The 121896-nt window shown below is 38.5% G+C and overlaps 1 protein-coding gene and 1 long non-coding RNA gene across 6 annotated transcripts; one reads left to right on the top strand and one right to left on the bottom strand.

Annotated features, from left to right (window-relative positions):
• Positions 1-2928: 2928 nt before the first annotated feature.
• Positions 2929-36182, bottom strand: LOC130929845 (Krueppel-like factor 6). Its single transcript, XM_057857426.1, has 4 exons — positions 35940-36182; positions 18067-18625; positions 10415-10538; positions 2929-8462 (listed from the first exon to the last, which is right to left on the bottom strand). The coding sequence occupies exons 1-4, from the start codon at positions 36039-36041 to the stop codon at positions 8411-8413; spliced, it is 837 nt and encodes a 278-aa protein (XP_057713409.1). The 5' UTR covers positions 36042-36182; the 3' UTR covers positions 2929-8410.
• Positions 36183-40629: 4447 nt separating this feature from the next.
• LOC130929380 (uncharacterized) lies at positions 40630-43939 on the top strand. Of its 5 annotated transcripts, none has more exons than XR_009066872.1 (9): positions 40630-40690; positions 41210-41308; positions 41374-41480; positions 42705-42765; positions 42838-42888; positions 43089-43157; positions 43278-43380; positions 43464-43533; positions 43668-43939. It is a non-coding gene; the product is annotated as an uncharacterized LOC130929380 (long non-coding RNA). The 5 variants fall into 5 exon arrangements; XR_009066871.1 differs by having other exon boundaries at positions 43272-43380; XR_009066875.1 differs by having other exon boundaries at positions 42838-42892.
• Positions 43940-121896: the final 77957 nt, after the last annotated feature.

The following is a 121896-nucleotide window of genomic DNA, read 5'->3' as shown; positions in this document are numbered from 1 at the left end:
TGCTCAACATTTCCATTTGTTTGATATATCACATTAGCATTTAGCATGTAGGATGAGCATGTCGAGCGATAAAGAATCATTCGTTCCTTCACTGCTAACTTTCCCACTTCATATGGATGGATGTCTAATAGTGATAAATTATTGATAAACTAAATTAGCATTTAGCATGAGCATGTTGCCAGCATCAACTGCTCAACATTTCCATTTGTTTGATATGTCACATTAGCATTTAGCATGTAGCATTAGCATGTAGCATTAGCATGTTGCCAGCCTCAACTGCTCAACATTTCCATTTTTTTGATATGTCACATTAGCATTTAGCATGTAGGATTAGCTTGTCAAGCAATAAATAGACAGTTCATTTGCTGCCACCCTCCCACTTCAAATGGATTGGACACCTAGCGCCGTCAATGATAAACAATGAGTTCAAAATACAACTTTTTGTCATAACTGTTTATTCTGCGAGATGGTAATGCTGCATGCTAAAGGAGTTAATCATTAGCTTATCACTTGTAGACGTCCAATCCGTCATTTTAATCAGTTTACACCTATTATTGACATGTCTGTTTTGGAATATTTACATTTAGCCGTGCTCACTGAGTGCGTATGTGTGGTAAAGTGTGAACTGCAAAGTGTTTCAGCACAGAAAAGAAATGGAGCAGCAAAAAGTCAGTGAGTGTAACTGCAGTTATGCAATTAGTATGTCAAGTATTGGAGGCCCAAAATAGCCTAACTGCCTGGACCGGGGGCTGGGGGTGAACAAGGGCTTGTCTGGAAGAGTGCTGAGGGATTTCAAATGTCCAGGAAATATTCACGGTCAAAATATATCCCAATACATGAAAATATGTATTTTTGTGTTTCCTTAAAATGTTAAATGGCATTGACAATGGTGCGTTTCAGCTAGTTATAAGCATGGGTGAAAGTGCGTCAGAATGGTTCGGAATGCTATTATGTTTTTAGAGATGGCTAATTGTGGGCATGTAGTAACAACAATTTTGAAATCAGCACGTCAATTTTAGTTCAAATTAGCATCAAAACTGAACTTTAAAAAAGAAAAAATCAAATTGTTGCCCAATGTCGTCATTTTAAAACCTTCATCTGTATCTTTTTCACATCCCCAATGTAAAAAGCCTCTAGCAGTTATTCCCACTAGAGAGTCAAATCAACTATAAGCACCATTGGATAAGAAGACCCTCCCCCAGCCAAGCACAACACGTTAGGGATGATGGAGGCGACGTCAAGTGTGATCACAATTCAGGTTATCAAGTGTTGGGCGCTGACATTGATAGAGATATTAGTTCTACTTCATTGAGTCTGCTGACCCACTTACCACGCACACTGTTCTGCTTGTGTACAACAATTTGAACTTGTTCATTGTCATTGACCATGATAGACATCCAAACCATTTGTTCAGTTTACTGATAAACACATTTAGCGTGTAGCATTAGCATGTGCCAGCATAAACTGCTGAATATTTCCATTTGTTTGATATGTTACATTAGCATTTAGCATGTCGGATTAGCATGTCGAGCGATAAACATTTATTCCTTCGCTGCCAACCCACCCACTTCAAATGGATGGACCTCTACTAGTGATAAACTAATTTAGCATGTGACATTAGTATGTTGCTAGCCCTAACCACCCAACATTTCCATTTGTTTGTTATGTTACATTAGCATTTAGCATGTCGGATTAGCAACGTCGAGCAGTACAAATTCATTCCTTCGCTGCCAGCCTCCCACTTCAAATGGTCGGACCTCTACTAGTGATAAACTAAATTAGCATGTAGCATTAGCATGTTGCTAGCCTAAACTGCTATAAATTTACATTTGTTTGATATATTACAGGAGCATTTAGTATGTAGGATTAGTATCTTGAGCAATAAACATTCATTCCTTTGCTGCAAGCCCTCCCACTTCAAATGGAAGGACCTCTACTAGTGATTAACTAAATTAGCAAGTAGCATTAGCATGTTGCCAGCCTAAACTGCTCAACATTTCCATTTGTTTGATATGTTACATTAGCATTTAGCATGTAGGATTAGCCTGTTGGGAAGTAAATAAACATTCGTTCCTTTGCTGCCAACCCTCCCACTTCAAATGGATGGACCTGTACTACTTTGATATGTCACATTAGTATTTAACATGTAGCATTAGCATTTTGCCAGCCTATACTGCTCAACGTTTCCATTTGTTTGTCACATTAGCATTTAGCATGTCGGATTAGCATGTCGCGCAATAAACATTCATTCCTTCTCTGCAAGACCTCTCACTTCAAATTGATGGACATCTACTGTTCGAGTGACAAACTAATTTAGCTTGTAGCATTAGCATGGTGCAGGACCAAATCATTTTAATAAAAATATTAGCGTTGCCTTTTGACAAATTACTAGAGTGGCATTTTGAAGTTGTTGGCTGCCATCGACAACGCTAGATATCCAATTCATTTAAATATGGATGTTTGGCAGCGGATGTACAAATGTTCTATAGGATTTACGTCTACCAGTGATAAACTAGTGATAATATAGCATGTAGCATTAGCATGTCGCAGAATAAATGGTTATGACAAAATAATAGGGTTGTATTTTGACAAAATTCTATCGTGGTATTTTGATGGTGATGTGCGTCCAATCCATATGAAGTTGGAGAGTTAGCAGCGAATGAACGAATAATAGTGATAACCACCTTTAGCACGTTGCATTAGCATGTCGCAGAATAGACAATTATGACAAAATGAAGTTGTGTTCTTAACTCATTGAACTAAACGTCCAATCCATTTGAACTGGGGGGATGGTAGCAACATGCTAATCCTACATGCTAAATGCTAATGTGACATATCAAACAAATGGAATTCTTGAGTAGTTGAGGATGGCAACATGCTAACGCTAACTAATTAGCCACATTAAAAAGAAAGACACTTTGAATCCGATAAAATCCTGTTTTTTAATCCACTTTCCCCATAAAAAATACATTCATACATTTTGAGCATTTTCCAAAACAAAATACAAACAAAGCGTCACATTTGATCATCCAAACGAGTCACATGGCAAATAAAAAAACAAAAAAACAAAAATAATACTTGTGAGAGTTTGCAAAAACAAACCATTTGTTATTATTATTATTTTCTAAGAGAACATCCACACTGTTCGATTTGGTCCTCGGTTGAGAAAAAGGGCCTTTTTAGAAACACTTTTGCTTTGTTGAGCTCTCCAAGTGGAAAAATACAAAGAACAATGGCCGCTCGCTCGCCCGTCACAACGCAACAAGTCCCGTCTTTGTCTAGCTCGGTTTGAATTCTAGCTTGGCTGGGCTTTTAAAAGATAAATGAAAACGTTTTGAATGATTTTATCACTTGTAGACGTCCAATCTATTTGACGTGAGAGAGGTGGAAGCGAATGAACGTTCGGTCGGATGTCTGTTGCCGTCAATGGGAGTTGACAAATATACGTACGTGAAGCATTGGAGGATTACATTAGTATGTAAATACAGTAAGTATGCTAAAATAAAAAGTAAGACATAGAGGAAATAATAAAACATATATATAAATTTAATTTTTGAAAATAAATTAATAACAATAAATGATAAAAGGAGGAATTTATTACTAAATTAATATAAGAAAATATTATAATTAAATTTATAAAATTAATTTGAAAAATCGTAAATAATTCAAATAATTTGAATTGGTTGATTTTTTTTGTAAATGATAAATAAATTCCTCCTTTAAACTTTAATATTTTCCCAAATTTCTTTTTCATTTTTTATATAATCCATTCAATTAATATATTTTTAATTTTCCTTTAGTCTTTTAATATTTCTTTTTACTTTTTCCCTATATATATATATATATTTTATTTAAATTTTTGATTATTTTTTGTTATTAGTTTGCTAAGTTTTCTTCTACTTCTTTTATTTTTTAAAATCTGTTGCTAATTTTTAAAATTAATTTATTCAACTTTTATGTTTGTATTTTTATGTAATTTTAAATTTTAAAAATTAATTTAATTAGTTTTAAATTAAATACATTTAATTAATTGCCCATTTATATTTATTTTTCTATTTATATTTATTCGTTCAAAAAATATATTTTTAAATTAATTTTCTAAAATGTCTTTTTGATTTTTCCCCCATATTTTCTTTTCATTTTTGACAATTTTTAAAATTAGTTTCCTACGTTTTCTCATATTTCATCGATTTTAAAAAAAAAAAATCTGTTTTTAGTTTCTTTAATTCATTCAACCTTTATGTTGTATTTGTATGTAATTTTAAATGGAATAAAATGATTCAATTAATTACAAATTTCTAAATTAATTAATAACTTCCTCCTTTATATTTGTTAAAATTTCCCCAATTTTTCATATGGTAGGTTCAAAAAATATATTTTAAAATTTATTTTCCAAAATTTAAATTTTTTCTCATTTTTTCTAATGTTTGATTAAAAAAAAAAAAAATGTTTCCTATGTTTTCTTATATTTCATTAATTAATAAAAAAAAAATCTTTTTCTTTTTAATTAATTTATTCAACTTTTATGTTGTATTTGTATGTAATTTTAAATCAAATAAAATTATTTAATTAATTACAAATTTATAAATTAATTAATAACTTCCTCCTTTATATTTGTTAAAATTTCCCAAATTTAATTTTTCATTTTTATATGGTTGGTTCAAAAAATATATTTTTAAATTTAATTTCTAACATTTTAATTAATTTATTTATTTATTTATTTATTTATTTTTTAAGTTTTGATTATTTTTTTAAATTAGTTTCCTAAATTTTCTTCCATTTCATTTTTTAAAAATCTGTTTTGAATTAATTCATCCATTTTTTTTGTATATATATACATATATAATAAATGCATTGTTATTAATATTTTTATGTACTTATGTTTTCCCCAAATGCTTTTTGATGTACTGTACATTTGTTTAATGTAATCCAGGCATGAAAGCCATTTTTTCCCAAGGGAAAATATTTCAAAATTACAATGAAATGATTTGAATAATATTACATTGTTGAAGTCATATATTCATCAAGAACAAAAATCAGAAAATCTGAGGATCCAAAGGATCGAACGTCCATCGCAGTCAATTGCGGCCAATGAGTTAAAAATAGTAAAATTTGGCAGTTGGGAAACATTTTGAAGGGGGAAAGAAGTCCTAAAATTAAATGACTGGAGTGAATTGACTGAGAATACTTTGTAATTTGAACATGACTATTTTGTAAAACGGAATAGTTACTACACGGTAGCAAACAGCGCAAGTCCAAAAAACAAAAACAAAAAAAGTCCAATGTGATAACGTCTGTCGGACGCCGTTGGGCTTGTTTTATTGTGGAGAGAGGAAATGAGCGTCTGTAAAGCTTTTTTAATAACTGCATTCTGTGTTTGCGTTGAAGTTGACAAGGCCACTTGCGTAAGGCATCCAGAAGGTCAACAGTGCACTTTTTTTCCTCTCGCTTTTTGTTTTGACGCGTATAAAACAAAGTAAAAAAATCAAGGCGAAGCCATCGTTATTAGTAGTAGTGGTTGATGTTGTCACGGAAACAAAACTTTTTCGCTTCTAGACGTCCACTGGAAAGAGAAAAATAAAGAACAGACTTTTCATTCGTTTCAACTGCGAGGGACTGGTCGTGAATGTGTTTCAGTGCCATTGACGGTGCTAGATGTCCAATCCGTTTGAACTGGGAGGGGCGAATGAACATTTTAAGTCACTTTTTGTTCATTTTGGGGCATTTGCAGGTCACTTCCTGTTGATTTGGAGTCATTTCTTGGTGGCCTTTTGATTTTGAGTCATTTTACGTTCATTTTGGGGCATTTTTGGGTCACCTCTGGTTGATTTTAAGTCATTTCTGGTTTCATTTTGAATCATTTTCTGTTCATTTTGAGTTATTTCTGGTTCGCCTATTTACTTTGAGTCACTTTTTGTTCATTTTGCGGTGTTTTGGGGTCACTTTCTTTTGGTTTTGAGTCATTTCTGGGTGGCCTATTCCTTTTGAGTCACTTTTTGTTCATTTTGGGGCATTTTTGTGTCACTTCTGTTAGATTTTGGGTCATTTCTGGGTGGCCTATTCATTTTGAGTCACTTTCTGTTCATTTTGAGTCATTTCTGATTCGCCTATTTACTTTGTGTCACTTTTTGTTAATTTTGAGGCGTTTTGGGGTCACTTTCTTTTGGTTTTGAGTCATTTCTGGGTGGCCTATTCATTTTGAGCCACTTTTTGTTCATTTTGGGGCATTTTTGGGTCACTTCTTGTTAGATTTTGGGTCATTTCTGGGTGGCCTTTTCATTTTGAGTCACTTTCTGTTCATTTTGAGTCATTTCTGATTCGCCTATTTACTTTGTGTCACTTTTTGTTAATTTTGTGGCGTTTTGGGGTCCCTTTCTTTTGGTTTTGAGTCATTTCTGGGTGGCCTATTCATTTTGAGTCACTTTCTATTCATTTTGAGTCATTTCTGATTTGCCTATTTATTTGTGTCACTATTTGTTAATTTTGTGGCGTTTTGGGGTCACTTTCTTTTGGTTTTGAGTCATTTCTGGGTGGCCTATTCATTTTGAATCATTTTTTTTGTTCATTTTGGGGCATTTTTGGATCATTTCCTGTTGATTTTGGGTCATTTCTGGGTGGCCTATTCATTTTGAGTCACTTTCTGTTCATTTTGAGTTATTTCTGGTTCGCCTATTTACTTTATCACTTTTTGTTAATTTTGTGGCGTTTTGGGGTCACTTTATTTTGGTTTTGAGTCATTTCTGGGTGGCCTATTCATTTTGAGTCATTTTTTGTTCATTTTGGGGCATTTTTGGGTCACTTCCTGTTGAATTGTGAATCGTTTCTGGTTGACCTATTCATTTTGAGTCACTTTATGTTGATTTTGAATCATTTCTGGTTGGCCTATTCATTTTGAAGTCACTATTAGTTCATTTTGGGGCATTTTGGTGTCATTTCCTGTTGATTTTGGGTCATTTCTGGGTGACCTATTCATTTTGAGTCACTTTCTGTTCATTGTAGGGCATTTTGAGTCAATTTTGGGTGAATTTGAGTCGTTTCCGGGTGGCCTATTTATTTAGAGTCACTTTCTGATCATTTTGGGGCATTTTTGGGTTACTTTGTGTTGATTTTGAGTCGTTTCTGGTGTTCCATTTATTTTGAGTCACTTTTTGTTCATTTTATGGGATTTCTTTAGATACTTCCTTTGGATTTTTGAGTCATTTCTGGATGACCTATTCATTATCAGTCACTTTCTGTTCATTTCGGAGCATTTCCGGTCACTTCCTGTTTATTGTGAGTCGTTTCTGGGTGGCCGTTTCATTTGGACTCCCATTCTGTTGATTTGGAGTCTTTTCCGGTTTGCCTATATAATTTGTGTCACGTTTTGTTCAGTTTGGGGCATTTGGGTCACTTCCTATAGATTTTGAGTCATTTCATTTCTGAGTGTTTTTTTTTGGGGTCATTTTCAGGTCGACTTTGGGTAATTTCCAGTTCACTTCCTGTTAATAATGGGTGACTTCCTGTTGATTTTTGGGACACGTCCTGTTAATATTGAGAAATTATCACCAAAAAAGTCAACATTTCTAAAGAATAAATCTGCTTGACTGGTTTAAAATCTTTCATTTGACAAGATTAATTATCTATAATTATTTCTGCCAATCCCTCCCAGTCAAACCAATTTTCTCGAGACAAAAAAAAAAAGGGATTTCATAGCAAAAAAGTTCTATCTTTAGAAGATTAGGGTCAGGTTTTGCACGGAGAGTCATGTTTTTTCAAGACTCAACTTACATTTTATAGACAAACGGAGTTGGAAAATTTTGGGGGTGAGTTACATTTTTGTCTTTCCAGTGTCCCCCTTTAACCCTTTCGCCAGTTCCGACTGTTTGAAATAATTGTTTTTATTTTACGATCTTTCTTGCGTGTTTTCACACAGGCTACGTCATACATTGCACATTTATTAGCTGCACCAAAAACAGAAAAAAAAATAGAAAACCCTCCTCCCGCCCCGATTTTTAAAAAATTCTAATAAGCAGGCGGCTGTAGTTCCACTCCAGGTCTCTGGAGGGCAGCAAAAAAACAACTGACCCATCCTTTTCTTCCCAGGCTTTCTTTTCATTCACTCGCCCACCATGCACGCCGCACTACAGCAAACCAGCGCAGGCATCCGCAGTCCAAACACTCTGTCGTCACCCCCTGAAAAATCCCATGATCCTCCAGGTGTGGCGCCGTATGGAAAGTGTCACATACGCCATAAACAGGTTCCCGTCCTTTCCAGGACGTTCTCCGCTCCGGTGAGAGTACGGCGTAAAATGAACAGCCTGCTTTTTCCCGCCGCGGTACCCCGTCGACACGACGCACCGGCCTCACTGATGCCGCGCAGGTCAGGAAAAATCCACCTGATTCGTCCCGCGGGGCTTTCCACTTCGCCGCCTTAGACATGCCGCTTCATGTGCAGAGCCAGGTGGTCCGAGCGGGAAAAACACCTGATGAAATATGGGAAGAGTTAGTGTCAACTCACCATCTTAAAATGCTCAAAATTTCCATTTGTTTGATATGTCACGTTAGCATTTAGCAAGTAGCATTTAGCCTCTAGCATTAGCATGCTGCAAAAAAAAAATGACGACAAAAAATATTTATTTATTTTAAACTCATTGGCTGCTATTAAAACATTGATTGTCGGAAAATGTTTAAAAGGCTTTCACATACAGTATGTGAACTCATTGGCTACCATTGACAGCTATAGCTGTCCAATCCATTTGAAGTTGTATTTTTAACACATTGGCTGCCATTGACCGCAAAGAATGTTAATTCGCTGCCACCCTCGCAGTTCATATGGATTGGATGTCTACTTGTGATAATCTAGTGAGCAACTCATTTAGCTTATATGGCATTAGCATTTTGCCAGCATAAACTGCTCAACATTTCCATTTCTTTGAGATCTCACATTAGCATTTAGCATTAGCATATCACAGAACAAACAATTATGACAAAATAAAGTTTTTTTCGCTGCCACCCTCCCAGTTCATATATGGACGTTTGCTAGTGATAATCTAGTGCTCAACTCATTTAGCAAAAAAGCATTAGCATTTTGCCAACCTAAACTGCTCAACATTTTGATTTGTTTGATATCTTACATTAGCATTTAGCATTAGCATGTCCCACAATAAATAAAGTTTGTTCCTTTGCTGCAGTCCTTCCCAGTTCAAATGGATTGGATGTCTACTATTAATAAACTTTTTTAGCATTTACCATTAGCATATCGCACAACAAACAATTATGACATAATAGAGTTGTATTTTCAACACAGTCTTTCATTGAAAGCAAAGAACGTTAATTCGCTCCCAATCTCCCAGTTCATATGGATTGGATGTCTACTAGTGATAATCTAGTGATCAACTCATTTAGCATATGTAGCATTAGCATTTTGCCAGCCTAAAATGCTCAACATTCCCATTTGTTTGAGATCTCACATTAGCATTTAGCATTAGCATATCGCAGAACAAACATTATGACAAAATAAAGTTTTTTTCGCTGCCACCCTACCAGTTCATATATGGACGTCTGCTAGTGCTAATCTAGTGATCAACACATTTAGCATATAGTATTAGAATTTGCCAGCCTAAACTGCTCAACATTTTGATTTGTTTGATATCTTACATTAGCATTTAGCATTAGCATGTCCCACGATAAATAAACGGTCGTTCCACCCTGCCATCCGTCCCACTTCAAATGGCTCAGATGTCTACTATTAATAGAATTATTTAGCATTTAGCAGTAGCATATCGCAGAACAAACAATTATGAAAAAATAAAGTTAACTGGCTGTTAGTGACAGAAAAGAATGTTAATTTGCTGTCACCCTCCCAGTTCATATGGATTGGACGTCTGCTAGAGATAATCTAGCGATCAACTCATTTAGCATACCTAGCATATAGTATTAGCATTTTAACAGCCTAAACTGCTCAATATTTCCATTTGTTTGAGATCTCACATTAGCATTTAGCATTAGCATGTCACACGATAAATAAACGGTCGTTCCACGCTGCGATCTGTCCCACTTCAAATGGATTGGATGTCTACTATCAATATACTTATTTAGCATTTAGCATATCACAGAACCAACAATTATGAAAAAATAAAGTTAGTTGTCCGTCACTGACAGAAAAGAATGTTAATTTGCTGTCACCCTCCCAGTTCATATGGATTGGACGTCTGCTAGAGATAAACTCATTTAGCATACCTACCATATAGCATTAGCATTTTAACAGCCTAAACTGCTAAATATTTCCATTTGTTTGAGCTCTCACACTAGCATTTAGCATTAGCATGTCACATTAATATAAAGTTTTACAGGCAAAAAGGGTAGAAGTGGTGAGATCCAAGCCTTTTTTTTTTGTTTCTGGAAAAAGTTATTGCGTTGTTTTTTTGTCGGTCACCTGTCGCAGTGGCTGCATTTGAATGGCTTGGCTCCAGTGTGCTTCCTGAAGTGGCGCGTCAGCTCGTCGCTACGCGCGAAACGCCACTCGCAGCCTTCCCATGAGCATCTGTACGGCTTCTCACCTGTCAACCACAAAGAAAAAACATCACAATTGCTCAGGACGGGACCACAAAAACTTCCAGACAAGGAGGGCAAGATTTCTTTAATCGTCAATTTCTTCGAAACACGACTCGACTAAGTGCTGATACTTCGAAATTCAATGATGCGAAATGGCCACTGAATGTCGTAACGGTGAATTAGGGGGTGTGATACATCACCACTTGACACAAACATATGGTGCATAAATAAAACAGACTTAATTTTGAGGCAGTGAACACACATAGCTGCTAGCAAAGACAATGAAATATGTCATTTATAATTATGTACAGGTTAAAAAAAAAGGCAGATGCAGTTCATAAGATTAAGCCCATCCACAATACATGTACAGTGTATATAAAAAATATACTATTGTTAATAAATAACAGCAAAAACACCTAGCGTCTAGCGCTGTCAATGGCAACCGATGAGAAAATACAACTTTATTTTGTCATTATCTTTTGTTTCGCGACATGCTAATGCTACATGCTAAATGAGTTGATCACTAGTTTATCGCTAATAGATGTCCAATCCATTCGAAGTGGGAGGGTTTCCCACATCGAATGGATTGGACAGCTATTTATGTCAAAGGCAACCAATGAGTTAACGTATGTGCGAACCTTTTAAATGTTTTTACTACGATCAGTGCTTCTATGGCAGCCAATGAGTTAGAAATAAGTGTATTTTGTCATGAATATTTCAGCGACATGCTAATGCTACATGCTAATGCTACATGCTAAATGCTAACGTGCTAATGCTAAAATGCTAAATGTTCAATGAATGAATGCAATAGTTTCAAGCGCCTTTCAGGGCACTCAAGGATGCTTTACAAAAGATTTTAAAAATCACGTGTTGAGCTGTATAGGCTGGGGCAGTGACATTAACTCTTCCTAACTTTTCAAAAATGTTTTTTCTGCTCGGACCACCTGGCTCTGTACAGGAATTGGTACGTCTAAGGCGGCGGAGTAAAAGGTTCTGCAACATGCTAAAGCTACATGCTAAATGCTAACGTGATATATCAAACAAATGTTCAGCAGTTTAGGCTTGCAGGAAACTGACTGTCAACGGCAGGCAATCAGTTTAACAATGTCTGACCTAGCCATGATAGCATTAACTTTAGTCATGTGAGTATGCAGTCATTTTGTATTAAAAGACGATGGATCGGTGCAGTATTGGCATCGATACCACGCAGCCGGGTGTCGGAATTGATATTGGGAGCGAAAAAATATCGGTGCAACACTAGCTAACACAGTATATGTCTATTTATTATCTAAGCTAGCAGGTGAAATGTAAATATCATGTACTACCGTATTGGCCCAAATTTAAGACGGCCCTGATTATAAGACGACCCCCTCTTTTTCAAGACTCAAGTTTGAAAAAAAAGACTTTTTGAACACCAAATTAATTTTTATACAGAAAATAATTACAGTACATCTGAAACAAATGATTATAACAATATATTTTAGAGAAAAAGCATGTTATTTTGCCTCATCCAAATCTTAATATCTGAACATTTAAATATGTAAACTAAAGTGCGATCACATTTGTAAATGAATGGCTTCTGGTTTTTGAAATGTAAATAAACCAATCTATTGTAATAAAACAAAAAAATTGCAATAACTGCATTAACCATCAAAGTGAGGTCTAACTGTAACTGTATTCTTGAAACAAATCTGAATAAGGAAAATCATTGCAATAAAATAATGCAAACTGGTTAAACTTGATAGTAGCTGAGATCTGTCATGACAGAACATCGCTTCAGTGATATCTGGTGCCATCTAGCGTCGTGAATGGGTATAATGTCTAGACCCCGAATATAAGACGGCTCCCAATTTTTCAGTTTTTTTTCAATGCAAAAAACACCGTCTTATATTCAGGCCAATACGGTAATAAGAAACTTGTGGTATATGTTTATAATATGAAAAAAATCAATTTTAATAATGGTTTGTTTTGCTACATGCTAAATGAGTTGATCACTAGTTTATCACTAGTAGACGTCCAATCCATTTAATGTAGAAGTGATTAAATTTGGGGGGTAGTGAGGTCAAAGGTTACATAGGTCAGAAAAGGAATTTTGCGCCAACTTGATAACGAATGATCCTATTTAACATAAATTTGCATAGTAGGTGATGTGATAAAGTAAAAGGGTCAAAGGTCACAGAGGTCAGAAATATGCCCATGCTTTGAATGTGCATGCTTAGCTAAATCTTATTATTATAACTTACATTAGAATAAGAAATGCAAAATGTTTTCACAGGTGTGACTTATACAGCAGAAAATATGACACAATGCTGCTGGCAATCAATCACAATTGAATCTGTATAAGTAGTCGAATTTTATACAGTGTTTAAAAGCAAGAGACGATTTATGAATTGATTTTTGGCTTCGTGCAAAACCGCAGACTCTATAGCCACTCGTTCAAGTTGAGCAGAAAAACAAGCTGGGGCGCTGCGGTATGCGACTTATGTAATGTGCGTGTGCTTCTATTGGTGGCATTAATGTCGGGGGTGAGCTCACATGGTCGGGCAAGGATGCGAGGAATGCGACTTCCTCCGCTAATGGGCGGCAGCGCAGCTGTAAACAGCTCGCTGGGGAGGTCAAAGTTGACGAGGCTCACATACAGTACGAATGGCGCGTCGCCACAACGGGGAAAGAAATGGCAAACGGCACAATTCCCAGCTCGGTTTTTCCCTCCCCGACGGCGTTCCCAGGCCGAATTGTGAGCTGTGTTTGCAGGATAAACATTCTCTGTTTGACAACATCAAAGGGCGCTTTCCCCATTTTGCATCAAAACGTTCAAGTTGAACTTAATAACAAACCATTTGAGCCAAAACAGCACGTGATGCCATTCGGTAAGACACGCAACTTTAGCTTTTAGCATGTGGCATTAGCAGCATTTTCGCTTTCGCCACTTGTCTGGACCTGTTTTGCCAAAACAGCACTTGACATTTAACAAGACACGCAAGATTAGCAATTAGCATATAGCACTGGTATGTAGCATAAGCAGGATTTCCACTTTCTTTCTGCTTTTAGCGACAAACACGCTGACGTCATTGGACATGACATGCAAAATTAGCATGTAGCATTAGCAGCACTTTTGCTTTCTTCCGAGACACGTTTGGAACAGAACAGCCAAAGTGGCAGTTGACGCCATTCGATTGGAACGCAACATTAGCATTTACCATGTAGCATTAGCAGCATTTTCGCTTTCAACGACGTGGGTGAATCTCTTTTGCCAAAACAGCCCTTTCCATTTGATATGACACGCAAAATTAGCATTTAGCATACTGTATAGCATTAGAATGTAGCATAAGCAGGATTTCCGCTTCCTTCGTGCTTCTAGCGACAAACATATGTGCCATTGACGTCAATGGGCATGACATGCAACACTAGCATGTAGCATCAGAGGAATTTTCCATTTCAACAACATGAGTGGATCTGTTTTGCCATAACAGCACTTGCCATTCGACATGACACGCAAAATTAGCATTTAGCATATAGCAGTAGTATGTAGCATAAGCAGGATTTCTCCTTCTTTCCTGCTTCTAGCGACAAACACGTGTGCCATTGACGTAATTGGACATGACACGTGAAAATTAGCATTTAGTATGTAGCATTAGCAGTGTTTCTGCTTTTTTCCAAGACACGTGTGGAACAGAACAGCCAAAACAGCAGTTGACGCCATTTGACATGGAACGCAACATTAGCATTTAACATGTACAATTAGCAGCATTTTCGCTTTCAACGACAAGGGTGGATCTGTTTTGCTAAAACAGCACTTTCCATTCGACATGACACGCAAAATTAGCATTTAGCATGTAGCATTAGCAGTATTTCCGCTTTCTGCCAAGACACGTGTGGAACAGAGGTGCCAAAACAGCAGGTGACGCCATTTGATATGGCACGCAACGTTGGCATTTAGCACGTGGTGTTAGCAGCATTTTCGCTTTCGTCATTTATCTTGACCTGTTTTGCCAAAATGGCACTTGCCATTCGACATGACACACAAAATTAGCATTTAGTACATAGCATTAGTAGTAGTAGTAGTATACGCAGGATTTCCACTTTCTTCCTGCTTCTAGTGACCAACACGCGCGCCATTGACATCATTCGAGATGACTCGCAAAATTAGCATTTAGTATGTAGCATAAGCAAAAAATTCCGCTTCCTTCATGCTTCTAACGACAAACACGCGTGCCATTGACGTCACTGGACATCACACGCAAAACTTAGCATTTAGCATGTAGCATTAGCAGTATTTCCGCTTTCTTTCAAGACATGTGTGGAACAGAACAACCAAAACAGCACTTGACGCCATTCGACATGGAACGCAACATTAGCATTTAGCATGTAGCACGAACAATATTTTTGCTCTCAATGACACGGGTAAATACAGTATGTTTTGCCAAAACAGCACTTACCATTCGACACACGCATAGTTAGCATTTAGCATATAGCCTTAGAATGTAGCGAAAGCAGGATTTCCGCTTCGTTCCTGCTTCAAGCGACAAACACGCGTACCATTGATGTCATTGGACATGACACGAAAAATTAACATTTGGCATGCAGCATAAGCATCAATTCCGCTTTCTTCCTGCTTTCAGCAACCAAGACTCGTGTAAAACTGAAGTCAAAATAGCAGTTGACAAAACTTGACAGTATTTGATATGAAATGTAACAGTAGCATTTAGCATGTAGCATTATCAGCGTTTTGGCTTTCTTCCTGCTTTCAGCAACGAAGACAGATATGGAAAGAATTTTCGCTGCCAACCTCTTACTTCAAAATGATTGGACGTCTACTAATAATCAACACAGTTAGCATGTAGCATTAGCATGTCACAGAAAAAAAAAATTATGACAAAAGTTTTTAACTCAACAGGGAAAAGTGTATTGGACGTGTATTGCCGTCAATGGCAGCTAAAGATTTAAGATAGGTCGCAAGATAGTGCCGCAGTCCTTTAAATATGCAGTTATTAAACCGCTCTTGAAAAAACCTACTCTTGATCCTGATATTCTGGCCAATTATAGACCTATTTCTAACTTACCATTTCTCTCCAAAGTCCTTGAAAGAGTGGTAATTAAACAGCTCTGTCAGCACCTACAGGACAATAGTTTATTTGAACAGTTCCAGTCTGGCTTTCGAGCTCATCATAGCACTGAAACCGCATTAGTTAAAGTAACTAATGACTTGTTACTTGCCGCTGACGTTGGATTAGTCTCGATCCTGGTTCTGCTGGACCTGAGCGCAGCCTTTGACACAATCGACCATAATATCTTATTGCAGAGATTAGAATGTGACATAGGCATTAGAGGAGCAGCCCTCTGCTGGTTTAAATCATATTTATCTAATAGGTACCAGTTTGTCAATGTAAACCAGCAATCATCATCGTACTCTAGAGTTAGTTATGGTGTGCCGCAAGGATCTGTCCTCGGGCCCATCTTGTTTACGCTGTATATGCTTCCTCTAGGTAACATCATCAGAAAACATAGCATTAACTTTCATTGTTACGCTGACGACACACAACTGTATTTATCAATTAAACCTGAGCAGGTCAGGCAAGTAGAAAAACTAAGCGCCTGCGTCCGAGATATAAATACCTGGATGAGCACTAACTATCTTCTACTTAACCCTGAAAAGACAGAAGTCCTTATAATAGGCTCGAAAAGTGTTAGAGACTCTTTATCTGCCCAGATAGTCACTCTGGACAATGTAAGTGTAGCCTCCAGCGCCACAGTTAAAAACCTAGGAATTTTATTTGACCCTGACTTATCGTTTAAAGCACACATTAAACAAACCTGTAGAACGGCTTTCTTTCACCTGCGCAACATCGCCAAAATTAGAAATATTTTATCTAAAAGCGATGCAGAAAAATTAATTCACGCGTTCGTTACATCGAGATTGGATTACTGTAACTCCCTACTTGCAGCTTGTCCTAAAAGCTCTCTAAAAGGTCTTCAGCTAGTCCAAAACGCAGCAGCAAGACTTTTAACAGGAACCAATAGAAGAGAGCACATCACCCCTGTGCTCCAGGCACTTCACTGGCTTCCAGTCGAGTTTAGAATTAAATTTAAAATACTCCTTCTTACATTTAAGACCATTAATGGGTTGGGGCCATCTTATCTCACCGATGCTCTGGTTCCATACCGCCCCAACAGAACACTCCGATCTCAGAATGCAGGTCTACTGGTAGTTCCCAGGGTTCATAAAAGTACTGTCGGAGCTAGAGCCTTTAGCCACCAAGCCCCTGTTTTATGGAATCAGCTTCCAGCTAGTATTAAAGAAGCCGAGACAGTTTGCACATTTAAGATTAGATTAAAAACGTTCCTATTCGACAAAGCTTATAGTTAGGCTAGTTGAAGTCGGAATAGACTCACAGTTTAAGTTGCACTAGAAGCTATAATGCTGGGGGGCAGTACAGCCGCTGAGTTCTATCTCCTTTTCTTACTCTACCTACCACTTGTCTTACTTTATTTCTATTTTCCAATGTTAATATCTAGTTGTCTAGTCTCTTCATCACTAGTCACCCGGTGTCCCCTTTCCCCCCTCCCCAGAGGGGAGGGGCTATTTTTCAGCTGCAGCCTCCTGACTGTCCGGACCCCTGGCTGGATAGACGTCCTCGCTGCTACCCCCGTCTCATCTGACTAGAGGGACCTCTTCTTGCTCCTTTACTCCACTGTATTTTTACGGACTATAATTTCGCTTGCTAATTTCCATTAGCCGTTCTGGGGTTCCTGTCTATCCGTCCTGGGAGTGGATCTCTCCTGACTGTGGTACTCCCCAAGGTTTCTCATTTTTCTCCCAATTGACTCTGGAGTTTTTGGAGTTTTTCCTTGCCGGCATGGAGGGTCTTAAGGATAGGGGATACCCAGGACTTGAACTGTATCTATTCATCTTTGTTGCTTCATTTCTAATTGTGTATCATATTGCCTCTGTAAAGTCCTTTGAGACCTCTGTTGTGATTGAGGGCTATACAAATAAAATTGAATTGAATTGAATTGAATTGAAGAGATTTATAAAACAAAACAATATAATGAATAAATAAAATATTTAAAAATACACATTTTTTTTATTTTAATTTTAATTTTTAAAAATTAATTTTATTCAGAATTTTTTCCCCCAACTTATTACAATTAAAAAAATGTTTTTGTTATTTTTTTTAAATTATTTTTTTCTATTTAAGTAAATGATTTTTGTCCCCAAAATGGAGACGAATTCCTTCTTGTTCTTTGAAATAAAATAGGGGCCGCAAAGTATTGACCTGTGGGCCGCAATCGGCCCCTTACCACAAGTTTGAGACCACTGTCTTATATTGATATAATATTACATTTAAGGAAAAAAAAAAGGTACACGAAAGGGTTAAATGTAATTGACGGGTTTGCAAAGAATCCCTACAACAAAGTGTGGGAATGTTTCTTTTTTCACGAGTGCAAACTATTCTCACGATGACGAAACATATTTCCCAACAGAGAAGAAAATGGTGATTGATCGTTTGAAAAAGAAATAGAAATCAATACCTGTATGAGTGCGCTGGTGCGCCTTGAGATGCGAGCTCTTGGTATACACCTTCCTGCATCCGTTGAAGAGACACCTGTGGACTCGCCTCCTGCCCTCAGGTGACGCCTCTTCTCCGGCGAGCTTCTCAGCCCGGGATTTCCCCGCCAGGTGCGGTACGGCGTGCACGGGGCCCCAAGAGCGCGGCCCCGTCGGGCCCTCCTTGGCCATCTCGGGCGAGGAGGGCGGCGTCCCGATGATGACGGCGCAGGCGGCGACGCTCAAGTCCTCGGGGACGTCGCCCAGGAGGTCCGCCAGCGAGCCGGCGCCGAAGTCCAGGGCGGGCGACAGTTCCTCGGAGCTGTCCGACGCCTCGCTGCTGGCGTCCGAGTGGAAGCAGCAGCCGACTGGGTCGCGGCTCTCTCTGGGGTCCTCGTCCTCCTTGGCCAGCTTGGGGTCCGCCGTTTTGTCGCCGCACGCCAGCATGAGTTTGCTCCAAAGGTCTTCCTGGCCTTCAAACTTGAGCTCGGACGCCGACACGTAAGGCTCGGCCTGGAGGTAGCGCTCCAGCTCCAAGCATGTCTAAAAAAAAGACATTAAAACATGAATGCGAGTACGCACGAATGTCCTCTTGTAGTAGGAGATATCGTTGAACCAGTGTTGTTTTTGACAGCCCTTTTGGACGAAAACACTTATTAGTCTTAGTCATATTTATACAGTGCCTTGCAAAAGTATTCGGCCCCCTTGAACCTTGCAACCTTTTGCCACATTTCAGGCTTCAAACATAAAGATATAAAATTTTAATTTTTTGTCAAGAATCAACAACAAGTGGGACACAATCGTGAAGTGGAACAAAATTTATTGGATAATTTAAACTTTTTTAACAAATAAAAAACTGAAAAGTGGGGCGTGCAATATTATTCGGCCCCCTTGCGTTAATACTTTGTAGCGCCACCTTTTGCTCCAATTACAGCTGCAAGTCGCTTGGGGTATTTTTCTATCAGTTTTGCACATGGAGAGACTGACATTCTTGCCCATTCTTCCTTGCAAAACAGCTCGAGCTCAGTGAGGTTGGATGGAGAGTGTTTGTGAACAGCAGTCTTCAGCTCTTTCCACAGAATCTCGATTGGATTCAGGTCTGGACTTTGACTTGGCCATTCTAACACCTGGATACGTTTATTTTTGAACCATTCCATTGTAGATTTGGCTTTATGTTTTGGATCATTGTCCTGTTGGAAGATAAATCTCCGTCCCAGTCTCAGGTCTTGTGCAGATACCAACAGGTTTTCTTCCAGAATGTTCCTGTATTTGGCTGCATCCATCTTCCCGTCAATTTTAACCATCTTCCCTGTCCCTGCTGAAGAAAAGCAGGCCCAAACCATGATGCTGCCGCCACCATGTTTGACAGTGGGGATGGTGTGTTCAGGGTGATGAGCTGTGTTGCTCTTACGCCAAACATATCGTTTTGCATTGTGGCCAAAAAGTTCAATTTTGGTTTCATCTGACCAGAGCACCTTCTTCCACATGTTTGGTGTGTCTCCCAGGTGGCTTGTGGCAAACTTTAAACGAGACTTTTTATGGATATCTTTGAGAAATGGCTTTCTTCTTGCCACTCTTCCATAAAGGCCAGATTTGTGCAGTGTACGACTGACTGTTGTCCTATGGACAGACTCTCCCACCTCAGCTGTTGATCTCTGCACTTCATCCAGAGTGATCATGGGCCTCTTGGCTGCATCTCTGATCAGTTTTCTCCTTGTTTGAGAAGAAAGTTTGGAAGGACGGCCGGGTCTTGGTGGATTTGCAGTGGTCTGATGCTCCTTCCATTTCAATATGATGGCTTGCACAGTGCTCCTTGAGATGTTTAAAGCTTGGGAAATCTTTTTGTATCCAAATCCGGCTTTAAACTTCTCTACAACAGTATCTCGGACCTGCCTGGTGTGTTCCTTGGTTTTCATAATTCTCTCTGCACTTTAAACAGAACCCTGAGAATATCACAGAGCAGGTGCATTTACACGGAGACTTGATTACACACAGGTGGATTCTATTTATCATCATCGGTCATTTAGGACAACATTGGATCATTCAGAGATCCTCACTGAACTTCTGGAGTGAGTTTGCTGCACTGAAAGTAAAGGGGCCGAATAATATTGCACGCCCCACTTTTCAGTTTTTTATTTGTTAAAAAAGTTTAAATTATCCAATAAATGTTTTTCCACTTCACGATTGTGTCCCACTTGTTGTTGATTCTTGACAAAAAAATTAAATTTCATATCTTTATGTTTGATGCCTGAAATGTGGCGAAGGGTTGCAAGATTCAAGGGGGCCGAATACTTTTGCAAGGCACTGTATAGTCATACAACATGCTGCCTTGACATCCTTCCTTCAAACTTTTTCAAAACTGTTTTTCATTGCATAGCCCCAGACATACTTCAGATTATAAACACTTCTCTCCAAACAGGAGAGTTTCCACAGACTTTAAAAACTGCAGTAATAAAATCTCTCCTAAAAAAACCTAATCTGGATGCCTCAACCATTAGCAATTACAGGCCAATATCAAATCTGACATTCCTGGGGAAAATTATCAAAAGGGTTCGAACAGATCCAGACTTTTATGATGCAAAACAATCTTTTTAACTAATTTCAGTCTGGATTTCGGCCACAACACAGCACCGAGACCGTACTTATCAAAGTCCTAAATGATATTCGTCGGAATACCGATGCAGGCAAATCATCTGTTCTGTTACTATTGGATCTCAGGGCCGCATTCGACACGGTTGATCACAACATACTACTCAGCAGATTGGAACAGTGGGTAGGGCTTACTGACACTATTCTTCAGTGGTTCACATCCTATTTACATGATAAGGATTTCTTTGTGTCAATCGGAAACTATCAGTCAGAACGAACCAAATTCACGTGTGGAGTCCCTCAAGGGGCAATTCTTGGACCACTCTTATTTAACATCTATATGCTTCCGTTAGCTCAGATAATGGAACAGTATGACATCTCCTATAACGCCTATGCAGATGACACACAACTGTACATTTCTGTGTCCCCACATGATTATAGTCCCTTAGTCTCCCTGAGTAAATGCATTCATCAAATCAATGAATGGATGTGCCAGAATTTTCTCCGGTTAAATGTGGAGAAGACAGAGGTGATCATTTTTGGGCCAAAAAACGGAAAGGTCAAAGATAAGCAGGCAACTTAGCACAATGTCACTTACAGCTACAAATCAAGTCAGAAACCTTGGCGTAATTATTGACTCAGACCTAAAATTTGATAGCCATCTAAAGTCCGTCACTAAATCCGCTTATTACCACCTAAAAAATCAGGAATCTTTCACAGGGGTTTAGAGTTAATTCGTTGATTCAGATGATTAGGTTAGTAGCTTCTTTAGAGTACATTTTCATGATATGCAAATTTTTTGAGATAGGGAGTTTTGTTTTTTTCTTGACTTTTTTTGCCAAAATCACCAATAATAAAACAATAAAAGGCTTGAACTACCTAAGATGTGTGTAATGAATCTAAAATATATAAAATCTAATGTTTATCAGTACATTACAGAAAATAATGAACTTTATAACAATATGCTAATTTTTTTAGAAGGACCTGTAGTTCTTGTTGACAAAAACTCAAGACTGATTTCGTCTCGTTTTAGTCAACCATTACTAAAAATATTTTCGTCTGTAAAATTTACACACCAAAAAAAAAATCTTCACCAATAAATAAAGGTTTCCAACTATTTCGAATGAACATATACGGACGAGCACATATTGTAGCATCAACAAGGACAACACCAAGTTGTTGATAATACACACTTAACAGGAACACAGTACATTATTTTTAATTAATTATGCCCACCTGGACGCCACGAAATGCAAGTAAAAAAGTTGTCAGAGAGTTTAAGAGGACGTTTTCCATTAGCATTAGCCTACCACAAATGCTATGCTAATGCCACAAGTTACATTTAGTGTGCTATGATCAGTCAGCACAAACCTTTATTCCAGCTGGCCTGTTGTCACTTTCAAGCCCAGAAGACAAGTCGTGGTGAAAAAGTCACCATAAAATCGACCAAACAACTGACAGGATGTGACTTTTCTTTTTAAGTGTTTACTTGTCCCTTCAACTCTTCCAGTTTTATCATCTGTGTAAACCAAATGGAACACACTAGTCAGTTTTTTTGTTTTGTTTTAAACTTCATCCATGGAACTATACTTTATTCAGACTTACAGTATGTCTCACATACACTGTATGTGTGTGTAAATTGAGACAGAAAGCTGCCATTAGATGGTTGTCTGAGGCAATGAACACCTTAAGAAGTCATTTTCTCTATCCTTTTCAAATAGGCTTGTCCGGTTGGAAAAAACAGCTGTTGCTTGTCGGACAGTAAACCGCTCAGGCAGGCAATCGGGTGGACAACCTTTTTACATCTTCTAAAAGCTGCTGTTTGCCTATATGTAATGTATAGACCCTACCCACCGACGTCACAAAATCACGTGCTCGCTGTATGGTTCCGCCCCCTTGTCCGTCATTTTGTGTCTGTATTATCAATGGTCTCAATTGATCGAGCAATTTATAATGCATTTCATGGAAGACCCGGTGCTTTCCGATGCCGTAAACTCACTTGATGCGTTGCATAAAAGGCGTTATGTGGAAAAGCTTCAGTTTATCCATTCGCCAGATCCATATTTGATGCCTAAATCGATGTTTTTCGACCCGCTGTCTCCGCCGTATTTGCCTGACATCTGCTAGCTACCCTGATATTTACAATTATCTTGTCCACACAAAATCAGCCTATTCTCACGAAAATTTGAAAAACTTCAAGAGCTTGGAGGCTTATAAATACTTCGTTGCTGGTTGGGTGAAACAGGTCCTCGTCCACGAAAATTCGGCAGGAATCTATCTTGTGCTTGGAAAGGTGAGCTACGAAATTTTCCATTCAAAATCTTTTGTTATTGCTAACATCCACTGTCAAGTGTAATGTATTTCATGTCGTTTGTCAATGGAGTTAGGGCTTTTAATGTTTATATGGTTTAGCGATAGCACTCTCACTACATACATACGTGTATGTTGTTTGGCGATTAGCCTAGCAATGATCTTAATTGTGGTTGTCAGCCCAAAACCCTCTAAATATATATTAAATGCATCTTACCAGATATACTACTACATAATCTGTGGTAATCGTTTGGAGCCCAGTTTTCTCGTCGAATTGCAGCAGCCCATCTCGCTCTCTTCTCTCCGGGTCTCTCGGAATCCGGTAGAACTTCAAGTCTCTCCGTCTTCTCCATCTATCTTCTCTGTTATTGCAACCGACCGCCACGCACGCCTTCACCATTTTGATTATTAATGTTAACGAGCAGAAAAACACGTCGTAAATAGGAGGAATGTACGTAGCCGTAACAGGGAAACATGATGTGTTGACGGACAATTGGAGCGGCACCAGTCAGGAGGAAGGAGTTGTGACGTCACGTGGGTAGGGTCTATACCAAAGCTTGTGTTTGCTGTGACAAAATAGCTGTTTGAGCTGCTGTAGATACAGTAGTTCTTTGAACATTGTGCGCTTTAACGGAATATACTGTGAACCTTGAAAACTGAATGCTGGACTTGTGAAGACAAAATAAAAGTGCTTGATGGGATTTGTCCCAGATGTTCTAACACTCAATTTTCTAAAATGTAGACAGTCTGGTTTAGCTACAGTTCTGGATGCAAGTCATAGTTTCATGACACATGTCCCTCTCATCATTTTTACACTACCCCAGGAGTTAACAAGTCTGGATTTGTAAATATTCAAGATGCTAATTGCAGCTATACAGATGGAACGCCCCCCTCCCATTCACACCTAGAATGCTCGATTGCTTGTTTGAGTGGTCTATTGTTTGTCAAAGCCAAGTTGTTAGTTTGGTATTTGGGTCATTTGACGCCTCTCTGGTATTTCTTTACAGCCCCCCAAAAAAACCCGGTAGTTCCAGTGTTAAAGGCTAAAGCGACATTGCATATACTCTCTGGCCATGAAAACAAAATTTACCGTGTGTGCAAGCCTGCATGGAGACTGAAAATGACACACTGGTGATTCGGGAGAGGGGGGGCAGCACGTCACGAGTGACACAACCAGACACTGCTCCGATGCAGGCTAACTACACGTAAATGTGTGACCAAAACTATTTTACATTTTCGTCTCGTCAGATGTGGCATTCGTCTCATTATGTTATGGTCTCCCAAAACACGTTTTTAGTTCGTTATCGTCTTGTCTTCGTCATGTAAAAAGTGGTTTTGGTTGTCATCATCGTTGATGAAAACATTTGATAGAGCAACATGTCTATATGCTGCCATAGCAGTTTCATGGTGCATTAAGTCTCAAACTATTTTTAATTTGTCCGTTTTACCCTGTAGACCCCTGTTTACAGACACTGCGCAACCCCCTAGATAAATAAATAGGTCACGGATATGTACCTCATAACTATCGCTTAATCGTATTTTTTTTTGTTACTGTCATCTTTTTCAACAATAAGTTCGAATAATCGAATAATCGGATAAGGAACATGAAAAATTGAAATACCTGAGCTGAGCCTCAAACAGTATACATTTTTTAAAATGAGGATCTATGTATAACAAAAGAACAATTGGCTAACTTTACATAGCGAAAGTCCGCTAGCTTAAATGCTCTAAAATGCTCCTGTTTTTTTTTTTTATATAATGCTCTTAACAAAGGGTTCAGACACATATTCCGGCTAAATAATGGCTAAATATACCTATAAACTAAATTACGAATGCATTAAAAAAATTAGCTCAAACAAAAACTTGGTTACGTTAGTCTTAACAGGGAGCAGTTGGATTCAGCCATGTGAAATGAGGCAAACAAGAGGGCAGTGTAACCACCCTAATCAATAAAACTAAATGCAAACACTTTCAAAATAAACCATTACAACACCACTTTAATAAAACGAATACTCGAAGCAACACAATTTAATTCGAATATTTTTTTCGAATCAAATACTCGAGTTAATCGATTAATCGTTGCAGCACTAATATATATTTACATATACACACAGGCAGTCCCTAGGTTACGAATGACTTCCAATCCTATGCTGGCGACGTAACCTGAATTTCCGCGTAAATCGGAATTAAACAAAATTAAACATTAAAACACGTGATAACTTTTCAGTTTTGGTCGATTTTAGTGACGCCGGTGGACATAAGTTGTAGTGTTTCGTCTTAAGGGTTACCCAGCACACCCGCATAGTGTCATAAAATGCTGATGGTCGCCTACAGAAGGATTAAACAACATTTCTGTTTCCAGCGGCTGTGTGAAGGATGAAATTATAACATAATGATAATAAAGTAATGAATCCAGTTGTGGCTGAACAATAGCATGTTACCGTTAGCAACCGTGTGCCTGAGTGTGGCTAAGCGAGCACGAGCGAGTGAAAGCCTAGCCAATGTTTATTCTGTATATCTTGGTAGCCTCCTTTTCTTTTTCCTCCTCAGACAAAACTTTTTGTCTCTTTTGTTGCTCTGCCATCTTTGCAGAATTCGCGCAAAAGCGTCAGTATCGACTTTATATGGAATGGGGAAAGGGGGAACTGACGTACGGTGTAAAGCATCCGTGCTGACTGATTTGTAGGTTTTTTTTTTTTTTTTTTTTTGTGGCAGCCACCCTCCTCAAAATTAAATTAGTGCTGGTGAAAGCAATACAGACACCCTCAAGATATAAGAGGTGTCATTCAACTATTTGTCAGTCGACATATCATCACAAATGTTATGAAAATATTTAAGTACACCTAATTACCCCCCCAAATCTCAAAATAACTATCCAAAAACATTTATTATGTGTGACTGTACTGTCCACGCCAAGACGTTGGAGCTAAGTCCTAGCTAGACAGCGAGCTAAGCTACGAAATGACGATGTCAGACGTCCGAGTGCTTTGCTGACTTTATCCGGCTTATACAGATATACAGATGTTAACATCAACTCAAAAAATGAGTTGAAATTAGGGTTGTTCCGATCATGTTTTTTTGCTCCCGATCCAATCGTTTTAGTTTGAGTATCTGCTGATCCTGATATTTCCCAATCCGATTGCTTTTTTTTTTTTGCTCCCGATTCACTTCCAATCATTCCTAATAATTTTTGCCGATCATATACATTTTGGCAATGCATTAAGAAAAAAATGAATAAAACTCGGACGAATATATACATTCAACATACAGTACATAAGTACTGTATTGTTTATTATGACAATAAATCCTCAAGATGGCATTTACATTATTAACATTCTTTCTGTGAGAGGGATCCACGGGTAGAAAGACGTGTAATTCTTAAGGGATAAATGTGACTTTGTATATCGTGACTAAATATTGCCATCTAGTGTATTTGTTGAGCTTTCAGTAAATGATACTGCAGCCATTTAACTTCTGCCCAAATGCATGATGGGAAGTGCAACCATGACTGTGCGTAGGGGCACCAATTGATATATCTTCTCTGCGTTGGGAAATAACATAGGGTGTAAAGAAAAAGATCAACTACTACCATTCTTCCCACATTGCTTTGCCACAATATTTCTAATAGTTGAGAGAGGGATTTTAAGGATTTAGCCAATTAAAAAAAGGCTCCAAAGACTGCCAAAATTCACTCTATTCATTTTACACTGCCTTTTAGCTCTATATATAGGTAAATCGGCACCATTATAGATTGAACGCGACAATGCGTGAGTGGGTTTTGCAGCGCATGCGTTAATTGCGTTAAATATTCTAACGTGATTAATTTTAAAAAATTAATTACCGCCGTTAACGCGATAAATTTGATAGCCCTACTTTAAGCCAAAACTAAAGACTCTGGATGAGTGTAACACATTTTGTCTGTAACGTTAAATACAATTAGAAAACGATTTAATAATAAAAAAAAGAATTTAAAAAGGCATGTCCGATATTTTTTTGCCGATTCCGATACTTTGAAAATGAAGCGATCGTACCCGATCGATCGGCATCTTTAGTTGTAATGGTATCATTTTTCACCAAATAATCTGAAAAAGTATTATATCGTGACGTGAAACGGCCGTTAAGGTGATCCGATTTTTTTCCCCGTATCGCACAGCAGTAGAAATCAAAAGAGCTTAAATCGGCGTGGCAGAAGATCCCAAAGCAGGAAGTGATGTTGTCTCGCTCGACGAACATTCCCAATGTAACGTTCCCGAGTGGTGTCTGCGGGCCAAGTGCTTGTAGATCTTTTAGCGGCATCAATTATTCAGCATAATGTGGATTTAATAATGCATTTGGAGGCACGGCTAGAAATAACATCGCACGCAGGAGACCTGAAAGGATTTGGGGGTTGGGGGTGAATACTGTAAAATCTACTCTGTGAATCATTGTCTGCCATTGACGGCGATAGACGTCCAATCGTGTGGCGTACAGTCATCCTTCTACTGGGAATTTCAATGAGTTTATCACTAGGAGACGTGAGAGGGTTGGCAGCAAATGAACGAATCCTCCCACTTTAAATGGACTGGATGGTCTAGCGCCGTCAATGGCAGCCAGTGAGTTGACTATTTTTTTTCAAATGTTATTACTATGTCATTACAATGTAATTACCAGATATAGGTAGTAATACATTACGTTTACTCCGTTACATTTACTTGAGTAATTTTTTGAGAAAAATGTACGGAGGTCCCTCTACTTATGAACGTCTCTACATACGGGAAATTATTGCCTCTTGTTAAGAAAGAAATTTCAGGATAAGAAAAGCAAAGATACATTATGGCTGGTACTCGCCACTCCCAGAGTTCACTGAATGTGAACATACTTATAGCAGCTCTGCTATTGGCTATTGCCTGGCATTCCTGACATCCAGTTGGCTAAGAGGAACTTCTACTGTATGTGTATGTGTGTATCCCGGCGTAATCTTTATTCGGCCCTCGTGTTCCGACAGCTTTACATGAGTGTATCAACTTTTATTCTTTACTCTAGTCTTGGTTTTTTACGTTATGGACAACTCTGATTTCATGTTTATTGCACAATAATTGGTTCTGGAAGTAGTTTCTAAACTTGAAAACTCTGTAAGTAGAGGCACGTATTTCATGTAAATGCCCTAATCTGTTCCAAGTAGTGCTGCATTAACTCGAGTATTCGATTAGAAAAAAAAAGATTCGAATTAAATTTGCTGCTTCGAGTATTCGTTTAATTATAGTGGCGTTGTAATGGTTTGTTTTTCGAAAATGTTTGCATTTAGTTGCATTGATTTGGGTGGATACACTGCCCTCTAGTTTGCCTCATTTCACATGGCTGAATCCAGCTGCTGTCTGTTAAGACCAACATAAGCTAAATTTTTGTTTGAGCAAATGTTTTTTTTTTAAAATGCATTTCTATTTTACTTTATAGGTATATTTAGCTGTTTTTTGTGGGCATACGCAGGGCCGGCCCAGGCCATTTGGGGGCCCTAAGCAAAATAATGCAAAGGGGCCTATATTTTTGGCCCACCATTTCTTCACAGTGTACTGTGAAACCAATACATGCAATCCAACACATACGTCCATATTTTGTATATTAATCAGATTTTGTTGATCTGCATACTTCAAACTTCTCACCCCAAATGATTGTCAGTACTTACAGTAGATAGCGCCAAACCTTTTTCTAAAAGAGGAAAGAAAAAAGTTAAGGAACTTTTATTTTTTTAAGCTTGTAATCAAGTATCAAAACTCACAAAAGTCAAATAAAGCAAACCGTAGTCAACAAAATAGAATATAAATTAAACAATTGCCAGATTGGGGGCCCCCTAGTGGTCAGGGGCCCTAAGCAGCTGCATAGTCTGCGTATAGGCTGGGCCAGCCCTGGGTGTACGTTTGAACCATTTGTTAAGAGCATGGTAAAAAAATTTTTTTTTAGCATTTTATAGCATTTGAGCTAGCGGACTTTTGCTATGTAACTTAGCCAATTGTTTTTTTGTTGTACATAGATCCTCATTTATTTTTTCATACCGTTTGAGGCTCAGTTCAGGTATTTTCATTTTTTTATGTTCCTTATCCGATTACTTGATTATTCGAACTAAGTACTTCATCGATAAATCGACTAGTAAAATAATCGATAGTTGCAGCCCTATTTTGAACACTGCAAAAACACAAAATCCTATCAGGACTTACAATTTAGACTAACTTAAAACTTAACTAGAACTTAAAAATAGCTTGACACAAATGGAAATTCAATTGAAACACGTGGGGAAAACATCGAACTTTTTAAGTGATATGTGTCAGCGTAATGACATTTTTTGGTAAGAAATATAGTTTATTTATTTATTTTTATAAGATCTGGAAGTTTTTTGAGTGTAAGCCGTGAATTCGTTGTTTTTTTTTCAAGTCACGTCTGAGATGCAATTGTTTGCTGTTTTCAACAATGTACATCGAAAATAAAGACATGTCTTTATTGTCTTTATTGACATTGTCTGAAAATGGTTCAGTCTTAGGTGAAATGTCGTTTTTCTCATGTGTATTTATAATTGCTCTTTACCTAAAAAATGTTTTATCCGATTACTCGATTAATCGATAGAATTTTCAGTCGAATACTCGATTACTAAAATATTCGATAGCTGCAGCCCTAGTTCCAAGCCCCCCAAAATTTAGACATAAATCTTTTATAATGCATAAAAAATGCAGCAAAACATGTAAGAAATACATGTTACAATTAGATTATTGTCTTGTCATTTACATGAAATATGTGTCTCTACTTACAGAGTTTTCAAGTTAAGAAACTACTTCCAGAACAAATTAATTTCATAAGCAGAGTTACCACTGAATTTTTGAGTAGTTTTATGTGAGTGAATTTTATTCATGCTTAAAACACAATTATTATACATCATATCTTGTATGCTTTTGTTATGCTTACATGAGAACATTGTAGCTATGCCCAAATATGGACTGTTATGTTCCTCTTTTTCAACATGCCCTGGATGAATACAAGGTAGGACTGTGGTTTTTTATCATCGTTCTAGCCAGCCGGTGTTCAAGGTTATAACTTGAGGTGGTTTTCCCCTATGAGAGATGTTTTTCTGCAACTTGAGATGTTTTTACCAGGAGTTGCTATAGTAAGTTTCGGTTTTGTTTCTATGATGTAAACCCATAAAATCTCTTTTGTCCACATGCGGGGAGGCGCTTTGTGCGTGGCTCCACGTCTATACCCAAGAGCTCTTGTACATAAAGCCTTCGAAGAAAAGCAATCCAAGGTTGGGGTCGTATTCATTTCTCTAATCGAGCTATCGAGGTAACACTTGTCTTGTAGTTCAAACTTGAACTCCCCTGACATTTTACTAAGCCATACTTTTTACTTTTACTTGAGTAGATTTGTGAAGAAGAAACGCTAATCTTACTCTCCTACTTTGGGCTACACTAGTCGTTACATTTTTTTCTTTTTATTCTACATATTACTTTTACTCTTTTCAAATCATGGTGGAAAATAAGTATTTGGTCTATACCAAAAGTTCATCTCATTACTTTGTTATGTACCCTTTGTTGGCAATAACAGAGGCCAAACGTTTTCTGTAACTCTTCACTTTTCGCTTGGTGTAAAGAAATCAACCGTGGGAGCAATTATTAGAAAATGGAAGACATACAAGACCACTGATAATCTCCCTCGATCTGGGGTTCCATGCAAGATCTCACCCCGTGGTGTCAAAATGATAACAAGAACAGTGAGCAAAAATCCCAGAACCACACGGGGGGACCTAGTGAAAGATCTACAGAGAGCTGGGACCACAGTAACAAAGGCTACTATCAGTAACACAATGCGCCGCCAGGGACTCAGATCCTGCACTGCCAGACGTGTCCTCCTGCTGAAGAAAGCACACGTCCAGGCCCGTCTGCGGTTCGCTAGAGAGCATTTGGATGATCCAGAAGAGGACTAGGAGAATGTGTTATGGTCAGATGAAACCAAAATAGAACTTTTTGGTAGAAACACAGGTTCTCTTGTTTGGAGGAAAAAGAATACTGAATTGCACCATACCCACTGTGAAGCACGAGGGTGGAAACATCATGCTTTGGGGCTGTTTTTCTGCAAAGGGACCAGGACGGGTGATCTGTGTAAAGGAAATAATGAATGGCGCCATGTATCGAGAGATTTTGAGTGAAAATCTCCTTCCATCAGCAAGGGCATTGAAGATGAGACGTGGCTGGGTCTTTCGGCATGACAATGACCCCAAACACACAGCCAGGGCAACAAAAGAGTGGCTTCGTAAGAAGCATTTCAAGGTACTGGAGTGGCCTAGCCAGTCTCCAGGTCTCAACCCCATAGAAAATCTCCAGAGAGAGTTGAAAGTCAGTGTTGCCCAACGACAGCCCCAAAACATCACTGCTCTAGAGGAGATCTGCATGGGGGAATGGGCTAAAATACCAGCAAGAGTGTGTGAAAAGCTTGTGAAGAGTTACAGAAAACGTTTGGCCTCCGTTATTGCCAACAAGGGGTACATAACAAAGTATTGAGATGAACTATTGGTATTGACCAAATATTTATTTTCCACCATGATTTGCAAATAAATTCTTTAAAAATCAAACAATGTGATTTTCTGTTTTTTTTCCACATTCTGTCTCTCATGGGTGAGGTTTACCCATGTTGACAATTACAGGCCTCTCTAATATTTTCAAGCGGGAGAACACGAACAATTAGTGGTTGACTAAATACTTATTTGCTCCACTGTATGTTAAAGGACCACATAATACTTTCAAATGTAAAAAAAAAAAAATATATATATGTATATGAAAAAAAGGTTCCATTACGACCTTATTTTTCAAATTTTGGGATTCTCTGACAATTGCTTCATGTTGAAGGCTGTTGAATTTTGTGTTAAATATTTCTGGAGTAAGGCATTATAGAGTTAACTCATTGGCCACCATTGACAGCGCTGGACATCGTGGCACTGGAAGATGAGCATTCATGGCCGGTCCTTTCAGTTCAAGTGAATTGGACGTCTATCCCCGTCAATGGCATGCAAAGAGTTAAATATTATGGGGAAAAAAACTACTTTAGACATTTACTCAGAGCTGTAAACAGAGCATATTTCTGTTTGTAGTTTTTCATTTCATTAATTTACTTTTTATTAACATTGTATTCATCGTTGAATATGAAAATAACCTTAAAAAAATCCAATAACTAATGATGAAAATATTATACTGTATTGCTAATATGTAAATTGGTTGTTTGTCTCCTTGTGCCCTGGGATTCGCTGGATTTCGATTCAGAGTGTACCACACCTACTGCCCTTAGTTAGCTGAGATAGGCTCCAGCACCCCCGCAACACTTGTGAGGATAAGCAACTCGGAAAATGAATGAATGTAAAATATTTAAGTTATTTTTTATTTATTTATTTATTTTCAACCCTTTATAGCCAAATGTATCACATTTGATACAGGTAGAATTTCAAGATTTGGACGCATTCAGAATTTTGAAATCTGCAGGTTCCACGAGAAAAAATAAATAAATCAGGATTTAGCAATGTTATAGATAGAGATATCCCGATCGATCGGGTCCGATCACGTCATTTTCAAAGTATCGGAATCAGCAAAAAAATATCGGACATGCCTTTTTTTTTTAACATACTGTATATATATTTTTTAATTAAATCGTTTTCTAATTGTATTTAACGTTACAGACATAATATGTTACACTCATCCAGAGTCTTTAGTTTAGGCTTAAGGTAGGGTTACCAAATTTATCCCGTTAACGGCTGTAATTAATTAAAAAAAAAAATTATCACGTTAAAATATTTAACGCAATTAACGCATGCGCTGCACGACCCACTCACGCATTGTCGCGTTCAATCTATAATGGCGCCGTTTTACCTATATATAGAGCTAAAAGGCAGTGTAAAATGAGTAGAGTGAATTTTGGCAGCCTTTGGAGCCTTTTTTTAATTGGCTAAAGCCTTACAATCCCTCTCCCTATGATTAGAAATATCGTGGGAAGCAATGTGGGGAAGAAAGGTAGTAATTGATCTTTTTCTTAACACCCTATGTTATTTCCCAACGCAGAGAAGATATATCAATTGGTACCACTACGCACAGTCATGGTTGCATTTCCCATCATGCATTTGGGCAGAACAGTTAAATGGCTACAGTATCATTTACTGAAAGCTCAACAAATACACTAGATGGCAATATTTAGTCACAATATGCAAAGTCACATTTATCCTTTAAGAATTACAAGTCTTTCTATCTGTGGATCCCTCTCACAGAAAGAATGTTAATAATGTAAATGCCATCTTGAGGATTTATTGTCATAATAAACAAATACAGTACTTATGTACTCTGTGTTGAATGTATATATTCGTCCGAGTTTTACTCATTTTTTTCTTAATGCATTGCCAAAATGTATATGATCGGGAAAAATTATCGGGAATGATTGGAATTGAATCGGGAGCATAAAAAAAAAGCAATCTGATCGGGAAATATCGGGATCGGCAGATACTCAAACTAAAACGATCGGGATCGGATCGGGAGCAAAAAAACATGATCGGAACAACCCTAGTCGTAATACCAACTAAATTCGGTGTTTTAGAGATGCGAACGCATCATGTCCTTCAGCAGCATGCTTAGGTCTGAAGGGGTTCATTTTTGTTTTTTTCGGGCAAATGGTTTGGCATATTGTCCTTGATAATTAGTTTGAATTTATTGTTATTTATCTATTTGATTACATTTTATGTTTTGGTATAAAAAGTTTAAAAAATATAGCTTGACTGTATTTTTACAATTTGGATGAACTTTTTTTAAAATACAGGCAAATTGATTTGCTTTAAGTCTTTTCTGTTACAAACAAGACAATGTTAAAAAAGTTATACAGTATTTCATTTATATACAGTCCTTCACTACATTGATCTACAGTATATTACTTTTTTTCTTTAATATTAAAAAAAAAAGGACAATGTTATGCAGCGGTGTACTTACAATAATTTTATGAACAAATATTCATTATTTCTAGGTTAAGGCATTATAGGGTTAACTCGTTGTCCGCCATTGACAGGGCGTCAATGGCACTGGCCGGTCACAGCCGTTCCTTTCAGTTCATGTGAATTGGACGTCTATCCCCGTCAATGGCATGCAAAGTTAAATATTATGAAGAAAAAAAACTACTTACGAGTGTTACTCAGGGCTGTAAACAGCGTATTTCTGTTTTTATTTATTTTAGTTTCATTAATTATTCATTAATTTAGTTCTTACTAACATTGTATTCATTGGGCTAGGGTTGTTCTAATCATGTTTTTTTTGCTCCCGATCTGATCCCGATCGTTTTAGTTTGAGTATCTGCCAATCCCGATATTTCCCGATCCGATTGCTTTTTTTTTGCTCCCGATTCAATTCCAATCATTCCCGATAATTTTCCCCGATCATATACATTTTGGCAATGCATTAAGAAAAAAATGAATAAAACTCGGACGAATGTATACATTCAACATACAGTACATCAGTACTGTATTTGTTTATTATGACAATAAATCCTCAAGATGGCATTTACATTATTAACATTCTTTCTGTGAGAGGGATCCACAGATAGAAAGACTTGTAATTCTTAAAGGATAAATGTGACTTTGTATATTGTGACTAAATATTGCCATCTAGTGTATTAGTTGAGCTTTCAGTAAGTGATCCTGTAGCCATTTAACTGTTCTGCCCAAATGCATAATGGGAAGTGCAACCATGACTGTGCGTAGTGGCACCAATTGATATATCTTGAAGGGAAGTATCATAGGGTGTTAAGGAAAAGATCAACCACTACCGTTCTTACCCACATTGCTTCCCATGAGATTTCTAGTTGTTGAGAAAGGGATTTTAAGGCTCTCGCAAATTAAAAAGAGGCTCCAAAGACTGCCAAAATTCTCTCTACTCATTTTACGCTGCCTATTAGCTCTATATACAGATAAAACGGCTCCATTATAGATTGAATGTGACAATGCGTGAGTGAGTCGTGCAGCGCATGCGTTAATCGTATTAAATATTTTAACGTGATTAATTAAAAAAAAAATTAATTACCGCTGTTAACGCGATAAATTTGATAGCCCTACTTTGAGCCAAAACTAAAGACTCTGGATGAATGTAAGACATTTTGTCTGTAACGGTAAATACAATTACAAAACAATTTAATTAAAAAATATATAGTTATTTAAAAAAGGCATGTCCGATATTTTTTTGCCGATTTGATACTTTGAAAATGACGTGATCGGGATGCCGATCGATCGGGTCATCTTTAGTAAATACTGTATATTAATATGAAAATAACCTATACAATACAAGAATTAATCACGAAAAGTTGGTTGACTGCATGGTGACCGATTCAGGGTGCACCCTGCCTACTGCCCATAGTTAACTGGGATAGGCTCCAGCACCCCCGCTACGCTTGTGAGGATAAGCAACTCGGAAAATGAATGAATGAATGTTTAAGTTTTTTTAATGACCAAAAATAGTCACTTGACCTTAAGTGTCATAAAAAGTTTTTTTTAAATGACCAAAAAGTAACTTGCCCTATAAAGGGTTAAAAGTCAACTTTTGAGTGGTGACCACTGTCCCTGAAAGGGTTAACTTTTTTTTTTTTTTTTTTTTTCATGAAAACGAAAGCTGTCAGTCACCGCGCGTGCACGTGACAGCTCCGTGCGCACGCACGTCTATCCCTGGAACTTGGCCTGCCAATTGGTGGAGGTCGGCCAGAAGCGGCATTCCGCTCCCATAAGATAATGACAACAAAAGGTTCCATTTGAAAGCGGGCGGAGAAGAAATAACGTCAGCTGGAGAGGGTGAGAGAGCTGTCAGTCGGCGCGCGTGCGCGTTTGACAGCTCCACGAGCGCGCGCGTACGACCGTCGAGCATGCAAAGTATTTAAAGTGACGCAAAGGCAAGTTGCGGCTCTTTCTAATATGATCGTGAGGAGTTATTACCTGCTGCCAATACTCCTCCAGGGACGGTAAAGCGGAAAAATATCCGGTGTCGTGCACGATCTGCAGCTCCTGGAAGATGCTGCACATGGGGATGACGTCCATCTCAGCGAGCTGCCCGGCCGGTGGTCGTACGTACGTGCGTGCGTGCCAGCGAGCGTGCGCATGTACGTCGCGCTGGATCCGGAGCGCAGCGCACACTGACTCAAGTCCGCACCGGAGTGGCAGCTCCCTCCAACTCGCGTCTTCCTCTCACCCCCCCTCCTTTTCCTCGCGGTTACAACTCTACACGAACACGCACCACGTGACGCCGTGACGTTGCGAGGCCGTCCGCCCAATAAGCTCCGGGGAACTCTCGGCCCGCCCGCCGCCGCCTCCACCGCCAATACCGGCGCTCGGACCGAGCCTCGGCCCCGGCCTGGTTGGCTGCGAAACCCCGAGCGGCTCCCCGGAGCTATTTTTAGGCCGCTATATAACTCAACACAAGCGCGAAGTCAAACGCGAGAGAGAGCGAGAGAGCGCTGTGCAGCGAGGGGTGACGCTAGGAAGAAGAAGCGGCACGAACAGAGCAGGCGCAGCCGGGATCAGACGCCGCTCGCCGGCTAGGCGGGAGGCGGACGTACCGCTGATTCCTCTTGTTTGATGGAGGTCTCCAAATTCTCACTGCAAATCTCAAACTGATCTACATTTTTTGCTTGCATCTGTCTGACATACTATGTACGTGAAATAATGCAGTATTTCCACTTTTAGGAACGAACAAAATCTTTTTCTTTGCAAATAGAAAATGAAAAAAAAAAAAAAAGTCGTTTTAAAGAAATTAAAGTCTGATTAAAAGTAATTCAACAAGAATATACAGTGAGGGGCATAAGCGGATTTTAAGGGGGGCAGGCCCCCCTGGTGGCCGAAAAGTGTCATTGCATGTAATTTACTTTATATATATATATGTATCTATATATATGTGTATCTATATATAAATGTATATATATATATATATATATGTATATATATGTATATGTATATATATGTGTGTATACAGTGCCTTGCAAAAGTATTCGGCCCCCTTGAATCTTGCAACCTTTCGCCACATTTCAGGCTTCAAACATAAAATTATGAAATTTAATTTTTTTGTCAAGAATCAACAACAAGTGGGACACAATCGTGAAGTGGAACAACATTTATTGGATAATTTAAACTTTTTTAACAAATAAAAAACTGAAAAGTAGGGCGTGCAATATTATTCAGCCCCTTTACTTTCAGTGCAGCAAACTCACTCCAGAAGTTCAGTGAGGATCTCTGAATGATCCAATGTTGTCCTAAATGACCGATGATGATAAATAGAATCCACCTGTGTGTAATCAAGTCTCCGTATAAATGCACCTGCTCTGTGATAGTTTCAGGGTTCTGTTTAAAGTGCAGAGAGCATTATGAAAACCAAGGAACACACCAGGCAGGTCCGAGATACTGTTGTGGAGAAGTTTAAAGCCGGATTTGGATTTCCCAAGCTTTAAACATCTCAAGGAGCACTGTGCAAGCCATCATATTGAAATGGAAGGAGCATCAGAGCATTGCAAATCTACCAAGACCCGGCCGTCCTTCCAAACTTTCTTCTCAAACAAGGAGAAAACTGATCAGAGATGCAGCCAAGAGGCCCATGATCACTCTGGATGAACTGCAGAGATCTACAGCTGAGGTGGGAGAGTCTGTCCATAGGACAACAATCAGTCGTACACTGCACAAATCTGGCCTTTATGGAAGAGTGGCAAGAAGAAAGCCATTTCTCAAAGATATCCATAAAAAGTCTCGTTTAAAGTTTGCCACAAGCCACCTGGGAGACACACCAAACATGTGGAAGAAGGTGCTCTGGTCAGATGAAACCAAAATTGAACTTTTTGGCCACAATGCAAAACGATGTTTGGCGTAAAAGCAACACAGCTCATCACCCTGAACACACCATCCCTACTGTCAAACATGGTGGTGGCAGCATCATGGTTTGGGCCTGCTTTTCTTCAGCAGGGACAGGGAAGATGGTTAAAATTGACGGGAAGATGGATGCAGCCAAATACAGGAACATTCTGGAAGAAAACCTGTTGGTATCTGCACTAGACCTGAGACTGGGATGGAGATTTATCTTCCAACAGGACAATGATCCAAAACATAAAGCCAAATCTACAATGGAATGGTTCAAAAATAAACATATCCAGGTGTTAGAATGGCCAAGTCAAAGTCCAGACCTGAATCCAATCGAGAATCTGTGGAAAGAGCTGAAGACTGCTGTTCACAAACACTCTTCATCCAACCTCACTGAGCTCGAGCTGTTTTGCAAGGAAGAATGGGCAAGAATGTCAGTCTCTCGATGTGCAAAACTGATAGAAACATACCCCAAGCGACTTGCAGCTGTAATTGGAGCAAAAGGTGGCGCTGCAAAGTATTAACGCAAGGGGGCCGAATAATATTGCACACCCCACTTTTCAGTTTTTTATTTGTTAAAAAAGTTTAAATTATCTAATACATTTTGTTCCACTTCACGATTGTGTCCCACTTGTTGTTGATTCTTGACAAAAAATTAAAATTTTATATCTTTTTGTTTGAAGCTTGAAATGTGGCGAAAGGTTGCAACATTCAAGGGGCCCGAATACTTTTGCAAGGCACTGTATATATGTATACAGTTGTGGTCAAAAGTTTACATACACTTGTGAAGAACATAATGTCATGGCTGTCTTGAGTTTCCAGTTATTTCTACAACTCTGATTTTTCTCTGATATAGTGATTGGAACAGATACTTCTTTGTCACAAAAAACATTCATGAAGTTTGGTTCTTTTATGACTTTATTATGGGTGAACAGAAAAAAGTGATCAAATCTGCTGGGTCAAAAATATACATACAGCAGCGCTAATATTTGGTAACATGTCCCTTGGCCATTTTCACTTCAATTAGGCGCTTTCGGTAGCCATCCACAAGCTTCTGGCAAGCTTCTGGTTGAATCTTTGACCACTCCTCTTGACAGAATTGGTGCAGTTCAGTTAAATTTGAGGGCTTTCTGACATGGACTTGTTTCTTCAGCATTGTCCACAAGTTCTCAATGGGTTTTAAGTCAGGACTTAGGGAAGGCCATTCGAAAACCCTAATTCTAGCCTGATTTAGCCATTCCATTACCACTCTTGATGTGTGTTTGGGGTCATTGTCCTGTTGGAACACCCAACTGCGCCCAAGATCCAATCTTCGGGCTGATGACAGGTTATCTTGAAGAATTTGAAGGTAATCCACCTTCTTCATTATCCCATTTACTCTCTGTAAAGCACCAGTTCCATTGGCAGCCAAACAGCCCCACAGCATAATACTACTACCGCTTGACAGTAGGCATGGTGTACTTGGGGTTAAAGGCCTCAGCTTTTCTCCTCCAAACATATTGCTGGGCATTGTGGCCAAACTGCTCGATTTTTGTTTCGTCTGACCACAGAACTTTCCTCCAGAAGGTCTTATCTTTGTCCATGTGATCAGCAGCAAACTTCAGTCGAGCCTTAAGGTGCCGCTTTTGGAGCAAGGGCTTCCTTCTTGCACGGCAGCCTCCTCGTCCATGGAGATGCAAAACACGCTTGACTGTGGACACTGACACCTGTGTTCCAGCAGCTTCTAATTCTTGGCAGATCTGCTTTTTGGTGATTCTCAGTTGAATCTTCACCCTCCTGACCAATTTTCTTTCAGCAGCAGGTGATATCTTGCGTTTTCTTCCTGATGGTGGCAGTGACAAAACAGTGCCATGCACTTTATACTTACAAACAATTGTTTGCACTGTTGCTCTTGGGACCTGCAGCTGCTTTGAAATGGCTCTAAGTGACCTTCCTGACTTGTTCAAGTCAATGATTCGCTTTTTCAGATCCATGTATGTATATTTTTGACCTAGCAGATTTGATCACTTTTTCTGTTCACCCATAATAAAGTCATAAAAGAACCAAACTTCATGAATGTTTTTTGTGACAAAGAAGTGTCTGTTCCAATCACTCTATCAGAGAAAAATCAGAGTTGTAGAAATCACTGGAAACTCAAGAGAGCCATGACATTATGTTCTTCACAAGTGTATGTAAACTTTTGACCATAACTGTAAATCCAGCATTGGAGAATAACTGCGACCGACTTCGACTGACTGAAGGGGAGTGTAGGATGGCCCCCTACTTGAAGGCATGGCGCAGTGTCTGATGAAGGTGACCTGTCAATATCATTATGGAGTCTACAGTATGTTCAATCATAGATGCATTTCCACTAACAGAAGCATAATAAATAAAAAACAATCTGGAACTCACATTGTATGATTTTTCAACAATATACAGTGATACCTCAGCTCACGAACATAATTGGTTCCCAGAAAGTGTGTGTAAGGCGAAAAGTTCGTCTTATGAACATTTATTTTCCATAAGAAACCATTAAAATGAGAATAATCCGTTCCCAGGTCCCCATAAAACATAATTTTCTTCTAAATAAGTCTTAAAACTAAAGATGCACCGATACCAATACTAGTATCGGCAGGGGGCGCCGATCCGGCCCGAAATGGTGGTATCGGTATCGGCGAGTGCCAACAAAGAGAGAGGAGTCTGGCTGCAGCCCGCCTCTCTCAGTACCCTGCGCCGCTCCTCTCAGTACCCATCCCGCAGACAGGAAATGACGCAATACCGCCGCTCTCAGTCCCCTCAGACCGGAAATGTCGTCAACCCTTGCGACGAAAATAAGTTACGTTATTTCACCTCGCGAAGAAAACACGGTAAGTGGCCGCACTGAAAAAAAGTTTTTAAAAGCGTATGCATGTTTAAAAATGTTAGTTAAACAACACTTGCGGTGAAAATATGAAGTGTTTATTCTGAGTTGAAAAGACCGTACTTATATCTAGTATTCTTAATGTAATTTAAATAATGTATTCCTTTACTAACTGCATGTGACTTTGCTCTACTTATATTGTTTAATACGTACTGATGAATTCAGCAGCGAATTGGCTAATGCTGCTAATGCTTTTTACATTTTTTTTTCACAATGAACAGTCTTCTTTGTGTAGTTTTCATTATATTGCACTCTTATTTTTCATTATGTACATGCCTGCAATTCGCAGCTCGCTGTTTTTGTTGTTGTATGGTGTTGTTGTTTTGCCTTCATTTGTTTTTTCTGGTCCTTTGTCGTTTGAATGTTGTCACATGATCCAAATAGGACAAGGTTGTAATTGTTTTTTCTTGATATTGTTACTCTGCTTAGCTATATATTTTTTCATTATTTTGTTTTTTTTTACTAGCTCCAAGATCACCACCCCATTGGGAAGAAACTAAATCACGACCCCCAAATGGTATTCTTCCCATGCAGATACAGGGATGTCACACAGATCCAAATGGAAGTAAGTAGCATAAGTAGTAATGTACTTTAGATTTTGGACTGTGCTTAACACTTTTTTTTTGATAGACATCGAACACAGTAAAACCCACGTGGCAGACAGGACCAATGGTGACAATATAAGACCATGCCGAGCTTCATGGACGGTTCAAACTCATCCTGCCCAGGAACGGCTGGTATGTTTTTATGTCTGAGACAAATGTTGTGCTCAGTGGAAATCTGGATAGGCTTATTATTCCTTATATTAGTTAACAATTGGACATAATTGATTATTTACTCTTTGTTTATTTAACCAATCAACATTCTCATTAGCTTATGCAAATCTTGAATATAAAGAGGCCAGAAATGGTGTTGATTGTCTAAAAAAAGAAAGTTTGATTGACACGTGCTGACTTTTGGAACGTTGGCCTGAACAATGAAATGGAATCAACTGTGAATTTTGAGGATTTAGTTTCTCTAAAGAACATAATGTCACTTGTACAATTAAGTAAAATGTAACTTTTTGTGTTTGTTTTTTGCAGATATGAAATGCATATTTATAACTTGTCTAACAAGTAGCTCATTCAAAGGTATAAAAAAGTATTTTTTGGCGTGTGTAGGGTATTTTAACTATGTAGCCTACAGAATGCTTGTATGGGCTCATGTAGGTGTCTGCGTACGTTTGTATTTATATAACATATGTCCGTGTGTATAGATTATGTTTTTTTCAGGGAAGGACCATATTTGTGGCTGACCCCTATGTTGTTGCAACATGGTGAAAGCCTACAGGATGTGACCCACACATGCATTTGCCTGTAAGGCTGATTAGTAACAACTACAACTTGGAGCATTGGTTCATTTTCAAAGAACAGTCAAATCATAACAAATTAAATGATCCAAATTCCAATTATTTGTGGGAAGAAAAACAGATCCAATCATGAGATCAGGGAACTATTGTTATCTCTAATGAAATTCAGTATCCATTCATATTGGCATGGCGTTTCCATGATGATCCAGAATAGCCTTGTTTGGTTTTGAAGGTATGTTCCAGTCGATCCTTTTATGTTGCCCCTTCAATTAAAGCAGAATTGCACTCCAGATGATTCATCCAATCATTTGAAGCAAATTTCTAAAATGCCACTCTAAAATTGCGAATGTTTTGTTTCAAGGGCGTTGGCCCGGTCTCAACATTGGTAGGGACGAATATAATGCAAGTAAGGTTGCTCAAAAGTTGGTGGGGACAACTTTAGCATCCTGAAAAGTTGGTCGTGTTATGTCCCTACCGTCCCTATGCAAACCTACGCCCTTGTTTTGTTTGCATGAATCATTTAAACCTGACTGGTTGGTGTTCTTATGCATGGAAACACGTTTGTAATTGTTTAACTACTGTATTTAATATGAACCTATATTTTCAATTGCAGAAAACGTTGACAGTCAATCAACAGGGGGACATGGAAAGAGAGGATTGGAAGTGAAATAGAGGTATTTGTAAAAGTGTGTATATTCATTGATTCAAAACTTTAAGGAAGTGACTCGGTTAAATTCTTACGTTAGGGTTTTCCGGGACAGCCATAGGGGAAGGACTGTGGCATCTTCATGTTGATGGTAGGTGAGTTTAACTGTCCAATTTTGTCCTCTGTGATATTTGTATTCATTTATCCATTTGTAGTATGCTCTTTGCACTGTTCTGGATGCTCTCTTTGAGTTTAACCATTGTAAAATGAAGTTCACCGAATCATTCAAATTGGGCTACAAAATATCCTTGTCGTTATTCTTTATTTACACTTGTTTTTAATTTTTGTTAGACTGATATGCCAACTCTGAGGAAGTGGTGGTGTATATTGCTAGCGGACAATTTCAAACTTGGGTGCATGGTAAGTCTTTGAAACTGTTGATATGGCATTCATAGGAAAGTAGGTGCACAGCACCTTAATTCTTTGTTGGAAAATGTGGAATACTTATTTTTGTATTTTTTCAACTTATGTGAGCCACAGGAAAGAGTTTGCCCATTGGACAGATGAGGCAAAAGCATTACTGCAGGGTGAAGTGCCACCAGTCTATCAGTTACAGAAGTGAAATTCGAATATAATTGCTGAGGTCAGCTTTTAAAGACTTTTTAGTGTCCATTACTCTGACGCACTTTTGAACATGCCCCCCTTTATTCACTGATTTATTTTTAGGAAGAGGTGCAACCACAGCTCCTTCAAGTTAGTGGTGGCCCACTCCAAAAAGATATGGCGGGAAAAAATGGTAAGATTGTTTATATACCTAGTTTAATGCAATGCCTAAAAAGAAAAATCAAGTATAAAATTAACAAAGCATCATTTTTATTTTACTTATGTAATATTCAAATAGCTCTTTTCTTTCTCTTTTCCAATGAACAGTTTTGGTAAAAGGATTGTGCAAGACAGCACAAAAGCCTCGGACAGGGATAGGGGGGGAAAAAAAATCAATGCAGTAGGAGTTCCCAAGCATCCTGCAGATGGAAGAGGATGAGCACGAACTACAATGTCTTGGAGCCATTCAAGTTCTGTTTCAACCATCTGGAAGATGGATTTACCTTTTTTGAGGAGATTGTTGACTAAAGAAAATATCTATTCTCTCGATAATAATAAAAAATAATAAAACTAAAAAAATAAAGTTTACCACATCAGAACTGGTTGTATTGAGTTCATTTTTCTACACTTATAAATTAGTTGTTTTTTTTTTCTTTTATCCCAGATGTTAGTTGTAGGTAGTTTTAATTACCTGTGATGAAGGCGGGAGTGCTTGCCGAAAAATGTCAGGTAATCAAAACAACCTACAACTATTGTCTGGGATAAAAGAAAAAAACAACTAACACATGACAACTTTTGTCATTTCTGTTTGAAATAAAGGTGCCTTTCCTGGAGCAGAAAGTTTAATATAGTTTCTGAATTAGTTAATTAGGATCTTCACCCACATGAATGAATTTAAGTAGCAAAATGAAAGACAAAATTGGTTTGGTTGCAACATTGAGAGAATATTACGTTTTTGATACATTAAATTGTAATGAAGCTATATTAATGTGTCCGTTCATAAAAATGTAAGGATGACAGCAATTTTGTAATAATTCTCAATTGGAGTATATTTTACAATTGACAAACTAAAGTACACACTGTGATAGGTCACAGGCGATCTTTCAGTCACTAATTAAACCTTTATTGCAGTAGTGTGTATTTTAATTTTGATGTACTGTAACCGTGTTTTTCATTTAGGTAAAATCAGCAGGCTTTAACAAACTGACCGCGCTTAAAGAGTTAATCTCCCGATTACACCAAATCAATTTAAGGAGCATGTAAATAAATTATTATTTAAATAATAATGAGTGATGCTGAAACCGAAAATAAAAGACGTGCGAAAAGAAAAGTAAACTAGTATTTACGTTCGAATGGACGCAAACTATTACGATAAAACCGGAAGCTCGGAGCTCGAGCGCTGCTTCATGTTGTCATTTCCGGTCTGAGAGCTGCGATATTGCGTCACTTCCTGTCTGCGGGATGGGTACTGAGACGAGCGGCGCAGGGTACTGAGAGAGGCGGGCTGCAGCCAGACTCTCTTGAACAAAGACGGCGCCAATACCATTTACCGGTTCATTATTATAACATTTGACCACAGCCTTTTTCTCCTCCTGGCGCTCACTACACTCTGTCTCTGTGTTGTGTGATGACACGTGAACACCAAGCAGCTATCGCTATTGGCCTGCTCCAGACCAATGAGAGCGGGCCAATAGCCACTCCTGACCAATCAAAAGGGGGCTTTTTCATATGGACGAAAAACAAACCAGGAAATATGGCGGCGGTCGGGAAATATTTCCAAATAGAAATCCCGTCCATTAAAATCAACGGCTGCATGCAAAATTTGCGGCCTGAAAGTTTGGAGATGTGAAGTTAAATCGGCCAGTTTCAATACCTCGAACTTGATACAACATTTGAAGACGAAACGTGAACGAACACAACGAGTTTGAGCCTGCAAGAGCAGGACTGCTATCCAGAGGAAGAAGGCCGCTGGACCGGAGCAACCATCTCTGGTCAGTTCACTTCGTCTACTTTACTTTTATTGTCCTTTACTGAAAGAAATGCCGCAGTAATTTGGGAAGTGTTTCCAAAGTATTTTTGCCACCTTTCAGAAATAGAAATAAGGGACTCCCACCTCCCGAAAAAAAGGAGAGACGGGATGCTGTTGTCAATTATTATTACTTATAATTGTTAGCGTCCGCAAATGCGGAAACAAGGTTGAACCTCGAAGCAGACAACAAGCAGGGGATACATAAAAGGGTTTAATGACTGCAAACAAAAAATAACACGCGATCGCGGGACAGTAGAAATAACAAAAGGAGTCCGTGACAGCAGGTCGACGGACAAACTAAGACGATAGGCAGCGGTTACAAACGAGAGCAGCACACTAACAGAAAAACCCAATGCAGGGGCATAACAAGCAAATGTAGCGAGATTATTGTGCTAGATGTCAAATAGCGATCAGCAAGGCAAATATCTCGGCAGCCTTCTCTGAGATCACCCGTGCTTAAATGCTGCGTTGACGAGCCTGCATTGGATTCAAGTGCCACGCCCCCACACCCAGCAACAAAACACAATCTAACCAGCAGCAGAATGTGACAATAATTTCATGAAAGTTGCACTGTTTGGACTTTGAGAGGTTTAAAAAAGTTTATTCAGTTCATTCAGAGTTTATCATTATGAATTTATTTTTACTTTCTTACTGTTGGGCTAGTATTATACATGTTTTATTAATTTCACAAATTTAGCACTATTTTGGCCTTTGAGAGCGGAAGGTTTATTCAACTATTGTCTACTAGGGTTCAGTGTACTTTTTCCTATTTTGCACAGGTAAGCAACAGCCTGACAAAGCCTTGATAGCAATGATTTCACATCCAATTATGTAGCTCTTTGGGGGAAAAAAAAAAAAATTAAGAAGAAAAAAAAAAAAAAATATATATATATATATATATATATATATATATACAGTGGTACCTCTACATACGATCGCTTCGACACACGAACTTTTCGACATCCGACGTAAAATTTGACTCGCCATTTGTTTCTACATCCGACGACATGCTCGAAATACGACGACAATGGCAGCACCGCAGACGAATGCACGGCGGATTTTCTTGTGTGACAAATCAACACTGGTTTCATAAAAGGTTGGTACAAGTGGTGAAACAAGGAAAAAGTTGACGCTTACCTTCTAAATGAAGATGCAAATGACAGAAAAATATGAGCGTAGGGTGGGCATCCGTGAAATGGCTCAACAATACATCTCCACGGTCCTCCTCCGACCATCGTTCGCCAGTCTTTATAAATTAAGCTGACTATTCTTATTGTGGTAACATCTCCAGAGAAATCGCCAACTTCGCCACGTTTTTATCATTTATTTCACAACTTATTCAAAACAAAAACACCTTCTGTCTGCCGCAATTGACGGTGTTCTCAAGAAAACATTCAAAGTGAAAGTGAAACTCATGCTCACCGGTCTGTCTCTGGCACGTCAGCCCCGCGGTGCGTTCAGGGTCAGCAAAAAACGTCCGCCACATTAGAACCCGATTCGTTACATTAATACAGGAATTATTATTATTATTATTCCGATTTTGATTTATAATTGATTTGTTTTGCTATGTGTAATTGCCATTTTTAATAGTACCAGCAGTATTTTTTAAGGATTTAGTGAAGGTTTTTGGGCTGTGGAACAAATTAATGGAATTATAATGTATTCCTATGGGAAAATCCTGCTCGACATACGACCATTTCGACTTACAAACAAAGTCCTGGAACGGATTAACTTCGTATGTAGAGGTACCACTGTATATAAATATATAATCGGGGTGGTATCGGTATGGTATCGGCCGATACTGCACAGCCAGGTATCGGTATCGGGGCCAGAAAATGGTATCGGTGCAACACTACTTAAAACTACACAAAAATATACCTTATTTTCTTTAATGTCTTCTTAGGCTTAACACTAGCCTGTGGTGGGGTCTTTTTCGGTCCCATAAGAGCAAAAGTACACTCAATATGGTCCAAAATGTCTATCAAACACAAACCACGTCCGCACTCAACAAAAGGGAGGGGACGAACTGGGACGCCGTGAGCGTGCGTCAGCTTCTCGTGGCGCTGTTCGACCGCGTGGTTTGGTTCGTCCGCCGAAAACTAGTTCGTCAGCAGAGACAATTTAATGTTCTTGAGGCGAAAAGTTCGTGAGCTTAAGCGTTCGTGAGCTGAGGTATCACTGTATTTGGAATTTACTGGGGTTCATAAATATTTGTACCCCTGAGAATCAGCAATAATTATGACACTAAAAGAGTTGTCGGTCTACCTTAAAAAAAGTCCACCTTTACCCCATGAGTTACCACCCACTAACCCACCACCTGTTTGAGCTCATTATTGTCACCTATGCACCCCACAGTCAGTCATAATCCAATTGCTACCATGGGCATATATTTGCTGTCCCCTGCCAATAAAAATAATAATTAGTATGAAAATTATTCATTCAAATTGCTTTTATTTTAAATCGCTTCGCCGATCTGCCGTTTTGACTTTCCCGACGACTTTTTCGATCATGTAAAAAGACGCCATGTTACTCGCCCGCTCGGCCTTCATAAATATTCAAGAAAGGCGTCGCAGATTTATGTGCGAGATTTGCGTCTCATTAGGACGTCAAACACGCCGTTCGGGGAAATGTCACGTCGCATTTAAGGCAGCCACACTTGCGTTTTTTCCCCCCACTTTCATATTTCACAGTGAATAAGACAGTATTGTAGCTGCTGACAAGCTGCGAGACAACGAAACCATTAAACACGAACAACCGAGAAAAATTGACCAAATGTGTCAACGTCACCAAAATTATACGACAAAATAATTAACAACAACAACAAAAAAAAGCAACCCATCAGACACCAAAACAAAAAAACGTACTCAAAATATGGCATGTTGCAAAACCATCTCCACCTAAAAAAAAATCCTTCACTGCCCTGTGGCGGTCTCTCGGCACTCTCCTGCTTCAACTTCTTCTCTTTTCTACCCGGGCATCTTCCAACTGGGGGTCGGCTGGGTGTCACCCCCTCCAGGTGGGGATCCTGTCCTGCCCCGGATTTAGTGGGCCATGGGGTTCCCAGCGGTGTGCCACACTGGTTGGGGGCAAGGGCGTAGGTTTGGTCTCAAAATTGGTAGGGACGATATGGCATAAATAACCTGTATGGACACTTTTTGCTGGGAATGGGACATTCATAATGATCAATGCAAAATAAATCTGTATTGACTTATACTAACTTTTATGTGTATTGGTTCAGCCTACACTGTTCAATTCAAACCTTTGTTTTAAAAAATTACTAAAGAAGCATTTTGAAAACTTCCCCAATTTTTTTTTCAAATTTTATGAGCAAATTTAACTTGCATTATTGGAACATAAATTATATTAACATTCACAATAAATAGAAACTTGTTAATCATCCCTTAACTATCCAGGAATACAAAAAAAATAAAATAAAATAAATAAACATTGCCTAAATAAAGAAATTAAATATAACTGAAAATCTTCTTTGTCAGGAAATAACATAAAAAAAGGCAAACTACTGCTTTTGTCCACAAGCACAACCCCCCCCCCCAAAAAAAAAAAAATTAAAGCTCTTGTAGGGTGCTCAAAGACCATATAAGTAAAATTAAAAGTAAAATTGGAGAGAAAGGGGTAAAACTCGGTTCACTACATTTCTCACAGTTTAATTAACGTTAACAGTAGAAAACACATAAAGGAGGAGTCTTTAAGCAGCGACCTACTGGACTTTTGCAGGTTAGCAAGTTCACACAGTTTAATCTTATGCGGACTCTGATGCAGGTCAGACTTTCAGTGGCAATATTAGTGGTGTGTTCCCCACTTCCATAACATTGACATATTTTTACTAGGGCTGTCAAAATTATCGCGTTAACGGTCAGTAATTAATTTTTTAAATTAATCACGTTAAAACATTTGACGCAATTAACGCACAAATGCCCCGCTCAAACAGATTAAAATTACAGCACAATGAAATGTGTACTTGTTATGTTTTGTCGCCCTCTGCTGGCGCTTGGGTGCGACTGATTTTATAGGCTTCAGCACCCATGAGCATTGTGTAAGTAATTATTGACATCAGCAATGGCGGGCTACTTGTTTATTTTTTGATTGAAAATTTTACAAATTTTATTAAAACGAAAACATTAAGAGGGGTTTTAATATACAATTTCTATAACTTGTACTAACATTTATCTTTTAAGAACTACAAGCCTTTCTATCAATGGATCACTTTAACAGAATGTTAATGCTAATGCCATCTTGTTGATTTATTGTTATAATAAACAAATACAGTACTTGTGTACCGTATGTTGAATGTATATATCCATTTTGTGTCTTAGCTTTCCATTCCAACAATAATTTACAGAAAAATATGGCATATTTTATAGATGATTTGAATTGCGATTAATTACGATTAATTAATTTTTAAGCTGTAATTAACTCGATTAAAAATTTTAATTGTTTGACACCCCTAATTTTTACATTTCTTACACTGGCTGCTGCTGGCTGGGGAAAAAACTTCTAATATCTTTCATATCTAATGTGTGGGTGTCTGTTGGGGGTCCAAGTCATTAACCAATCAAGTGTGTATTTAGGAGGAAAAAAATGGACCGGCACATTCAGCAAGTGAAAAGAGGTACATGTAAGTCTGAACATAATGAAAATAATTCACTTAATAATGATGGGGTCAATTACAACAATTAAAACATATGGGACCCCCCAACCTACGCCCTTGGTTGGGGGGTTGCGGCTGTGGATCTCTTGTGGGATAGGCACGGGAGAGGTGGCGTGAATCCTCATCCGTTCCCTGAGGGCCGGTTAGTGGGTGCGCGGATGGGCCGGAGGACCGCCCTGAGTTTCGGGGGGATGGCGGGGGCCCTTTGCCGGGGCTGCAACAGGAGGAGTGCGGCTGCGCTCGCTTCCTCAACCCGGTTTAAATGGAACGGTGCGGACTATCACACATCTGAGTGGGTTCACGCTTGGCTGGGTGCAGAGGTTAACTTGAGCCAGAATTTACCGGAACAAGATCCAGCACCTATTGATTTTGGCCTCCCTGTGTTCCGGGACTTATTTGGGCAGACCCGGCACCTCTCGTGCATATAAAATAATAATAATTAGGGTTGTTCCGATCATGTTTTTTTGCTCCCGATCCGATCCCGATCCTTTTAGTTTGAGTATCTGCCGATCCCGATATTTCCCAATCCGATTGCTTTTTTTTTTTGCTCCCGATTCAATTCCAATCCTTCCCGATAATTTTTCCCGATCATATACATTTTGGCAAACCATTAAGAAAAAAATGAATAAAACTCGGACGAATATATACATTCAACGTACAGTACATAAGTACTGTATTTGTTTATTATGACAATAAATCCTCAAGATGGCATTTACATTATTAACATTCTTTCTGTGAGAGGGCTCCACCAATAGAAAGACTTGTGACTTTGTATATTGTGACTAAATATTGCCATCTAGTGTATTTGTTAAGCTTCCAGTAAATGATACTGCAGCCATTCAACCCAAATGCATGATGGGAAGTGGAACCATGACTGTGCGTAGTGCCACCAATTCATATATCTTCTCAGCGTTGGGAAATAACTTAAGGTATTAAGAATAAGATTAACTGCTACCTTGCTTCCCCGCATTGCTTCCCATGATATTTCTAATCGTAGGGAGAGGGATTGTAAGGCTTTAGCCAATTAAAATAAGGCTCCAAATGCTGCTAAAATTCACTCTACTCATTTTACGCTGCATTTTAGCTCTCTATATAGGTCAATCTCTCTGTAGGTCATTCACTAGGTCCCCCCGTGTGGTTCTGGGATTTTTGCTCACCGTTCTTGTTATCATTTTGACGCCCCGGTGTGAGATCTTGCATGGAGCCCCAGATCGAGGGAGATTATCAGTGGTCTTGTATGTCTTCTATTTTCTAATAATTGCTACCACAGTTGATTTCTTTACACCAAGCGTTTACCTATTGCAGATTCAGTCTTCCCAGCCTGGTGCACTTCTACAATTTTGTCTCTGTTGTCCTTCAACAGCTCTTTGGTCTTGGCCATAGTGGAGTTTGGAGTGTGACTGACTGAGCTTGTGGACAGGTGTCTTTTATACCGATAATGAGTTAAAACAGGTGCCATTAATACAGGTAGACCTCTTAGACAGCCAGAAATCTTGCTTATTTGTAGGTGACCAAATACTTATTTTCCACTCTAATTTGAAAATAAATTCTTTAAAAATCAAACAATGTGATTTTCTGTTTTTTTTCCTCCACATTCTGTCTCTCATGGTTGAGGTTTACCCATGTTGACAATTACAGTTCTCTCTAATCTTTTCAAGTAGGAGAACTTGCACAATTAGTGGTTGACTAAATACTTACTTGCCCCACTGTACATGTGATTCACATAATACTGGGCTCCACACCTCACCTGCTGATTTGTGTACGCTCCCCCCCCGCCTAATCAGGTCTTCTTTTGACTTACACCTCTCCTCTTCCTCCTCGATTATCATGGTGTTCACTATAAATCGTGGTGTTAAATATAGTTAGCTAACGATTGCACCATTATGTCCACGGGTATTTCAGGGTTGCTTCCTGTTGATTTTGAGGTAGTATCGCGTCACTTCACGTAGATATCAGGTTGCGTCCTGTTGATTTTGGGGCATTTCAGGGTCACTTCCTGTTAATTTTGGTGCATTTAGGGGTCACTTCCTGTTGATGTGCGGTCGCATGGGTAGGAAATCAATAGAAGTGAACGGAAGTCGTTGTGTCATTGAAATGAATGGTGAATAATACCATTGGAAATGAATGGGAAATATTGCCCATTAGAAACGAATGAGTAATCATTTAAAGTGATCCTCTAATTGAAATACATGTAGGCTCTAATAAACCACAATTGTTCTCTTGTACTAAAATATGTTGTTAGAAACACATAAAACGTTAAATCAATGGCAATATTTTATAATATTCAGTCCATATTTTGACCGTTAGTTGGCGCCATGGTTTGCGGGCTCGCAGTGATGACGCCATTGGTATCTTGCGTGTTCAACAATTGCTTACTGCTGCCTAAACTCGCGAAGTAAAATGCCACGATGTGCTGCTTTTGGATGCAATTTCCAGTCAAATGAAAACAAGGGGAGTGAAGTGAGTGATCAAGGTGGAATTATTATTTTTACTGAATAAATGTGCACAAGTGGAAGCTTCTACCCCTTTTTGGTCCCTGTATGCACGCATCCTACCCACCACGCGTTACAACTTGCGCCCGAACGCTTTTCCTGGATCCTCAGTCAAGTAAGGGATCCGTCTATTTTCTGGATCCGACGGTCCCACTGCGTCTGCAATATTGGTTTCGGATCTGTCCATTTTTTGGATTCGTCGGTCCCACAGCGGCTTTTCGGATCAGTCTATTTTGTGGAATCGACGGCCTAATCGCGGCTTCGACATTGCCATGGTATCGGTCTAATTCCTGGATCTTCGAGTGAGTAAAAAAACGCAGATTTGGATTACTATTGCGATCTTTTTTGTTGACTGTTCTTCGTGGGAGTTTTCCCCAAATCATACAAAATAATTAAAGCACTATGGCACGCTACGGTGACGACAGTGACTCTGACGTGGACCTTACAACAATGTTGGGAGTTCGTCAGGGAATGCGTGTTTGCGTACTGCTGAGCTCCCGAGTGAAAAGTGGTCAAGGTGGAAATATTATTTTTTTTGTGAATAAATGTGCATAAATGGAAGCTTCTCCCCTTTTTGGTACTTTTATACACGTATCCTAGCTACCACACGTTACAATGTACAAGACATGGATTACACAAGGTGTGCTCTTTGGCCTGTATTGTAAGCACACGACAGCTCTGGATGCTAACAATCTACATAATTATTTTGGGATAAGTTTGAAAACGCAATATGCTTACCTTGAATATCTGCTAATAAAACCGGACAGCATACACTCTCGCTCCCAACCGGACTTCCCAACAGGACTCTCTCGCATCACCAGTTTTGCCCAACTTTTGTCTTATCAGGTATTTGCTGCACGCATTTTTCCCTGAAGCCCGTCTTGTGAACGACCGACAGTGCTGTCCTGCTCTTCACTTTTCAGATCTGGTTCAAATAGGAAGGGTAGAACTGACGACATGTTGGGAAAGCTAACGAGTGACGCGCTGAGATTTCCGCAACGGGACCAGTGACGTCACGCACTGAGACGTAACAAGAATGGCGACCTATCACTTAAAATTTTTTTACAAACTTTATTAAAACAAAAACTTTAAGAGTGGTTTTATTATCAAATGATTATAACTCATACTAACATGTAACTTTTAAGAATTACTTGTCTTAAAAACAGAGGATCCCTTTAACAAATTTTAGCCAAACCGTACGTTTTTAGCAAAAACTGTATAGAACTTTTGTGCCCCTTAGCGTCCTGATTTTTTTTTTGGTGATGTATAAATGATGTGATTTGGACAATTGTTTTTAGGACAAGTAGCATTTGGAAATTTCTCTTTTATTTGGAAAAAAAGCCCACTTTTTGGGCGAACCTTTTTGGGGTGTCAAACGAAAGACAGCCCGCGTTGCATTTTGGAACGTTTTCGAGTTGGAACGGTGAGAATTGGTCAAACAACTGGACAAAAAAAAATCTGATTATACGTTGCAAAGCTTCCCACAAATATGAATTTACATAGCTCCCTTTTTTTTTTAATTTCCCGACAGCGCCTATATTGAAACGTAAACATGTTTTACGAGGCCATTTTCGCCACGCGTGTTTTTGTGTGGAATCCTGAGCTGCGCGGCGCGCATTAAACTTAATGCGCCTTTAATTACTCCAAGACGATAAAGTGTCGTAAAGTTTAGGGCGGAAAAAGTGGCGCGTTTTACTACTTTTGTCATTAAAAAAAAAAAAAAAAGTCTGTGTCAATATTGCAAAAGTCAAGTCCCTCGTTTGTCGCCCGTCGGATGTGAAGTGGCTGCTATCATGTGACCTGCGGACATTATTATTCGCATTGCTGTTTCGACGGTAGATAGAGGTAATGTTTCCAAACCATCAACTGACATTACTGGAAAAAGAAGACAAATGAAATCAAATGGAGAAGAAGCAATCATTGATCAGTACTAGTAAAGTTATAGGGAATGTACAGAGTGGGAACTATCAAATGCAGTATTAATACTTTAGATCAGGGGTGTCAAACCCGCGGGCCAGAAGCGGTCCACCAGGGGGTCCAATTTTGCCCGCGGGGTTGTACCGCCTTACAGGCATGTTGTAGCTCATTCATACTGTGCATACAGAATCATATGCTTTTATTTTGACATTGGCAGAGGTGGGTAGAGTAGCTAAAAAAATGAGTCAAGTAAAGCCCCTTTCAGACTTACAGTGAGTAAAATAAGTATTTAAAGAGCATACAACAGGAGAAAAAAAGTCTTAAACAGCATTGTTATGTGAATTAGAATAATATTTTGAGACGATTCGACTATTTACAACAATTTAGCAAAGCGCAGATGACGAGAAATTAGTCTTTTAATCTGCCGGTTAGCCACGCCTACCATTATAGGGCTTTAGCGTCCCCAACAGGTGGATGACGTCAGCGGTAGACTAGGCTCATCGGTTTTACTATTCAGCCCATTGAGGGGGAATTATTCAGAACGAGGAAAACGCGACGAAGAGAGCCGCAAAATGTCATTGTTTCAGTCTCTCTACTCCAATATTTTTACAGGATATTCTTTTTATCCAAGTGTTTTTCCCCAATAGTTATATAAATGGCTTGAGAAGGACCAGTCAGCCCGTCGAGGGGGAACTATTCACAATGAGGAAAACGCGATGAAGAGAGCTGCAAAATGTCATTGTTTCTGTTTCTTTACTTCAATATTTTTACAGAATATTCTTTTTATCCAGGTAATTTCCCCAATTGCTAAATAAATGGCATGGTCATGACAAATAACAGTCTTTTGCTAAATGGAATATGAAATAACAAAAATGCACTTATTCAGGACGACATGGCAAAATTACTCTATAATGGTCAAAACTGTCGACTTCACCTTTAGTGTCGCACCTCCCGAACGATATTTTATGACACCTAAATCGGAAATATGTCATTTCCCTTCCCCGCCTTCGGAAAATGTAAACACACCAAGAGGCGTGACAGCTAGCCGACATGCTAACCCGAACCGAGTGATGCTTCAAAGTCTTCGAAGTGGAAAATCACACATAACTAGCCCGGATTATTTGACATGACGACTGGGTTGTCGATTGTCTTTGCGGATCGGCAAACCGCCCGGCGGAGAGCAATTTACAGTTCGTTCCGCGGAGGAGGGCGGCTGCAGTTGTTGTGCAGCTAATGTGCATGAGGAGCGCTTTTTATATGCCTATCAATGATCAAACGTAAGTAGTCCTTTATTTAAAGAAAGTTTGTAGTGTTTACTTTGTAATCGCTGTATTCATATTTGACATAATACAAAACAAGATGTTTACTCACTTCCTCTTAAGTCCAATGGTCCAACAGTAGTAGGGCTTGTTTTGGCCAATATCCACCGAGAATGGTTTTGAAACTCCAAAAAGGCGCACACGCCTCTCCCTCATAAAGCAAGATTTTTCTGCAGCCGTTTGGCAGGCGTGATGCGAAAAAAAACGTATTAATCCGCAAAATCAGCTGAATCCTTAGTCCTCATACACAACAGTACGGCTGTTTAGTGAAGAGGACGCCTTCACCCGTACACGTCACAGCGCCCTCCTCCTTAATGCAAGACCGAAGCCGGAAGTCACTCATTTTCATGGCGCGGGATTAAAAAAACTAAATAAATATGGCGATCGCTTCCACACACATCCGAGCGGTCCATATCATTCAGGAGCATAAAATACCGCGTGTATTATGAAATAAACATGCTTTTTCGTGTCACATGCACTTTAAACTAGGGCTGCCAAATGATTAAAATTTTCAATGGAGTTCACAGCTTAAAAATTAATTAATCGTAATTAATCGCAATTCAAACCATCGATATAATATGCCATATTTTTCCGTAAATTATTTTTGGAATGGAAAGATAAGGCAAGATGGATATATACATTCAACATACTGTACATAAGTACTGTATTTGTTTATTATAACAATAAATCAACAAGATGGCATTAACATTAACATTCTGTTAAAGCGATCCATTGATAGAAAGGCTTCTAGTTCTTAAAAGATAAATGTTAGTACAAGTTAGAGAAATTTCATATTAAAACTAGGGCTGTCAAACGATTAAATTTTTTAATCGAGTTAATTACAGCTTAAAAATTAATTAATCGTAATTAATCTGAATTAATCGCGATTCAAACCATCTATAAAATATGCCAAATTTTTCTGTAAATTATTGTTGGAATGGAAAGATAAGACACAAGATGGATATATACATTCAACATACGGTACATAAGGACTGTATTTGTTTAATATAACAATAAATGAACAAGATGACATTAAAATTTTTAACATTCTGTTAAAGCGATCCATGGATAGATGGACTTGTAGTTCTTAAAAGAAAAATGTTAGTACAAGTTATAGAAATTTTATATTAAAACCCCTCTTAATGTTTTCGTTTTAATAAAATTTGTAAAATTTTCAATCAAAAAATAAACTAGTAGCCCGCCATTGTTGATGTCAATAATTACTTACACAATGCTCATGGGTGCTGAAGCCTATAAAATCAGTCGAACCCAAGCGCCAGCAGAGGGCGGCAAAACTCCATAAAACACAACAAGTGAGCGTTTCACTGTACTGTCATTTAAATCTGTTTGAGCGGGGCATCTGCGTTAATTGCGTCAAATATTTTAACGTGATTAATTTAAAAAATTCATTAATGCCCGTTAACGCGATAATTTTGACAGCCCTAATTAAAACCCCTCTTAATGTTTTCATTTTAATAAAATTTGTAAAATTTTCAATCAAAAAATAAAGTAGTAGCTCGCCATTATTGATGTCAATAATTACACAATGCTCATTGTGCTTAAACCCATAAATTCAGTCGCACCAAAGCGCCAGCAGAGGGAGACAAAAAACACAAGTAACAAGTGGGCATGACACTGTGCTGTCATTTAATCTGTTTGAGCGGGGCATGTGCGTTAATTGCGTCAAATATTTTAACGTGATTAATTAAAAAAATTAATTACTGCCCTCTAACGCGATAATAAACCTTACATTTAAACCTGCGATTTTGCAAGTTCTCCCACTTAGAAATGATGGGAAAGTATTGGCACCCCTGCAATTCTGTCAGATAAAGCTCACTTTCTCCCAGAAAATGATTGCAATTACAAATGCTTTGGTAGTAATCTTCTTTTATTTTGCTTGTAATGAAAAAACACAAAAGAGAATGAGAAAAAAAATTATTTTACACAAGACTCCAAAAATGGGCCGGACAAAAGTATTGGCACCCTTTGAAAAATCATGTGATGCGTCTCTAATTTTTGTAATTAACAGCACCTGTTACTTACCTGTGGCACAAAACAGGTGGTGGCAATAACCAAATCACACGTTCAGCCAGTTAAAATGGATTAAAGTTGACTTAACCACTGTCCTGTGTCCTTGTGCGTACCACATTGAGCATGGAGAAAAGAAAGAAGACCAAAGAACTGTCTGAGGACTTGAGAAGCAAAATTGTGAGGAAGGATTGGCAATCTCAAGGCTACAAGTCCATCTCCAAAGACCTGAATGTTCCTGAGTCCACCGTGCAGTGTCATCAATAGGTGTAAAGCCCATGGCACTGTGGCTCACCTCCCTAGATATGGACGGAAAAGAAAAATTGACGAGAGATTTCAACGAAAGATTGCGGATGATGGATAAAGAACCTCGACTAACATCCAAACAAGTTCAAGCTGTCCCGCGGTCCGAGGGTGCAACAGTGTCAACTCGTACTATCCGTCTGAATGAAAAGGGACTCTATGGTAGGATACCCAGGAAGACCCCACTTCTGACCCAAAGACATAAAAAGGCCAAGCTGGAGTTTGCTAAAACCTACCTGAGAAAGCCAAAAACGTTTTGGAAAAATGCTCTCTGGTCAGATGAGACAAAAGTAGAGCTTTTTGGGGGAAAGCATCAACATAGAGTTTACAAGAAATAAACAAGGCCTTCAAAAAAAAGAACACGGTCCCCAGTCAAACATGGCGGAGGTTCCCTGATGTTTTGGGGTTGCTTTGCTTCCTCTGGCACTGGACTGCTTGACTGTGTGCATGGCATTATGAAGTCTGAAAACATTTCACTGTCACTTGATGGTAATCGGCTCAGCAGAAGTGCAATCGCGCCGGACAATAAGCAAACAGTTGACATGTTTTCCTCACAATGTCACATGAGGTGGTGTTCTTGTTTTTGTGGACGCCAAGTCCAAATCATCACAAGACTTCTTCAAGGACGACAATTCAATTACAAGCTCGTGGACCATTGCGTGAAGTTCCTTTAATGATGCGGCCAAATGACATTGAGATAAAAAAGTCCAGATGTAGAAATGTAGGGAAAAAAATCAGCCCATGCCATCGGTTCCACCGATGGACATGTTTATCACAATGAGACACACAAAAAAGTCTCAAGGAAGTTTTTGTTAGAAGCAGTTCTACTGGGTAAGAGTGTAATGCTACACAAAAGTCACCGTTCGGTACATACAGTACCTCGGTACGGCGCTTAACAAACAAAAAAAAACCAAAAACAAAAAAAACCTTTGAACAAATGTTCAGTCACAGAATAGACAACTCACTAGCTGCCATTGATGGCTGTAGACTGCCAGTTCAAATGAATTGGTCGTCTACTCGTGATAAACTAATTTAGTATGTAGCGTTAGCACTTCACCCAGTAAACAAATTAAGTACCTAGCATTAGCCTGTTGCAGAAGAAACAATTAGTATGTAGGATTAGCATGTCACAGAACAAACAACTTTTGTATATATAGCATTAGCTTCTCGCAGAATTAAATATTAGTATGTAGCATGAGCATGTCAAAGAGTAAACAAATTTAGCATATAGCATTAGCCTGTCGCAGAATAAACAATTAGTATGTAGCATTAGCATGCACATAACAAACAATTTTTGTATATATAGGATTAGCCTGTCGCACATTAGCATGTCACAGAGTAAACAAATTTAGCATATAGCATTAGCTTGTCGCAGAATAAACAATTGGTATGTAGCATTAGCATGTCATAGAACCAACAAATTTAGTATATAAAGCATTAGCCTGTCGCAGAATTAAATATAAGTATGTAGCATTAGCATGTTACAGAACAAACATTTTTTGTAAATATAGCGCTAACCTGTCGCAGAATTAAATATTAGTATGTTGCATTGGCATGTCACAGAGTAAACAAATTTCGCATATGGAATTAGCCTGTCGCAAAATAAACAATTAGTATGTAGCATTGGCATGTCACAGAACCAACAAATTTAGTATATACAGTATAGCGTTAGCCTGTCGCAGAATTAGAATATTAGTATGTAGCATTAGCAGGTCGCAGAGTAAACAAATTTAGCATATTGCATTAGCCTGTTGCAGAATAAACAATTATCATGTACAGTAGCATTAGCATGCACATAACAAACAATTTTTGTATATATAGCATTATCCTGTCGCACATTAGCATGTCACAGAGTAAACAAATTTAGCATATAGCATTAGCCTGTTGCAGAATAAACAATTAGTATATAGCATTAGCATGTTACAGAACAAACATTTTTTGTAAATATAGCGCTAACCTGTCGCAGAATTAAATATTAGTATGTAGCATTGGCATGTCACAGAGTAAACAAATTTAGCATACAGCATTAGCCTGTCGCAGAATAAACAATTAGTATGTAGCATTAGCATGTCACAGAACCAACAAATTTAGTATATGGTGAATGGTGTTATACTTACATTGCGTTTTTCCATCTTTCAAGGCACTCAAAGCGCTTTACACTATCTCGCCATCCACCTACTGGTGACGCAGCACCAGGGGCAGCGTGGGGTGTCTTGCTCAAGGACACTTAGACGAGTTCATCAGTGCGGAGAATTGAACCCACAACCTCTGGGTTGGGGGACAACTACTCTACCACTGAGCCACGCCACCCCCAATATATAGCACTAGCCTGTCGCAGAATTAAATATTAGTATGTAGCATTAGCATGTCACAGAGTAAACAAATTTAGCATATAGCATTAGCCTGTCACAAAATAAACAATTAGCATCTAGCATTTGCATGTCTCAGAATGAACAAATTTAGCATATATAGCATTAGCCTAAGTATCCATTGTCCATTATGTTTTATTCATTAGGAGAAAGCAGTGAACGGGAAAGGGTTATGGGGGGACAGAAAGGAAGAAAGCAGACAGAAGAGCGGAAGAGCAAACATCAAGAAATGTATTTTTACACGCCTATGCTACCTATGGACATAGTGGTGCTATCGTTAGGTAATTATATTTACCCGTGTACCCCATGACTGACTGAGGATGAAGAGGAAGGGAAGGAAGAGGGCGTGATTAGGTACACAAGTCAGCAGAGTGTGGAACCCAATTTTATGTGAATCACATCTAAGTGTGGCTATGTTCACATCCTATTCTATGCCACCTGATCGCTAATCCTGGCACTGACAGTCTCTACCTCAGTGTGTCTAATTGCACCCAGTCATATGTGAACCCACTCCGAGGTGTGATAGTGCTGCAGAAAAGTAGAAGTGTTGCTCTAGGCCCCCTGTACCGTCCCACCCAACCAGGGCAGCTTTGGCAAAGGAGCCCCCGCTATACCCCCAGGCCCGAGTGCAGTCATCCATGACCAAATAACCGGTCCTCCCGGGGTCCGTGGGGTCTGGGGTGGTGCTGGTCATCCCCTGCTGTGGGGGCTGTTGTCCCGCGGCGCCTGGCGCGTTGGTGCGGTGCCCATTCGGGGATGCCGGGTGGGTGCCCTGGGGGCAGGGGGGCCCCTGGCTCTTAACTCACGAACTCTTCACTTCGCACTGTAACTATTTTTCACTTTGGGTACCTACATACTCATTCAGGTTTTCGGGCCGGATCCCACTTGATTTTAATGCATCATACACCAAAGATGTAGGGCGGATGTGGTCGGTCGCGTGGGCAGGGGACGTGACAATTGCCTCTCTGCTGCCAGCCCCGCCATAGCAAGCAATTAGTATGTAGCACTGGACGTCTAGCACCGTCACTAGCAATTTCATGAGTAATATACACAACCCAAAAAAAATCAACTTTAGACATTTCACTTGTGTGCCGCAAAAAACAACAAGTGAATATCATGGCCTTGTCCGAGTTGTGTCCTTTGTTCAAAGCGGGGGGAAAGCATTCTAAATTGAAGTCATTTGTCACGGCGAAGACACGTGTAGAAGACAATGAGCGCGGCACCGCGTGACCCACTGAACTTGACATTTAATATCGGTACAACAACAACAACACGTAGCCGGAGCGTAGTTATCTACGCTCCGGAGCGCGCTACCTGTTGTCGCTATTAATAAGCCCGCTTGCATTTCCCATTGGAGGGGATGCGAACGCATCCTGTCTGCCCGTCAACAACAGGATGTGTGCAACTGGCGCTACTGGGATGAAATTGCAAATGCCCTGGAAAGATCATCGGGGATACAAAGTATAATCTGTTTTAAATACTGATAAACTACACATTTACAATGTGGCATTAGCATGTCGCAGAGCAAATAAATATAATAAAGTTGTATTTTTAACTCATTGGCTGCCACTGAGAGTGCAAGACGTCCATTTCATTTCTACTCAGAAAGAACACCCTCCCACTTCAAATGGAACGGATGTCTACTAGTGACAAAGTAGCGATAAACTCATTTAGCATGTAGCATTAGCGTGACACAAAACAAGTAATTATGACAAAATGAAGTTATATTTTAAAATCGTTGGCTGCCACTCAAATGTATTGGATGTCTACTACCGATAATGTTGCAATAAAATCATTTAGCATGTAGCATTAGCGTGAAACAGGATGAATAATTACAACCAAAATAGGATGTTGTATTTGCATGTAGCATTAGCATTAAACAGAATGAATAATTACGACCAAAAAAGGATGTTGCATTTTCAAATCATTGGCATCCACTCAAATGGATTCAACGTCTACCACCTGTTAAAATAGACTCATTTAGAATGTAGCATTTGCATGACGCAGAACAAACAATTATGAAAAGAATAAAGCTGCATTTCTTAATGGTCATTTGCTGCCACTCTCCCACTTCAAATGGATTGGACGTCTACTAGTGATGAAAAAAGTGATAAACTCATTTAGCATGTAGCATTAGCATGACATGGAACAAACAATTAGGACAAACTAAAGTTGCATTTTTAATGGTATATTGCTTCCAATCTCCTATTTCAGATCGAGTGGACGTCTACAAGTGATAAACTCGTTTAAAATGTAGCATTAGCATGACTGAACAAATGATTATGAAAAATTAAAGTTGTGTTTTTAATATTCACTTGCTGCCACTCTCCCAGTTCAAATGAATTGGATCTATTGGTGATAAACTCATTTAGCATGTAGCATTAGCATCACACGGAACAAATAATTATGACAAATTTAAGTTGTATTTTTAATATTCACTTGCTTCCACTCTCCCAGTTCAAATGGATTGGAAATCTACTAGTTATAAACTCATTTAGCATGTAGCATTAGCATGACACAGAACTAATGATTATGAAAAATTAAAGTTGTGTTTTTAATATTCACTTTCTGCCACTCTCCCACTTCAAATGGATTGGAAGTCTAATCGTGATAAAGATCTGATAAACTAATTTATCATGTAGCATTAGCATAACACGGAACAACTTATTATGACAAATTAAAGTTGTGTTTTTAATATTCACTAGCTGCCACTCTCCCAGTTCAGATGAATTGGATTTATTGGTGATAAACTCATTTAGCATGTAGCATTAGCTTGAAACGGAACGAATGATTATGACAATTTAACAAGCTGTGTTATTACTATTCGCGTGCTCCCACTTCCAGTGATAGGGTTGCAAAAACTCATTTAGCATGTAGCAATAGCATGAGGCAGAGCAATACAATTATGACAAACCCAAGTCGCATTTTTAATGTTCATTCCCTGCCACTCTCCCACTTCAAATGTATTGGACCTCCACAAGCCATTAAGTTGGAATAAACTCATTTAGCATGTAGCATTAGCATGACACATAACAAATAATTGTGACAAAATAAAGAAGCATTTGTAATATTCACTTGCTGCCACTCTCCCAGTTCAAATGGATTGGATGTCTGCTAGAGATAAAGTTGCAAAAAACTCATTGAGCATGTAGCATGATCATGAAACGGAACAAATGATTATGACAATTTAACAACTTGTGTTATTACTATTCGCGTGCTCCCACTACCAGTGATAAAGTTGCAAAAACTCATTTAGCATGTAGCAATAGCATGAGCCAGAGCAATACAATTATGACAAAACCAAGTCGCATTTTTAATGGTAAATTTGTTCCAATCTCCCATTTCAAATTGATTGGACGTCTACTAGAGATAAACTCGTTTAGCATGTAGCATTAGCATGACAGAACAAATGATTATGAACAATTAAAGTTGTGTTTTTAATATTCACTTGCTGCCCCTCCTCCACTTCAAATGGATTAAACGTCTACTAGTGATAAAGAAGTGATAAACTCATTTAGCATGTAGCATTAGCATCACACGGAACAAATAATTATGACAAATTTAAGTTGTATTTTTAATATTCACTTGCTGCCACTCTCCCAGTTCAAATAGATTGGACATCTACTAGTGATAAAGATGTGATAAACTATCAATTAGTTTACATGCTAAATGCATGTAGCATTAGCATAACACGGAACAACTTATTATGACAAATTAAAGTTGTGTTTTTAATATTCACTTGCTGCCACTCTCCCAGTTCAAATGGATTGGATGTCTACTTGAGATAAAGTTGCAAAAAACTAATTTAGCATGTAGTATTAGCATGACGCAGAACGAACAATTATGACAAAATAAAGTTGCATTTTTATAGTTCATTCGCTGCCACTCTGCCATTTCAAATGTATTGGACGTCTACTAGTGATAAAGAAGTTATAAACTCATTTAGCATGTAGCATTAGCATGCTGACCGAACGTTCATTCACTGTCAGCTCTCCAACTTCAAATTGATCGGACGCATATCAATGGCAGCCACTTAGTTCATCAACAATTTTTGAGTTAGGCCCTTACATTCTATTTATCGGAAACAGCTAATGAGTTACATCTCTTTTTCGGTAGAATTTGAACAAAATTAAACATCCTCGAAGCGAGTGACATCACCCGTGACATCACTTTTTACACGCTCTTATCTGGGCCCGCCATTCATTTCCTCTCCCCTGCGCGACGGCCGTGATCTTTGCACCCCGCTGATGATCGACGACGTCTCCCGTCCGTTCAAAGTAGACGTGACATCAGGCGACTGATGAACTGTGTCACGCGTGCCACTTTAATGATGTAAAGGTGATGTATACGTGTCACATACATGTGCGAGTGCGCCGTGTGATGACTCGGCAAAATATTCAATCTGGGGAGTCTCTGTTCTCTCCACGTTAACAAGCTGTTGTACCGAGTAAATATAGGAAAGCACGACGTTATGGTTACCAGAGCAACGACAGGCTGCTACAATTCAATAAACGTCAAAGACCATTGCTTTGAACGCGGCTTATTTCACGTCGTCTGGAACAGCTTCATACCCCCGCGTGTCTGATGATGAGTCATCTTCATCTCGTGGCGCACAAACAGCGGCCGCCTCTTATTTTGACCAATAATACACTGATAAGCGTATCTATGAGCAAAACTTTTACTATGCATGTTAGCATGTTAGTTAGTTGTAAACAATGCAACAATGGTAAACATTAACATTAAGCTATGCTAATGCAACATGCTAAATGGGTCTCTTCCAACTTTATCCCTTGTAAACGTCCAATCCATTTGAACTGCGGGAAGGGCAGCATGTGTATATTAAAAATACAACTTTGTGATGTTTATTCCATGGCATGCTAATGCTAAAAGCTAAATAAGTTCATCACTTCTTGATCACTAGTAGACATTCAATCCATTTGAAGTGGGAGAGTGGCAGTGAATGAACATTAAAAATCCTACTTTGTTTTGTCATAATTGTTTTGCTCTGATGTCATGCTAATGCTACATGTTAAATGAGTTTATTGCAACTTTATTACTGGTGGTGGCAGCAAGTGAATAGTAAAAACACAACTTTAATTTGTCATACTCATTCTGTGTTATTCTAATGCTGCATGCTAAATGAGTTTACAGCAATTGGCTAACTTGCATAGCAAAAGTCCACTAGCTTAAATGCTATAAAATGCTAATGTTTACAACTGTTGGCTAACTTGCATAGCAAATGGCCGCTATATAATATATAATACTGCTATATAATGCTAATGTTTTCCAGATAGTTTCTGGTGTGTTGCATTGGTTACAACAATTACTTAACTTGGCAATAGCCTAATACTAATGCGAACGTGAATGCGATGCTAACACTACGAGTTACATTTACTATGTAAGGATCACTCAGTAAAATGTCAATTGTTGTAAACAATGCAACAATTGTTTAACTTGCATAAAAAAGTACGCTAGCTTAAATGCTATATAATGCTAATGTTTACAAGATAGTTTCTGGTTTGTTGCATTGTTTACGACAATTAGTTCGCAATTGCCTAATACTAACGCAAATGCTATGCTAATGCTACGAGTTACATTTACTGTGTGATGATCACTCAGTAAAATCTCAATTGTTGTAAACAATACAACAATTGGCTAACTTGCATAGCAAAAGTCATATAGCTTTAATGCTATATAATGCTAACGTTTACAACGATTGGATAACTTGCATAGCAAAAGTCCGCTAGCTTAAATGCTATATAATGCTAATTTTTAGCAGACAGTTTCTGGTGTGTTGCATTGGTTACAGCAATTACTAAACTTGGCAATAGCCTAATGCTAACGTGATCATGAATGCTATGCTAATGCTACGAGTTACATTTACTGTGTGATGATCACTCAGTACAGACCTTTAAAGGCTGAAGCAACATTGCATATTTTTTCATGCCAAGATAAGACAAATCTTACTGGAGAGGACACTAGTGGGTGAGTTGGGGGAGCGCAGGACGTCACATGAGTGACACATCCAGACACTCCAACGATGTAGGCTAACAACACATAAAATGTCAAACATTGTGAACATGGGACGACAACGATGGTGCATTTTAATCTCCTCAGACAAAAACTGACATTCGTGTCATTTTGTTTTAGTCTCCCGAGACACGTTTTTAGCTCGTTGTCGTCTCGTTATCCTTATGAAAAAAATTGTTCGTCGAGGAAATATTTTCATTATAGTCCTCGTTGACTAAAACAACACTGACGCAGACAGATGGCTTAAAAGTTTGGGTATAAAAACAAAAACAAAAAAAAAATCCATATCGAAGTTAGTCCTCCTCCAATCCAGGGGGCAGTAGAGGTAATGCACCCTAAACCAGCAATTGATATTAAGGGAAAAGAAAACACACCAAATCAGATGAAGAAATAGTTATCATGTATAACTACTAGGAAAGTTATAGCGAACGTACAGAGTGGGAACTATCAAATACAGGATCACTAAGTTTTTGAAATGGATTGGACATCTACAAGTGATAAACTCGAATGGATGTCTATCATTGTCAGTGGCGTTGAAAGAGTTAAACCAGGAGGACTGGCTGTAGAGGCGGTGGGATTTCTCCCGCGTTCCCACGCACGGCGGCAGCTGCGAATGCGGTGAGAGGAGCCAAAGACCCCAGAGAACCCTCGGCCCAACCCCCGTCCTTCCCACTGGAAGACGCCAACCCTCCCCCCCAAAAAATGCTGCCTAATTTTTCCTTCTTCCATCGCACTCTGGGGGGAATCCTCATCCTCCACCCGCCAACGACATTCCACATCCTGTTTGAGCTTCCTCTGAGCTTTAAGATTCTTTTTTTTTTTTTTAAATTTTATTTTAATTTTCTAAAATTAATGCATTTAAAAAACAAACAAAAATCAAAATACCGTTATTTTCGGACTATAAGGCTCACCTGACTATAAGCCCCCACCCGCCAAATTTGACACGAAAACTGTATTTGTTGATAGATAAGCCCCACTAGACTATAAGCCGCAGCTGTCCTCACTGTATTATGGGATATTTACACCAAAAGATATCAACCGCTAACACTTTATTTGACAGTGACATCATAAGACTGTCGTAAGACCAAATGAACCACCATCATTGCTTCAAGAAGCTTCATTTGGCCATCACTGCTCCCTTGGAGGAGACAGTCAACGTCTTTTGCACCTGCTATAAACACTGTTGTAATCCAACATGCCTCCTAGCATGCATTGCAGCACGACAGATGTAAATAGCAATCAAAATGTATGTTCTGTGCTAATTACTTCTTCAGTTACTGTACCAGTTGTTTCATTAATTACTAATTGTGATATTTGGTAACACTTTATTTAAAATATCCGAGGTGGACATAAAAGGAGTTAGTGACATAATTTGCCAGATAACGCTGAATGAAATCTGTCATGAGCATTCAATATTGCTCATGATAGTGTCATGTCATAATTATGAGTTTTTTGACAGTCTTATGATGCCGCTGTCAAATGAAGTGTTACCTATTAACCCAAATAAATCAACAAATAAGCCGCAATGGACTATAAGGCGCAGGATGCAAAGGGAGAGAAAAAAGTAACGGCTTATAGTCCGAAAAATATGGTATAAAAATACACAGGTAGTACCCGGGCTACGATGTACTCGACTTACACGATTTCCACTTTACGACGCCGGTGTCTTGACCACCATTTTTGTCTGTCTTTTTGAAAATATTTTTAAAAAGTACCTTATTGTACCTCGCAATATCTTATTTTTTGCTTTACATTATAAATATGACGTGTTCTGTCCTCATTAATGTCAGGCTGTGGTGACGAGGCGGACTCAGTTGCGGAGGTTCAGGCAAAAACTTTATTTTGAAAACAGAGGTTCTTCCGCTGACATGCGGGGATGAAAAAAAGTACAAACCAAAAGCTCTCCAACCGAGGAATAAGTCAGGGCAACCACAATCAATGTTCAAATAAAAATGCACTCCAAAAGGGAGGAAAGGCAAAAACACAACGCTCCAAATGGAAGAAAAAGTCAAGATGGCTAAGATCAAAATGGTTCAAACACAAAGCGCTCCAAATGGAGGATGATATTATGTATAACTATGACAGGCTTTGGTGAGAGGCTTACGTGACTGACCTTGGAAGAAAGACACTTCTGCACAAGACAAGGGTACCTAGGGCATTATATACACACAAGGTAATTGGGAACAGGTGGAAACAACAGGCGATTAGATGACAAGAGGAAGGGCAAGTACGCGACTATGAAGAGGGTGAAGCCTTCAAAATAAAACCGGAAATGACATGACAATTAAACGTGAAGTTGTTCAGCTTTAAAGACAGCAAAAAAGCAAATGTGCTTTTTGACTTTTCACAATTTGTAAAGCTGTAACCAGTGTCGTTAACCTTACTTTAAAAAAGTAATTAGGTTACAATTACAAATTACTTCTCCCATAAAGTAATTGAGTTAGTAACTCAGTTACCTCAACGTAAGAGTAATTAGTTACTCGGCAAAGTAACTGACTCCACTTTTTATTTTCTATACGTTATAATACATGATCCATTCTATAACATGTATCACATCAAATATGTTGATATTAACTAATTTAATTGAACAGTCTTTTTCATAAAAAAAAAAAAACAGGTCACCCTTTTTACATTTTCTTAAATTTGACCTATAAAAGAGTAATTGTATACAAACTTTCATTTTCAAACACTGTGAGAAAAAAAACCTTTTGCTTGTCCTGTTGTACTGAACCCGCACCAAAATGTGACCCCCATACCTAATATACAGTGGGGCAAATAAATATTTAGTCAACCACCAATTGTGCAAGTTCTCCTACTTGAAAAGATTAGAGAGGCCTGTAATTGTCAATATGGGTAAACCTCAACCACGAGAGAACCACAGAATGTGGAAAAAAAAACAGAAAATCACATTGTTTGATTTTTAAAGGATTTATTTCCAAATTAGAGTGGAAAATAAGTATTTGGTCACCTACAAACAAGCAAGATTTCTGGCTGTCATAGAGGTCGAACTTCTTCTAACGAGGTCTAATGAGGCTCCACTCGTTTCCTGTATTAATGGCAGCTGTTTTAACTCATTATCAGAATAAAAGACACCTCTCCACGACCTCCTTCAGTCACACTCCAAACTCCACTATGGCCAAGACCTGCTGTCGAAGGACACCAGAGACAAAATTGTAGACCTGCACCAGGCTAGGAAGACTGAATCTGCAATGGGTAAAACGCTTGGTGTAAAGAAATCAACTGTGGGAGCAATTATTAGAAAATGGAAGACATACAAGACCATTAATGATCTCCCTCTATCTGTGGTTCCATGCAAGAGCTCACCCCGTGGCGTCAAAATGATAACAAGAACGGTGAGCAAAAATCCCAGAACCACACGGGTGGACCTAGTGAATGGCCTACAGAGAGCTGGTACCACAGTAACAAAGGCTACTATCAGTAACACAATGCGCCGCCAGGGACTCAAATCCTGCACTGCCAGACGCGTTCCCCTGCTGAAGTCAGTACACGTCCAGGCCCGTCTGCGGTTCGCTAGAGAGCATTTGGATGATCCAGAATGGGACTGGGGGAATGTGTTATGTTAAGATGATACCAAAATAGAACTTTTGGAATGAAATTTGGTAGATGCATTAATCACGACTAGATGCACAAAAAAGCATCAAAAACCCATGCTGTAAAAGACACGAAAAGTCTGCCATTTTGCTTCAAAGTGGACATTTTTGGGTTAATTTGGAGGGAACTTTGAACCTGGATTTCTTTTTTTTTATAATCCAGCCCCTGAAGTGAGTTTGACCTAGCAACATGAAATATTGGTAGATGCATTAATCATGATTAGATGCACAAAAAATCCCCAAGAACCCATGCTGTAAAAGTCATGAAAAGTCTGCCATTTTGCTTTGAAGGGGACAAATTTGGTTGAATTTCAAGGGATCTTTGAACCTGGATTTAATTTTTGAAAATCCAGCCCCTAAAACCAATTTGACCTGGCAACATGAAATTTGGTAGACGCAATAATAATGACTAGACGCACAAAAAAGTCTCAGGAACTCATGCCGTAAAAGATGCGAAAAGTCTGCCACTTTGCTTTGAAGGTGACACATTTGGTTGAATTTCGAGGGATATTTGAACCTTGATTACTTTTTTGAAAATCCAGCCCCTGAAGCCAATTTGACCAAGCAACATGAAATTTGGTAGAAGCATTAATCACGACTAGATGCACAAAAAAAGCAAATGCTGTAAAAGACACGAAAAGTCTGCCATTGTGCTTTGAAGTGGACATTTTTGGGTAAATTTAGAGGGAAATTTGAACCTGGATTTCTTTTTTTATAATCCACCCCGTGGCGTCCAGACCCGTCTGCGGTTCGCAAGAGAGCGTTTGGATGATCCAGAATGGGACTGGGAGAATGTGTTATGGTCAGATGATACCAAAATAGAACTTTTCGGTAGAAACACAGGTTCTCGTGTTTGGAGGAGAAAGAATGCTGAATTGCATCTGAAGAACACCATACCCACTATGAAGCATGGGGGTGGAAACATCATGTTTTGGGGCAGTTTTTCTGCAAAGGGGCCAGGACGATTGATCTGTATAAAGGAAAGAATGAATGGGGCCATGTTTCGAGAGATTTTGAGTGAAAATCTCCTTCCATCAGCAAGGGCATTGAAGATGAGACGTGGCTGGGTCTTTCAGCATGACAATGATCCCAAACACACAGCCAGGGCAACAAAAGAGTGGCTTCGTAAGAAGCATTTCAAGGTCCTGGAGTGGTCTAGCCAGTCTCCAGATCTCAACCCCATAGAAAATCTGTGGCGGGAGTTTGAAAGTCCCTGTTTCCCAATGACAGCCCCAAAACATCACTGTTCTAGAGGAGATCTGCATGGAAGAATGGGCCAAAATACCAGCAACAGTGTGTGAAACGCTTGTGAAGAGTTAAAGAAAATGTTTGGCCTCGGTTATTGCCAACAAAGGGTACATAACAAAGTATTGAGATGAACTTTTGGTATTGAACAAATACCTATTTTCCACCATGATTTGCAAATAAATTCTTTAAAAATCAAACAATGTGATTTTGTTGTTTTTTTTTTCCACATTCTGTCTCTCATGGTTGAGGTTTTAAAAAAAAACCCGTCATCAAACAGTGAAACGAACCCTTGCCTGCACTAAACAACGTACAAACTAAATAACTAAACAGTAACCGTCTTAACAAAACCAACCAACAAACAAAATAAACTAACCCTCTTAACGAAATAAACATGCAAGCTAAACCAATCCACAAAGAGAACAAATCAACCAACTGAAGAAAACCAATATAAGAAAACAAACTTTTCAAACCAACCCCCAAAACTAAACCACCCAAAAATCGATAAACAAAGCAACTGCTTGATTTGAGACGGATCGGCAATCCTCACGCTGTCAGCGTGATCGGTTGTCATCAATGACAAAAGCACTAAACGAGCCCCAAGATCGGCGGCGGCTGGAGGCCAACACATGCTGAACACGTGCTTTGAGGGGGAAACTTACTGCGGCTCCGTCTCCCTGGTTACGAAGACAACATGAAGTGAAAGTAAGGAGCGTATAATTTGGCCATGTCATGTTTGTCTTCGGCGCTAACGACTCGTGACCGCCAGCTGACCAGAAAGACATATTTGGAATGAAGAAATGTTCAAATTATCGATGCTGTGGACATCTGTGCATCTTTTTGTGTTTTTCGCAAAATTCAACCCCTGAAGCCAATTTGACCGAACAACATGAAATTTGGTAGACTATTATGAATAAACGCACAAGAACCCATGATGTAAGATACAAAGGAAGTGCCATTTTGCTTTAAAGTGGACATTTTTGGGTCAATTTCGAGGGAACTTTGAACCTGAATTTCTTTTTTGAAAATCCAGACACTGAAGCCAGTTTGACCTAGCAACATGAAATTTGGTAGACACATTAATCACGACTGGATGCACAAAAAAGGCTCAAAACCCATGCCGTAAAATATGAGAAAAGTCTGCCATTTTGCTTTGGAATGGACATATTTGGTTGAATTTCTAGGGGTCTTTGAACCCGGGATTTCATTTTTGAAAATCCAGCCCCCGAATCCAATTTGACCTAGCAACATGAAATTTGGTAGACACATAAATCATGACTGGATGCACAAAAAGCCTCAAAACCCTTTCCGTAAAATATGGGAAAAGTCTGCTATTCTGCTTTGAAGTGGACATTTTTCATTGAATTTCAAGGTATCGTTGTCCCTGGATTTCTTTTTTGAAAATCCAGCCCCTCAATCTAATTTGGCCAAGCAACATGAAACTTGGCAGACACATTAATCACGACTAGATGCACGAAAAGCCTCAAAGACCCATGCCGTAAAAGATGCGGGAAATCTACCAGTTTGCTTTGAAATGGACATTTTTGGTTTAATTTCTAGGGATCTCGGCCTCTGAATTTTCTTTTTGGAAAACCAGCCCTTGAAGCCAATTTGACCAAGCAACATGAAATTTGGTAGACACATTAATCATGACTAGATGCAGTAAAGAGTCTCAAGAACCTATGCCGTAAAGGACCCAGGAAGTTCGCTATTTTGCTTTGAAATGGACATTTTTGCTTTTATTTCTAGGGATCCTGGCCTCTGAATTTTCTTTATGAAAATCCAGCCCCTGAAGCCAATTTGACCAAGCAACATGAAATTTGGTAGACACATTAATCAAGACTAGATGCACAAAAAATCTGCAAAAACCCATGCCGTAAAAGATCCAAAAAGTCTGCCATTTTGCTTTAAAGTAAACATATTTGGTTGAATTTCGAGGGATCTTAAGCATGGCTAGATGCACCAAAAGTCTAAAAAACTCATGCCGTAAAAGACATGAACAGTCTGCCATTTTGCTTTGAAGTGGACATTCCTCGGGTAAATTTGGAGGGAACTTCGAACCTGGATTTCATTTTTGAAAATCCAGCCATTGAAGCCAATTTGACCTAGCAACATGAAATTTGGTAGACACATTAATTACAACTAGATGCACCAAAAAGCCTCAAAAACCCATGCCGTAAAAGATGCGGTAAATCTACCAGTTTGCTTTGAAATGGACATTTTTGGTTTAATTTCTAGGGATCTCGGCCTCTGAATGTTCTTTTTGAAAAACCAGCCCTTGAAACCAATTTGACCAAGCAATATGAAATTTGGTAGACACATTAATCACAACTAGATGCACCAAAAAGCCTCTAAAACCCATGCCGTAAAAGATGCGGGAAGTCTACTAGTTTGCTTTGAAATTGACATTTTTGGTTTAATTTCTAGGGATCTCGGCCTCTGAATTTTCTTTTTGAAAATCCAGCCCCTGAAGCCAATTTGACCAAGCAACATGAAATTTGGTAGACACATTAATCAAGACTAGATGCACAAAAAATCCGCAAAAACCCATGCCGTAAAAGATCCAAAAAGTCTGCCATTTTGCTTTGAAGTAAACATATTTGGTTGAATTTCGAGGGATCTTTGAACCTGGATTTCTTTTTTGTCAAGCCCCTGAAGCCAATTTGACCGAGCAGCATAAAATTTGGTAGACTCATTAATCACGACAAGATGCACAAAAAAGCATCAAAAACCCATGCTGTAAAAGACACGAAAAGTCTGCCATTTTGCTTTGAAGTGGACATTTTTGGGTAAATTTTGAGGGAACTTTGAACCTGGATTTCTTTTTTTAAAAATCCAGCCCCTGAAGCCAATTTGACCAAGCAACATGAAATTTGGTAGACGCATTAATCAAGACTAGATGCACAAAAAATCCGCAAAAACCCATGCCGTAAAAGATCCAAAAAGTCTGCCATTTTGCTTTGAAGTAAACATATTTAGTTGAATTTCGAGGGATCTTTGAACCTGGATTTCTTTTTTGTCAAGCCCCTGAAGCCAATTTGACCGAGCAGCATAAAATTTGGTAGACTCATTAATCACGACAAGATGCACAAAAAAGCATCAAAAACCCATGCTGTAAAAGACACGAAAAGTCTGCCATTTTGCTTTGAAGTGAACATTTTTGGGTAAATTTCGAGGGGACTTTGAACCTGGATTTCTTTTTTTTTTAAATCCAGCCCCTGAAGTGAATTTGACCTAGCAACATGAAATTTGATGGACGCGTTAATCATGACTAGCTGCACAAAAAAGTCTCAGCAACCCATGCCGTGAAAGACACGGGAAATCTGCCATTTTGCTTTGATGTATAAAATTTTTGGTTAAATTTCCAGGGATCCTTGCCCCTAGATTTTTTTTTTGTTTTTTTTGAAAATCCAGCCCCTGAAGCCAATTTGACCCAGTAACATTATATTTGGTAGACATGTCAAACATTACTTGACACACAAAAAAGCCTCAAGAACCCATGCCGTAAAAGATGCGAGAAGTCTGCCATTTTGCTTTGAAGTGGCCATTTTTATTTACACTCTAGGGATTCTGTCCTGTAAATTTTCTTTTTGAAAATCCAGCCCCTGAAGCTACTTTGACCGAGCAACATTATATTTGGTAGACATGTCAATCATGAGTAGACGCACAAAAAAGCCTCAGGAACCCATGCCATAAAACACGCGGATAGTCCGCCATTTTGCTTTGAAGTGGACATTTTAATCTCATTTTGGTGGTTTCTAAGGTTCCTTGAAAGACGTACAAGACATTGTACATAGTGCGCAACCTTTCACTCTAAATGCTACAATGCCATGTAGCCTTTTTGACATGTGACTGACTTTGTGTCAGGAAACGGCATCAAGAATGAGCGACGTCCCCGCCAAAGCCATCAATCAGCGAGCACAAATTACAGAACGACCTTCGCCTGGCGACAACCCGCCGCATGTTAGCCGTTCGACGACAATGTGCGCGTATTTTGCTGGCTGCGAGTCACGGTCGTTGTCAACATAGCCACGCCACAACGCTAACTGTTGCTCCTGTTTCTTGGTGCGCTTTATGAGTCACGACTGGGGCGCGTCCCGTTGAGGTGTTATTTTGGGAATGTGTGTGATTGTGCATTTTGTTTTTGTCTGTTTGTCAACGTTTGTAGCAAGAAAGGACTTTTGTTTGTGCTATGAAGGTCTCTGACATTAACGTGTATTGAGATTTAATTGATAAAAAAAAGATTTATGATTATGATTTCAAGTAAAATGAGGATGGATGCTGCAACAAGACAATGATCCAAAACACAGAAGTAAATCAACTTCAGAATGGTCTCAGAAGAACAAAATACACGTTCTGGAGTGCCCAAGTCAAATTCCAGACTTAAACCCCATTGAGATGCTGTAGCATGACCTAAAGGCAGCGATTCATGCCGGACATCCCAGGAATCTGTGTGGATGAAAAATGGAACAGCTCACCAACATGAACACCTCATCCCCACCGTGAAGCATAGTGGAGGGAGCATCATGATTTGGGGCTGTTTTGCTTCCTCAGGGTCTGGACCACATGCAATCATTAATAGAAGAATGAATTCAAAAGTTTTGTCGGAAAACCTGAGGCCGTCTGTCAGACAGTTGAAGCTAAAAAGAGGATGGATGCTGCAACAAGAGAATGATCCAAAACTTCAGAATGGCCATGTAAAAATCCAGACTTGAACCCTATTGAGATGCTGTGGCATTACCTAAAAACAGCGATTAATGCCACACATCCCAGGGATCTGACTGAACTACAGCAGTTTTGTAGAAGTTTGTAGAAATTTGTGGAAGAATGGGCCAAGATTAGTCCTGACTGATATGCCAGACTGATCTGCAGCTACAGAAGCTTCTGGTTGAAGTTATTGCTGCCAAAGGAGGGGCCACAAAATATTGAATGTGATGGTTCACTTGCTTATTTTTCTCCTGTCTGTCGTTGTTTGCCTACTATCCTCATTAAAATATGAAAATCCATAAACGTTTTGGGTGGTTTGAATTAAAGCAGGCAGTTTTTTCATCTGTGTGATTTTGATCAGATCACATTTGATGGTGATTTTATGCAGAAATATGCGAAATTCCAAAAGGTTCAGATACTTTTTCATACCACTGTACAATAGTCACTTCGACTACAATACAGACGAGCGACCCACACTTGCTCAGAAGCAGAAGCTGTCCCACGTGCTCTTGGCTGGCGAAAGAAAAAAAGCAAATCTAGCCTGTAAATGTCATGTGAAAGGCGATACCGGGGACCCGACCGCGTCCGACTTCTGGCGTGGACGTCGCCCCATCTGCGAGGTTCCAGCCGTCACGGTGGGACGTCAGCGCCTGTGGAGCCTGAGCGTCCCAGGATGGGATGCCTGAGCCAGGAAAATTTAGGATTATGTAGAAAAATCTGGTAAATAGAGGGGCTGCAATACAAAAATTTCATGATGATTTTCACTCATTGAACTCCCACTTCAAATAGATTGGACGTCCGTCGCTGTCAGTGGCAGCCAATGATCTAAAAATGCAGATATGTCACTTCAAATAGACTGGACGTCAATGGCTTTCATGAGTTCATTTATGAAATAATATTAACCATTTCATGCATTAAAAAAATGGTTTTAGTACTTATACATAGGACAGATTTAGTGCAAAATTAGACAACAGATTAATCTCTCAAATTCATGGATTAATCACAAAATTATCTCACAGATTGACAACACATCATTAACTAATTTACCGCCAATAATCATTTCATTGCCATTGACGGCGGTGAACGCCCAATCTATTTGTACCGGCAAAATTGGGAATAAAAAATGAATTGCAAAATTAAGATTAATCACAAAATCTGTCCAAAGAAAAACCTGATTAATCACCAAATAATTGAACAGAATTATTTGTCATTGTTTCACAGACTGATTGTACAATTAGATGCTTGCAAAGTTAGCCGACATATTGACAATTCATTGATTAATCTCAAAACGATTCGGCAGATTAAGATCATTTCAATCATTTCAACGCCTATGTGAATAAATTTGAATTTAAATTTGAGTGAACGGTGATAAAATGCCGAATACAATTGGACAGATTAATTGAAAAATTAGGCAATAGATTAATCTGTTGAAATTCTCACTTGATTACAAAATGATTCGACAGATTAATATATGATTAACTCATTCACTGCCAATAATCATGTTTCAGCACCAGTGACGGTGACAGAGGCTGAATCCATTTTTTTTAGATTAATTGAAAAATGTAAATTAATCGCAAAATTAGCCAATAGAGTAATCTGTCAAATACTATTATTTTATAAATTAATCTATTAATCACAAAATTATTCGACAGATTAAGATCCTTTACTAAAAAACAATCATTTCGATGGCATTGACAGTGATAGACGGCAAATCCATTCGGACACATTAATCGCAAAACGAGATTAATCGCAAAATTAGCAAATAGATTATCCTGTCTAATTCATCACTTGATTACAAAATGAATCGACAGATTAAGTTATGATTAACTCTTTCTCTGCCAATGATCATGTTTCAGCACCAATTGACGGAGGCCGAATCCAAATTTTTTTAGATTAATTGCAAAATGTACATTAATCGCAAAATTAGCCAATAGGTTAATCTGTCAAATTCATCGAATAATTAAAAAATATATTCGACAGATTAAGATAATTTTCTAACAACAATCATTTCGATTACATTGACAGTGATAGACGGCAAATCCATTTGGACACATTTATCGCAAAACGAAATTAATCTCAAAATTAGCATATAGTTTGTTCGGTCTAATTCATCACTGATGATCATGTTTCAGCACCACTGACGGACGCCGAATCCAACATTTTTTTTTAGATTAATTGCAAAATGCACATTAATCGTAAAATTAGCCAATAGGTTAATCTGTCAAATTCATCGAATAATTAAAAAATATATTCGACAGATTAAGATAATTTACTAACAACAATCATTTCGATTACATTGACAGTGATAGACGGCAAATCCATTTGGACACATTTATCGCAAAACGAGATTAATCTCAAAATTAGCATATAGGTTATTCGGTCTAATTCATCACTGATGATCATGTTTCAGCACCACTGACGGAGGCTGAATCCAAATTTTTTTTAGATTAATTGCAAAATGTACATTAATCGCAAAATTAGCCAATAGGTTAGATTTAGATCCAGATCCATTTGGAAACATTAATAGCAAAACTAGATTAATCCTACAATTAGCAAAGAGATGAATCTGACTAATTCATCACTTGATTACAAAATGATTTGACAAATTGATGTATGATTAACTCATTCACTGCCACTGATCATGTTTCAGCACCATTGACGGAGGCCGAATCCAAATTTTTAAAAATTAATTGCAAAATATAGATTAATCGCAAATTTAGCGAATAGGTTAATCTGCCAAATTCATCGAATAATCAAACAATTATTTGAAAGATTGAAGATCATTTACTGACAACGATCATTTCAATGACATTGACGGTGATAGACGACGAATCCATTTGGAGACATTAATAGCAAAACTAGATTAATCCCACAGTTAGTAAATAGATGAATCTGTCTAATTCATCACTTGATTACAAAATGATTTGACAAATTGATGTATGATTAACTCATTCACTGCCAATGATCATGTTTCAGCACCATTGACGGAGGCCGAATCCAATTTTTTTTAGATGAATTCCAAAATGCACATTATTCGCAAAATTAGCCAATAGGTTAATCTGTCAAATTCATCGAATAATCACAAAATTATTTGACAGATTTAAGATCATTTACTGACAACGATCATTTCAATGACATTGACGGAGATAGACGTCAAATCCATTTGGAGACATTAATAGCCAGAACTAGATTAATCCCACAATTAGCAAATAGATTCATCTATTTCATCACTTGATTCCAAAATGATTTGACAAATTGATGTATGATTAACTCATTCACTGCCACTGATCATGTTTCAGCACCATTGACGGAGGCCGAATCCAAATTTTTTTTTTTTTAGATTAATTGCAAAACGTAGATTAATCGCAAAATCAGACAATAGGTAAATCTGTCAAATTCATCGAATAATCACAAAATTATTTGACAGATTTAAGATCATTTACTGACAACGATCATTTCAATGACATTGATGGTGATAGACGACAAATCCATTTGGACACATTAATAGCAAAATTAAGATTAATCGCAAAATTAGCAAATTGATTAATCTATGTAACTCATCACTTGATTACAAAATAATTGGACTGATTAATCTATCATTAAAGCATTCACTGCCAATTATGTTTTAACATCTGCGGAGATTGGGGGGGCAGGGGCAGTGCCCCCCTGGTTGCCAAAAAATGTCATTGCATGTAATTGGCTTTCCTATAAATTAATTTAAAGGCGAAGTTAAGAATTTTTCACATAAGGCAAAAGAATGTAAATGTTTATCTTTCAATGGCAGCCAATGACAATTGAGCAGTGAGTGTACCAGTTCTGAGACATTTTGTTTTTTTGACATCATGAGTGACAACTGTCATTTTGTGCTGATTTTTAAACCCCTAACACAACAATTATTGGTTTATTATTTTTTTGACAAGCCACAAATGAGTGTCGGGCGGTTACGCAAGCCGAGCGACGGAACCAAAAGAGTGGCGAGAAACAAAAGAGGGGGGAAAAAAAAGTCAAGCCGAAGCGAGCGCAGACTTGTTGCCAAGGGCGTTACGTAACTTTTTGTGTCCTCTGCCAAAAAAGCGGACGAGGGCTCGCCTGCAGACGTTTTCTCAGGCAGGCGGGAGAACATATGAGAAGAAACGCGGATGACTTTTTACATAAAAACGCTTGACTGTGTGGGAGAGAAGAAACACTTGCATTTATCCAAGACGCATGAATGTCAACAGTGTTATGTTATTCTCCATGTTTATGTGCCTCCTATTGTTCAAATGAGACTCTTTTATCTGTTTTGTCCTCTATCATCCTTCTGTTCACACTTCTTTCATTCCCTATATTTTTTATATGAACCTAATTTACCATTGGCAGGCTAAATGATCAATGCAAAAATAATTTTGTGTAAATAAATCTTATACTCAACTTTCATGTGAATTGTTTCAGGTGATACAATGTTCCATTCAAACCTTGTTTTCCAAAACTATTAAAGAAACATTTTGAAGTGCAAGTCAATAATGGTCCAAATGAAGGACGGCTAGCTTGACTTGGCCTGACTGCGGTAGTTTTGTAGGTTAGCAAGTTCACACATTTTAATGTTATGCTAACTATGATGCAGGTCGGACTTTCAGTAAGGCAAGGCAAGGCGAGGCAAATTTATTTATATAGCACAATTCAACACAAGGCAAGTCAACGTGATTTACATCACATGAAGATCATAAAAATCACATTAAAATCAATAGAATGTAAAAAACAAAGACAATCGAAATAGGAAATAAAATTATACATAAAAATCGCATTTAATCATGAATAGAATAAAATAATTACCGTATTGACCCGAATATAAGACGGTGTTTTTTGCATTAAAATCAGACTGAAAAAGTGGGGGTCGTCTGATATTCGCGGTCTAGACATTATACCCATTCACGACGCTAGATGGCGCCAGATATCATTGAAGCGATTTTCCGTCATGACAGATCTCAGCTACTCTCAAGTTTAACCAGTTTGCATTATTTTATTGCAATGTTTTTCCTTATTCACATTTGTTTCAAGACTACAGTTACAGTTAAACTTCACTTTGATGGTTAATGCAGCTATTGCAACTTTGTTGTTTTATCACAATAGATCGATTTATTTACATTTCAAAAACCAGAAGCCATTCATTTACGAATGTGATTGCACTTTAGTTTACATATTTAATTTTCAGATATTAAGATTTGAATGAGGCAAAATAACATGCTATTTCTCTCAAATACATTGTTATAATCATTTGTTTCAGATGTACTGTAATTGTTTTCTGTATAAAAATTAATTTGGTGTTCAAAAAGTCTTTTTTTCAAACTTGAATCTTGGAAAAAGAGGGGGTCATCTTATAATCAGGGCCGTCTTATATTCGGGCCAATACGGTAAATAAATAAATAAATAAATAAATAAATAAATAAAACAAATACTACTACTATGCTAATAGCAAATGAATGGTGTTTCCCCGACCTCCACAACATTGACGTGTTTTACATTACTTAAAGCAGTAATGTGAAGTAAGGTTGGCCAACCATGTTTTTGAATAATATCAATGGCTAAACAGTTATAAGCATATTTTTGTTATTTTTTTTAACGCAACCCTTCCAGTTTCTTTGTTTAACCCATAGCAACGCCCTTGACAACGAAAATGCTTTTCTTCGGCAATCTTCGGAAATTACGTCCACACCTAGAAGTGCGAGGGAAGTCCGCCATAGAACAGTAATGTTTGTTGCATTGCTTCTCGGTAAGATGCCACGGCGGTGTGTGGTGATGTTTTGTTCTCGCTCAAACGAAAAGTTGTATGAGTGGCCAAAGGATAGCAGGGCACGTAAATGGACATCTTTCGTTCGCACGAAGCGAATGAATTTCACGCCATCATTGAGTAGTGTTCTCTGCTGCAAACACTTCGAAGATGCCTGCTTCCTTAACCGGTCTGCTTATGAACAAGGATTTGCCAAAAAGTAAGTGTGATTTTTGGATAGATGACTGATGACTTTGTCAAAGCAGAGCTGCCAACTGTTGTGGAATGAACAGCATAAGCTAGCGACGTTAGCCGAAAGTTAACTCGTGGCAATCCCCGATCATAGTTGTCGTTGCGTTCGCTAGGTTAAGCGTGTTTAAATTGTGCGTCATCTACGATCTTGTCCGAAAGGGTATATCCACTCTCAATCGGGAAAGGGTTGTGGATGTGCACATAAGCGGGTCGGCATCGCGGTAATTCACGGCCACGTTGCAGTAAGAGACACACACCGCCGGTGAGTTTGTGCACATTTATTTGTATTTGTATTATGTATTTCCACCTTCATGCTTCAAGCATTGCATTGCATTTGTACGGTTCGGCGTTTCTTTCACAGTGATTGCTTGATAGCATTCTAGTTTGTATTTCGCGAGAGCCGTTGACAGGTGACAACTTAGCGAGTTGGCATTGAGTCAATCTCGCAGCGAATCAGCGAGCAGCTGAAGTCACGCAGTGAATCATGGGAAATGTAGTCTCGGGACAACCCTGAAGTGGTGCTTTGTAATCTGTTCGCTTGTGTGAAAAAACTACATTTCCTCACGCCATTAGACGCCACTTCCTGCCGAGAGCTGTGCCGAGCTGTGTACTTACTGTTAGGTCCATGTGTTAATAAAGAAACAAAGTTGTCAGCACGTCGTGTGTTCGATACATTTGTAAACAAAAAGCTCATAACAAGACACTATGCACGATCCGTTTAAGAGACGCTGGAGTAGTAGGAGGTGAGGAGGAGATCAGCGAGAAGCAAAACTTCGCGGTCGAATGTGGCGGCAGTCCGCTATTATTTTGTTTTCTTATTGTTGCCACAATAAAGTGGAGAAAGCCATCAACGACTCATCTTCTTTCCCCCCAACGTTTTTATATTATTATTTTATATGCACGAAAGCTGCCGGATCTGCCAACATGAAGACTGATTTTTTTTTTTTTTAACAATGTCATCAGAGAGACAAAAACATAAAATTATGTGCAAATGCCTGCATCTTCAAATCATGAAAATAATAACAGCCTATATTTTACCAATCTTGTAATCTCGATGGGCTTGTATCCATTCCATGTCAGATAGTCTAGGCACATTGTTTGCATCCTGATTAGCGTCTGGCTAATACATGTTAGGTCCAACATAAAATTCAAAGCTCCTCTTCTTCCTCCAACTCTTCAAAAACTTGGATCTCCTCCCTTGCGCTCGATCTATCGCTTATATCGCTGTTTGAATCATTGTTTGAAGGGTGTTGTATGGCGGCCGTATGTATGGAGCTGCCATTTTACACAAAACTCCAAAAATGGTCCGGACAAAAGTATTGGCACCCTGAACCGAATACTTGGTAGCAAAACCTTTAGACGAAATAACTGCGAACAACCACTTCCAGTATCCATCAATGCGTTTCTAACAATGCTCTGCTGGAATTTTAGACCATTCTTCTTTAGTCAACTTCCCCAGGTCTCTGAGATTTGAAGGGTGCCATTTTCATATCTCTCCACAGGTGTTCTAAGGGATTCAGGTCTGGACTCATTGCTGGCCACTTTAGGAGTCTCCCGCACTTTCTCTCAAATCTTTTGTCTGGCTTTGCTAAAATCAACCAAAACTAAAACGTTACCAAATGTTTCTATAAAGGTGTGTGCTAATTGACCATCACACATTAAAGCATTAGCATTCACAATAGGCAGCACAAACAAATATTTTTACAGCACATAAGACCACTAACTTAGCACAAACAAATGGCATGGTATAGCATTAACGTTAACAATAGGCAGCAGAAACGAACATTTTTACAACACAAACAAGCACTAACCTAGCACAAATGAATGGTACCATTGCAGGTCCGTTCTGCGGTAGATGGGGGGGCTGCGTCACGTCATCACTACAAATTAAAAGAATAATACCTACAAAACCATTGCAGCACAAACATTTTTTAACAGCACAGAAATGGCACGAACGTTGCACAAACCATTGACATCATTTTTATATAAATTTGTGTCTGATGGGGGGCCATGAAAGTGAGAACAAAACAAAAGTGGGGTACTGAAACGTGGATTAATTTTTTTTTTTTTTTTTTGCAGCAATAGGAGCTCTTCTGAGAAGATTTCAGCGTTCATCTCAGTCGTCCCTCCAAGCAGCAATTACACATCCGACATGTCTGGATACGATCAAGAACGACGACAACTCAGCAGATTTGCCTCCGTCGGGCAGGTCAAAACAGGACACGGCGAGCTCTGCCGTCTGACAAGACTTTGTTGCGCTCGCCTGCTTCTCATGAAGTCACGGCCTGACGCTTGGCCAAGTGCGAGCGTAACACACGACAAACGTTGCGGCCAAATAAGAGAAAAGAACAAGAAAAAAGTCACTTTATTAGATACATGTGTTTGGAAGGCTCAGATTGAAATGTTGTTGTTCCAGAGAGTCTCTCATGCACGAAACTGACATCGTAAATCAGCGGCGGGAACATTCCGGCATCTGGTGTGGCCGGCGTCCAATCACGTACGAGCAAGAGCTCAGACGAACTTTTGTAAATAGGTTTACACTTGTATGATGCCTTACAGGTACACACAAAAAAAATGCACATGCACTATTTTAACTTTTAGATAGATGTTCTTCATTGTATATACAGTGTATCACGAAAGTGAGTACACCCCTCGCATTTCTGAAGATACTTAGGTATATCTTTTCATGGGAGAACACTGACAAAATGACACTTTGACACAATGAAAAGTAGTCTGTGTGCAGCTTATATAATAGAGTTCATTTATTTTCCCCTCAAAATAACTCAAAATATAGCCATTAATATCTAAACCCCTGGCAACAAAAGTGAGTACAACCCTTAGAAACTATGTACATCCCTAAATGTCCAAATTGAGTACTGCTTGTCATTTTCCCTCCAAAATGTCATGTGACTCGTTACAGGAGTGCTGTTAGCATTGCTCCAGAGATTGAAGAGGTAGGGGGTCAGCCTGTTAGTGCTCAGACCAGAGGTGAAAGTAGCTAGACTTTCTTACCGGAACTCCCTGACAAAATTCGACACGGAGCCCTTTTTTTTGGTTGAAGGGGGCTTAAACCTCCTAAAACCACTGAAATGCAAAAACTGCTTTTGGCACCGTTATAAATAGGGTTGTTCCGATCATGTTTTTTGGCTCCCGATCCGATTGTTTTAGTTTGAGTATCTGCCGATCCCGATATTTCCCGATCCGATTGCTTTTTAATGCTCCCGATTCAATTCCAATCATTCCCGATAATTTTTCCCGATCATATACATTTTGGCAATGCATTAAGAAAAAAATGAATAAAACTCGGACGAATATATACATTCAACATACAGTACATTAGTACTGTAATTGTTTATTATGACAATAAATCCTCAAGATGGCATTTACATTATCAATTCTTTCTGTGAGAGGGATCCACGGATAGAAAGACTTGTGACTTTGTATATTGTGACTAAATATTGTCATCTAGTGTATTTGTTGAGCTTTCAGTAAATGATACTGTAGTCATGCCCAAATGCATGATGGGAAGTGGAACCATCACTGTGCGTAGTGCTACCAATTGATATATCTTCTCTGCGTTGGCAAATAACATAAGGTGTTAAGATAAAGATCAATTGCTACCTTGCTTCCCCACATTGCTTCCCATGATATTTCTAATCGTGGGGAGAAGGATTGTAAGGTTTTAGCCAATTAAAAACAGGCTCCAAAGCCTGCCAAAATTCACTCTATTCATTTGATGCTGCCTTTTATCTCTCTATATAGGTAAAACGGCGCCATTACAGATTGAGCGCGAGGGAGTGGGTCGTGCAGCGCATGCATTAATTGCGTTAAATATTTTAACGTGATACATTTTTTAAAAAATTCATTACCGCCGTAATTAGGATAATTTTAATAACCCTACCTTAAGCCAAAACTAAAGACTCTGGAAGAGTGAAACATATTATGTCTGTAACGTTAAATACAATTAGAAAACGATTTAATTTAAAAAAAAAAAATTAAAAAAGGCATGGCCGATGTTTTTTTGCCGATTCTGATACTTTGAAAATGACGTGATCGGACCCGATCGATCGGGACATCTCTAGTTATAAATATAACACACAACTAGAAATTGCAATTTCTAGAGAAATTACGATGGGATCTATCTGGTCACTTCCCGTTGATTTGAGGACATTTCGGGGACTCTTGATATCAGGTCACTTCCAGTTGATTTGGAGACATCTGGGGGACATGTCCTGTTGATATCTATTTGGGGGACAGGTCCTGTTCATATCAGGTAACTTCCTGTTGATTTGGGGAAATTTTGGGGACACGTCCTGTTGATATCAGGTCATAGAATGTCAAATAGCTGTAATAGTAAATGGTCAAAAATCACAAGAACCTATGTTTTCTTGCCATTGCAAATGAATGGGAAATTTGGACGAACATGGCTGTCAATGGCATCCCATTAGAAATGAATGGGAGAGCTTTTGGCGAATTTTGGGGAACTATACATTTTTGCCAAATTCTGTATACCTGTTTATGTACCCTGTACACTTTTATGCCCCTTACCGCGCCAGAATTTTTGATGTGTAAATCATGTAATATGGTCAAAAATTGTAGGACAAGTCGCGTTTTGAAAATTTTGGATTAAAAAAAAAATCTCATTTATGAGCGAACGGCAAATTTTTGTGGTTTGTTCGAAAAATTCCGTGCGTTGCGCGAAAATTCCGGTCATTTTGGTGATGGTCGGTCAAACGGTCTGGGCTGTGTGGTGCGCTAGAAAATGCCATTCAAAACAAACAAACAAAAAAAGCACTTTTCCAATATGGGCCTTTGCCTTGCAAAAGCCTAACAGGTTTTAAACACACAGTGGTTAGCACGTTCCCCTCACAGTTCTGAGATGGTTCAATCCCGGGCTAATATTTCGGGAACAAAACACCATTCCGCCCCGTTCCGGTCCCAAATCTATTCCCGGGACTGCGTTCTGGACCGTTCTGGCCCACTTTCACCCCTGGCTCAGACCATACGCCGCACTCTACATCAAATTGGTGTGCATGGCTGTCACCCCAGGAGGAAGCCTCTTCTGAAGATGGTACTCAAGAAAGACTGCAAACAGTTTGCTGAAGACATGTCAGCAAAGCACATGGATTACTGGAATCATGTCTTAAGGTCTGGTGAGACGGGCGGGCTTTCGTGGGAAAAACACCTAAGTGATGTGTGTTATCAAGCGTAATGACATTTTTAGGTAAGAAATAAGATTTTTTTTCCCGTAAGGTCTATAGGTCTTTTGAGTGAAAACAGTGATTTGTTTTTTTTCTAGTCACATCTGAGATGCAGTTGTACTGTTTTCAACAATGCACATCTAAAATAAAGACATTGATTGTCTAAAAATTGGTACAATATTAGATGAAATGTCTTGTTTTCTCATGTTTAATTGTTCTTTACCTAAAAAAAATATTTTATCCGATTACTCGATTAATCAATGGAATTTTCAGTGGAATATTCGATTACAAAATATTTGATAGCTGCAGCCCTAATAAATCCAAATGTTTAGGGTTGTTCCGATTATGTTTTTTTGCTCCTGATCCGATCGTTTTAGTTTGAGTATCTGTGATCCCGATATTTCCCGATCCGATTGCTTTTTTTCTTTGCTCCCGATTCAATTCCAATCATTCCCGATAATTTTTCCCGATCATATACATTTTGGCAATGCATTAAGAAAAAAACGAATAAAACTCGGACTAATATATACATTCAACATACAGTACATAAGTACTGTATTTGTTTATTATGACAATAAATCCTCAAGATGGCATTTACATTATTAACATTCTTTCTGTGAGAGGGATCCACGGATAGAAAGACTTTTAATTCTTAAAGGATAAATGTGACTTTGTATATTGTGACTAAATATTGCCATCTAGTGTATTTGTTGAGCTTTCAGTAAATAATACTGTAGCCATTTAACTGTTCTGCCCAAATACATGATGGGAAGTGCAACCATGACTGTGCGTTGTGGCACCAATTGATATATCTTCTCTGCGTTGGGAAATAACACAGGGTGAAGATCAACTACTACCTTTCTTCCCCACATTGCTTCCCACAATATTTCTGTTGAGAGAAGGATTGTAAGGCTTTAGCCAATTAAAAGTGACTCCAAAGGCTGCCAAAATCCTTTCTACTCATTTTACGCTGCCTTTTAGCTCTATATATAGGTAAAACGGCGCCATTATAGATTGAACGCGACAATGCGTGAGTGGGTCATGCAGCGCATGCGTTAATTGCGTTAAATATTTTAACGTTATTACCGCCGTTAACGTGCTAAATTTGATAGCCCTACTTTAAGCCAAAACTAAAGACTCTGGATGAGTGTAAGACATTTTGTCTGGAACGTTAACTACAATTAGAAAATGATTTAATTAAAAAAAATATATATATACAGTGGGGAGAACAAGTATTTGATACACTGCCAATGGCCCAAATATTTGTCCGATATTTTTTTTGCCGATTCCGATACTTTGAAAATGACGATCAGGACGTCTTTAGTTATAAGTTTGAGAACGCTACCTTTGATATTCCCTGGCCCGTCTGCGCTATTGTCGTCTTTTTGCGTTTGTCAGAGTGTGCATTGAAGCAGGAAATGATCCGCCTACCCAGCCAATCACTATCACGTTTGCTCCGACGTCACCACCCCTTTCCCTCATCTCCCCTCCTGCTCTGCTCTATTCAGCTCTAGTCCAATCTCCACATGAATGCATTCACCGCCATTGACGGCATTTAGGCGTCCAATTCAATTTGAAGGGGGCTAGCAAATTGGATTGGACGTCTATCGCCGCCAATGGCAGCCAACGACTGCGTGACAATGTAAGCAATCTAGGAATAGTTGAAAGCAGGTGCGCGGACAGCTTGTCACTCACCATTTTGATTGGACGTTGACCCGTTTTGTGATTAGGAGCCATTAGTTCGCGTCTGGAACGCCATTCGGAATAATTTCTTGGCAGCCTGCGCGTGACAGACGAACGCGGCGGTAGCGAGCGGTGGCATTTTTGAACCGCGCCGCCTCGCGCGGGGGACAGACGGCCGCTCAGTCAGTCTTTGGCAGCGCCGTCCCGTCGCTGCGCGTGGAGGCAAAGCGGCGGGAGTCGGAAAATGAATTTTCCGGCGCGGCCGCGTGACCGGGATGCTAATTAGCGCTCGGTGATGCTGATAATTTGGAGATAGAGCTGCGCTTTGAGAAGCAAGTCTTGCTTTTTACTAGTCCGTTGACGGCAAGAGACGGCAAATTAGACGTCCAATCTAGGGCTGCAGCTAACGAATATTTTAGTAATCGAGTAATCGACTGAAAATTCTATCAATTAATCGGGTAATCGGATAAAACAAATATATTTTCAGGTGAAGAGCAATTATAGATATACATGAGAAAACAAGACATTTTATCATTTTCAGTCAATCAATGTCTTTATTTTTGATGTATATTGTTGAAAACAGCCAACAATTGCATCTCAGATGTAACCAGAATTAAAAAAAAAAAAAAAAAAAGACTAATTCACTGCTTTCACTCAAAAAACCTTTAGATCTTATTTTTAAAAAGTATATATATATACACACCTAAAAATGCCTTTACGCTTGATAACACACATCACTTAAAAGTTAGGATTTTTCCCCACATTTTTCAATTGAATTTCTATTTGTGTCAAGCCATTTTTAAGTTCTAGTTAAGTTTTAAGTTAGTCTAAACTGTAAGTCCTGATAGGATTTTGAGTTTTTGCACTGTTCAAAATAAATGTATGATACAGGCTGTATTGGAGCACATTAGGGACCAGTGCTACTTGGTGTTTTATCCAGCAATGACTACTGAGCTAAAATTGATAGTTAGCATTATTGAGTTTTTATTTGACACCCTCATCACTCCACAACGCTATGTTATGTTAAAGTCTGTATATAAGACACGTTAGCCAGGCATCGAAAGTGGTCTTAATTAATTGAAACCTCGCGCTCCGCAGGGCTAACGTAAGTTGAGCTAGTAGTGACAGTAACGTTAATCTTATATATTAGCGCTTAGCACTCTTTATTAGCGCTTAGCGCTCTACTGCTTTAAGATGCCGGCTGTTTGCTAACGCTGCCCAGACAGGGCCTACTCTGTCATTGTGCATCTAGTTCAACATACATGTGCTCTCTATGAGACTCATCAGACGCTACCTGCAACTAATGTAGCATGTGCGGTCTAGTATTTAGCAACGTCGGCGTCGTTTGTAGCGGTTGTCGGCTGCAGTGTTTTTTTTTTTGTTGCTTCTTCCTCTACACACGTGACATCAGCGCGTTGTCCCGCATTAAAATTAGTCCGAGCAAAACGTGATGCTTAGAGCTGTCAAAATAAACGATTACTCGAGGTGAATAAAATTACTCGGATCAGTTTTTAAACTCGAGTTACTCGAGTTGCTCGAGTATTTCTTTCAGCTCTAGTCCAATCTGTTCATTTTCATACTTATGCTGTAATTTGAAATGAGTTATTACTTGTAGACATCCAATCCGTTTGAAGTGGGAGGGATGGCAGCGAAAGAACGAATGTTCGTTCACATTGGCTAGCGCCGTCAGTAAAATACAACTTTATTTTGTCATCATTATTTGTTCTTCGTCATGCTAATGCCACATGCTAAATGGGTTCATCTCTAGTAGCACCGTAACGACTTCAATTCCAATCAGAGTTAAAAATACAACTGTATTTTGTCATAGTTTTCTGTCCTGCGACGTGCTAATGCATAATGCTAATTGTTTATCCTGCGACATGCTATTGCTTCAAACTAAATTTGTTTATTCTGCAGCATGTTAATGCTATATACTAAATTTATTTAATCTCTGACATGCTAATGCTTCATACTAAATTTGTTTATTCTGAAACATGCTAATGCTATATACTAAATTTTTTTATCCTGTGACGTGCTAATGACTTTCTCAGAAAAAATGTTGACAACCCTCCCACCACAAAATAATTGGATGTCTAAGCATTGTCAACGGCAGGCAATGAAAATTAAAAATTCAACTTTATTTTGTCATAATTATTTTGTTCTTCATGCTAATGCTACATGCTAAATGAGTTTATCACTAGTAGCACCGTAAAGACTTTTCATTTCTAGTCAAAGAGACGTAGTTGTCAGTTTTTCATTTTGTGACATGCCTACGCTTCATACAAATTGCTTATCCTGCAACATGCTATGCTAAACACTAAATTTGTTTATTCTGCAACATACTGATGCTATAAACTAAATGAGTTTATCACCCTTTGAAATTTTAGCTAATGCTTTATACTAAATTTTTTTATTCTGCGACATGCTAATGCTACATGAGTGAATTAGTAGCGCCGTAAAAACTATTTAATTCCAGTCAAAGAGTTAAAAAGACTGCTCAATTTTGTCAGGTTTTTCATTCGGTGACAAGCTAATGCTTCATACTAATTGTTTATCCTGCGATACGCCAATGCTACAAACTAAATTTGTTTATTCTGCGACATGCTAATGGTAAACACTAAATGAGTTTATCACCATTTGAAGTTTTTGCTGTCACCCTCTTCCACTTCGAACAGATTGGACGTCTAGCGTCGTCAACGAGAGTCAATGAAAATTAAAAATACAAATTTATATTGTCATAATTATTTGCTCTTCGTAATGGTAATGCTACATGCTAAATTAGTTTATCACTAGCAGAACCGTAAAAACTATTCATTCAAAGAGTTAAAAATACAACTTTTGTTTGTCATAGTTTTTCATTTTGTGACATGCTAATGCTTCATACCTAATTGTTTATCCTGTGACATGCTAATGCTATATACTAAATTTGTTTATTCTGTGACATGCTAATGTTATACAGTAAATTTCTTTATTCTGTGACATGCTAATGCTATATACTAAAAGAGTTTATCAGCAAAAGCTGCTAACCCTCCCACTTCATACAAATTGGATGTCTAGCGTCGTCAATGGCAGCCAATGAAGATTGAAAATACAACTTTTGTCATAATTATTTGTTCTTCATCATTCTAATACTACATGCTAAATTAGTTTATCACTACTAGCACCTGAGCACTATTCAATTCTATTCAAAGAGTTAGAAATACAACTTTATGTCATAGTTTTTCATTTTGTGATATGCTAATGCCTCATACAAATTGCTTATCCTGCGACATTGTAATGCTATATACTAAATTTGTTTATTCTGCTACATGCTCTTGCTACATGCTAAATGAGTTATCAGTAGTAGCGCCGTTAAAAACTATTCAATTCCGGTCAGGGTTAAAAATTAGGGCTGTCAAAATTATCGCGTTAACGGGCGGTAATTAATTTTTTAAATTAATCACGTTAAAATATTTGATGCAATTAACGCACATGCCCCGCTCAGATTAAAATGACAGCAGTGTTGTGTCCGCTTGTTAATTGTTACCTGTTTTTTGTTGTTTGGTGCCCTCTGCTGGAGCTTGGGTCCAAATGATTTTATGGGTTTGGAGAGTGAGCATGGTGTAATGACATCAACAATGGCGAACTACTAGTTTATTTTTTTGATGGAAAATTTTACAAATTTTAATAAAACGAAAAATTAAGAGCGGTTTTAATACAACATTTCTATAACTTGTACTAACATTCATCTTTTAAGAACGACAAGTTTTTCTATCCATGGATCGCTTTAAGAGAATGTTGATAATGTTAATGGCATCTTGTTGATTTATTGTTATAGTAAACAAATACAGTACTTATGTACAGTATGTTGAATGTATATATCCGTCTTGTGTCTTATCTTTTCATTCCAACAATAATTTACAGAAAAATATGGCATATTTTATAGATGGTTTGAATTGCGATTAAGTACGATTAATTAATTATTAAGCTGTAATTAACTCGATTAAAAATTTTAATCGTTTGACAGCCCTATTAAAAATGCAACTTTATTTTGCCATAGTTTTTCATTCTGTGACATGCTAATGCTTCATACTAATTATGTGACATGCTAATGTTACTCACAAAATTTGCTTATTCTGCAGCATGCTCATGCTATATACTAAATGAGTTTATCACCATTTGAAGTTTTTGCTGCCACCCTCCCACTTCAAACGGATTGGATGTCTCGCGTCGTCAACGGCAGTCTAAGAAAATATGAAAATGCAACTTTATTTTGTCATAATTATTTGCACTTTGTAATGTTAATTCTACATGCTAAATAAGTTATCATTAGTAGCATCGTAAAAACTACTCAATTCCAGTCAGAGTTAAAACTACAACTTTATTTTGTCATAGTTTTTCATTCTGTGACATGCTAACGCTTCACACTAATTGTTTATCCTGCGACACGGTAATGCTATAGACTAAACTTGTTTATTCTGCAACATGGTCATTCTATATACTAAATGACTTTATCACCATTTGAAGTCCCAGTTCAAATGGATTGGACGTCTACTACCCTAAAGTCCAGTCGATGAGTTAAAAATACTCAATTTTGTCATAATTGTTTATTCAGTAACATGCTATTTTGTGACGTGCTAGTTCATTCATTCATTATTTATTATGGTAATATGAGAGTCAATCTGGAAAAAAGCAAATGTATCTATTTTTTCACCTCCTTCCTCTCACGCTTTTGTTTGCGATGCCATTTTTTATTATTTCCTGTGTTTCCGAGGCCCAGATTAAAATGATGCATTCGTAGCGCATCCGCGTAATCAAAGTCTTCCTTTTTGTCACGGCTAATGTGGCAATCGCGGAGCCTTTACCCATTGTGGCATACATCACAATCCCATTGTTGAGCTTTTGCCGTGGAATTTTCATGATCTCATCTCATGTTTTTTAATATGGTTATTCGCCACGGAACGTCGGACGGATTTGGATTTTCTCACACGGAACGTTGACTGCTGTGTGCAGAATTCCCCGGAGATGGACGGTGATAGGCGTCCAATCCATTCAGACTTTAATGTTTAACGTTATATTGATCTAGATTTGACATCTTAGCTCAAAATGTGCATTGGAATCATAAATGATGCGCTGACAAAAATAAATAAATCGAATATGTACAGTAAAAATATATATACATACAGTGTGTATATATATATATATATACAGTGCCTTGCAAAAGTATTCGGCCCCCTTGAATCTTGCAACCTTTCGCCACATTTCAGGTTTCAAACATAAAGATATGAAATTTAATTTTTTTGTCAAGAATCAACAACAAGTGGGACACAATCGTGAAGTGGAACAACATTTATTGGATAATTTAAACTTTTTTAACAAATAAAAAACTGAAAAGTGGGGCGTGCAATATTATTCGGCCCCTTTTCTTTCAGTGCAGCAAACTCACTCCAGAAGTTCAGTGAGGATCTCTGAATGATCCAATGTTGTCCTAAATGACAGATGATGATAAATAGAATCCACCTGTGTGTAATCAAATCTCCGTATAAATGCACCTGCTCTGTGATAGTCTCAGGGTTCTGTTTAAAGTGCAGAGAGCGTTATGAAAACCAAGGAACACACCAGGCAGGTCCGAGATACTGTTGTGCAGAAGTTTAAAGCCGGATTTGGATACAAAAAGATTTCCCAAGCTTTAAACATCTCAAGGAGCACTGTGCAAGCCATCATATTGAAATGGAAGGAGCATCAGACCACTGCAAATCTACCAAGACCCGGCCGTCCTTCCAAACTTTCTTCTCAAACAAGGAGAAAACTGATCAGAGATGCAGCCAAGAGGCCCATGATCACTCTGGATGAACTGCAGAGATCTACAGCTGAGGTGGGAGAGTCTGTCCATAGGACAACAATCAGTCGTACGCTGCACAATTCTGGCCTTTATGGAAGAGTGGCAAGAAGAAAGCCATTTCTCAAAGATATCCATAAAAAGTCTCGTTTAAAGTTTGCCACAAGCCACCTGGGAGACACACCAAACATGTGGAAGAAGGTGCTCTGGTCAGATGAAACCAAAATTGAACTTTTTGGCCACAATGCAAAACGATATGTTTGGCGTAAAAGCAACACAGCTCATCACCCTGAACACACCATCCCCACTGTCAAACATGATGGTGGCAGCATCATGGTTTGGGCTTGCTTTTCTTCAGCAGGGACAGGGAAGATGGTTGAAATTGACGGGAAGATGGATGCAGCCAAATACAGGAACATTCTGGAAGAAAACCTGTTGGTATCTGCACAAGACCTGAGACTGGGACGGAGATTTATCTTCCAACAGGACAATGATCCAAAACATAAAGCCAAATCTACAATGGAATGGTTCAAAAATAAATGTATCCAGGTGTTAGAATGGCCAAGTCAAAGTCCAGACCTGAATCCAATCGAGAATCTGTGGAAAGAGCTGAAGACTGCTGTTCACAAACACTCTCCGTCCAACTTCACTGAGCTCGAGCTGTTTTGCAAGGAAGAATGGGCAAGAATGTCAGTCTCTCGATGTGCAAAACTGATAGAAACATACCCCAAGCGACTTGCAGCTGTAATTGGAGCAAAAGGTGGCGCGACAAAGTATTAACGCAAGGGGGCCGAATAATATTGCACGTCCCACTTTTCAGTTTTTTATTTGTTAAAAAAGTTTAAATTATCCTATAAATTTTGTTCCACTTCACGATTGTGTCCCACTTGTTGTTGATTCTTCACAAAAAATTAAAATTTTATATCTTTATGTTTGAAGCCTGAAATGTGGCGAAAGGTTGCAAGGTTCAAGGGGGCCGAATACTTTTGCAAGGCACTGTATAACTACTTTTAATCGTGTGCGTCCAATCCATTTGAACTGGGAGGGGCTGGCAGCGATCATTCGATCTGACTGGCAACGTCCATTTGCCCCTTCCAGGTCATAGTCATGGCACTGTAAAATGATATTGCAATGGAAAAACAAAGAGCATTTTTTTTCGTTTCTCAAATTGCTTATAAAAGCTATTTGCGTCCCCCCCCTTTTAGTTTATTTTTATTGCAGGATTCATCTCTATGCAACAGTCAATTGCTGCAACCTCCCACGCCCAAAAAAGTCCAGTATCACGTTTCGATGATTTACATGATCCTATCATGTAAAAACGCGATATGTAAAAACATGATAACTAACATGTAAAAACGTGATAACGATCATGTAAAAACGTGATAGTTGTCATTTAAAATCCTGATAATTATTGTGTGAAAACGTGATATGTAAAGACGTGATATTATCATGTAAAAATATTGAAAATTATCATGTAAAAATGTGATCATGATCATGTAAAAATGAGAAAATTATCATTGAAAAACGTTATGTAAAAACATGATAACTATTATGTAAAAATGTGATTTGTCAAAACATGATAACTATCATGTGAAAATGTGATAAATTATCGTGTAAAAACGTGATACTCTCATGTAGAAACGTGATAGTCATCATGTCAAAATGTGATATGTAAATACGTGAAAGTTATGTAAAAATGTGATCATGATCATGTAAAAACGTGATAGCTATCATGTAAAAAAAACGTGATAATTATGTACAAACATGAAAATTTTCATGTAAAAATATGAAAAATATGTTGAAAAATGATAATGATCATGTAAAAACACGATCATTATCATGTAAAAATGATACGCTAAAGACATGATAACTATAATGTAAAAAAGTAATAACTATCATGTGAAAGCATGATACTATCATATAACATGATGTATACCATGTATAAACGTGAAAATTGTCATCTAAAATCGTGATAATTATCGTGTAAAAACGTGATACAATCATGAAAAAATTGGATAACTATCATGTAAAAAGGTAATAACAATCATGTATAAACGTGAAAATTATCACGTAAAAATGTGATAACAATCATGTAAATACGTGGATGACGAATGGATTGGATTTTCATGTGAAAACGTGTTATGTAAAAACATGATAACTATCATGTAAAAATGTGATAATTATCGTGTAAAAACGTGATAGTATCATGTAAAAACTGGATAACTATCATGTAAAAAGGTGATAACAATCATGAAAAACGTGAATGATGGATGGACCGGATTATCATGTAAAACATGAAATGTAAAAACATGATAGCTATCATTTAAAATAATGATAATTATTGTGTAAAAACATGATACAATCATGTAAAAACTGGATAACTATCTTGTAATAAGGTAACAACAATCATTTAAAAACGTGATAATAACCATGTAAAAATGTGATCATTATCATTTAACCCTATATTGCCAAATGCATCACATTTGACAGACCTAAAATTTCATGATTTTGAGACTAATTCCACATTTTGACATTTCTTTTTGAAAAAAAAAAAATGATGGATGCAAGTCAACGCATGCATCTGCAGGTTCCATGAGAAAAAAAACAGGATTGAGCAAGGGTTATAGATATCAGAGCACTTATTACACATAGTCATTTTGACTTTTCTTTTTACAAATTTGAAAAAAAGGTTTAATTAGGACCTTATTTTTCAAATGTTGGGATTCCCTGATAATTGCTTCATGTAGCAGGTATTTCAGGGTTAAAAACGTGATAACTATCATGTAAAAACATGATAATTATCATGTGAAAGCATGATACTATGATATAACATTGTTTTAACTGCCATGTAAAAAGGTGATAATGAACATGAAAAATCGTGATATGATCACGTCAAAACGTGATGATGAGCATGTAAAAACGTGATATGCAAAAACGTGTAACTATCATGTAAAAATGTGATAATATAACGTAAAAATTGTGATGTTAAAACATGATAATGCTCATGTAAAAACGTGATAACTATCATGTAAAAATGTGATAATTATCGTGTGAAAGCATGACAATCATAAACTCGTGATATCTACCATGTAAAAACATGATAATTATCATGTAAAATCGTGATATCATGTAAAAACGTGATAATTAATTATCATTTAAAAACGTGATAATCATGTAAAATGTGATATGTAAAGATGGGATACTAGCATGTAAAAATGTGATAATTATGTAAAAATGAGATGTAATAACGTGATAACATCATGTAAAAATGTGATACTATAACGTAAAAACAACTATGATGTAAAAATGTGATAAGTATCATGTAAAATGATATACTATCATGTAAAAACATGATAATTATCATACAAAAACAAGATACTATCATGTAAAACTGTCATAATATCATGTAAAACCGTGATAAATATGATGTAAAAACATTGTAGCATGTAAAATCGTGATAACTCAATGTGATACTGGACTTTAGAGATTTCGTTTTTGGGGTGGCAGAAATACGCTTACATACTATGTCCTTTGAATGTTAAAAAAGTCCACTAGATGAAGCAAAATGTGCAAACGTTAAATGAGATGCAAAGTAAAATGAAGTTTCCAAACTTTCTGCTCTTTGATGTGTCATAAAAAGCAAGTGGAACATCCTTTTGTCCTGGCGCGACGCTTATCCGCAACGCGCCACATGTACGGCCGCTTCCGGGCAGGATTTCCCAATTTGCCGCCGCCTGACTGATGTGCTATCGGGAGCTGTCCCTCAAAGTGACGAGCTGTCAGAGAGGGGAGTGACGACACCTGCTTTCTGCATGTAAAAAAAATACACCTTGAAAAAAAAGAGCTTGTCACGAGACGATGATCGACGTCCAACCGTGTGGCGTCCACTCATCCTTCTGCGGTGAATTTAAATGAGTTGACTCACTCGTAGATGTCCAATCCATTTTAATTTGAAATGGTTCGGACGTTTAGCGTCATCAGTGGCAGTCACTCCTTAATTAATATGTAGTGTGGACTTAATTTTAATAGCAATCATTGGTGTTTTGGCAGCCCTATTAATTTTTGTCTTCTGGACGATAATACTTATTAGTCTCAGTCCTATTTATTCATCTCAAAATGTGTCTTCCTCTAGTTTTTGTTGATGAAAACTCGACTAAATCTGTCTAGTTTTAGTCGACGTTTAATAAAAATGTTTTCATCTATAAAATTATATACATATTATAATAAAGATTTCCGACTATTTCGAATGAACAAGTACAACGCCAACTTCCTGATATTAGGAAAACAGCACGTTATTTTCAATGAATGTACCCACATGAACGCAACTGTCAGGTGTTCGGGGCAGGCAGGTTGTGTGGACCCAATTGCAGGGAAACAAAATGCAGCCAGGGAGGTGGTGGTGATCTCAAAAATGTTTTAATAATAACTAACAAAACACAAAGTACAACCAAAAGTACTGGGGATCAAAAAAGGCAAGGTTCAAACAAAAACTTACTTTACCGGAGGGTTTAGAACACGAGGGCTTGGACTGGATCTTGGCTTTGACAAAGACATAGACGCTGACATTGACAATGACGCAACAAGGAGTGAAAAGAAACTGGGTGCTTATATACACACATGCAGACAAGGAGTAACGAGACAACGAGGAACAGCTGGGCAATACAGGAGGATTCACTAGGAGCAGACACAACAGGTGAAATCAATGGGTAATCACAGGGACAAGTCACACTAGGAAAAAACCAACACAAAACCTAACAGCAACTAACTGTATGTAAAAAAAAAAAGTTCACAGCTAGCATTAGGCTAATGCTAAGTCGAACATTGTGCTTACGCTACAAGTTACATTTAGTGTGTGATGATCACTCAGCACAGACTTTTAAAGGCTAAAGCCACATGTATGTTCTCTCCGGCCAGGATAAACAGAACAAATCTTACCGTGAGTGCAAGCCTGCATGGAGACATATTTATTAGTCAAACGATTACATTTTTTAATCGAGTTAATTACAGCTTAAAAATTAATTAATCGTAATTAATTGCAATTCAAACCATCTATAAAATATGCCATATTTTTCTGTAAATTATTGTTGGAATGGAAAGATAAGACACAAGATGGATATATACATTCAACATACGGTACATAAGTACTGTATTTGTTTATGATAACAATAAATCAACGAGATGGCATTAACATTATTAACATAGTGTTAAAGCGATCCATGGATAGAAAGACTTGTAGTTCTTAAAAGATAAATGTTAGCACAAGTTATAGAATTTTATATTAAAACCACTCTTAATGTTTTCGTTTTAATGAAATTTGTACAATTTTCAATCAAAAAATAAACTAGTAGCCCGCCATTGTTGATGTCAATAATTACACAATGCTCACGGGTGCTTAAGCCTATAAAATCAGTCACACCCAAGCGCCAGCAGAGGGCGACAAAACTCCAGAAAACACACGTAACAAGTGGGCATTGCACTGTGTTATCATTTTAATCTGTTTGAGCGGGGCATGTGCAATAATTGCGTCAAATATTTTAACGTGATTAATTTAAAAAATTAATTACCGCCCGTTAATGAAATAATTTTGACAGTTCTAATATATATACATATATACACATATACATATATATATATATATATATATATATATATATACATATATATATATATAGTCTCCATGCACTCTTACACACACGGTAAGATTTGTTGTTTATATATATACAGTGGGGAGAACAAGTATTTGATAAACTGCCAATGGGTTTTCCCATTATCAGTGTATCAAATACTTGTTCACCCCACTGTATATATATATATATATATATATATATATATATATATATATATATATATATATATATATATATATATATAAAGATATACATATACAGTATAAACTGTATGCTATATATAATCATCAACAATCATACATGAATGAGCTCAGCTCCTGCACTCATCTGTGCGTAAAGTGAGAAACACGGCTGATGCTCCAGAAGGAAGTCACCCCAAAGATAGTGGTAAAAAGAGTGCACACTTAACTACTAGGACCTTCACAATGCATTTCACACCAACTAACTAGCAGCAGCTAAGTAGCAGCGTTATTTTAGAACTGGGATGTAACTTTTGACCGCAAAATAACAAATGCATGACGTGCGTAGAGATTGTCTGTAGTGTGCAAGCCAGGTTTTTATTCAGGTTTTTATTTGTCAAACATGGAGCATTTGGTTTATCAATTACATGGGACTTTATACTGTTGGTTAGGGGCTTGAGCTAACTGTTACTACCAGCAGTGATAAATACTCACTTTATTGAAAAACCTTCTTATGTCTGTCCATCATCCATCTATTCAGCGGGGTCAGAGGGAAAACGCGGACTGGATTTTCCGTGATGTGGGCGTTCACAATATGAACAAGTGGACTGGATTGGATAATGACGCACTGAAGGAGCTCTCTCCCTTACTCTATGAAGTGAGGGGAAACAAATCATATTTAAGGTAATAATGACAGGCTATATGATTATTGATTTAAACTAATATTCTGACAACTTTATAGTGAATATGTGAGCATTTTAAAAAAAAAAAAATAAAACAACACAAAATTATTTAGGGGGGCTTAAGCCTAATGACGCCAGTGGTCCAATCCATTTGAAGTAGGAGGGCTAGCAGTGAGTCTACTAGTGATAAACTAAAGATGGAACACTCACTGCTTCTGCAATTGGCCATTGGGAGGAGAGTGCCCGCCCCCCGCTAAAGTACCCCCAGGCCAGGCGACAGTGACGGCGGGCCTTCAATAATCCGACGTGTACAGCGGCTTAATTATTAATGGCGTCTTAATGAAGTGTCCAAACTGACAAAACAGGTTCATAAGAGCGGCCGGGCTAATTGGCTTTTCCCTCAACGGCCTGACGGGACGCATTTTTCTCGCCGAGCCCCCCGCGGTGCCATCTTGTCGCCGGGAAGCGTCGCACCACGGCGGCAACGACCTCCGTCGAAGCGTGCCGAGGCTCGCGCTTTGTTGGAGCTCAATTTCAAATTAGGGGATTATTTCTAAATAAATGGTTTCAAGGTATGGGTCAAGTTTTGTCAGTGAATGTGTATGTCAATATTCTCTTTATTATTACTTATTCCAGGTGTTGAAACCTGGAATTTATTTATTCCAATATGAAATGGAAGAGGTGATTACATTTTGAGTTAATGAGGTCAAAGGTCAATAGGGTCAGAAGGAAATTTGGCAATACCGCAAGAATGTATGAAGGGATTATTATCGAACCTGTAGGATATTTTTGTTACATTAAAAGGAAGCGGTAATTACATTTATAGGTGATGAAGTCAAACCCTTTGACCTGTGAAAGGTCACAGAGGTCAGAACAGCAATTTGACAATAACTCAAGGGCTAATATCAAACTTGGAGGGTATGTTTGTGATAATAAATAAGATAATTACATTTTGAGGTAGTGAGGTCAAAGGTCACATAGGTCTGAAACAAATTTGGCGATAACTCAAGAACAAATAAAGGGCTTAATATTAAATTTGCTAGCCTTGAAAGCAAGACGGTGCTTCCCGGTTCATTGATTCATTATGCAGTACTGTCTTGCAAACCTCAACTGCGCCAGGTCATCTGATGTTCAAGCCAATCAAGAGAAAGAGGCAGGAGCTACAGACATGACCGGGAAACAACTATCTGGTTGAATACAAGTTTGTCTGAAATACATTTAAAAGAGGAACAAAGAATTTTACTGGAATAGAGTGATTACATTTAGAAATAGTGAGGTCAAAGGTCACCGAGTTCAGAAAAGGAATTTGGTGATAACTCAAGAAAGAATAAAGGTGTTATTATCAAAATTGCAGGATAATCACATCACGATGCTGGGTAGTGGCTACCATTTGGGGGACCTGGTAGCCACCGTGATAGGGCGGTAGGTGGATCGACACTTTTCTATATGGTGGGACGGGGCCTCCTCTTGGTCTGGGCTTTCAGTTGTGAGGGTGGCGTGGGGTCGGAGGTCTGCTCTGTGACGGCCTCTTGGCACTCTCCTGCGTCTGCCGTTCTCTCTCTTCTTTACTCGGGCATCCTCCTTGGGGTCTGGCGCGGATTGGTCGGTAGAGTGTCGCCCCCTCTGGGGAGGGGTCCGGCCCTGCCCCAGGCCTATTAGGGTGTTGCGGTCCTGTAGTGTGCCAGGTTGGTTAGGGTGGTGGCTGGGGGTCCAGGTTGGCGGCTGGAGGTTGGGGCAGGCGTGGGGTGCGGTGGCGAATCCCCTTATCCCATCCCTTCCCTTCCCCGGTTAATGGGGGCGCGGATGGTCTGCGGGACAGCCCTGGGTCCAGGGGAAATGTAGGTGGCCTGTTTGCTGGAGTGGCGTAAGAACAGTCGGGCCTTGTTCACTCCCCTCACGATTGGCTGGGTGCCGGGGCACTGAGTGGCTTCAAACATCACTGGGTGCAATTAGACACAAGTTGAGGGATTGTCGGTGCTAGGATTAGCGATCAGGTAGCATAGAATAGGATGTCAACATAGCCAAACTTACATATGATTCACAGAATCCTGCTGATTTGAGTACGTGTTACCCCACTTGGTCACGTCTCCTTTTGACTCACCTCCCCTTTCTCTTTCTCCTCATTTATCAGACCATCCACATAGTGTCCACGTGTATATATAATTAGCTAATGATGGCACCACTATGTTCATCGGTAGCAGAGGCGTGTAACAATGTATTTCTTGTTACTGTTTGTTCTTCTCCTCTTCTGTTTGTTTCCTTCCTTTTGTCCCCTCAATAACCCATTCATGATCACTGCTTCCTCCTAATGAATGAAAAATATTGAACATCCACAACTGTGATACATTAAAACTAGGGTTGTTCAGATCATGTTTTTTGCTCCTGATCTGATCCCGATCGTTTTAGTTTGAGAATCTGCCGATCCCGATATTTCCTGATCCGATTGCTTTTTTTTTTTTTTTTTTTGCTGCCGATTCATTTCCAATCATTCCCGATAATTTTTCCCGATAATATGCATTTTGGCAATGCATTAAAAAAAAAAAAGGAATAAAACTCTGACGAATATATACATTCAACATACAGTACATCAGTACTGTATTTGTTTATTAAACCAATAAATCCTCAAGATGGCATTTACATTATTAACATTCTTTCTGTGAGAGGGATCCACGGATAGAAAGACTTGTGACTTTGTATATTGTGACTAAATATTGCCATCTAGTGTATTTGTTGAGCTTTCAGTAAATGATACTATAGCCATGCCCAAATGCATGATGGGAAGTGGAACCATGACTGTGCGTAGTGCTACCAATTGATATATCTTCTCTGCGTTGGGAAATAACATAAGATGTTATGAAAAAGATCAATTGCTACCTTGCTTCCCCACATTGCCTCCCATGATATTTCTAATCGTAGGGAAAGGGATTGTAAGGCTTTAGCCAATTAAAAAAAGGCTTCTAAGGCTGCCAAAATTCACTCTACTCATTTTACGCTGCCTTTTATTTGTCTATATAGGTAATACGGCGCCATTACAGATTGAGCGCGACAATGTGTGAGTGGATCGTGCAGCGCATGCATTAATTGTGTTAAATATTTTATCGTGATACATTTTTTTAAAAATTACCACCGTTATCGGGATAAATTTGATAACCCTACCTTAAGCCTAAACTAAAAACTCTGGATGAGTGTAACATATTATGTCTGTAACGTTAAATACAATTACAAAACGATTTAATTAAAAAAAAAAAAATTTAAAAAAGGCATGGCCGCTATTTTTTTTGCCGATTCCGATACTTTGAAAATGACGTGATCGAACCCGCACATCTCTAATTAAAACTGTTCAGATCATAAGGACACTCAAATTTCAATTCTCCGTGTCTAAGCAGCTGAACAAGACAGGTCAAAAAAAATTTCAGAAAAAGAAAAAAAGCATATGCTTAACATGAACCTCCCACATTTTGGTGTAATGAGGTCAAAGGTCACAGAGCTCAGAAAAGGAATTTGTCATTCAATTGGATGTCTTCACTTTCAATGGCAGCCAATGAGTCAAAAATGAAATTTCAATGTAGTAGCTCTTGACACATTACAATCTAATGCCGTCCAATTACATGATGTCCAATCATCCTTCGGCTGCCAATATAAATGAGTTCATGACTAGTAGATGTCCAATCCATTTGAAGTGGGATGGTGGCAGCGAATGATCGAATGTCAAAGGCAGCCTATGTGTTAAAAATGAAATTACAATGCAGTAGCTCTCAAGAAAGCAAAACAATGCATTTTGATACCAGCTAATACGTACTACATACAGGTATATCATATCAGTAAATAACATGCGATTAGTCGGCTATCAAAATAACGGTTCGTGTCAGTTTGAAGGAATGGTATTAAAATTTCCAGTTGGGCTTCGCAGCTAGGCTCATTCTTCCAAAGCTCCAATTCTCCGCCAGACGCCGTCGCTATCAATCTCCCGCCAGCCGGCGACAAGCTAAACACCGGCAACATATTGGCGTCCAATCCCCCCCTACCCCCCTCGACATGTTTATTGAATTATATTTCTTGTGAGCGTCGGCGACGGCGGTGACAGCAGCGACCGATCGATACGCCGGCGAGCCGGGCTAACAAGCGCCGAGGTCCGCGGCGACCGCGCGCTCGCGCTTGTCGGCGTCCGCTCTATTTACAGCCTGCTTTGTTTTAACATCCATTCAGGATGAGTGGAAATCAATTTTTCATTTGGACTTAATTGTGTGTGTATGCCGGGCCGGTGCGATCCGGCCCGGGCGAGGCGGCCTCTCCGCCCCACGAGAGTCTCGCTCGGTGGTATTTTACAGCTAATTACATGTCTGACGCCCTAGGCGACTGTCGCGGCGCTTCGGGGAACGGTCGCGGGCGTCTGGATGCCGGCAGCGATCGAGTCGTGCGGCGCGAAAACCGGACAGGGCGCTAAAAAATGGGCATTTCCTGGAATCGATGCGTTTGCCTTTAGTACACTCTTTAAATATTTCTTATTTTGGGGAAATTGCAGAAACGAATCATATGCTAACTAACTCATTTAGCATGGAGCAGAATATACAATTATGACAAAATAAAGTATTTTCAAGTCATTGGTTGCCATTGACAGGGATAGATGCCTAATCCATTTGGACTGGGAGGGTTGGCAGCACATGAACGAATCTTTACTGGATGTCTACCATTGCAGCTGTTGTCATTTTCCGTCAACAAGTTGTTTCTCGTTTAAATTGGACACCTGCATTACCCACAATGCAACTCGACCCCCGCCAGCATGAGTAGTTACAGTATCTTCTCCAATGTGCGGTAAGACTTCACGTTGAGACACGTGGAAATGGAACCGCGGCAGAGAAATGTTCTCTTTCTTCCCCGCAGGACAACGCTGGCTGCTTCCTGTCCTGAAACCAAATTCTCCTTCGCAGATTCTTTTGTTTGATGGCACGAAGGCATTGGACCACACAGTAAATGAGCACAGGATTATGTACTAACATACACAGACTGAATGTGAAATGTCTGCTTCAAATGAAAATGGCTGACTTCCTGTTCAGTTTTGGACATTGGTCTTTGAGACTTTTTTGTGCGTCGAAATGTGATTGACATGTCTGCCAAATTTCATGTTGGTAGGGGAAACTGATGTCAGGGGCTGGATTTTTATTTGTTTTAAAAACTGTCCTGGAAAATGAAACTAAGGGTAAAATGTCTACTTCAAACCAAAATGGCTGACATCCTGTTCAATTTTGGACATTGGTCCTTGAGACCTTTTTGTGCATCCTGATGTGATAGACATGTCTACCAAATTTCATGTTGTCAGGGGAAACTGGTGTCAGAGGCTGAATTTTTTTTGTTTTTGTTTAATACTGTACCAGTCCAGGGAATGAAACTAAATGTAAAATGTCTGCTTCAAACCAAAATGGCTGTATTCCTGTTCAGTTTTGGGCAATGATCCTTGAGACTTTTTTGTGCATCCTGATGTGATAGACATATCCACCAAATTTTATGTCGCTAGATGAAACTGGTGTCAGGGGCTGAATTTTTGTTTGTGTTAATAACTGTCCAGGAAATGAAACTAAAGGTAAAATGTCAGCTTCAAACCAAAATGGCTGACATCCTGTTCAGTTTGGGGCATGTGTTCTTCAGACTTTTTTATGCGTCCTGATGTGATAGACATGACTAACAAATTTCATGTTGTTAGGGGAAACTGGTGTCAGGGGCTGAATTTTTTATTTGTTTTAATAACAGTTCATGGAATGAAACTAAAGGTATAATGTCTGCTTCAAACCAAAATGGCTGGCTTCCTGTTCAGTTTTGGGTAACGGTCCTTGAGACTTTTTTTGTGCGTTCTGATGTGATAGACATATCTTCCGAATTTGATGTTGGTAAGGGAAACTGGTGTCAGGGGCTAAATTTTTATTTGTTTTAATAACAGTTCAGGGAATGAAACTAAAGGTAAAATGTCTGCTTCAACCCAAAATGGCTGACTTCCTGTTTAGTTTTGGGCATGGGTCCTTGAGACTTTTTTGTGCGTCCTGATGTGATAGACATCTCTACCAAATTTTATGTTGGTAAGGGAAACTGGTGTAAGGGGCTGAATTTTTGTTTGTTTTAATAACTGTCCAAGAAATTAAACTAAAGGTAAAATGTCTGCTTCAAACCAAAATGGCTGACTTCCTGTTCAGTTTAGGGCATGGGCTTTTGAGACTTTTTTGTGCATCCTGATGTGATAGACATATCTACCAAATTTGATGTTGTTAAGGGAAACTGGTGTCAGGGGCTGAATTTTTACTTGTTTTAATAACAGTTCAGGGACTAAACTAAAGGTAAAATGTCTGCTTCAAACCAAAATGGCTGACTTCCTGTTTAGTTTTGGGCATGGGTCTTTGAGACTTTTTTGTGCGTCCGGATTTGATAGGCATGTCTACAAAATTTCGCGTTGTTAGGTGAAACTGGTGTCAGAGGGTGAATTTTTTGTTTTTGTTTTAATACCAGTACAGGGAATGAAACAAAATGTAAAATGTCTGCTTCAAACCAAAGTGGCTGGCTTCCTGTTCCGTTTTGGGCAATGGTCCTTGAGACTTTTTTGTGCGTCCTGATATGATAGACATGTCCACCAAATTTTATGTTGCTAGATGGAACTGGTGTGCGGCTCTGAATTTTTATTATTTTTAAATAACTGGCAAGGTAATGAAACTAAATGTAAAATGTCTGTTTCAAAACCAAAATGGCCGACTATCTGTTCAGTTTTGGACATTGGTCCTTGAGACCTTTTTGTGTGTCCTGATGTGATAGACATGTCTACCAAATTTCATGCTGCGAGGGGAAACTGGTGTAAGGGGCTGAATTTGTATTTGTTTTAATTACTGTTCAGAGAATGAAACTAAATTTAAAATGTCTGTTTCAAAAACAAAATGGCAGACTTCCTGTTCAGTTTAGGGCATGTGTTCTTGAGACTTTTTTGTGCGTCCTGATGTGATGGACATGTCTAACAAATTTCATGTCGGTAGGGGAAACTGGTGTCAAGGGCTGAATTTTTATTTGTTCTAAGAACAGTTCAGGGAACGAAACTAAATGTAAAATGTCTGCTTCAAACCAAAATGGCTGGCTTCCTGTTCAGTTTTGGGCATGGGTTCTTGAGACTTTTTGTGAATCCTGATGTGATAGACATACCTCCCAAATTTCATGTTGGTAGGGGAAACCTGTGTCAGGGGCTGAATATTATTTGTTTTATTAACTGTCCAGGAAATGTTAACTTAATGTATAATGCTAGCTTTAAACCAAAATCGGTGACTTCCAGCTCAGTTTTGGGAATTGGTTCTTGAGACTTTTTTGTGCTTCCTGATATGGTAGAATTGTCTACCAAATTTCATGTCAGTAGGTGAAACTGGTGTCAGGGGCTGAATTTCTTTTCTTAAACTTTCTGCTACTAAGTGATTTTGAATGAAACTAAGGTATAATGTCTGCTTCAAACCAAAATGGCTGACTTCCTGTTCAGTTTTGGGCATGTGTTTTTGAGACTTTTTTGTGCGTCCTGATGTGATAGACATGTGTACGAAATTTCATGTTAGTAGTTCAAACTGGTATCAGGGGCTGATTTTTTGTTTGTTTTGATATCTGTCCAGGGAATGAAACTAAATGTAACCAAAATGGCCAACTTCCTGTTCAGTTTTGTGTATGGGTCCTTGAGACTTTTTTGTAAGTCCTGATTTGATAGGCGTCTCTACAAAATTTCACGTTGTTAGGTGAAACTGGTGTCAGGGGCTGAATTTTTATTTGTTTCAAAAACAGTCCTGGGAATGGAACTAAGGGGCCGTTTTCATGGTGACTCTCCAAGAAGACAAAAAATGTCATGTTTGCATTTATATGGTTCCGTCTCCATTCGAACAATGTCACAATTACGCATAAAAAAACGATTTAGTATTCATGCCAGGCCCAAGGGGGCAGTGCAGATTTACAAGGCGACAGCTAAGGATGCACTTTGACCTCCTCAGCCTGGAAGACAACATGCCCGCCCACTCCAAGCAATGGCATTTTCTTGTGTTCAAAAAGGCCCCAAAATGGAAACATTCAACCTATTTAAATTTAAAATATTATAAAAATATTAAATTAAAGCCGACGTTCCATATTAGCTGTTTTTAGTGTTTAATAGCACCGCTGCGCACGCCCAATGTGACGTGTACGAGTGTTGACGTTATCGACGCGGTCCCGCGCCGCGGGAGCTTATGATATGCATGCGGAGCAAGCCCACTTCGAGCCCCCGCAATCGAATTCTTCCACTTTGGAGGCAGGATTCCGATGTTTGCGTCTTTGCCTTCCGTCTTCGCCGACACCATACGAACGCGAGGCCACTCCGCAACATAGTCGTTGCGTCTTCAGGTCGCAGAGTCGCCATGTAAACTGCCCCTAAATGTAAAATGCCTGTTTCAAAAACAAAATGGCTGGCTTCCTGCTCAGTTTTGGGCATTGGCCCCTGAGACTTTTTGTGCGTCCTGATATGATAGACATGCTTCCCAAATTTCATGTCAGTAGGGGAAACTGGTACTAGGGGCTAAATTTACGTTTTAATAACTGTACAGGGAATGTAAATTTAACGTATAATGCTAGTTTCACACCAAAATGGCTGACTTCCTGTTCAGTTTTAGGAATTGGTTCATGAGACTTTTTCGTGCTTCCTGATATGGTAGACTTGTCTACAAAATTTCATGTGAAACTGATATCAGGGGCTGAATTTTTTTTCTTAAACTCTCCGCTACTAAGTGATTTTGAAGGTGTTTTGTTGAGAAGCTTGAAAAAATCCAGCACTTCCAACCAGGAAAGGTGTGAGTATTTGAGGATGCTATAAATTAAAGTGGAGTCTATTCTGTGACAACACACATACCTGATGTTGAAACAAAGCCATGAATCTACTGCTTGTCTTCACTAATCATCTCTATGTCAAAGTGCGCCTTTGAGGCTCGTGTTATCATTTCTGATGACGTTTGACGGAGCGGCAGGTCAAAAGCGTCGTCTCTGGCATTTTTACAGCCGGCGCGGCTGAGTCATCCGGCGTCATCTGGCATCCGGGAAACACTCTCAGCTTCAGCTGTGCCCCTCCCCCTCGCACCTACTGACTTTATCCCAGCAGAAAGTGCTGATGTCACACGGCCGTGATTTCCAGGAACATGGAGACGTCCCCTCCGTGACTTTGGGAAACCTGACAGCATCGGGAACCGAGGCCTGTTTCGGCTCACCTTGTGGCAAATCCCTATCTGGAAATGGAGGAAATTTCGTAATCAGCAATATATTTTAAAAAACGGGACCGTTTACGGAGGATATTTCCAATGGCTCTGCAGAAAATGCATTACGGAAAGGTACTTGAACTATTTTAACCCAAGCCGCAATTCTACATACACCATCCAAGAAAGGAAAAAAAATAAAAATAATTTTATAAACATAGATATTCCCTGTTATAGATAATGATGTACCGATACTAGTATCCCTTAGCAGCGGATGAACGAACGTTCAGTCGCAGAATAAACCATTATGAAAAAATAAAGTTGTATTTTAACTCACTAGCTGCCATTGACGGCTCTCGGAGTCCAATCCCAAGTGGGAGGGTTGGTATATCCTGCAGCTTGTAAAATGAATAAATGAATGAATAGTAGCAATAGCATGTTGCAAAAATAAACAATTAGTATGTAGCATTAGCATATCACAAAACAAACAAATTTAGTATATAGCATGAGCATGTCAGAAGAATAAACAATTAATATGCAGCATTAGCATGTCACAGAATAGACAAATTCAGTACATAGCATTACCATGTCGCAGAATAAACAATTATGACAAAATAAAGAAGTATTTTTGACTAATTGGCTGTCATCGACGGCTCTAGATGTCCAATCCGTTTGAAGTGGGAGGGTTAGCAGCATCCCAGTTCAAATGGATTGCACATCTACTAGTGATAAACTAATTTAGTAGCATTAGCATGTGACAGAATAAACAATTAGTATGTAGCATTAGAATGTCGGAGAATAAACAAATTTAGAAAATAGCATTAGCATGTCGCGGAATGAAGAAGTAGTAAGTAGCATTAGGATGTCACAGAATAAAACATAATGACCCCCCCAAAAAAGAAGAGTATTTAGGACTCATTGGCTGCCATTGATGATGCTAGATGTACAATCTATTTAAACTGACGGTGGGGGGTTAGGGGGTCAGCGTATGAACATTCGTTCATTTTCATCCAATCCTCCCACTTCAAATGGATTCGACGTCTACTAGTGACAAACTCATTCAGTATAATAGCATTAGCATGTCGCAGAACAAACAATTAATAGGCTAAGTAGCATTAGCTTCCGCAGAATAAAAAATCAGTATGTAGCATTAGCGTGTCACAGAATAAAAAAATTAATATGTAGCAATAGCATGTCGTAAGAATAAACAATTACTAGGCTGTGTTACATTAGCATATCACGGAATAAACAATGACGACAAAATACAGTTCAAATTGATTGGATGACTACTAGTGATAAAATCATTCGGTATAATAGCATTAGCAAGTCGCAGAATTAACAAATTGTAGCCCATGTAGCATTAGCATGTCACTTAATAAACACTTAGTAGGCTATGTAGCATAAGCATTTAGCAGAATAAACGATTAGTAGACTATGTAGCATTAGCATAGTGCATTAGTAGGCTATGTAGCATTAGCATGTAACTGAACAATTAGTAGGCTAAGTAGCATTAGCATCTCGCAGAATAAACAATTAGTATGTAGCATTAGCATGTCACAGAACAAATTTAGTACATCACATTAGCATGTCGCAGAATTAACAATTATGACAAAATAAAGAAGTATTTTTGACTCATTGGCTGTCATTGACGGCCCCAAATGTCCAATCCTTTTGATGTGGGAGGGTAAGCAGCCTCCCTGTTCAAATGGATTGGATGTCTACTAGTGATAAACTGTAGCGTTAGCATGTGGCAGAGTAAACAATTACTATGTAGCATTAGCATTTCACAGAATAAACAAATTTAATATTTAGCATTAGCATGTCTCAGAATAAAAAAATAGTATATAGTAATAGCATGCGGCAGAATGATCAATTAGTGCACAATTTAGAATTAGCATGTTGCTGAATAAACAATTAGTAGGCTATGAAACATTAACATGTCACAGAATAAACAATGACGACAAAATACAGTTCAAATTGATTGGATGTCTACTAGTGATAAAATCATTCCTTATAATAGCATTAGCAAGTCGCAGAATTAACAAATTGTAGCCCATGTAGCATTAGCATGTCACTTAATAAACACTTAGTAGGCTATGTAGCATAAGCATTTAGCAGAATAAACGATTAGTAGACTATGTAGCATTAGCATAGTGCATTAGTAGGCTATGTAGCATTAGCATGTAACTGAACAATTAGTAGGCTAAGTAGCATTAGCATCTCGCAGAATAAACAATTAGTATGTAGCATTAGCATGTCACAGAACAAATTTAGTACATCACATTAGTATGTCGCAGAATTAACAATTATGACAAAATAAAGAAGTATTTTTGACTCATTGGCTGTCTTTGACGGCCCCAAATGTCGAATCCTTTTGATGTGGGAGGGTAAGCAGCCTCCCTGTTCAAATGGATTGGATGTCTACTAGTGATAAACTGTAGCATTAGCATGTGGCAGAGTAAACAATTAGTATGTAGCATTAGCATTTCACAGAATAAACAAATTTAATATTTAGCATTAGCATGTCTCAGAATAAAAAAAATAGTATATAGCAATAGCATGAGACAGAATGAAAAATTGGTGCACAATTTAGAATTAGCTTGTTGCAGAATAAACAATTAGTAGGCTATGAAACATTAACATGTCACAGAATAAACAATGACGACAAAATACAGTTCAAATTGATTGGATGTCTACTAGTGATAAAATCATTCCTTATAATAGCATTAGCAAGTCGCAGAATTAACAAATTGTAGCCCATGTAGCATTAGCATGTCACTTAATAAACACTTAGTAGGCTATGTAGCATAAGCATTTAGCAGAATAAACGATTAGTAGACTATGTAGCATTAGCATAGTGCATTAGTAGGCTATGTAGCATTAGCATGTAACTGAACAATTAGTAGGCTAAGTAGCATTAGCATCTCGCAGAATAAACAATTAGTATGTAGCATTAGCATGTCACAGAACAAATTTAGTACATCACATTAGTATGTCGCAGAATTAACAATTATGACAAAATAAAGAAGTATTTTTGACTCATTGGCTGTCTTTGACGGCCCCAAATGTCGAATCCTTTTGATGTGGGAGGGTAAGCAGCCTCCCTGTTCAAATGGATTGGATGTCTACTAGTGATAAACTGTAGCATTAGCATGTGGCAGAGTAAACAATTAGTATGTAGCATTAGCATTTCACAGAATAAACAAATTTAATATTTAGCATTAGCATGTCTCAGAATTAAAAAAAATAGCATATAGCAATAGCATGAGGCAGAATGAAAAATTGGTGCACAATTTAGAATTAGCTTGTTGCAGAATAAACAATTAGTAGGCTCTGAAACATTAGCATGTCACAGAATAAACAATGACGACAAAATACAGTTCAAATTGATTGGATGTCTACTAGTGATAAAATCATTCCTTATAATAGCATTAGCAAGTTGAAGAATTAACAAATTGTAGCCCATGTAGCATTAGCATGTCACTTAATAAACACTTAGTAGGCTATGAAGCATAAGCATTTAGCAGAAAAAACGATTAGTAGACTATGTAGCATTAGCATAATGCATTAGTAGGCTATGTAGCATTAGCATGTCACTGAACAATTAGTAGGCTAAGTAGCATTAGCATCTCGCAGAATAAAAAATTAGTATGTAGCATTAGCATGTTACAGAATAAAAATTTAATATTTAGCAATAGCATGCTAATTCTAAAGCTATATAGCATTGGCATATAAAATATTAAACTATTATGACAAAATAAAGAAGTATTTTTGACTCATTGGCTGCCATTGACGGCTCTACTACTGATTAAATTGTGATAAATTCTCAGCTGAAGAATGAAAATAGCCACATGACTGGACGTTTATCATCGTTATCGTGTTCGAACTGTAAAAATGTTGATATGTTTCCTTCGTCTGCGTGGACAGAATTAGTCAAAATTGAGCACATATTTTTGGATCGAATCTTAAACATAGACTATGTGGTTGTTCTCCGAGGGAAACATTTAGGAGGCGCCGTAAAAGGCTGACGAGGAGCTAAGTAAGTATTTTACTCGAAGCACCCGAATGACGCAGCGGAGTCCCGTAAAATCCGCCGTGCTGGAAATGAACAACGTACATCTTCTTTACACCTAAACGCGGCCAACGTATGGACGGCGGCCCGGCCGGCGCAATTATGTTTGCACACTTGAGCAATATAACCCCGGCGCACTTTTATGATGTAATGCGGCGCAATAAGTCCACTTTCCAATTAAAGGCCCAATTGGTCTCCAGGCGCTCGCATAAACTAATATGTTTGGAGACCAACGGCCCCGCTGACAAAAAAAAAAAAAAAACGCCACTTTTCATCCTCCCGCTACTAGAGAGAATATTCCAATCATACCGTTTCAAATAAGACGTGTCAATCGCGCTAATTGGCTACTAGTCATTAGCTGATGCTAACGGGGATTAGCGGCGGATGTTGCGTAAAACATTCAAGCGTACCGTGCAAAATGATGCAATGCGGAACAAAAATAGGCAAGTGAAGACTTTTTTGGTGTAATATTACATTGTATTACGACTTATATATCGTTCAATTACAACTTTTTGTATCTTACGATTACAAATTTTGTCGTAGCTTCCTGCTAGGCTAAGATAACTAACTAAGCTTTACATAACATTTAGCTAATTTTTCCGACCTGCACCAATACATATTGAGCAACGTACAAATAAATGATACAATTTTTAAATCGTGTTTTACGTAAAATTAGGTAACATTGCGGCTTTTTTCCTCGTAATATTACATTGTATTACGACTTTTATACTTTACTATTAGAACTTTTTGTATTGTACTATGACAACTTTTTTCGTTGCTTCCGGCTAGGCTAAGATAACTTATTAAGCTTTACATAACAATTAGCTAATTTAGCAAAATTTTCCGTCCTGCACAAGTACATATTGCGTAACGTACAAATACATGATATAACAATTATAATCGCGTTTTACGTAAAAATACATAAAATTACGTAACATTTCGACTTTTTTCTCGTAGTATTACATTGTATTACGAGTTTTATATCGTACTAATACAACTTTTACACCGTACTATTACAACTTTTATCGTAGCTTCTAGCTAGGCTAAGATTGCTTACTAAGCTTAACATAATATTTAGTTATTTTAGCTAAATTTTCCAACCTGGACCAATACACGTTGCGTAACGTACAAATACATGATAAAACAATTTCAGTTGCGTTTTGGATAAAATTACGTAACATTGCAATTTTTTTCCTCGTAATATTACATTGTATTACAACTTTTATATCGTACTATTACAACTTTTTGTATCGAAATATTACAACTTTTGTCGTACCTTCCAGCTTGGTTAGATAACTTACTCAGCTTTACATAATATTTAGCTAAATTTTCCAACCTGCACCAATACATATTGCGTAACGTACATGTTATAACAATTTTAATCCCGTTTTACGTAAAATTACGTAATTTTACAAATTTTTTCCTCGTAATATTAAATTGGATTACGACCTTTATATCGTACTATAACAACTTTTTGTATCGTACTATCACAAATTTTGTCCTAGCTTCCAGCTAGGCTAACTTACTAAGCTTTACATAATATTTAACTAAATTTTCCGACGTGCACCCACAAATATTGTGTAACATACAAATACAAGATATTACGACTTTAATCTTGTAATATTACATAAAATTATGACTTTTTTCTCTCGAAATATTATGTAACATTAAATACTTTACGCTTTTAATCTCAAAACATTACGACTTTTTCTCGTTTAATTACAACTTTAATCTCGTAATATTACAACGTATGACTTGATTCTTGTCATATTACCTGACCCAAAATGGACAGCAGATCTTTATAGGGTTAATTGATTTTTTTTAATTACCCCAAACGTGAAAAATGTATCTAGTGAAAACACGAAACTTATCACGTCAAGTATAACATTAACTCATCGATTGCCATTGATGTCTATTGGTGTTAAACTCATTTAGCATGTAGCATTAGCATGTTGTAAAATAAACAACCATGACAAAACAATGTATTTTTAAATTATTGGCTGCCACTGACGGCGCGACACGTTTGATTCATTCAATCGCTGCCAACCCTCCCACTTCAAACTGCTTGGACGCCTACCATTGATAAACTCATTTAACATTCACATGCACCGAAAGAGTTCATCAAGAGTCATGGGCTGATTCAATATAGTCGTTGTCATTATGTGTGTTCACCCACCTCATCATTTATTCATTTTCATTAACCGTTTGTTTTATTTATGCACCTTAAGTGTATGGCGTGTGTGCTCATTTACAGTAGGACACCTCTGAATCGTTTTCTGGAGATGTATATGGTATACTGTGACAATATATCGATAAGGTGATATATCACGATACATTGTATGCCAAAAGGTTATGGATATGTTTCTGTCAAGAATCGATATATCACTGTTTAAAATAGGAACCAACAGGTTGCTACTAAAATATTCAGTTAGAATACGTGAGCTCACTGGTTGCCATTGTCGGCGGTAGATATACAGTCATGTGAAAAAATTAAATTCTTTATTAAGAAATGTTCACATATCAATGTCTGATCTTGATTTTCTTTATCTCTGGAAAAAAAAAGCGATTTAATTGAAGATAAACAACAAAAAATAACATTGTTTCACTCATTAAACCAAATATTTCAACAAAAATGCATATTCTAACTGAGGAAAAAGTTAGGACACCCTACTACCTAATAGCTAGTGTTACCCCCTTTGGCTGAAATAACCTCAGTGAGACGTTTTTGTAGCCATCGACCAGTCTTTGACATCGGTCTGAAGAAAGTTTGCCCCACTCCTCAACACAGAATACTTTCAACAGTGACTGACTTTTGAAGTGAGAGAAAACACCATGGTGAGATCAAAGGAGCTGTCTGAGGCCTTCAGAAAGAAGATTGTAGACGCTTATGAGTCTGGTCAGGAATTTGAATGAATGAAATGTTTATTGTCATCATCATCGGTATCATTGACAATTACAAAATGTGATATGATTAGCCCGAAAAAAGAAAGAACCGAAGAAAGACAAGGGCAGACAGGAGATGCCTATCAATACCCGTCCCCCAAAAGAATATAAAAGCCATTCCACTGTTCGGAAAATTGTGTACAAGTAGAGGCCAACATGCCAAGGTCTGGCCGTCCAAGCAAGTTCATCCCGAGAACAGACCACAAGATGCTAAAAAAAGTCTCCAAAAACCCTAAAATGTCATCACAGGACCTACAACAGGCTCTTGCTACTGTTGATGTAAAAGTGCATGCCTCTACAATCAGAAAGAGACTTCAAAAGTTTAAACTTCACGCAAGGTGTGCAAGGAGGAAACCTTTGGTCTTCAAGAAGAACATGAAGGCCAGACTGAAGTTTGTCAGAGTGAATTTAGACAAAGACCAGGACTACTGGAATAATGTTCTTTGGACAGATAAATCTAAGATTGAATTATTTGGACACCAGAACAGAGGACATGTTTGGCGTAAACCCAATATAGCATTCCAGGAAAAGAACCTCATACCAACTGTGAAGCATGGAGGTGGAAGTGTCATTGTCTGGGGATGCTTTGCTACAGCAGGACCTGGCCAGCTCAACATCATAGAATCCACCATTAATTCTATCATGTATCAGAGGGTGATTGAGGAACACGTGAGATTATCTGTGAAAAAATTAAAGCTGAAGCAAAATTGTACCCTGCAACATGACAATGACCCATAACATACCAGTAAATCCACCAAGGAATGGCTGAAAAGGAAGAAATGGAGAGTCCTGGAATGGCCGAATCAAAGCCCAGATCTTAATTCCAATGAGATGCTGTGGGGTGACTTGAAACGGGCTGTACATGCAAGAAACCCCTCAAATATCTCACAGGTGAAAGTATTCTGCCTTAAGAAGTGGGGCAAACATTCTTTAAATCAATGTCAAAGATTTGTAGATGGCTACAAAAAGCGTCTCACTGAAGTTATTTCAGCCAAAGGGGGTAATGCAAGCAATTTGGTGGTGGGGTCTCTTAACTTTTTCCTCAGTTAGATTATGCATTTATGTAGTGACAACGACTTGCCAATTCAAAAGCACTTGGGTCATTTTTGCCACCTCTGGGTTTTCCGGGGGAGAGGCCATATCGGCCATTGTTTGGGACTAGTAGGAGTACCACAATTCTCTGGGACTTCTAGTGTTGTGGAATCGCGTTTCTTCAGCGCGCCACACAGCCTAAACCAAGGGTCCCCAAACATTTTCCTGTGAGGGCCACATAACTTTTTCCTTCTCTGATAAGGGGCCGGGTCAGTTTGTAACAGAATAAGTGTGACGATTGCAGGAGTGCCTAAATGTAAAATTTTATTGTTTTTCAGAAAGCCACAATCAAATAACCCTTTCTGAATTCTTCACGGAACAAAAGTAAATTAAATAAAAATAATAATAATAACATAATATAATATAATATATATGGGGCTGTCAAAAATAGCGTTAACGGGCGGTATTCCGGTAATTCATTTTTAAAAATTAATCACGTTAAAATATTTGACGCATTTAACGCACATGCCCCGCTCAAACAGATTAAAATGACAGCACAGTGTCATGTCCATTTGTTACTTGTGTTTTTTGGTGTTTTGCCACCCTCTGCTGGCGCTTGGGTGCGACTGATTTTATGGGTTTCAGCACCATGAGCATTGTGTAATTATTGACATCAACAATGGTGAGCTGCTAGTTTATTTTATGTGTGAAAATTTTACAAATTTTATTAAAACGAAAAAATTAAGAGGGGTTTTAATGTAAAATTTCTATAACTTGTACTAACATTTATCTTTTAAGAACTACACGTCTTTCTATCCATGGATCGCTTTAACAGAATGTTAATATTGTTAATGCCATTTTGTTGATTTATTGTTATAACAAATACAGTACTTATGTACAGTATGTAGAATGTATATATCCGTCTTGTGTCTTATCTTTCCATTCCAACAATAATTTACAGAAAAATATGGCACATTTTATAGATGGTTTGAATTGCGATTAATTACGAAAATATTAATATAACATAATATAATATAATATAATATCATATAATATAATAACACTATTAATTAAATAGATAATAACCAAATAACCCTCTCTGGGTTCTTCACAGAAAAAAGCCAGGAAATAAATAACACTATCGGGGGAAAAAAAAATTGTTCAGGGGGCCGGACCAAATGTCACCGTTCAAATATCAAAACGACCAGAATTTTCTTGCGACGAAGGGAAGTGAATTTTATGCATACAGCAGCACAATTCAACACACGGTAATTCAACATGCTTTTACATCAGCAAGAAACAAAACCAAAACATTTCAAAATCTTTGATTCTATTCCGCATATTCAGCAAGCTAGCGTGCGCGTCTGTCTTCGTCCCAGCTTCGTTTGCACTCGTCCCGGTCTGGATTTAGAGTGTGACATCATCCCCCTCTGCCTTTTGTGTTCAAATATGATTTTTATAGAGCTGCACGTGTGTAAATTGCGCCAGCCTGCATGACATCATGGCGGCCTAGTTAATCATATCAAAGTTTCATAGGATGAGTCACTTAAGTGCAGGATTCCTACTCAGAACGAAAAAAAACCAACACTGTGGGTGACGTTACAAACATGCTAAAGTGGAAGATTTCTAATATCAGTGGAGTATGCTGTATGTAGTGAATATAAAATAATGCTTTAGTCATACTCGGGTACACATGGGTACCTCATGATAAGCTCTTTTTAAAAGCTCTTTTGGAATGAGTTCATCGCTGGTAGACGTCCAATTCATTTAAAGTGGGAGGGATGGCAGCGAATCTGTTGCCATAACTCCTACTTCAAACGGATTGGACGTATAGTAGTGATAAACCTATGACGAACTGATTTGGCATGTAGCATTAGCCCAGATAGCAAAACATAACTAGAGCGGATATGGGCCAGATATACTGCAAATTTCGTGAAACAGATCCGCCCCAGTGTCTTTTTGAAGAATGGGTCAAACTCAGTATGGATGCACTTGCTGGATCAACAAACAGTTTTGGGCCAGAACTGGTCCAAAGTAGCAGACACTACATTAACTCATTTGCTCCCAAAAACGTATAAATACGTTCTATTTTTTAATTTTTTCAGTGTCCCGAAGACGTATTTATACATCTTTTACGTTTTTTTTTTCACAAGACAGACGGTGACGGCCACAACAGCGTCAGGTTCCACACGCGTTCTGCGGAGCTCACGTTGCGTTACTCCTAAACCCGATGTTGAAACCAACGATGAAGATGATGAAAAAAGTGAGACCGATCTTGATCCGGACTCATCAAATTACTTGGAGCCACCTCATTCAACCAGGAGCAGCCGAAAGCCTTCCCCGTTCAAGAGTTCAATAGTTTAGTTACAGTAGGGCAAATAAGTATTTAGTCAACCACTAATTGTGCAAGTTCTCCCACTTGAAAATGTTAGAGAGGCCTGTAATTTTGAACATGGGTAAACCTCAACCATGAGAGACAATGTGGGGAAAACAACCCAGAAAATCACATTGTTTGATTTTAAAGAATTTATTTGCGAATCATGGTGGAAAATAAGTATTTGGTCAAGACCAAAAGTTCATTTCAATACTTTTTTATGTACCCTATGTTGGCAATAACAGAGGCCAAACGTTTTCTGTAACTCTTCACAAGCTTTTCACACACTGTTGCTGGTATTTTGGCCCATTTCTCCATGCAGATCTCCTCTAGAGCAGTGATGTTTTGGGGCTGTCGTTGGGCAACACGGACTTTCAACGCCCTCCTCACCCCGTGGTGTCAAAATGATAACAAGAACGGCAAGAAAAAAATCCCAGAACCACACGGGGGGGCTACTGAACAACCTACAGAGAGCTGGGACCACAGTAACAAAGGCTACTATCAGTAACACAATGCGCCGCCAGGGACTCAAATCCTGCACCACCAGACGTGTCCCCTGCTGAAGAAAATACACGTCCAGGCCAGTCTGCGGTTCGCTAGAGAGCATTTGGATGAACCAGAAGAGGACTGGGAGAATGTGTTATGGTCAGATGAAACCAAAATAGACTTTTTTGGTAGAAACACAGGTTCTCGTGTTTGGAGGAAAAAGAATACTGAATTGCACCATACCCACTGTGAAGCATGGGGGTGGAAACATCATGCTTTGCGGCTGGTTTTCTGCAAAGGGACGAGGACGACTGATCTGTATAAAGGAAAGAATGAATGAAAATCTCCTTCCATCAGCAAGGGCATTGAAGATGAGACGTGGCTGGGTCTTTCAGCATGACAATGATCCCAAACACACAGCCAGGGCAACAAAGGAGTGGCTTCGGTAAGAAGCATTTTAAGGTCCTGGAGTGGCCAAGCCAGTCTCCAGATCTCAACCCCATAGAAAATCTGTGGAGGGAGTTTA

This window comes from Corythoichthys intestinalis, chromosome 14 (assembly GCF_030265065.1).
Source record: "Corythoichthys intestinalis isolate RoL2023-P3 chromosome 14, ASM3026506v1, whole genome shotgun sequence".
Classification (NCBI taxonomy): Eukaryota; Metazoa; Chordata; class Actinopteri; order Syngnathiformes; family Syngnathidae; genus Corythoichthys; species Corythoichthys intestinalis.
The sequence above is the reverse complement of the archived record's forward strand: the minus strand, read 5'-3'. Positions and strand labels throughout refer to the sequence as shown.

Coding starts and splice junctions, on each gene's coding strand:
- LOC130929845 (XM_057857426.1), bottom strand. CDS start 36,041: ATGGACGTCATCCCCATGTGCAGCATCTTCCAGGAGCTGCAGATCGTG. Junction 10,539..18,066: donor GCACCAGCGCACTCATACAG/GTATTGATTTCT, acceptor TGTGGTTGACAG/GTGAGAAGCCGTACAGATGC. Junction 8,463..10,414: donor AAATGCAGCCACTGCGACAG/GTGACCGACAAA, acceptor ATATTTCATCAG/GTGTTTTTCCCGCTCGGACC.